Here is a 121,896-nt window from a genome sequence, read left to right on the forward strand (position 1 = left end):
CTCATATGTGAGACAATTCAAGAATGTTCAGAGGTGAAATGATGAGATTATGAGAGCTGTAACCTTGTCAGTGCATCAATCCACTTGAATGGATTAATTGCGTGGTGACTGTAGATAGGTAGAATACAGCTGGAGGAGATGGGTCATGGGGCATGCCCTTAGGGTTTATGTTTTATCCCTTTTGAATAGAGCTTCCTGCTTGTTCTGAGCTGCTTGCCTCTTCCACTGTCTTCTGCCATGATGTTCTGCCTCACTTCAGTCAACACCTATGGAGTCCACCGACCTTGGACTAAATCTCTGAAACCTTGAGCCAAAATAAACTTTTCCTTCTCTAAGTTGTTCTTACCAGATCTTTAGGTCACAGCAACAAAATGCTTTTCCAGGTAGTTATTCTTCTTTTACCACAATGAATAATGCAGGAGCACTTGAAGGTTATAAATTTTATTAGAATAATAGAAAATAATACATACAGATAACCATAGGATACACACACAGGAATTTAAAGTCAATTTCATCCTTTTCAATATGAAACAATGTCCAAATCTCATGGAGATATACTGCTAGAAATAACATGGAACAAGAGTCATCATCTTGAAAATGAAAAGTATAGGAGCATATTATAGGAATTACTAGATAATAAAAAGGTACAACTCCATTACATGTAGAATAAAATACAAGTATTGGAGAATGTTTCCCCACTTTTTGACTGGAAATAACAATGGTCATATGAAATCTACTTGTCATTCAAATTTTTTTCTAGATATATACAGTATATACAGACACTACAGAGAAAGTCATACTTTTCTCCTTTGTATATAATGAGTTTATCTTAAATGTAATCTAAATATAAAATTGTATTAGAATTTTGCTAATTCGTTATCTTTCTTGAGAGATGAACTGTTTGTTGGTTTCAAATTCTGATATCTCTGGAAAGACGAACAAGTTACAGCAAAATGTGAAATTGGTAGGAAAGAGGTAAAAAAACTGATTTTGAATGACTAACACTCATCTGCTGATTTTCATATATTCTTTACATATTGCTATGAAGCCGTGTCTCCAACGATGCTTTGAAAACCACATATTGAAAGACTGAGTCATACACATCAAAGCCAGCAACATCGCTGTGGTTCTATTACCAATTTAACTCAGGAACTAAAATGCCTGCCTGACTCACTGCAATAGGCAGTGAGATTTCATTAAAAAAAAAAAAAATCTCCGCCATCCAAAAGAGAGAGGGTCCTTTAATGGAATCAGACATTGGAAAGGAAGAATTGTGTGGATTTTGTTTAACATTTGGGTTGACATTCAGGGTGCTACTTATTTTCTCAACTGCATTTTAATAAAGCCTGTAAGTTTATTCTCAGGTGTGAAGAAAACAATTCCTGTTCTAGTTTTGTTTTAAATTTTGAGAAAGGATAAAATGTGCTTATTTCCGTTTTCTATCATTGAAGGAAAAAGCATACTGGAATGCAAGTTTAGAAAATGACTTTCAAATGCTCAGGGAAATTCATGCCAGTATTTCGCAAAGGGACATGGCATTTGGGGTGACAAAGCCCTTTCGTGGGTCCTTCTTTATCTTTTAACCATTAATTCATGGGGCAGAGGCAGATCAGATGGTTATTATTACCTCCACATTTTGTAGATGAATAATTGAGAGGTACAGAGAGCAGAGTGATTTCTAGAGTCTCACAGCCATTTAGTAGTGAGTACACTGAACCAGGTCACCCTCCTCTGCTCCAGAGCAGCATTTTCCAAAAACACTCCTGAATCACAAACACCACCCGCTTCCAGCAGGGAAAGTGTTTAAATGTATTTTTCAACCTGTGGGGTTTAAATCATTTAAATCTTTAAAATGATACTTATTAACTCTTCAAACAATGCTTTCATAACTGGAAAAGAGTTTTTGGAATAAATGAAGAGTTTTCCAATGCAAATAAGAAACTCTGTGTGTGTGTGTGTGTGTGTGTGTGTGTGTGTGTGTGTATGTGTGTGTATATCGGGGCAGAGGTTTTTCTCCATAGGCAGTGCTTAAACTCATAGCTTAAGAACATTTGTATCAAAAGTTTGCAGTATGTAACATGTAAATTCCTTTGGTTTATCAAGTAAATATTAAGGCATTTCAGATTCCTCTAAAAGGATTTGCTGTTGTTTTATTATACTCTTATTTTACCTATAATGAAGTAGAAAGTTAAAAACACAAAGTTGGAAAAAAAAAACATGCATAATCACTGTGTTTCATGAAAGCACTTATTATGTTAACCAATGAACTTTCCAGTAAATAATAAAAAAGAATAAATATCACCATAGGGCATTTACAAGGAAAAATAGTACCATAGGTATATAACTTGACACAGGGTGAACATTTGAGATGGCTGATGTGGATCCTCTTGCATCCATATCTGTCAAAGATGATAAACAGCTCATTAAGAAGGACTATACCTCTGATAAGTAGATGCTGATCCATAGTGGGGGGGGGCATGGGGAAAATGGTCGAACTGTGATTGGGCCAAGGGGAGGGAGGGGAGGGATGGTGCATGGGGGCAGGAAAGATGGCAGAATGAGATGGACATCATTACCCTAGGTACATGTATTACTGCACATATGGTGAGATGCTACATCCTGTACAACTGGAGAAATGAAAAGTTGTGCTGCGATTGTATACAATGGATCAAATTGCATTCTGCTGTCATATAGACCTCATTAGAATAAATAAAAAAAAATAAAGGAGGACTGTATTAACAGGTAGTCAGAGTGGTAGAGAATGCATGCATATGTCTCCCGAAAATCACACATTGACATCCTAGCTCCAGTGTTGTGACATTAGGAAATGAGCTTTTGACACCTGACACAGAACTAGCTGCATCTTAATATAAGAGTTCCCAGTCTCCAGAACTGTGAAAAGTTAAATTTCTGTAGTTATAAGACACCCTGTCCAGGGTGTATTCTTACAGCATCCTGAAGGACTAAGACGCAGACAAAAGTGATGGGTTTCCTGTCAAAATCAAATCATGGCATGAACCTAACCTGGGACTACAAGTCCTTATTTTATCGGTCAGTGTAACACATAGGTGTTACCAAGGGTATCCATAAAAATACCGACGTGTTTAGGATTTCTTAAATGAATCTAAGCTTTGTTTATCTAGTATTATTTAACTTTAATTGAAATTGAAAAAAATCCAAGTCAGTCATTTTGCCATTAATGATACCTGGTCACAAACAATTTCAGATAACTTGATGGTTTAATGAAAGAAAACGTCATTGGATGAATGTCTGGAAAATCTACTTGTTTCTATTTTATGCAGATGAATTATCATACTTAATACAAGACATCATCTTTTAAAATGCAATCGATGAAAGCTCCATTTTCAGAGACGGCCTTGTGCAGGCACTGGTCTGTGCAAGCTCAGCAAGTCCACAGACATCAGACGAAAAGGCTGCTCTTGACTCAGCAGCCTGAAAATGCCACGGTGGCGTCTGTCCCCGCAAAAGCACAGAAGCTGCTTCTTTGAACAGTGCCCCTCTGTCCACGCTGTTATGCTAACTCTGACACCCTGCACAATGCAAGAAGCAAGGAGCATTCCCTACTGTAAAGCCTCAGCAGATAACAGTTAGCAACCTGATCCTGTTTGGGTCTCCTGAAGCACACACAGATGTACAAATCTCTGCAGTCTGAAATAGTTGTTTACATACTTATTTACAGACAGGTAGCTCCCATTTTCTTATTACTTTTAGTTCAAGTGTGGCAGGTTATGATTTCATAGAAAGAGAGAATTCCTGCAAGGGTTGGTCTCTCCCATTTTCTTCAGTCATTTTCTTTTTCAAGATTAAAGAAACTTGCTTCAGTCTTGGTCACCTGCTACTATATAGACTAAACCACAGTCGATAAATGAAAACAGGGAACAAAGTTATTTACATCACTGAGGATTGTAGAATAGACTATGAAGACAGAGTAGGCTCCGCGTTACTTAAATTGAGGCCTGAAAACTCCAGACACAGGATTTCAAAGTGAAGATACAAGTTCTCTTCCATGGTCACTGATAAAAATATGTATGCTGGGGTTTGTTCCTCTTCACTCTAAAAGTCTACTTTCTTTATTTTTTAAAAAATATTTTTAGTAGTCAATGAACATTTATTCATTCATTCTTTCTATCTATCTATCTATCTATCTATCATCTATCTATCTATCTATCTATCTACAGTGCTGAGAATGGAACCCGGTGCCTCAACACATGTCAGGCAAGTTCTTTTCCACTGAACCACAACCCCAGCCCCCTAAAAGTGTACTTTCAATGGTGAAATAGCTTTCATTAGGATTTTAAGAGGAAAGAGCATGAAATTCCTCTGAAACTTGGAACACATTTCTTTAAAAATGTCATCTTTTTTTGTGTGCCACGTGTAAAAGTTTCATGACTTTGCCAATGCTGATTTTCCTACTGAAAGAATTGATAAGATCCATATATAGTTTTTAGGAGGCATACAACTGGAATATCAGAGGTCTTAAAAACAGGGCATGGGTTCAGGCTTGCCCATGAGAACTGCTTTGGGAATTCTATTCTAGGCAATCTATAGGTGCAATAAATAAGGGAAATAATTCAAATGAATGGAGTTTTAAACTACTTTTCCATGTCTTTTCTTTCTGTGCTCATATTTTTCACTGTTCTGCACCACTGTAGAGGTTTTCTTCCTGGTTTTACTTGCTCATGTTGCAAAATCACCTTGTGTTCACATGAAGGGCATGCTGGGAGGAAAGGGTGGGTGGAGGGAGGGGCAGTGGCTGATGGACTCCTGGTGGCTAACAACACTGACGCAGGTCAAGGGGAAGCTGAGTCCAACCAACTTACTGGTTATTATTGGAATCCTGATCTGCTCACTGCTGGTGCCATCCCCTCCATCTGTGGTAGCCTTGACTTCAATAATGTAGTCCTCTTGAAAGGGCAGCACAAGTTCAGCTGAAGTTTTGTTTGTGTCCAGCACTTGCACGCTATTTTGACTGCTAGTCCTATAGAATACCTAAAACGCACGAACAAATACACTTCATTCTTACATTACCTTCTTTTACTTTCTTCACATACTCTCGTTGCTCTGAAATTATTTTGTCATTCTGTCCACATCAGAATACAAAAACACATTCCCAGCTCCATGCATAGGTCCTGGATTATGGATTAGCAGACACTAGGATCATTATGCTCTCAAAATCAAGGAGGTGGGGAAGAGCAGCTTTCTCCCCTGGAGGAGCTTGTTAGAAATACAGAAAGCTGATTAACACAATGCACAAACATCGTGTCCACAATTCCCATGTGAGCAGCATTATTTCATGTAAATCTGTATTTAACAATTCAGAGAGTTTGGTAGTATACCCTTTTATGAAAAACTTGATGTTTATGTCAAAATTGGATTACTGAAATAATATCATCAAAATTTTTAAAGATTTGCAAAGTATAAGTGAAAAATGGAAAATACAGTGTTGCAAATGATTCAACTTACTTTATAGCCTGTTACTTCTGATTCATTCTCCATTGCTTTTACTTGTTCCAAATTAAGTAACACTTTAGTGTCTGTAGCATTCCAAACCACATTCCCAGGAGGCTGACTGGGAGCTTGCAATGCAAAAAGGAGAAATTAAAACTGATTTGAGCATGGAGTACTGTTTTACATGAGCAGATACATGCTGAGCACCGAGGCGACTGCAGGGACTCTCTGGTAAGGCATGGTATGTAGATGGAATCAGGAAAAAGAAAAATTAACAGAATAGAAAAACTTCCTTTAAAAGGGGCATTTCAATTAAACTGTGAGAAATTGCATGTTATCATATTCAACACATAATTTATTTTACTTTAATTTTGGGGGGCCAGGGGTTAAACCCAGGGGCGCTTCACCAATGAGCCATATCCCCATCTCTTGATTTTATGTTTTATCTTGAGACAAAGTCTCATTTAGTTGCTTAGAACCTCTCTAAGTTGCTCAGACTTTGAACTTGCAATCCCCCTGCTGCAGCCTCCAAAGCTGCTGGGACTACAGGCTTGTGCCACCACACTTGGCTCAACACATACTTTAAGGATTTAATGCACTTCAAGTCTCCCAGAAGACAAACTGACAATACAGAGACACAAGTTCCTTTATCCACCACTAGAGGGATGCTTGAGGGTGAACCAGGAAAGGCAGGCATTTGGACTTGTTTTGACACACAGAGAGGCTGAGAGAAATTGCCAAAGGAGCAGATTAAAGTCACATGAAATGAAGTGTGGATGATTTTCAAGCCAGTGTTGTAAGATGAGATGGGCAAAATGAGAGGCAATCAAAAATAAGAATTACTTAGATTTATTCTCGTGAAGTAATAGATACACATGTGAAAAATTGCCACAGAGAATCCATATTTTAAAGTCTTTTTTCTGAGTTCAAATCAATTTTTGAGAAAAATAAGGCAAAACACTAAAAATTTAATGAGAATTCCATTAGAGGATTAATGAAACTCTCATAGGTTTATAAACATGGACCCACAGCTTAGCAACCTGGAGAGGAAACTGGTTCTGGGGGACTCGGGTGGACGTGGTCAGAAGCACTCCCTAATATGGATGGATGGGACATTAGGGATTCAGTTCCTTGTCAATTGCAAAACAGCAAACATATTACTCATTTTTCAACAGCATCACAACTGCCCAAAACATGCTGAAATATCTTATTCTTGTGGATTTAAGCACAGAATGTGATTTGGTTAACTGAATTTGTAATGGGAAAGTGATATAAACAATTACCTCTCCAGAGGAATTTCTGAACATCATTGACTCACGCCAGGATGGAAATACAGCTGGACTTACAGATGGAAAAAGCTCTCATGTGCAGTTATGTGGCTAATAACACGATTCAAGACTGTCCTCCTGGTGGGTTCTTTGGTTGATTGTGTCCTCTTTAACACTGTTCTGTTGCCTTTAAATTTTTGTGATGTGATACTAACAGATCAGCTCAGATTGTCTACACTGCAATGCTGTGATAAGACATCTGTAAGAATGTATATGGGCAATTGCTTAGGACTGAAATACTAGAGATTTGGTTGCCCAGTCCAGATGCTATGAACCCACACTCGTTAGAACACTTTCCCAGCGCCTGTGATTCCCTGTGGCTGACAGCGCCATAAAAGGACAGCTTGATTTGATGGAGCTCAGAAAACATCCTTCATTCAGCATGGTTTGGCCTACCAAAATATGGGTGCTTACAAGTTATAGAAAGTTTGAGTAATTTTGAGTTGATACACTGACCCCCAACAGCAGGCTGGCAGAACATAGGACTGAAAATTGGGATTTGTCTTGTGTGAGTCCCAAAATAGATGACTTGAATGAGTTCAGCCTGAAATGAATACTCTTTGAAATGACAAAAAGAAAAAAAATCTGAAAAATGAAAGAGGAAAAACAGAGGGTTTCAAAGCTCTTTTCAAATCATATCAGTGTTTCCTGAGCACCAGAGAGACATGTTCCATTTTGATCATTTTGCTATTTTTGAAAAACGCACTTGTTTAAAAGCATAAACATTTATTTCAGCCACATTCTAAACATTAACATTCACATAATAATGAGCTGGATGTGCTAATTACATTGTTTGATAGTATTTAAAGTAAATTAAACTAATTTTTCACTTAGAATTTTACAATCACATGAATAATCATCTGCCTTATTATGACAGGGAAGAATGACACTATGTGGGAGATTCTGGGCCAGATGAACTTTCTTCCATTTTCAAGGTTCTATTGTTGCTAGTAACAAATGCATAGTAAATGTCCATAATGTGTGAGAAATTCCAGAATATTCTTTTTAAAGGTTCCCTGCATTGTCACGGTGCCTATTTGAAAAACTCAGAGTTAATAAACAAAGATGCATACTCGTCACTCATGTTCATTTACAACAATGAAAAGATTAACACAATAATTTTCACAATCTATCAGCACATGAATGGATAAACAAAAGGGGGCTATATGCATATGCCTTTAAAAAGAATGAAGATCTAGGCATGGTGGCCCATGCCCGTAATCCCAGTGGTTTTAGAGGCTGAGAAAGGAGGACAGAAGATACAAAGTCAATCTCAGCAACTCAACAAGGCTATAAGCAACCTATTGAGAACCAGTCTCAAAAAACAAACAAACAAACAAAAAGTAGGAAGGGTTGGGGATGTTGCTCAGTGGTTAAATGCCCCAGGGTTCAATCCCTGGTACCAAAAAAACAAAAATAAAACAAAAGGAATGACATCATGACATGTTCTATTACATGGATGAACCTGGAAGACATTATGCTAGAGATAAGCCAATCATACAAAGAAATACTGTGTGATTCTGTTTATATGTGATAACATGGAATAGTAAAAATCAGAGATGGAAAGTAGGATGGCAGTTGCCTGGAGCTGGGGAGGGGAATGGGACCTGGTCTCATGGATGGAGAGCTTCAGTTCTGTGCAGTGGAGAAGGTCTTGACCATCTCACACAGCTGCATCAGTGCCCTTAACCTTATTTTAACCCTATTGCAAATGTGCATTAAAAAATGGCCAAGATGGTAAATTCCAACTTATGAATATAATTCAGTACAATTAAAAATTTTAACACAATCCTAAGATAGTTAACTAGGAAGGGGTGTTATGTGGATTCAAAACAGCTCTGTTTAATTCTGGACCCTGATGACCTTATACTTTTCTACCTGGCATTAGGTGGGGCTGTGAGGCTCCTGCTGCCCCCTCTGGGGAGAGGACGCACCACTCTGCTCCTTGGCATCATGGGGACTTCAGGCTTCATTACTGGATATGCTTTCACCAGTGAAATAAGAGCAAATAAGAAACAGGTGGTTTCAATGAGGGAGTTTTAAGAAAAAATGGAAGGGCGTGGCTGGCCTTTCTTCTTTCTGGTTTTTTTTTTTTTTTTTTTTAGTGCTGGGAACTGAACTGGCCTTTCTTCTTTCTGCCATGAGACCAGCACATCAGTGAGAGTGGCTGTTCCTAAAGTCTGGGCCATGGAGTAAAGATGGAACAGATCAGGTCTGAATCTCACTCATGATCAACATTTGGTGACTAGTAGGAAAGAGACACTCTTTTAGTTGTAAGCCATTGAGGAGTGGGGACCTGTGGAACTGCACTGAACTGGCCCTATGTGACTGATACGGCCAGTAGGCTATAGAGCTTTGAAGGCGCACTGTGAACTTCAAAGGCACAGAGCAGGTATGAAGTGGGAATGGGCAGGGGATCTCGACAGCGCATCTCTCCTAGGACTTCTCATTTTACTGTTCTGTGCAGAAACACAACCCAGAATAGGCTGACTCAATTTCAAATGTTTTGGGGCCTAACTTGATGTGTGGTCTGCATTTTGAATATTTTTGGAAATTATTTATCAACAATCATATCCTATAGATTTTTTCCTCTGTCAGTTCAATTTCTATTATTGCAGTATGCTAAGACAGAAAACGTGGCAACAAATGAATTTATTTTGTATAAAGGCAGAATCTCCTAAGATTTGTAGAATAACACTGAGTGGCAGGCTATAAGATTATGTGGATACTTTTAAATGTTACATAACAAAATAGTTTTATCTTGGAGGGTTTTTCTTAGGCCCTCTGGGTTGACTGTCACTCCTCAATATCAGCCCTATCAATTTACTTATTCTGTAAACTCAGCATGCAAAAAGTGGCCACTATGATATTTCTAAGACCGAATAAAGTGAGGAATATAAGACATTCCTACAATAGGAAAATGACTAAATAATTTGTGGGGTGTTATCACAAAAGAATAAGATATAGTACTATGATACAGAGGTAACTAAATACACAGCATAACCTTCAAGAGATGTTTTATGTAAGAGAAATAATCCATGGAACACAAGTCTGGGAGGAAAAGACAAATTATTTTAATAATCTTATTTCTGCACCACAGGATAGTATTGTGGGTGATTTTATTTTCTCCCCCTCCCCCCCCCCCGCAAATTTTCTATAGTAAATATGTTTTCCTCCATATAATAAAAAATAGAGGTTGTTCATCTGAAGAACATTGTTGTGTGGAGTTTTCAGGGATAATGTCTCCATACTGGTGACTGTACCTGGCATTTCCTTTAAAAATATGGGATTTCAAGAACATATGCTTGCAGAGATTAATTATACAAAACTCAGTATGTTTCTCAGCTCCTTCTCTTGGACACCTGATGGTAATAAGATGACTTTCATGAAAGGGAATGCTGTCAGCAGTAGCTGAAAAATACACTCGGCACGGACTTCCCTTGAGATGATCATCAACATTAGTAAGCAAGCTGCCCAAAAATGTGGCACTGGGCAGAAATCAAGTAATCAAAAGCTACTTTCTGTCCAACAGGGAGAAAGATTCATTTCAGAATCACTTAAAGTATTATAAATGGACTTAAATCTTTGGATCACAGGAAATGGACACCATGTTTTGAATCAGAAACATCTACTTTATGACTCATCCAAAACTCAGAAACTAAGATGCCCACTCTCCCCAGAGTGTTCGGATGATAGAAAACAGTTCCTAACATTCTGGTAGGAATATTGCTACCCTGAAGAGGGAACTAAACTAAACCGATTCCACCAGGAAGAGAAACAGACCTGGAGAGAGTCACTGTTGAACAGATACTCATTGGGCAGCAGCTCTGATTACTTGGGAGAACTCAGGAGTTAAATAATGATCAAATCTGACAATGTCTATGCCTCAAAGAGATGAGACTCCAGCAAGGAGTGGGGGCAGCAATCAGATGACCACATGCAAGATGTGGTATGCACGTGGCTCTAAGTGGTTCCCCAGAACATAGCAGGATAAGGGGATATCAGGAGACGCAGGGCTGCTAATTAAATATGGACTCAGGGGGAACTGAGGACATACTGCAGGGAGGGCCTAAGAGAGGTAGGAGTGTCTCCTGGCCATCTGGACAGCAAAGGTCAAGGCCCCACAGGAAAAGTGAAATGGCAAGTCAGCTCAGGAGAAAATGAGCAGGAACAGGAAGTGGGGATAGATTGTAGAAGACCTTTTTGGGTATTTTAAGGATTTATATAAAGAGTGGCAATCTTTGTAATGTTTTGAATAACCAATAAAAAAAAATAAATGAGTGGATGGAAAGGGACTGGAGAGGTCTGAGCAACAGTGTGACACCTTTAGGATCACTCTGACCCAGGGCAGAACATCTCTGGTAGATTCTCAGCAAATTTAAAGTCAGATACTGCATCCATTGTAGGGTATGAGAGAAAGAGCGTTAATGACGACTGGGATCCGCTGGCCCAAGGGACTGAAATAATGGGAGTTGCTTTTGCTGAAATTGTAGAAGATACAGGTTTGTAATGGCTGGGAGTGCAATCGAGAGCTCAATTTAAGAAATGTTTAATTTGAGTTCTTATTAGATAATTCTTGAGGATGTCGAGGGCCTGGATCCATCCACATTGACAACCACAGTTACCTCTTGAATTTTCGGTTATGCAAAGCAAAATATTGGTCCTACAGATTCTTTCTTGTGAATTCTGGATGTAAAACTCTGACAAAGTCTCCTTTTAGAAAGTAATGACATTTCTCCATTTTGAAGCCATCTGCCACTATTCCTCATCAGCCTCACTGACGATGATGTTGTCAAGAGCTCACTCTCTGGGTTGCATGTGACAGAAACACAACTTAGATTACTTCAAGAGGCTAATCAATGTTAACTTAAAAATGCTTTTAAAAAGCCCAAGTATTTGGATATCAAAAAAATTAAGTGTTTAATGGAAGCTACAGTACTATCCTTGAGAATCCTTGTGTTATTTTACGTTAATCAGAAATATCACCTATGCTCTGTGCTGATATAAGCCTTGCATATAGAATTCCAGGATTCTGAGTAGGTGATCGCGCCTTGGAAGCAAGGTGGTAAAAGGCTGCAGTGTGTGTTCCGAATTTGCAATGTGCTGACAAGAAGAAGCTCATCCGATTAATGGTAGTACTTCCAGGTTGACCTAGGTTTTGAGGATTCATCCACTCAGCCAGCCTTTCCACAGATAATGAGTGCTAGGTTTGGACTGGTGAGTGAGTTTGGAAGGACTCTTTCCCTTCAAGGGTGACATATCAAAGGGGGAGAAAGAGAGCACGTAAAAAACAAATGCCATCTTAGTTCTTTATGAACCAGGGATACAGATCATTTTCTTCCTAGTAATATTCACAAGCGCATTACTATAATTCTTAAACAGGATTCAGAGCTGGACCCTGTCAAAGGTTAGGTTGATTAGTAGGAATAGTTTTAAAAGAGTCAGTTTTACTTCTACTTTGGCACATGTTTGAACAATTGTTAACATAAAATTTAAAAATTAAATGTACCATTTAATATGCCCAGGGGTTTTAATGATCTTTTATGGATTTCCCACACATTGTAGCAAACTTTTCCTTAATAACATCTGCAGGTCACCATGTAGAGTGTAGGCAAATTGAAGGCACCAGGAGGGCATAATTTTGAAGAGATTTTATTCAGTTGTTGAAATTCCTATCAGAGGACTGATCTATCAGCACAGAAACCCTGTCTATCTGTGATTACCTTACCCAGCTCCTAAGCACAGAGCAAACTCAAAATAGATACTAGCACCACATGAGTCATGAATATTTTAATTATATGGTTAGAGGAGTGCTTAAGAGCATTTCTGGGTCTGTATGGCTGTCCTGCCACGTTCTCTGCTTTTTCTGTAAAGTCATCTAGCTCTATGTGCCACAGCCCTTTCATCTCTAGAGTGAGGATCCTCACCACTTCCAGGCCATGCAGTCGCTGTGAAAATTAAGAATCAATACAGGAAAAGTACTTGGAACTGTGACTGGAAATTGCTCACTAAGTATTAGTCATTCATAGTATAATTATCATTATCACTGTTATGGACAAATTTGTACTTTAAATTGGTTATTTATATGGTATATCTAAATTATAAAAGGTTTTTTCCTTCTTCTTGCAATTTTACTTCATTCATTGTATGTTATTGTTACATTCTCACTAACTTATAATCGGCCTCTTCCTTTGTGAACTGTCTTCCCAATTCACTGTTTTTCACCAATTCCATCATGACATTAAACCATCTTGTGCGACCATATTTCCCAATGAGTAATCACATCGATTATCAAGTCTGAAGAAAGAGCTCAACAAAGCTGTCTGCATACATCTTCACAATCAGAATTTCAATATATAAATAATGGTGTATTTATATGTTTTACTAATTCAGAACTGTTACTGGGAAAGACAAACATATTTAGTAAAAAGTTGTAAATACAGAACGTTTTCAGTGTACGTATTTCCAAGCCAATGTTCTCCTTTTTTCTAAGAGCAGCCACATGATATGCATGATATTGGTTAGTCTTCCCTCATGATCAGGCAAGGATAATGTTCAACTGCCATAGGAGCTGCTGCTTGTGAAGGTACTAAAATGTTTTGTTGCTAAACTTTTGCTCTGTGATATTTATTATGCTGGTAAGCTACCAGCCATGCTCTTTCCCGCCTTATACATAATGCAAAGATAAATGTGCAAACTTCCCTGATAAAATTGATGCTTATCAATTAACATCTAAAGCAGTAGGATTATGTTTATATATATTTTAAACTATCAATAACAATGCTGGCCCATTATATCCAACTTCATGTAATTAAAGTTGTTAGACATTTTAGCCAGTAAATGTATGCTTTCAAATAAATTTGGAAATAACATATGAATGCAGGAGTGGACTAATGAAATTGGTGACAAAACATAATCACTGCCTCACTCCTTTGTAAAATCAGTTAAGCAGATAAATTTACTAGAGTAAATTTTGAAAATTAAATTAAGGAAATGGTTTTCTGCAAGCAAAAATATTAATGTGCTAAAATCCCCTAATTTCTTCCCTCCCCTTTCTTATCACCTGTAGAATGAAAATAAGAAGGAACTGAACATGGATGGCTTGGCTCATGAATGCTCTCAGTCATTTTTGGCTATAAAAGAATAAACAGCACAACTCAGATGGGTGTGCTGTGATAGAGCAGCAATGAGACACCACGATCAGCTGGGCATCATGAGAACATTTCAACTGAAATTTCCGTGGGACACTCCAAAATGTAAACTGATGATTTCTCATAGGCTACTTAAATCATAACTGCTCCTTACTGCAGGTGAGTTTTACCTGTGAACACACAGTCAACAGAAACTCAGATTTGAAGGTGACACAGCTATCTCTGCTTCAGTTTTCAAAGTATCAATATCTACGTGTGCACCAGAATCTCCTGAGCATTACCTGTTAAAGTATATTGCCATCTTTTGAATAATGTGAGAAAGAAAATTAAAGAGCGAAAAAAATACCACTTCCAAGTCGTTGCTATTAAACTTATTTCTGCTTATCAATAACACCCAAGATTTGGGGGAACTAAAATTTAATGGAAATGAACCCATTGAAATGCATCCCATTTAAAAAGAACAGTGCACCATAAGATTTTTCAAAAGGTGCTTATTCATTTTCATATGGAGCCTCCATTTAAATATTTAGGGCTATCATGAAGACTAGACTATGTGGGGCTTGAGTAAGGGTTTGGACCAGGTTTATATCACTCAGTGGGATTAATGACCTGACTAGTCCACTGAAAATGTTGAAGGATGCCATGATTTTTAATACAGACTATTTTCCTAGATATTCAAAAGGTGGGAAAATACATACGGGTTTTCTTGGTGGTCGCGTTAACTGTGGCACTGAAGGGGCCGGTGCCTGCACTGTTGTATGCCCGGACAGCCGCGTAATAGGCAAGGTTGCTCTTCAGTCCCCGGAGCCTGGCTGAGGTCTCGTTTCCGGCCACTCTCACCTTGCTTGAGGACTCCTGCTCTTCCCCACTGACGCAGTACCGCACCTGGTGAGGAAGATGCACCAGATGAGAAGGCTGGACCCAGCACCACCTTCCTCATTCTGTGGTTTTCATTAAAATGAGGACTGCGATTTACTTTCTTCTTTATTTGACAAATACTTCCAGAGGATCTACTGTGTGCCAGGTGCTGCATTAGGCTCTGTGGCACAGCAGTGTACACACAGGAAAGGAACCCTAGGAGGAGAATGAGGACAAACATGTACACAGACAGAGCAGATAAATTTAGAGTGTTGAGCATGATCAGACTACGATATCACAGTGGGAGAAGGAAGGGGAAATCTGCCTGCCTTCTCAACTCTTAACCAACTGAGCCCAAGGTCAAGGCCAGAACACTGGCAGAAAGGCACGAACTCTATGGACAGCTGAGGTTCCTTCCTGGAAGAAAGTGAACTGTCAGAGGAAAACATTATTAGATTGAATGTCCTGCAGTGCCAGCCACTGTCAGGTGACTAACAGTGCACACAGAGCTGCACCAGAGGGAGTAAAAGCAGTTAAAAGGGCTTATTTTCAATAGGAATGGGCATTAAAATATTTTTCATATATTTCATTATCCTGGGCCACGCAAAGTGACCTTAGACATACCAGGACATATAAAGAACTCAAAATACTTAACACCAACCAACCAACCAATCAATAAATGGGCTAAGGACCTGAATAGACACTTCTCAGAAGAAGATATACATTCAATCAACAAATATAGGAAAAAATGTTCAACATGTCTTGTAATTAGAGAAATGCAAATCAAAACTACTCTAAGATTTCATCTTACTCCAGTCAGAATGGCAGCTATTAAGAATACAGAAAACAATAGTGTTGGCAAGGATGTGGGGGAAAAAACACACTCATACATTGCTGGTGGGACTACAAGTTGGTGCAACCCATCTGGAAAGCAGTATGGAGATTCCTTAGAAAATGTGGAATGAAACCACCATTTGACCCAACTATCCCACTCCTTGGTTTATACCCAAAGGACTTAAAAACAGTATACTATAGGGACACAGCCATATCAATGTTTATAGCAGCACAATTCATAATAGCTAAATTGTGAAACCAAACCAGATTCCCTTCAATATATGAATGAATAAAGAAACTGTGGTATATATATCCAATGGAATATTACACAACATTAACAGAGAATAAAATTGTGGCATTTGCAGGTAACTGGATGGAGTTGGAGAATATCATGCTAAGTGAGGTAAGCCAATCCCCAAAAGCTAAGGGTAAATGTTCTAATAAGTGGATTCTGATCCATAACAGGGAGGGAGAGGCATGGGAAAAATGGAGGAACTTTGGTCCTGCAAAGGGGAGAGAGAGTAGGGATGGTGCATGGGGGCAGGAAAGATGGTGGAATGAGATGGACATCATTACCCTAGGTACATGTACGACTGCACATATGATGTGATGCTACATGGTGTACAACCAGAGAAATGAAAAGTTGTGCTGCAATTGTGAACAATGAATCAAAATGCCTTTTGCTGTCATTTATACCTGATTAAAATAAATTAATTAATTAAGAGAAAGATATACAAACATATGGTGAAAAAATATGAATATAAGAGAATATTTGCTGAAGGGAGGAAAAAGGTAGAGAATAAAATAAAAATACATTCTTAAGTACTTACAATTCACATTATAAAGTATTTTACTATAAAATTTTGTGTGCTTTCTTTTTTTGAACATACAGATTGTCTATAAGTAAACAAAGTAAATACAAAAATTTATGCAAATAAATGATTTAGGAAAGTTTACATATTCTTTGTGTAGATAAGACCTGGTATTACTATCTGCTGATCTAAAGCAGGGGCCACATAGTAAACACAACAGCAGATCTACTAGGTTCTCACAAGGGCTTAAGCATATTTTTTACTTTTATAAATATAGACAATCTCTGTTCGCTCGTTCTTTCTTCTTCTCCTTCTCCTCCTCCTCCTCCTCCTCCCCCTCCTCCTCCTCCTCCTCCTCCTCCTCCTCCTTCTTCTTCTTCTTCTTCTTCTTCTTCTTCTTCTTTTTGGTGTTGGGAATTGAACTCAGGGACACTCAACCAGTGAGCCACATCCCAAGCCCTATTTTGTATTTTATTTAGAGACCGGGTCTCACTAAGTTGCCACGTGCCTTGTGGTCCCTAAGTCTGGCTCTGAACTGGCGATCCTCCTGCCTCAGCCTCCCGAGCTGCTGGGACTACAGGTGTGCCCACCACACCCAGCTCTACTCTCTTCATTGCAGTATATGGACACCTTGTTCTGGCCTTTATGTTTTACTGTTGAAGGCAAAATATAAAAATAGGAAATAATTATTATAACTTATACAACTAAAAAGCAATTTGAGCTCAATGAAACTGGCAATAATTGCTTCTGAGTGCACAGAATGTTGGAAACGGTAAAGGCTTGTGACCACAAGAAACAAAAACAAAAACTTAAAGACTAAGTACATAGCTCAGTGGCCAAAAAGGAAAAAAAGAAGAAAGAAAAAGGAAAGGAAAGAAGGCTTACGGGACTGGGAAGCTGGACATAGGACAGAGCAGATTTTTAATAATGGAGCTACTCAGCTTTGCCTGATTGGAGGAGGATAGACTTTCTATTTAATTAATTAATTAATTAATTTTAAAAAAGCAGAGTTCTAATTTTCATGTAAAATGTCCTAAATTTAGGGTTGACTCAAAACCAATACTGTGTTGATAAAACAAAATGTGCTTATGGGCCACAGCTGATTACAAGTGTCAATCCTCTGTACAAAACACACTACAACTTATTCTCTCTTAAAACACCACTGGGTGAGTGTTAAGGCCCTAAATGATAAGTGAAAGCAAATTATATATTGTGCTAGATCAAATTCTCCCTATGTATGTGCACATGGAAGGATATGTACCCTTATATTCACACAAAATGCTGATCTATGGATGCCTTTATGTGAATTTCTCTCAGAGAAGGGTTATTAGTTTTAATAAGAATCTCAAAGGGAGGATGTGAGCCCAAACAAGTAGCATTGAAAAGGATACATGGTTTCTTTTCTAATGCCATAGCCAAATAGCCTGTTAATGGATACTAAAAGCTTTTATATATGGTAGACTCACCAAGAGAAAACACTGTGTGTTGTTAGGTCTAGATGAGCCGTAAATGATAAGAAGATTTCCCTGCTCCTAAGAGCATTGTCTAGTTATTAACTAAGAATGATACAGATCAATAATTATAATAAAATGTACCAGACACAAAACCTGAAGCTTGGGATACAGCATAGACGGGGGTAGCATATAAATATGACTGTAAGACGGCAGCAGGGAGGATTCAGGTGGTAAAATCAGGACCGCCCAAGCTTCCCTCCCCTGTCAGGTTCCAGTGTCAGGGTTGTTCCTTTTCTGACATATCAAACTGGTTGAACACAAGTTGCCTAAGAAAATGTTCTTAGGAGGCTGATTTAAAGAAGACATAAAAATAATTTATAATTGGTAATGTGGAATCTCTTTTTGTAAATCCGTTTATAGAAAGTACTTGAAAGTTCTTGATAGCGGCCTGTTTTAAAGTACTTTAACCAATCTCCATGCATCAGAAGGAGAGCTTTATTTTTAGATCTTAGTTGCTGAGAGGTATTAGAAACATTTAGACACAGAGAAAAATTGTGACAAAGTTGAACATGATACTAGTAAGTGAAGACTGATTATATAATCTTTTTAAACAGCTTTCCTTAAAGAGCTGAATAAATATTCATGTAACTAAAACATAAGGAAACAGAGACGTGCCACTAATATTGCCAATTTTCTGAAAGAATTCCATTATGTTCCAAGAAATTTTGTTCAAAAATGCTTCTATAGTGCTAGATCATTTTTTTAATAAGGTGGAATAGTTAAGAAAGAAATAAGAAAGACAAATATCCCATTTTCCTCTCAGTTGTGTTCTGGATTTAAATAATAAAAGTACTCCAACTGAGAGAAGAGAATATTTCTATGCTAGTTTGGATTTTTATGGGCACAATCACAATACAGGAATGGGAAAGGAAAGATGTCTATGTTGGAGGAACAAACTTTGAAAATGTAATTGTGCAGAAAAGGGTGAATATAAAGTTGACAGAATATGAAGGTGGCATCTACAAAGGATGATCAGAGAGACACACATTACCAAGACACACCCTGTTAATAAAACACAAGACACACCCTGTTAATAAAAAAGCCAGTGTAGATATGACTAGAGGCAGGGCAGCTAAATACACTGATGAGTAATGGATTATAAAATAACTATACCTAAAATGTCCAAGTCTGTTTGACAAGAGATTGAATCTATTATGTAAGAATAGGAGATAAAGAAAAGAGATCAGCCCAATTTGAAAAACAATAAGTAGGACTTGTAGACCTGCAAAAATGCAATGATTAAAAAATTAAGGAAATCAGTAATAAGAGTAAAGCTATAGACTAATAGTGGAAGGGTGAATTAATGAGCCCAGGACATAGCCTGAACAAAGAAATGAAAATTACCAAAGCAAAGCTGTGGCATTGAGAACAGAATGCAAAGTTTCAAACAGAGTTCCCAAAGGAGAGATAAAGGAAAAGGCAACGCTCAGAGGAAAAAATGGCTGAGATCTTTCCAGAGCTGAAGATATGAGCATTTTCATGGTGCAAACTCTGAATTTAGTGAGGGAACAATAAAAGGCACAGGAGAGGTTGGTTAAGACTGCCTTAGGTTCTCAACCATGCTTCATCCCTAAGAATCTAAGGGATCCAGTCTGCTCCTCTGAGCCATTCCTGAGCCCCTGAGTTGGGGTTTACAGGTGAGGCTGGGGCCTTGGAGGGAAGGACCTCATTTCCTGACAGAGTAGACAGCAATAACGCAGGTCGTGATGGGCAGGGGCCTCTAGGTTCTGGTCATTACTGCTGACAGCAGACCTGTACACACAGCTGTCCCCCTGATCCATGGGTTTTCCCTCTGTGGTCTCAGCTGCCCTCTTTCAAAAACAGGCAATAAGGGTAACAACATACACAAAGATACTTTGAGAGACTACTTTCATAAAATCTTTACTATGGTATATTGTTATAATTGTTCTATTTTATTATTAATTATTGCCATTAATCTCTTTATTGTGCCAAATTTACAAGTTGAACTTTACTGTTTGTGGTTTCAGGCAACCACTGGAGTTCCTGGACCATGTCTCCTATGGATGAGTGGTGGCTAGGGATAGAACCCTCCATATTGTGGAATTACTAAATGACTTAAACGGCTTCACTCTTAACAGTTTAAAAATGTTTCCTTCCTCTGACCATGGAGATCTACCAAACTCAGTATTCAAGTTCTCAAATTTTCTGCATCTATAAACACTGGTAATTCAATTTTCTGATGAGATAATATGGTATTTTTTTTCCTTCAGAAAAATAAAACCAGTTCACAAGTCAATATATTTTTATCTGGATAAATAAACAGAAACAAACTTGAAGAATGTCAAAACTAAAAATATAATTTCAGTTTCTGTGAGTAATTTGGTTATTCCCAAAACTAATGTTCCTGCTCCAAGTACTCCTTAATATCACTGCATCAGATCTTTCATTTAATTTAAACATATAATGAAATATAGCTTATAAAACTAATGTATTTAAAAGTAGAACCTTTTTTTAGGCTTGAAGGAAACAGGTGTTAAGTTGGAAAAACTCTTTTAATAGACTAAAATAATTTTATGTGTATTTACAGATTTCTAGAGAGATGAACACTTTAACTTAGCTATTAGATTGGGCACATTTAAATCAGCAGAAGCCAGAGGGGGAAATGCATTTGAATGTCTTTTAGGGAGATAAGTCCAGGTCTGTCCTCCTCTGCTCTCAGCCCGGGGAGAGGTATTTTGTACGTCCTTGCCCTCTGACTTCTCTTTGGGTTTAATCAGCAGGACTCAGGAGAGACTGGGATGTTTTCTCCCCACCATTTATAGTGCTGTGCCAGGGTTTAGTAGGGACCTTCTAACAAAGAACATAGCAGCACATGGGCAGTGAGGGTCATTCCCAGAATCCCCCACACAGAGTGAAGCCTGCTACACACTGGACCCTCTCCTCTCTGCTTGTCTCCATGGTATTGGAAACCACTCCTGCTGTATCACCGAGCCTCTGTCCCTCCCAAAGTCTGCCTTTTATTCACCTAAACACATTTTACTTTTTTGATATTGATGTAAGAATATCTCAACTGTCTGTACCCAATTTTCCTATGTACATTCAACTCATGCCACAGTGAATTGAATTCACTGCAAGACAGCAGGAGATGAGACCCCGGGCACATAGCTTTTCTTCAAGTGGAATTTTCATATCCTCAAAAGAAAAAAAAAAGGTACTCAAATATTTAACATCTTTTTCTATTCTGATTAAAAATCAGGCCCTGTGCACATTCCATACAGTTGTGGGAACAGGAGGCTGGAGGAAGGCATCTAGAAAGTTTGGTTTGGCATTCTGATATATTACATTTCTTAAGTTCCTCTGCCACACATAAAAAATAATCCTATGCGGTTCCCCCCAAATATGCAGCTCTTATTATTTTGCAAATGTTGACTTGTTTCATTTGCTTATTAAATTTGTTCTTCCCAAGGTTTATTCTTTCTTAATGTTTACTTTTATTAACATGTAGTAATGGTACATATTTAGGGAGTACAGCGTAATACTCTAATGCCTGCGTGTACCTCACATAGGTCAATCAGAGTAATTATCTTTTCCATCTTGTTATCATTTCTTTTTGTTTGGAACCTTGGAGTTCTTCATAGAAACAGTGAAGAGATTATTGTGAACTAGAGTTTATTTTTTCTAAGCACAAAAGGACTTTAAAGCCATGGTATATTCCAGGCAGGAACTCTAGCGCTCTCTCCTCTTGGTGCCCACTTTCCATGAACTTAATGGCTCTGGATCCTCTTTTGTGGGTCTGCCTCTCTTATTCCTATCCAGAAGGGCACCAGGAAAGATCTGAGCCTGAATTTAAAGGCACAGCAGATGAAATAAATTGGAGTCTAGGGAAATGAGCTCAACTACTGGTTGGTCAAATCAGAAAGAAAATTAGTCTAGATGCTAATGATGATGTGTGCTCAGCATGTTGCGAGGCACACGATCAACTCACGCCAAGATGAGAGAAAGGTAGGAGATATTAACGATTTTAAAGCCAAACTGGGGAAACTGCAACCCACAAAGTTAGCCACAGGACTGATAATTAAATACTCTGCTAAGTCATTTATGTTTCTAGGTTAATTTTTAAATCATTACTGAAACGAACAAAAGACATATTTTTAACTTGGTGGAATTACATAAATTATTTGAGATTTTTTTCTAATTAGTACATCTTTCTCTTAGCTTGTCTTTCTCTTCATATATTCTACCAAGCACTTGGGGAAGAAATTTTTAATCCTTGTTTTTCCTTTCAATACAGTATACATGTTACATTTGAATATTTTGTCTGCTACTCTCTATACAAATAGATAAGATATGATGCATTTTTTTAAAAAAAGCATTTATTTTTTAGTTGTAGTTGGACTTAATAACTTTATTTCACTTATATATTTTTATGTGGTGCTGAGGGTCGAACCCAGGGTCTCCCATGTGCAAGGCGAGCACTCTACTGCTGAACCACAATCCCAGCCCCAAGATGCAATGCATTTTAACCCATAATTGATACCAAGAAAAGTTCCATATCCTTCTCATCTTTTGCCTCTGACCCTAGTGGCAACAGGCATGAGAGTCACTCGGGGAGTGTATTTTCCTTGTGAAAAGTAGAAAGTATTCTTCTACTCTTTGCTGCTTTTCAGTTTTCTTTTCTTTCAATGAAATCTCACCCTGAAGCCCAATATATAAACAGAAAAAAAGCAGAAGCTGCAAGTCTCTCAGGGTGATTTTAACAATGGCTGCTTTATCTCTTGCAATTCTCAAATGATGCTATGAGTTATGGACGACTGTTACTCTATTCTAACTGAGCCTTGGAGAGCTTTAATTACTTGCTTAAGAACATGCAGCAGTGAGATAGCAAAGCCCAAACTGCATTTTTTCCATCAACACATAGTTTGTGCATGTCACCCATGTGCCCGATATTGTTCTGTGAACTTGGGAGATATCATCAAACAAACACACAGAGTTCCTGTCCCTTGTGGAGCTTATACAGTAACCTACTAGTTTTGAATGCAGAACTGTCTAATTCCAAAATGGTAGAGCCTTAACTAGAAAATATGAGTTTCCACTAGCATTCTTTGATGTCCTTCAGTCAAATACTCTTTCCTGACATGGCTAATAGATACCATTCCATTTTCATATAGAATATTTTTACCTGGATGAGTCCTTGTCAGTTTAAATTGATATGGAAAAAAAAATTAGCATCTCCTTGTCCTCATGCTCTCCATTAACTACCATCAACTTTCAAGACCCCTACAATGCTTATAAGCCCACAGTTCTCTTCTATGTAACCTCTCCTTCATTTGTCTCCAGTATTTCACAAGGTACAACCAGATTGGGGATATGATTCTGCCATTATGGCTCATACAGGGCAATTATCCATAGTGGGACTGTGTCTCAGTCCAACTCCTTCACTGAGGAGAGTCACATGTGTTCATTTCTTTAAATTCCCTTTTCTCTTTCACATGAGAGATCACATTGGACCCTTGACTTTCTAGGTCTGGCTGATTTCACTTCGCACGATATTCTCCAGTTCCATCCATCTACCACAAAATGCTATAATTTCATTCTTCTTTAAGGCCGAGTACTCCATTGAATATGTATTCCACATTTTCCTTATCCATTCATTTGCTGATGGACACCTGGGCTGCTGCCATTCTTGTCTGTTATGAATCAAACTGCTATAAACATTAATGTGGCTGTATCACTACAGTATACTGATTTTAGTTCTTTTGGATAAATACCAAGGAGTGGGATATCTGGGTCACATGATGGATCTATTCCTAGTTTATTGAGAAATCTCCATACTGCTTTCCAAATTGGTTAGTAGTAATTTGCAGTGCTACTGATGATATATGAGTGTACCTTTTCCCCACATCCTTGCCAGCATTTATTATTTGTATTCTTGATGATTGCCACTCTAACTGGAGTGAGATGAAATCTCAATGTAGTTTTGATTTTCATTTCTCTGCTTCTTAAGATGTTGAACATTCTTAATATTTTTCATATTGTTAGCCATTTGCATTTCTTCTGAGAAATGTCTATTTAGTCAATTTTCCCATTTATTGATTGGGTCATTCCTTTTTTTTCTGGTGTTAAGTTTATTGAGTTATTTATATATTCTTGTTATTAATCCCATGTTAGAGAAGTAGCTGGCAAAGACTTTCTCCCACCTCTCCATGTTTTTAGTTACTTCCTTTGCCATACAGAAGTCTATGTCTCATCCTGCACAAAAATCCACTCAAAGTGGAATAAAGACTTAGGAATAAGACCAGGAACATTGCAACTTCTAGAAGAAAACACACCGTCAACACTCTACAATATGTGTACAGGCATTCATTTTGTTAATAAGATTCCCAAAGCTCAAGAAACAAAGCCAAGAACCAACAACTGGGAGCTCAATTTCAATTACAAATTCAGGTATTGCCCCTGAATGGCCTGTATGCAGAGCCTCACTGCTCCAGTGCTGTCTCTGTTTCATTTGATAATATTTATTCAGGCCAATGCTATGTGGTTATAGGGAACAGAAACTCTCTTGAAGCTGCTCAGATAGAAAGGGGGTTCAGTGTCAAGAAGGACAAAGCACTATGAAAAAGGATGTAAGAAGTCCACTTGAGAATTGGGCAGTTGTCAAAGAGCTCTTCTATTTTACTCTTGTAAGGTTGTAGGGACCTTGTTTCTCTCCTTGTGAGGGTGAAGTGGGGAGATATCTGCTCTATCTCATCTTTGCAGACATACTTTTTCCTACATGCCAATGGCCTAAGAAGTGTGAACTTGGCTACAAATATGACATATGACCACATGACCCTCATTAACTATAACCTCTGTATTCCTTACTTAAATATCTCACACAAGAATCTGACTGGGTCAGCTCACTGTGCAGACCAGTTGACTTTGGTCACATGGTCACTGGGATACAACCACTGGAGACTGTATTGGGGAGTGGAGGGGTACGTGGCTGTGTCATGCTAATATGGCTATGTTAGTCTGCCACTGAATCAGCAATTACACATGAGGGCAGTTTCCTAAGAAGCCAGCAGTGGGTGGTTGGGATGAAGTCACAACCATGACCTCTATAACAGCATTGCTAGATAAATCTTAAAATGTGTTTATCTCACCACTTCCTAATTCCACTGTTCCCTATGAAATATGGGGTACAGTTCACGTAGTTCCTCTTACATTCAAAGTCATCTGTGACCTGCTCTCCTATGCCTCGGTGGGCATCACCTTCAGTGTAACCTTGGTTTTGTACACAGCCTCTACTCCTTTACTCCTCCAAAATGCTGTGCTCAATCTGGAATGTTCTCAGTACCTCTACATTCATTTCCTTTCCCTCCAAAGTCCTGGTTAAACCTTCCTACCATCTGGAAGTCTGTAAATCTGGGTCATCCTTCTTCCTCAAACACTTCTTGCTCAGGTGAACTATTCCTACTTCATTATATTAGGTCTTATGATGCCCTCTCTTTTGGATATTTCATCTTATTTCACCATACATCAAGGTCTCTGGAAACACAAATTATACTACGGGCAGCTGAATTCTCTAGAATTCAGGAGAGAATCTCACAACCAAGGACATAAGACCATAGCTGGAGGAAGGTGACTTTCTACTGACATAGCCATCCAATGATAGGACCACAGCCTTTCAATCTCACCCTCAGTTTTCAGTCAATCCATCATAAGATCTGGCTGACAGTGCCCATGACTGCCTTTCATATTCACTGTTTTGTTTCTTTTCCACCCCAACTAAGGTGGTACTCATGCCCCTGGCAGGGTTAAATTAGGTATGTACTAATAATCAGATGGCACAATGTGTGGGTAAGAAAAGAGCAACCCAGAACAGAATTCATATAAGTTGTCATTGTTCAGAAGAAGTTTTAGTGAAAGAAGCAAAGTAGCGTGGTAACATACAAACACAAGTTAGTTTACCTCATAGCCAAGCAAATATCCATTGCTCAACTTCCAAGGAATGGTGTTCCACAAAACTTCAATTTCTGAAGAAGACAGGCTATGGGCAGAGACTTCAGTTGGGGCCATTGTAGGCTCTGTTTAGGAATAGAAATTGAAAACCAATGATCATTTCTGCAGTTGAATAAAACAATCCTTTGACATCCTTATTTTTGAGAAAGCATTTTAACATAAGTGAAACTTTTATAGTCATCCCATAAAAATATTTGAAAACAAGCACCATGTCTTGAAAACACAGACATTGATCTATTGCTGAGGACGAGGTGGCCACAGTGCCACAGGGGTTTTCCTTGCTCAGCGCCCACAGCAACCTGTGCCTTCCTCTCTTGCACCTCTTTCTCAGTATTTCCTTCTTCCCTCTGTTCTCTCTACCCCTTTTTCCCCTCTCTTTCACCCCACACCAGCTGCTTGGGAACTCCTATACTACTTTCTTATTTGGGTCAAACAAAGTCAAAGTCAAGTTCAAGTAAAGTTCATTTACTCAGCAAGCACTGAGTGCCTAATTTCACACAAGGGGCGGTGTGACTTTGGATACTGACTCTTTTGAAGGAGTAGGTAGACATGCCCATGTGATCTCCAGTAAGAACACCCCCTTATAATGAACATTCTTGGGGATTCATGGGAATCTCATAAGGCTCAATGATAAAGTCTTCCTCTGATTCACTGAAATGTCTGAGTGTATTTCCAACAAGCCCTCATTTTTTTCTTAGGCAACTAAATATCTTTCTTATGTGTGAACAGACAGCCCTTTGACCAACTCCTCAGAGTGATAAGGATGATTCAGGAGAAGGGAGGTGAGGGGCACAGGAATATGCCAAAGGCTAAGTCTGTTCCCTACTTCCCACAGCCAGTTCTCAGGCCCTAGATGCTGAGGGCAGACAGTGTCTGATGTCCTCCTGCTGGCTAATTTCCATCACTTCCCAGACTCACAACCTGCCCTTGTAATTCCTGGAAACTCTTGGAAATGGGGTCTGGTTATGAATGCAAGACTCTTTCTTTTGCAAAGATGCCTATAATACCTGTTTTTATCCTTTTCAGAACTCAATGGGAAATGAGAAGACAAGAATAAGGGTGGCCGTCCTCCGTCCTCAGAAATATGGAGTCTATTTTTAGGAATGATAACTGTGGACCTTTTTTTTTCAATTTACTGCCAGTTCTGAGGTTAGGAGAGACACTGGGATATACTGCACGAGCTCAGAATGCTTAAGGCCAATGGCCCTGGGTTAAAATCCTGGCTCTTACTACAGGAGTTTTGGCAGATTTATTCATCTCTTTCATCAGGCTTTCATTTTGTAATTTGTAGATGGGAGACTTTTCATTTGAAAATTCTAATTAGGTAACTCCTGGCAGATGGCAACAATGCAATACAGATTGGCCCCTAACATCTTTGTTAGGTGGAACCACATGAGGTGGCCAATATTCAGTTGCTGTCATCTATAAAATAGTGATTTGCTATCATTTTCTAGAGTGATCTTGAGATGTCTCAGAATGTGGAGCAGATTTAAAAGGATAGAATGACTCAATGGTTTTCTAGTGAAGTGTGTGTGTACACAGCAGAATGATGCAATGAGGCCAGAGTGACAGGTACTCATATCCCTCAAAGGTTCACATTGTACATCTCTTGGATGGCATCTTGGCCCTCGCTTTCTGTCTTGCTAGTGACCGTTTCTCAGTTGCAGAAACCACAACAGAACTTTGAACTAGGGTAGCTTCCAGGGACTATTTTATTCTTCAACCAAGAAGAACAGGGTTGCAACCAATTGTTAGATTCTCTGTCTCTCGAGTCTTACACTTCAAGTCAGTTATGGTTGATCTTTATGACCTGCCCTGGGGACATAACCACAAGTTTGATTACTGTTGACTTGAGGAAAAAAAATACCCCTAAAGCCACAGAGAATTTTCTAGTCAGGTTTGAGCACAACTAGCTTATCGATATACAAACTTGTTTCCTGCACCTTCTTCTGCAGAGAACACTGTTGTCACTGGGCTAAATGGGCCTTCACCTCTGTTATTATAGACACCCACTTTGACTTAATAGGGTGAAAATGGCATGATGCTTTCGTTCCTGAAGACGTATCTTGGGGTGTCAGGGGATGTCACCACTGTCTGGATCCAGTTGGTAACCCCAAGAGGGCGGAAAGCAACCACATACCCAAAACCTTCACCATTCTGCAGCTCTTCAGGGACTGGCTGTAAAGAAAAGGCACATTCTGTCACTCTTAAAGACAAGGGCATAGCAAAGTGATGAGTCCTCATCCTTAGTGTTTCCTATGAATTATCAAATAATAACCTTCACCGTATCAAGTCGGAGATTTTAAAAACAAGAGGAACAACAGGGGCACATTTAATTCAGCTGATTTTTAAGAGACATATAATACTCTTACCAGGCACCGAGGTACTGAGCTAGACTTCTCAGTGATTATTTGACATATGAGTGTCTTTAAGTTCATGTCTGGGTTTCTAATAACCCATACTCTGAGTCTAACATACTAGATATTTTAAGTCAAATAAAAATTATCAAATCCCTAGTGTTGGTTTTATGGAAAGAAATCATACCTTGATACAGTGATTAAGTACAAAGGAGCAAAAAAAAAAAAAAAAAAGAAAAGAAAAAGAAAAGAAAAGAAAAAGAAAGTAAATACAGCTTACTGAACTCAAGGATGCATGGACTCATGCCAAAAATTCTATTGGCATTTATCACAAGCTCAGGATGCTTTATTTGTTTGTTAACATATTCAATTAATATAAATAAATTTAGTGCTAGCCCCCCCTATTTCATACATGTTAATTACATTTTCCCCCTAACTTGAAAAAAGCAAAGGATAAAAGATGGTCAGGAAAGAAATATAGACTCAAGCACCTGTGGGGATGTGTGACATCATCAGCAGGACATTCCAGGAATGCAAGGAGAGCAGTGAGGGAACCTCAAGAGTCAGCAGCCAGGAGTTGACTCTCACCCTCTGTTTAGCAGCCAGGTGTCCATGTGCAAATTACTATCTTTGTGCCTCAGTGTTTTAATATATAAATGTTCCAAGAATGAAATAAGAAAACTTTTGCAAAATGACAGGAACAGTGATTAGCACTGAAATATTTGCTACCGGTGCTACCAGCAGTGGCAACAGCGGTACCATTATCAGCAGCAATAGCAACGCCAGCATCAGAACCCACATCACAAGCACCACTGATAGTACCACCAGTACCACCAACACAGGCACCACAATTCCCAGCACCAGTGTCACCAGCACTGGAGACATGAGAACCAGTAGCACCTGTTCCATCAATAGTACCACCACCAAAACAATGACCTACACCACCAGTACCAACACCTCCAGCAGCGGCACCTGTGCCACCAGCTGTATCACCAGCACCATGAAAATGAGCACACACACCATCAGCACCATCAGCACCAACACCAGAATAACTACATCTGCACACCAGTGACACCATGAATACCTGTGTTCCCAGCACCACTACTAGCACCTGTGCCACAAAACCCACCACCAAAAAAACCAGTAACAAATTGCACCACTACTACAACCACTACCACCACCAGCCCCCACATCACCAGTCCATCCCCAGCACCACTGTCACCAACCCGACGACTCTCAGCAGCATTAGCAGCACCGCCTCCATAAGCACCAACAAAAGCGCCAGGCCCACCAGCAGCAGCAGCAGGGTAGGAGCCAGCAGCAGCCAAAGCTATCTCATTCATAGCAGGACAACCAGCATCAGCATCACCATAGCACCAGCACCAGAAGCAACACCACCTGTGCCACCTCCAACACAGGTGTTATTGGTAGATCCAGTACCAGCACTAGAACCAGTACCAGAACCACCAGCACCCCCAGCAACTGCACAGACTCAATGTGCAGTACCCAGTTCATTCCCCCAGCAACATCTCCATTAGCATCACCAGCACCACCGCTATGACCGCCACCAGCCCTAGTGCCATCAGTACTATTACAAGAGCACCGTGAGCACCAGCACCACCAGGACCATTCCTCCAGCACTACTAGTGCCACCAGCTCAAGGACCAGCACTACCATGGCAACAACATCACGTTCAGTACCACCAATAGCGCTGACACCATTACTAGTATCAGCAGCACCAGAATCTGCACCACCGGTATCAGTACACTGTTCGAATCAGGAACATCACTATAAGCACCATCACCAGCGTCACCAGCATCACCAGCATCGCCAACATCGCCAGCACCATCACCAATATTACTACTAGGACTAGCACCAGTACCATTACCACCAGAACCACCAGTGCTACCAGCACTAGCGTCAACTATAGCATCCTTAGAAGGAGCGCCATCAGTACCAGCCCTGCAGCATCACTAACAGCATGGACACCACCCAGGAGGCCATAAGGATCATGAAAATAGGAGCACTCTCATGAGGGAAGTGCTGCCTGGACACTTACATCCCAGGTGATCAGCAGTTCAGACCGGCTTCCGCCTCCTCCACTGACTTCAGAGGGAGGCACTTCTGGAACTGCGTGGGTCAGAGAGAAAGAGATGAAACCCTCTTTGCATGTAGCAATATTTATCCAAAAGAAGACTCATTGTTGCTTTTAAAATACATGAAGGAGCTTCATCATTGACACATTACACACACACACACACACACATTCACAGATGCCTTAGGTAACGACCTAATGTACACACACACACACACACACACACACACACACACGTGCGTGTATATATCCCATATGTATACATTCACAGATGCCTTAGGTAACAATGTAATGTATATTGCATGAAATTATGAAATATTTGGGGTGAGATCATCAGATGATTTTATTTTACCTGAAATTATAAAACATTTAAAACCTCTCAAGAGGTAATAAAAATGAAACTTATTTGAAAGGGACATTGTGACTGGTGTGAAGGCTAATAAAATATGGAAAATGGATTCACCAGGGACGCTGGGAAACCACTCCAGCAGGAACCCTGAACTGTGGCTATTCCAAGCAGAGACATGAGTTTCAGAACAACAGTGGCTTTATGGAGGAAGGATGCAGACTGGGACCCTCCCATCCTGGTAGGAGGTATTTATAAACCTCAGGCAGGCATCGACTTTCACACTTCTGCTGAGAACTTTCCTATAGTAAACTCAACGACACAGCTAGCATATAAATTCTTTGAAGGTGGGTCTTTGTCATGCCCATAGCTGTATCTGCAAAGTCTGCAAAGTGCTGAGCACACAGTAGACACTCCTGAATATGTGCGGTGTGAACAAATGAGCAGGCTGTAGGCAGGCACCGGCCCCCATGTCTCCTAGTACCTGCCACATGTACCACGTGCACTGTGCCAATCAAACGGCGTCACTAAAATGTGGAGACATATCCTTGGACTTTATCTTGACTTAGTTAGCTCCTAAAGTGACATGCTTGCTGTTTCAAATATTCTATTAGTTAATATTAATTAATATGCAGATTATGAAAAGGAAAGTTTACGTCCCCTCAGCTGTCTCAATAATGTGATGCTGGGTATGCATTCCACTTCTAAGTCTTAAAATTAGGATAATTTTAGGATCATAAATCCATTTATATTAATAGTTACCTTACATGGAAATTAATAACAATAATTCTTACTTAATTGAACAGTTGAGAAGCCAAAATATAATACCCATCAATTGTTTGAGCTCGTGTGTGTTCACTGAGCTCGGTGACAGAATGAGATTTCCTAGCAGCAAAAATTCCAAATGCCATTGTTTTGCCAATTTGTCAATGTTTGTTTTAAATGAAAACAGCTCTTCCCTACTAACAGGGTAACAATGTCAGATAGTAATTATAACCTTAAATGACAAAAATGTATTCACTCAACATGCACTAATGATGGTCTAGGAGGGATTGAACTCCTGGAAATGTCATACAACATCAGAGTCACTTACATGGGTTGACTAAAGCCATATGGCAGATTTCATTAGAAAAGTCAGATAATTGTGACACTGCATTATGCATATGGAGTCCCCACTGGACCTGGAGACCAGGGCCAAGGGAACTGGAGATGCACACCCAGGGACATCTTTTCACCCATTACTCAGAAAACAGAAACACTAACCTGCCTCTTCAGTTCTTACTTTTTCTGAGGGTAAACTGGGTTCTCCACCTCCGATTTTGTTACTGGCTACAACCCGAAATTCGTATTCCACCCAGGGGTTTAACTCCACTACGGTAGCTGTGTGTGTTTTCCCATCGATGACCTCAGGCACTACAAAGGAACAGTTCAGAGTTGTCAGAGTCTGTGGTGCCCAGCAAGGCCTTGAAATCCTTTCCTAAGCAGGGACAGTGGCTGCCTCTCCCCTTACCTGTTGTAACAGTTTGCCAGCCCACAGAGAAAGGTGTCCTTGCTTGGATAGAGTAGGAGATAACCGGACTGTGGTTGTCTGTGCCTTCTTTCCAAGACAGCTGGGCTGTGGTGTCTGTGATTTCTTCTACCTTCACATATCCTGGTGGTCCAGGTGAACCTAAAGAAGGTGAGTGTGCATACCACTGTCACCCACTTCCACCAAAGTGAAGAGTATGTCCCGTGACCACTTCAGTACCTCCATGAGGTCCCCGTTTAGAAAGTGCTTAGTGACAAAGGCCAGGTACCTAGTAATAATATCCCCTGACACATATTTCCATTGTTAGATCTTAAATTTGGATAGAAGGCCATAATCCCCCATGCTCCCTTGTGACTGTATGTAGGATTCCTGTTCCTTCCAAATGCAGTGCCCCTGGCTTTGGATACACTGACTTTCCCTTAAACCCAGTGGTTTACCTCTGTAGTTCTCAGCTTGTTATCTAGTGATGTTTTAATTCATGATTCACTCTGGTCATTTTCCATCCCAATAGCAACAGTACTCTGGACAGTAGCTTAGGTTGGCAAATTTTCTCAGGAATCCTGAATAAATAATCCTGATTCTTTTAGAAGGACATACACACACTTGCACGCACACACACACCATATTCTCTCTCGCGCACGCACACACACACACACACACACCCCATATTCTCTCTCCTATTTAATCCATATACTGATTGATGATTGATGGCATGCTCAAGAACATATCAGCTTGGCAGCCATCCCCGTCACAGTCAGAGCTATTTGAAGGGCAGAGTCAAGAATCTTGTTTCTCTGAATTGACACTCATCCTAATTGTCGTATTTGCTGGCAAGAGGAGGACTCAAATCAACACTATAATTTGCATGTTCACATTCCCTCTCATCACGGCTCTCCCTCCAGTAAGGAATGATCAGCTAAGATGTGAAGGTAGGAAATCCAGGAGGCGTTCCTTTTACCTCTCACTATGAGCTCGGCGGCAGAGGAGACACTGTCCACTCCCGTGTGCACCATGCAGACGTACTTCCCGCTGTGCGTCAGCTGGATGTTTCTGATCATTAGATCACCTGAGGAACTCTGTTGGGAAAACCGGTGATGGACACACCATTATTTTTAAAACACAAAGAATTTTGGAGACTATGGCCCAGAAACACATGGCGACGGAATCTGTATTTAGAGTAAAAACTAAAGTGGGACTAGACAGAGGATGCAAGAAGGGAATGAACGGAAATAACACCAAGTTAAAAACCATACATGACTGCAGATAAATATTTCTGCAGACAAATAAATGACTAGCTTTCCCCAGGGGCATTTATGGTTTCAAAAATAAACGAGGGCAGAGATTATAGTCTCAGAGTCTATTTACTTCCACCAGGGTGACACTTATTTTATATCCACCGCTCAGCATCAGCTCAACTGTTTTCTCTGGTTCCAACCCCACTGCAATTATCTGCCTGAGAAGAAGCAGAAACCATTTAGGTATCTAGTGGGAAATAAATGCAGCGCGACACAGGGATTACCACAGTTGAACACTGTTCTAAACACATTGGAGCTCAAAAAAGACTAATGCCATTTAATTCCTCAGCTGCAAAACTTTAGGAACAGTCAGAATGAACCCCCTCAATAAGAAGAAATGGAAACATTTTAAACCTTAAAAATATCAGCTATCCATAAAGACATTTGTGGGTGTCCCTCAGCACCAATTAATGGAGCAAATATATTTCTAAATGCTCAACTTTAAACGGTCTTCATTTAAAGAGAATATAAAATCATGTTCATAAAATGACTAACTGCAGGTCGGTTTCATGCATTAGTAAAAATATAGATTGAAATAAAATAATTTGGAAAAGCAAAGCCCTTTGAAAAAGATTAGCAGTTGATGCCTGACCTGGTACAGGACACAGCAGCATTTATCTTGTTAATTAAAAGCGTAGCTTTCCTCTTGGGTTTTCCTAGAATATGTTGAAAGGGGATCTGTTATCCTATTTTTAGGTAATTTCCTAAAAGTACCTACAGGGTACTTCCTTCCATATTGCTCCCTGCCCTGAGGATTCTTAATAGGCCACAGATTCTCTGTTGGTTGGATCATATGGCTTTGGATGGAACTTCTTGAGCACTGGGAGAGACCAGATGTGCTGATTGATGGCCACAATTAAAAGATAATCCTGAAACTGTGAAGTTTGCAGATTTTACTTTCCACACTCTGAACTTTCTTCTTTTCCTCCCTCCCTCTTTCTCCTCAGGGTTATTTAGAAATTTATTCCCAGGATGAAACCCTCAGTGCTTGCTGACCATTGCAGGTTTTCTGAGTTCCATATAGTCACAGGAGGGTGATTATCATTTCTATAGAAATCTTAATTTTCAGCAAAAATCTGTTGATGTTAAATGCCACCAAGACATTGGGGATGAGGCTGTTATTCTCCCTACCTTTATTTCTTACTTTGAAAACAGTTGGGTAAAAGAGAATTATAACAGGGCTCTCCTGAGTTTTTAGATATCTGCATGTACCATTTCAGCACACTGCTGGTCTTGTCTCTTGAAGGAGTAATGGAGAGTTTGGTATCAGGATGTGGCTTCTATTGACTTCAGGTATTGATAGTGGGAGAGACAGAAATGCTCAGCCAGGTCACAGAAATCAAACTGTCTTCCTAAAGAAATGTAGGTTTATGTTCAGAGGACACACCATTTCTAAGTATACGAGTGTACCACAGTGAACCTCACCATCATGTATGCCACAAGAAATTAATTTTTAAAAATAAGATAAAATAACTATGGGTAAATGACAGAAAGATCAATAGAGAGAAGGGGCTGGGGAGAAGGAAGGGGAAGGAGAGATACTGGTGCCTCAATTAGAACAAAATATATTCCATGCTTGTATAATTATGTCAAAATGGATTCTACTGTAATGTATAACAAAAAGGAACCAATAATAAAATTAAATTAAATATAAAAAAATGTTGGAAAAAGAAGCAATAAACTAAGTTATGTAGAAAATGGGAGCCACCAATTTTTTTTAAGCACCAAAATGTTGTTAAAGTAGATAAATATGTAAATGGAAAGTAGAATTTAATTTTTGCCAGTTCAGTAACATGTATTTATATTGTACTTTTCTGGCCCTTTCTATCTCCAACTCATCTATTGTCTTAATGCATCGCTTCATAGAAGCAAGATTCACCTTAACAGAGGTTTACCCAATCCTGCTTAAGCCTTCAAGGGCTAAGACCTGCCTGACACATGACCTTTGTTCTCCAGGATGTAAACCCAACCCAGGGTAATAAGGAATGTACATGTGAGGCAGATTCCATCTGCAAACCTGGGAAGTTCAACTCAGGTCAAAGGACATCACATGGCACACCATGTGTGGAGAGCTGTAAAGCAACAGAGATGAATGTTTTCAGGTTCTGCTGACAGTGTGGAACCTGCTGCTAGGAGGAGTGTGAATGGGTGCAACCCCTCTGGAGAACTGACCAGAAGTCTCCACTAAGGCACAAAATAAGCATCATCTATCACCCATTATTTCACCCCTAGGAATGGACTTATCCTGCAGAAATGTGTGTGTGCATCGACCACAAGATATACACAGCTGAAAACCAGAGGACTCAATGTCTGTCTCAGTAAAACTCATGAATAAATAAGTGGTATAATCATTTACGGAAATACTATTGGGACATTAAAATGACAAAACTATGTACATAGATCTATGTAGCTGCATCTAAACAACCAGAGAGAAAAGAGGATATTGGTCTCATCTCACCACCCAAGAGAAGGGAGCTGTGGTGACCTGGGAAGGAATAAGTACTCTGGATTGAAGCATCATGGGGGATTCTAAAGTGCAGGTCATGCTCCATGTGTTCCTCCTGTGAAAATCCACTGGGCTACTTGGCAGGCACACATTATCCCATCATTTCTTATCAGGATGCAACTATTTCCAGACATTAAAAAAATTCCCAAAGGAAGATTCACTGATAGCAAACCCAACTCTTTTCCACATCAGGTTGTCACTCTTGGAGAATGTAGTTGTTTATTGGGTAGCTGGGATAAAGTGGGTGGGACAAGACTGCCTGGGAAAATCTAAGTAAAATTTGTCAAAATGTAGTAAACCATTTAGGTCTCCTCTAAATAGGTTTCTCGATATATTTATTAATGAGATAGCATAATAGATACATTTAGAAGCATTTTTCTTTAGAGTTTACAGCAATTCAAATAAAGGAGATTATAACACTAATAACTTTCAATAAATTGTTAGGCACACTAATAATTGTTTGAGTGAAAAACAGCTTGGTGTTTCCTCTCTGTTAAATTAGTCTGTAGTATTTTCCTAAGTATTCTTCCCCTCCCCCCCTCCTTGAATAGATTGGACCACATTGGCAAGATGGGGGGCAAGGGGTCAAGTTTTTACTTTTTCTTCATCCTGATTTTCTTTAAAACCTCCCTCTAAAAACCTCCCCCAAGCAATGAAATTCTAAGTTTTCTAGAGAGCAAGCCATTTTTCTAAGCTGCAGGCCACAGGTTTACTCAAAATAGGAGATATGGGCCGTGGACAAGGTCCATTCCAATAATTCATACAGAAACTTTTACAGCAGGAGAAAAATCCCTAAGTGATACAAATTTGAGTTCCTTCTTAAAAGCACTACCTTTTTAAAAATAAGATAATTCATTCAAAAACTATTTATTAAGCAACTACTACACTTCAGTTGCTGGGTATACAATGATGAGGGGAGAAAAAAACAGTCCTTATATTCACTGAGCTGACAGCTGAGAGAGGCAGTCATCAAACAATGACATAAAACAATGTCAAATTACAGTGTAACTTAAGATCAGAGAACACAGAAGAGTCTATGGTTTTCAAGGGTTTCAGTGAATGAACCGACGGGCCCAGGCATGCGATGTAATCAGAAGTCTTGAAAAAAGAGGGTGAAGTGGTCTACACGGGCACATATCTACATGCAAAGCACTTGAGGACACAATCAATTTGTTTGACTCAAGAAGGGTAGGGTAGTGGCACACACCTGTAATCCCAGCGGCCCAGGAGGCAGAGGCAGGAGGATCATAAATTGGAGGCCAGCCTCAGTGACTCAGTGAGAACCTAAGGAACTTAGTGAAACTTTGTCTCAAAATTTAACAAGTGTTTGTGTGTGGAGTGGAGCATTGCAGATGAAATTCTGTGGTTCAGCACCACTGGGTTCAATCCCCATTACCAGGGGGAACAGGGGGGTTGCTAAAAGGGTTTCAGGAATAGGGATGTGAGGAATGTAGTTAATCTACAAACTCTTTATCTGTCCCCCAAAATTAAAAGTTCACTATAGTCAACATCAAATGCATAGTTACATCAAAATGACAGTAAATTTTTTCCTTTTTGGGCTAATTTTATAATTTCTAAGTTTGGCTAGAACCATTTACCCCTTTTTTCATGCTGGAGATTGAACCCAGAGCCTTAAACACACTAAGCACACACTCTACCACTGGGCCACATGCCCAAGCCCTAGAATCACTTTCTCATTGAAGTATTTGTTCACCTAGTCATACACATTTCTTTTAGGAAAAAAAAATACACATTTTTGAAACATGCTACAGGTACAAGAAGCAAACAGATTTATAAGCCAAATCATCTTTGACATGAATGTTAAGGGAAAATGTAGCGTGTGCTGAATTAAACAGAAGAGGATCTTATTAACTTTTCCCCTGTATTTTCTGAGGTGATGACACTAATGAAATTTGGGATGCAATTTAAAAGCCACTCTGCACTGAAAGGCAAGCAGTATGTGATGTGATAACCCATGCCAGGAGAAAGTAAATGAACAGCCGATCATCACTAATTACAGGCGGGCTCGAAGCACACTGTGGTGTCTGCCATGTGCTAAGAACCGAGGTGCAGTGCAAACTTCGGAATCGGGGAGCGTCTTCCATGTTGCCAACAGAGCCTCAACTTTGAGTGAAACAGATTATCACAAATACTAATTCCTTAGTAAGCACTCTCGATATAAATGCTGCCACTGGACTGCCAAGAAGCATAATTTCCCAGTATAAGGGAAAAAAATACATTTTGATGGCTATTTGGAAGGCAAGGTTGACTAGGCGGGCCTCCTCCTTTTTATCACTTTATGCAGTCTGTGACTGCAGAGCCACCCAAATTAATCATGGGTCCCTTCACAGGCCTGCTTTCCAAACCCTGACACCGCATGTAAATCACACCCAGGTGCCTTGAAAGCAATCGACCTATAGGATCCTCCTGGAATCTGGTTGGTGCTTTTATTTGTGAAGGTCCCCAAAGGAACTGATGGTGACATCTCTCGCCTCTGCATTTATGATCAAGCAAATTAAACCTTGCCCCCACTCGCCCTGGACAGCCTCCTCAGGGTCACCTTCCTTACACACATACTCTGCTCAGGCAAGGAATAGAAAACGTAGGCAGCCACTGAAGATGGAAACAGGACCAAGCTGGGACATTGTGCTAATTTTTCTTACTAACAGTGGTTACAGTCACTTGGTTGTCTGAACAGGTGATATTTAAGGCAGGTAAATGTCATCTGTTCATATCAGAATTTGCTTGACTTTCTTTTTTTTTTTTGGCAGGGGGAGGTACTGGGGATTGAACTCAAGGGCACTTGACCACTGAGCCACATCCCCAGCTTTATTTTGTATTTTATTTACAGACAGGGTCTTTCTGACTTGCTTAAGGCCTGGGATTTTGCTGAGGCTGGCTTTGAACTCACAATCCTTGGGTCTCCAAAGTGCTGGGATTATAGGTGTGCCCCACTGAGCTGGGCTAAGAATTTGCTCAACTTTCTTTGGGAGGGGATGTCCTAGTTTGCCTCACTAGAAGTTGGTGATGTCAAGATGCTTTTACCAGAGACTTCAACTCAGTGTTTTCTACACTTTGGTCACTACAGTTACATTTACAGCTTTATATGACACATCCTATGAATGGAAGTTCTGTTATTCACTTGATGTTTTCTTAAACTGGTTAGCTTTCTTTAATTAATATGGAAACAGATAGGGAAAATGTATATTTTTGACCTAAATGGGAGTTTGCTCACCAAAATAAGTTAATGGCAGAAATGAACACAGTGAGTAGAAAAAAATATGAATGGACACTGTCCAAGATAATGCATATGGACAGCAGCTGAATGGTGTTAAAGTCCCTGAGCTAGAGACCTTTGCTCTGCTAATTAAAAAAGGAGATTGGCAAGTGTTAGACACTGTAATCAACAAATTCAACACTATAGTTAGCCACTATTCTGAACTTAAACTCATGATTGAAAAAAAATTGAAAATGGATGGTTTCTATGTCCTATTATTTAGAGCTGCATATCTAGGACCTAAATCCTATCATTCTCAATGCTGGTTGTGCTATAAATTTACCTGAGGAATCTTTAAAAAGTACCAGAAAAGCCTAGGCCACATCCCAGGATAATGAAGTCAGAATGAACTGGAGACAGGAGACCCTCTAGGTGACTCTAATAAGCCATTAGGGTGCAAAGCTCATTAAACCTCCTGGAATTTGACGTTCCTAATCTTCATTCCTCTTGGAAACAGAAGGCTTACAATAACCACTCTGATGTCCCCCAACTCTGAAATGCTATAATAAATAAATTAATGAAATAATTATTAGGCTGGGCTGGACATTGCTGGACACAGGCTGACAACAGCACTCCTATACAGAGGGTCCTCCTGCGAGGGAGGCATGAAAACTAGCGTTCGTGAAGCAGACAGAGTGTGTCAGGTTGGGGCCAACTCCCTTGACATTGCCTTGTTTGCTGTGCTCATTGTAATTTAGAAATAGTCACCCAAGTCACTCAACAGTGATAAATTTCTATAAATGCACATCGAAACTTACTATTACTCAACCTGTACCACTCTAGGATTTCTGTTGATGGATGTGATGATTCTGGCATATTCCAAGTCAAGGAGCTTATCCTGGAGAGTAAATTAACTCAGGGATCAAATCTCACTGTTTTGTTTTTCCCTATAGTGAATGAACAAAGTGCACTAAAAGCAGATCTGTCCCTTGTAGAATGGTATGGCTGTGTGGAAGAAAGGGTCCACTGATGCAAAGGAATAAAAAGCTATTTTCTCATGGCCACATAAACAAATTCTGCTGAGTTCCTTAGGTTTACTTCTGGCACCAATTCATTTTGCTATGTAATCATTTACCCCCAAATTTAGTAGCTTAAATAAAAAAAAAAAACACTTATTGTGTTCAGGAAACAGCAGAGAGGAGTGGAGCCAGCTCCTTAGTGCTGCATAGCTTCTTGGGGAGATGTACCTGGGGACTGGCAAGCTCATCCACAAGACGGGCAACTTGGAGTTGGTCGTTGGCTGGGACTTCAGTGGGACTGATGGCTGGGGACCCTGGTTCCTCTTAAAGTGAATCCCTGCACACTCTACTTTGGCTTCCTCATAGTCTAGTGGCTCAGTTTCAGAGCCATTGTGCTAATGGAACCAGGTAGAAGAGCATGCGTTTTGGGGAGTTAGCCTCAGGAATCCGATGGCACTGTTCCTGGGGTTCTTTATTAGTCAGGGAAGTCACAAAGGTCTTCTGGGTTTCAACAGGGGAGGAATGGCTTTATTGCAGGTGGACAGGTGTTTGTCAAAGTCATGCAATAAGGAGAACTCATTGTATAAAGCAGGCTGTGGCCACCATCTTTAGAAAACACAATCTGCCTCACCACAGGTTCCATCCACACCTGCCGTACAGCCAGTGCTTGGGACGGATGATCCACAGGGGCCACAGAAACAGGTTTCCATACCTTCCACTATAGCTTTGGGGTCTCTCACATGGAGATCTGAGGGAGAGAAAGTTGTAACTTGTGGCTATGTACTTGCCAAGAGTCACCCTTGTGGGCTGGCCTGAACTGAATGTGCCAAGAACCTAGAATAGGTTAAAAAAAGAAAAGAAAAAACAACAAAGAAATAAAAGCAAAACCCTAGACTAGACACCCTTTCTTATAAGTCAGAAGCCTGTATATGGACCAGATAAAGGACTCCCAAGGGCTCAAAGAGTATAAAATTATATCCTCTCCCAGGAGAGTTGCTCCCAAAGAGATCACAGTGTTTTCCTTACAATTGCAGTCGATTATGTTCCAGCCATTTTCCAGATATTTCAGAAGTATAGATTTTTCATCTCCAAGTCATATTGAAAAAGATAAAATAGGAAAGACTAGGTTTGATATTAAATGTGACTATCAATAGAATTTTTTTATGATAAAGAACATGTTCTAAAATTTTAAGGTTGGTATAAGAAAAAGGGATTGAAAAATCACTGCTGATCATTTATTGCTATCTTGAATGCTGCTGGAATTAATATTACACTGAGCTTTAAAACATTTTTTTTATGTACAGAAAAAAAAGAAGTGTTAATTAGAAAAATAAAAACTATTCCAAAGTTTTACCCAGAGTCACAAAACACACAACTTTCAATAGTCATTTTACTAATTCAACAAGATGCATGAAATACAAAAAGGCAGTAAAGCTGACAAAATTCAGAAAGAATAACATTCAGTCCCATGGTTCAGAGTGTTTCTATAATAATAATTTTTTTGTTGTTAAAAACCAACCACTTAAAATTTCTGGTGTTGGAGTCTAAATTTTTAAATCACCCCAACTGATCTATTCATTCTTTACTTGCATGTCTAGGTTCTAATCAATTAAATGGGTATAATTAAATATCACATCTTATACAGTACAATGATTTTCTAAATTAGAACATAAAATATAAGCCAGCATGATTAGAAAATTGGCCAGTTGCTCTGACTTCTGGTATCCAGTCACCACATAAGGAATTTAGAAGTTGCCACTCTGTCTTAACAACAGGTAAAAATCTAAACACAATTAAAAAATTAATTCTTCTTAGCTACAGCAAGGAAATATGGTCACAGGGCAGACTGTGTCCCTCAACACTGGAGATGTAACTGGGCAGATGCAGAGATCCACATGTAGAAGGCTCCCTGGAAACCTCTGCTGGAGTAGGAAACCTGGCTGTTACTGACAACCTGCGGGACGGGCTGAGGGGATAGCTCTGGGGACCCAGTCATAGAGGGGTCCCCACAACCTCAGCGTTACTTCAAAGTCTACTAAGTCCTTGTAGAAAATACTGGAGAAAAATTCCACACGGTTCTGGCAGAAGCAGGGGAAAGGAACATCCCAGACTGTTTTACTCTCCCTTAAAAGGTCTGCCTTCAGGAGCAAGTAGCCAGCTTGGTCTGATCAGAGCCTAACCTACTAGGGGGAGGAAATATCAAACTCCACCTCCTCCAGCCATCCTGTCCCATGTTAAGAGGGCGGGGGGACATGGAAAAGAACAAGAGAAGTTTAGAGTCTAGGGGTACGGGCTCACTTAAAAGATGGAGCCCTCCCTCCCATATACCTCGTCCATCGGTCTCTTATTCAAGGCCTATTGATCTCATTGCCATTTCCTAGTACATCATATGTGCCTTTCACCAAAGTTACAGGCACATAAAAAGGCAAAAATCCAACCAAACAACAAAATAAGGTTTGAACAGGCAAAACAATCAGGGTAGGAGTGATGGTATGATCAGACTAGGAATTGAAAAACATGATAAATACTAAGTGCTCCAGTGGGGAAAAAGTAACCACAGGTGAACACAGGAATGCTGCAAGCAAACCAATGGAGATGTCCGGAAAAAATTAGAAAGAATAAGATGCCAGATGAGATCATTGAGAACACAGACAATGACAAGAGCTGGTGAGGATGAGGGGAAAAGCACACTCAGATTGTTGGCGGGACAGCAAGTTAGTGCCATCACTTTGCAAAGTAGTATGGAGATTCCTCCAAAGACTAGAAATGGACCACCATGTGGCCCAACTGCTGAGGAATGAAACCACTGTGTGACCCAGCTGCCCCACTCCTTGGTGTTTATCCAAAAGATCTCAAACCAGACACTGCAGTGATACTGCCATTTCAAAGTTCACAGTGGCACAATTCACAGTAGCCGAGTTATTGAATCAGCCAGATTAATGGGTCAAGAAAATATAATACACACACACACACACACACACACACACACACACACACAATGAAGTTGTATTTAGCCTTGAAGAAGAATGAAATTATGGCATTTCCTGGTAAATGGATGAAAATAGAAACATCATGCTAAGTGAAATAAACCAGATTCAGAAAGTCAAAGTTTGAATACTTTTCTGTAGGTGTGGAAGCAAGAGCAAAATAAAGGGGGAAAAAAAGATAAAGGTGGATCTCATAAAAGCAGAGGGAAGATCAGCAGAGTAGAGGAAGGAGATTGAGGGGGAAGAAGGAGGAGGGATAGGAAAGGGAGGAAATGTGGAATGAAACTGATCAAATGATGATGTGTGCATGTACGAATACAGCACAGTGATTTCTACTTCTATGTATACCTATAAAGCACCAATTAAGAAACATAAATAAATAACTAGAAGGACCTGTAGAGTGTAGCAAGGGAAATGGGGAGGCAGGAATAGAGGCGCAGAGTAAGCCCTGGGCACTGAAATGGAGCCAATTATATTCCATACATGAATGTTTATGTGGAAATGGTCCCCAATATTATGTGCGACGATAATGCACTAATATAAATATTATGTAAAAAAAGAATCTCCAGAGACTAAAACACTGTAACAGAAGTGGAGAAACCTTTTAATGGGCTCATCAAAGGAGAAACCAAGCTGAGCAAAAACCTCTAAGTCCGAGGACATGACAATAGGAGTTTAAAATCACAAATGGACTGAAAGGAAACAGAACCATTTCCAAAGACTGTGGCACAATTACCACAGGTGCAGAGTATGTGGGATGGAAACAGCAGAAGGAGAAAAATGTGTGAAGGAACAGAAAAAAAAATACGTGTTTGATATGAGAATTTCCTCAAATAAATTTCAGACACCAAATCGCAGATGCTTTGTAAAGGCCAGCCCCAAGCAGGACAAATGCAAAAACCCAAACACACCAAAGTATGACTGGGCATATCCCATCCCAATGTTAGAAACCACAAATGGAGAAGAGCTCGTTATCTAAAGCACTGAGAGAGAAGCACTGCTCTTCAGAAGGACTCCTGCAGCTAGTGAAATTATTCTTCAGAAATGAAGGAGCAAAGACTCTTGGGACAGAAAAAAAAAGGAGACCTGGGCATGGTGGTGCACGCCTGCAATCCCAGTGGCTCAGGAAGCGGAGGCAGGAGGATTGAGAATTCAAAGCCAACCTCAGCAACTCAGTGAGGCACTAAGCGACTCAGTGATACCCTGTCTCTAAATAAAATACAAAATAGGGATGTGGCTCAGTGGTTGAGTGTCCCTGGGTTCAATCCCTGGTACCCCCTACCCCTGAAAAGAAATTGGAGAATAGGGCTTCAGGAGACTGGCCTTGCAACAAAGGCTAGAAGTTATTGACAGGGAAGGAGAAATGTATATCAGTCAGAATTCTGAATGTACAAAAAGACAGGAAGAGTGCCAGAGAAGGGGTCAGTGGAGGCGATACAAACCCTTATTTTCTTCTTATTATTAATTTATTAACAAATAATACTTTGCACAAACTGACAGAGACCATGTATTAGATTCGGTGTGTCTATGTGTGTGTGTGTGTGTGTGTGTGTGTGTGTGTGTGTGTGTGCGTGCATGCATGCACACAGTGGTGCTAATATGTGCTCCTGTGTAAGTAAAATGAATGGCAATGACACAGAAAAAGAAAGGGAAAATACTAGTTTTTGTTTTAATCATAAGGTACTTGTGTTTTTAGATTTTATTATGAGGTTCCTTTATTATAAGCACTACTTATGAAATGAACTTGAAAATGATCTCAAAGCACTCTGGAAATGGACTTGGATTAGTTATGTCTGTACATTGCAAACTTTAGATCTACCACTTAGAAAAAACATGCAGCATAATTGATATGTTGTTATGGGTCCTAGTCTGCCTGGGTTTAATTCTGAAGATCTGAAGACTATGAAATTCAAGGACAGGGTGTCTGGAGAGCGCTTTTTTTCAGATTCTTTGATGGTGCCTCTCTATATTCTCCAATGGTAGAAGAAACCAGGGGTGTCTCTTGGGCATTAACCTCATCCCACTCAGGAGGGCTCTATTCCCGTAATCTCACCACCTCCTCACCTGCCAGACCACCACTGTAGGAGTTAGAGGTTTCAACACAAAAATTTCAGAGGAGAAAACAAATATTTGTCCCTTTAGCAACATGTTAAGAAATAAAGAAAGTGGAATCCTAAAGAATGCTCAATTAAGACCATGAAATTCTTATAATGTCTAGAAAACTAAAAAAAAAAAGAATAACAACAACTAACAAAATAGTGAGAAGTATGGTAGATATTAATTCAGCTATGTGAGTAAGGACTTTGAACAGCATAGTCTAAATGCATTCATTAGAAGACAGAGATTTTCAGAGTAGCTAAAAGCTAGACCCAACTGTATATTCTCTACTAGGAAATATACCTTCAATATAAAGATACATAGAAATTAAAAGGAAATTATAAAATATATGTTGTGTTAATGGTGATGAAAGAATAAAATAGTCACTACAGTAAATTCAGTCAGAGCAGAAGAGAAAGCCCAGGGAATGTTATCAGTGCTGACATGGACCACTTCTTAATGATAAAGGGCCCAGAGTGTAAGCAGATACAGTAACCCCCAATGTATGTGTGCCTAACAAAAAATATGTAGCAAAAACTGAGAGAACATTTGGGCAAAAGAGATAAATATGGACAGGATCCAGCAGGCAGAAGTTCAGAAGGACGTGGTTGAACTACAAAGCAGTACCAATTGAATGGATATAATGACATCTAGATGCTACCTCACCCATCAACAGCAGATAATACCTTCTACTCCAGTTCAAATGTAATATTCACCAGGAAAGATCATATCTGGGTCTTAAAACATACCCCACTAATGTTAAGAGCATAGAAAACAGACAACATTTGCTTTCAGACTATAATATAATTAAACTAGAAAGCAATAATGGAAAGATCCCCCAATTCTTGTACATAAAATTACACACTTCTACTCAACAAATGGGTTAATGTAAAAAAAAAAAAAAAAACTCAAGAGAAATTATTAAAAAATATTCTGAACTAAATGCAAAAGAAAATAGAACTTATCAAAATTTGTGGGATGTAGTGAGTACATTGCTTTGAGGGAAATTGATAGCACTGACTGCGTATGTCAGAAAAGAAGAAAGATCTACGATCAATAATGTAAGCTTCCACCTTAGAAAACTAGAAAACGAAGAGCAAATTAAATCCAAAGCAAGCAGAGTAAAAGAAACAAACATAAGAGCAAAAACCAGTGAAATTGAAAACAGGAAGTCAGTGGAGAAAATCAACAAAACCAAAAGTTGGTTCTTGGAAAAGATCAATAAAATCAATAAGCCTCTAGTCAGCCTAACTATGAAAAAAAAAGAAAAGAGGAAATACACAAATTATTACTATCATGTATGAAAGAGAGGCCATCACTAAAAACATCATGGACATAAAAGGATAATAAAAATAATATTACAAACAATTCTTGTCTATAAATTTGATACTTTAGATGAAATAGACCAATTCTTTGAAAAACGTGACCTGCCAAAATTTACCCAGGAATAAACATACAATCTGAATAGGTCTACATCTATTTACAAAATCAAATCAATAATTAACAATCTTACCAAACTGAAAATGTCAGGTGCAAATACGTTCATTGACAAATTTTAACAAACATTTAATTAAGAAAGTGTAGCAATTCTCTACAATCTCTTCCAAAAGATCCAGGAAGAAGACATACTTTCTAACACATTCTAGGAGGTCAGAATTACCCTAATAACAACCAGACAAACATATTAAAATAAAACTGCATAACACCAATATTCTTTATGAACTTAGATACAAAATCCCTTAGTATCAGCAAATAGAATTAAACAATGAATTTAAAGATTGTACACCATAACCAAGTGGACTTTGTGTCAAATACACAAGACTGGTTTAACATTTAAAAATCTATTTATGGGTAATCCATCCAGTAGTGAAATGAAGAGGAAAACAACAGATGTAAACAGAAAAAGCGTTTGACAAAAATCTGGCACCTATTCATGATTATAGTTATCAATAAATTAGGGATAGAGGAGAATCTCTACACCTTGATAAAGAATGTCCACAAACAACCCACAACTTAAAATGCTTTATGACAAAAAACTCCAAGTTCTGAGACCAGGAACAAAGCAAGACTGGCTCTTTTTCAACATCATATTGAAAGCCCTAACTAATAAAGTAAGAGAAGAAATGGAAATTTAAAAATATACAGACAGAGAAGTAGAAAATGCAAATTTGTTTATGTGATCATCTCTGTATGAGATCTGAAAGAATCAAAAGGAAATCAGAACTAACAAGTAACGTAGGAGGTAAGGTTGATATTCAAAGTCCAGTTGTTTTCCCAAATACCAGCAATGTACAAATGGGATTTGAAATGAAAACATACTACCATTTACACCAGCACCCCAAATACTGAAATACTTATGTTAAAATCTAACAAAATATGTGCAAAATCTAGGTGGGAAACTGCAAGTCTGATGGAAGAAACAAAAGAACCTAATAAGCTGAGAGAGATTCTATGTTCATGGATAGGAAGACTTGAAAAATATACACATTTGTGGATAGTTGAAATCCTGGTTCTAAAATTCCTATGTCAAGACAAAAACCCAGAACACCCCAGTCAATACTGAAGAGAAACAAAGCTGGAACATGGGAACACCTAAATTAAATACTAATATTAAGGCTACAGAAATCAAGAAAGGATGGTCATGGTGAAAAGGGCAGACAAATTGGTGCAACAGATGAGAGAGCCCAGAAATAACCCACAAATTCAGTCAACTGATATTTGACAAAGGAGCAAATGACAGCCTCTTCACAATATGGTCCTAGAAAAACTGGATGTTCACATGAAAACAGTGAATCCAGACACAGACTCTGTACTCTGCACAAAAATGAAATCAACAGGAGTTGCACTCTTAAATGTAAAATGAAAATCTTATTATAAAAGTCCTAGACTGTCATACAGGGAAGAAACCTAGATGACCCTGGGTATGGTAAAGGTTTTATAGACACAATACCACAAGGCCAATCCATGAAAGAAGTAACCGACAAGCTGGGCTTCATTAAAATGAAAAAAACTTCTGCTCTCTGCATGATGTCAAAAAATGAGAAGGCAAGTCACAGACTGGGAAAAAGGTCTCACCAAAGACACTTCTAATGAAGGACCTCTTTACAAAATGTACAAAGAACCCTGAAAACTCAACAATAAGAAAATGAATAATGCAATTAAAAAGTGGACAAAAGACCTAAACAGACATTCCACTAAATATATGCAAATAGCAAGCAAATATATGAGCATATGTGCAATATCCATTCCTCATTAGGGAATTGTGAATTGAAACATCAGCAAAATATCACTACAATTCAGAAAATTAACACCAAATACAGGAGAAGGCACGCAGTAGCAGGAATCCCCAATCACTGATAATGGGAATGCAAAATGGAACAGCCATTCGGAAGGCATTTTACCTATTCCTTATAAACCTATTCTTATCATAGGATCCAGCATTTGCACTTCTTGGTATTTACCCAAATAAATTGAAAACTTATGTCCTTGCAAGGTAAAGGAAGAGTACAGGGGATGGAGATGGAGAAAACTATGTTATATACATTTATGAATATGGCAAATGAACCCAACTGTTTTGCATCACTACCAAACATTAAAGAACAAAAATAAATCTTTAAAAAACCCCACACATAGATGTTTATAGCTGCTTTATTCAGATTTGCCAAAACTCAGAAGCAATGAAGATATTCTTCAGCAGATGAGTGGATAAATAACTGGGGTACACCTGGAGAATGGGAAATTATTTTGCACTAAGAAGAAATGAGCTGGCAAGCCATGAAGGACAAGGCATGGAGGAATCTTAAATGCCTGTAATTAAGTGAAGGATGCCAATCTGAAAAGACTAGATAGTACATGATTCCAACTGCATGATGTAGTTGCCAGGGGTTAGAGGGATGAACAGGCAATTTTGTGAGCCAGGAAATGATCAGTACATATTGAAATTGGTGTGTAAATAAAAGATTTCCTGCTGTGCTCTGAAAAGAAAGCTGTCCAATGGATATCTGAAACAGATGAGATGGAAATCTGATCTACGCAAATGTAAAATTCATTACTTGGTCTTTAGGAAAAACAAAAACATACCAAAAAAATTTATCCTCCCCCAAAAAAACCCAACAAAATAAATTTCTGTGTAGCTAAGGTTGTTTTAATGCAATAGGTATTTTGCTTTTGTAACTTTTGAAAGTAATTCTCTATTTCTAGATTTTTAAAAATCAGCTACCTATACAATCAGGCAATTTTGTGTGTGTGTATGTGTGTGTGTGTGCGTGCGTGTACATGAGAGTACATATGTGAATCTCTCTCTTTGGGGAGAAAAAGCTATTTTTTTCTTTCTTCTGTCTGAAAGAGCAATCTTGCATTTCTTTAGAGGTAGTATTAACTGTAGCATTTGGAGGACTCAGTTATAATGCTAAATACTCCCCTAGTATCCAAATCACTTAAAAGCAACTAGGGAGATTTTTGGTCTCTGAGAAATGAGAAGTTGGCGATAAGGTATTGTTTTTCAATCATCTGTCTAGTAAAACTTTAAAAAGAAAAATCAAGGAAAAACCCCTGTGCAGAAAAGAACACTGGGGAGCCACCACTCATGGGAGCAGGAATTGCAGAAGCTTTTCTGGAGAACAATTCAAAGCAGTCCTACCATCCTAACAATAGGAGCTAACCTGCACTGTTCTTAGAACCTTCTATATACCTCTGAATAAAACAGTATTATCTCCTCAGTTTCACAGATGAGAAATCTGAGCCAACAGAATTGATGATCAATAGCATATATGAGAATGAAATAGCTTCCAAAAGCTGGCTCTCCACTTTGGTCTTTAACAAGGAGTCTATTCGCATGTAACTCTAATCTGGCCCGGCAATTCTCTTCCTGAGTAGACACCTCCAGAACCCCAGAACTATCTACAAGGGTCAATAGCCTTCTTTCAAATACTATTAACTATTTTATCCTCATTTCTTATTCTAAAAATCCTCAGAATAATTTAAATTGAAATAAGATTGGTTCATTTACTTAACCTGAGATCAGATTTAAAACCACAGAGAAATCAGAGAAAAATTGAAATCTGACAATATATACCTGTTTTGTTTAATCTAAGAATCTTGAAATTTTAATGCTTCCTTTCCTGTTTCTCGTTAATCATTTACTTGTATTAAGAAAGTATTGTAGTTTATTTAGGCCTCATCAACTTCTTGTGTAAATGATTAACAGTCATATTATTTCTCTTTTGAGGGAAGTTTTTATCCTCCCTATTATGCTTTCTAATGGGTTGCTGTTGATACATAAATAAATAAACTATTACATTTTGCATAGTTACTTTGTACTGAACATGGTAGGTAACTGAATTTTGATTAGTTTTTTAAATGTTATAGTTGATACTATTGGGTATGATACTAATATCATTATGTCCTCTAATAATTGTAATTTTGTTTCCTTATTTCAAAGGCTACCTTTTATTTATATTTACACCTTATTAAATTCATGTAGACATCTCTAAATGACTTTATTCATGACATTGTAAAAATCCCTGTTTTATTGCTGAGTTAAGTAAAAGTATTTCTACTATTTTCCTTTAAAGATAATTTTGAAATAGAGAGAAAAGAATCTTCTTATACCTATTTTAACATGAACTTAAAGCTCAGTAATTGTTATTAATTTTACTGAATATCTGATAAGAAAATCATGAACTATTTTATGAGATATATCAATATAGACATATGTATATTTCCTGGGACAACTAGTAGCTTATGAAGGCCCTGTTCCTTTAATATAATGTTTTTCTGAACTGGTAAAATTTCACTTAGATTTTCATAATATATTCAGGGAATTTTTTACATTTACTGATTTATTTACTATCTTCCCAGGATATGTTCTCAAGAATATGCTAGCCTTACAAAGTCCATGGAAAAAAAATTAACTTTAACTTTTTTATGTTGTCAAAAAGTACACAATATAAACATTTGTCTGTTTCTTTAAAAGTTAAAAAAAGAATCAGTAAAATTATCTAGCTCTAGTGAATATGTAATTTTAATTTTTAATTTTTTTATTTACATATGACAGCGGAATGCATTACAATTCATATTACACATATAGAGCACAATTGTTCATATCTCTGGCTGTATGCAAAGTATATTCACACCAATTCACATCTTCATAAATGCACTTTGGATAATGATGTCCATCTCATTCCACCATCATTTTTAACCCCATGCCTCCTCCCTTCCCCTCTCATCCCTCTGCCCTATCTAGAGTTCATCTATTCCTCCTCTGCTACCCCTCCCTATCCCACCATGAATCAGTCTCTTTATATCAGAGAGAACATTAAGCATTTATTTTTGGGGGATTAGCTAACTTAGCATTATCTTCTCTAAGTCCATCCATTTACCTGCAAATGCCATGATTTTATTCTCTTTTATTGCTGAGTAATATTCCATAGTGTATATATGCCACATTTTTTTAAATCCATTCGTCGTACTGAAGGGCATATAAGTTGGTTCCACAGTTTAGCTATTGTGAATCATGTTGCTATAAACATTGATGTGGCTGTGTCCCTGTAGTATGCTGTTTCTAAATCCTTTGGGTATAGACTGAGGAGAGGGATAACTGGGTCAAATGGTGGTTCCATTACCAGTTTTTATAAATGGGATGGATTCAAACTAAAAAGTTTCTTCTCAGCAAAACAAACAATTTGTGAAGTGAATAGAGAGACTACATCTTGGGAGCAAATCATTACCCCTTGCACATCAGACAGAGCACTAATCTCTAGGGTATATAAAGAACTCAAAAAGCTAAACACCCCGAAATCATTCAATCAATGAATGGGCCAAGGACCCAAACATACAACTCTCAGAAGATGATATACAATCAATCAACAAATATATGAAAAAAAATGCTCATCATCTCTAGCAATTAGAGAAATACAAATCAAAACTACTCTAAGGTTTCATCTCACTCCAGTCAAAATGGCAGCTGTTAAGAACACAAAGAACAGTAAGTGTTAGTGAAGATGTGGGGGGAAATGTACACTTATACACTGCTGGTGGGATTGCAAACTGGTGCAGCTACTCTGGAACGCAATTTGGAGATTATAATTTTAATTTTTAATAAACATTTATATTTTGATAATTTATATTTTCCCAGAAATTCTCCAACTAATTGGATCGTCACATATGAAACTTAAAACAGAAAATCCTCTGATCTAATGTTTCTTTCTTGTCTGTTATATTCTCTTTCTCACACCTAACTTTACTATTTTTCTTTGATTTTCCAAGATGTTATCTTGTGCTTTTTGAGATCATATCAATTCCATCTCCTTTCCATGCATTTGTTTCTTAATTTCTGTTACTCAAATTTTACAAAGGTGTAAAAAAATGAAAATGAATGTACATTGTCCTTTGGAAGGAAAAATTGTTCATGTGTATCTGTTGCTTCAATTAATGGTAGCATCAAATTGTCCTTTTTTAACATTGGGCCAATTGATCTTCTGGTGTTTGAAAGAAAAGCTCTCAAAATGTACACAAGAGTATTGTCTCTCATTATTTCTTCCCTTTGATCTTATCTACTTTAATGGTATATTATTTATGGCATTGTGGTTTCTGATTATTATAACTTCATGGTATGGAAAAATATTTTCAAAATACATTTATTCTCTTTCTGCCCTTTAGGTTTGCCATGCATTATTCTTTGTTTGAAATTAGCATTCATTTCTCTCTTTTGTTGCATTTGCCTGATAAATATTTGCACATCTCTTCATTTACAGTTTTTTCTTGATAGTCTGATTTTTATTGTAACTCTGCTGTTTTTATGGGTCTTAGTATAATACATTACACAGTGCTTGGTTTGTCTCTTGCTTATCTTGTTGTAAATTCAAATTTGTTTTACAGGGTTTCCACTGGGGGTGGATATGGACCATTCATGTTAATAAATACCATAAATGAGAAACATAGTCCTGGGAAAACAACTCAAAGCAGGGACTGAGTCTCTGCATATGTGGTTGAGAAAATGCTGAGATACGGAAGTGTTTTTACATTTGCTGTTTCTGCCTGGAATTGGGGAACCCTGATCTTCACCTGAGAAGCAGTATGGGAGGTAATGTGCTTTGTGGAAGTGTCTGTAACATGAATAATAACAGCATCTCTGGTAAATCCAATTTTGTGGGCTGATTACTGGGAACATTTTCTTAACGATCTTTCTAGATCAGCTAACACCTTTAACTTGGACAAGATATAAAACTTACAGTATGACTAAGGGATATATTGAAAAACTCAAAGTGACACAAAAGTGCCACAGATGCATATTTAAAATCTATAAGTGATCTTTTACCTGGTTTTGTATAGTAAAGAATGGCTGGTTTTAAAATTTAAGTTCTTGCACACAAACAGTTCAAGCCAAAGTGACCACATTGTATTATCACACACCATTTATCATCTTCAAAGATATTCCTCTCTACAACTGAGAGCTAGGAAATACTTCAAGCATCAAGCTTGCGGGTAGCTGCTATAACTGGAGTGAGACTGTGTTGCCTGTGGAAATCAATCAAATTGAAGTGAGCCAGTTAAGTGAATGGCGGATTGTCACTGCTAAAATTCTTACTACTTCAAGTGACTTCTTTCCACACACATTTTAATTCATCACAGAACCAATCCCACAAGTGTTGGGAAAAGCACACAGCATGGATTCTGACATTCTTCATTGCTAATGCACCTACACAATCCAAGGATTCTCAGAGCATACACAGTGAACTCCTCGTGTGTTTGGGTTTGAATGCTTTTATCCCACAGTGAGCTCCTATCACAAAAAGAATCTTATACCTAGAATTTAGCTGATTAAGCACATCAAAAATATCTTTGAATATCCCTGAATTCAGACTTCAATTGCCAGGTCCCAGGTGTTTAGATACCAGCCAATGATGCTCTTCTATTTCTCTTAAACTTTGGACAATTATTTCCCTTTTCCTACTTGTGGAAAATAAGCTGTATTTAAATTAGGAAAAGAAAGATGTTACATAGGTGTAAATAACAGAATCTCTTTATCTCCCCCCACCCCCTGCAGACTGAGTGCATACAATGGCTGGTTAAATATAGGATACCACCAAATCCGTATTGCTTGACCTGAGTCTCTTATTCCACTTTGCAAATGGCAGACCAACTGCACATGTGCTAATATATACATTCTCTGCATAGAGAATGCTATAGGGACATATGTAGATATTGACAAACAGGAGAGAAAGTTACATTCCAGAGACCAGTGTGTACCAGATCTCAGAAAGGAGAGAGCAAGGCAAATGCAAACACTAATGTGAAGAGAGATCAGATAATAAGGAACATAGACTCAGGAGATCCGCTCACCCACAGGCATCTTTGAGTAGGCAACAGTGCTCTAGAACTCTGGTGCCTCTGAACACGAATCCCACTTCTTGAATCACCCACACCACACCTTTAAAGACACGCTTAGCACACAGTCCCCCTTAAGTGGAAGCCTTTGGCTGCTGATTTAATTAAAGGACTTCAGCATGTCCCATGGGCACAGTCTGAAGCACTTCTTTGGACATAGACTTCTCCTTTGTGCCAATTTTCTACAGATACTTGGTTTAATAAGCTTTTCTGAATATGTAATTCTGACCTTGCAGAAACCTGTGACCAGTATTGTCAAACTCCTTTGGCACAAAGCACAAGCCTAACTAATATATCTGGTCTAAATTATTGGAGCTTTATGAATTTATGAATTATTTTCCCTAAAAGATATGTTCTTCCAAAAATGAATAAGTAATGAATACCTAGTATAGTCCCAAAGACAACTGACTGAATTGGTTCAAAGTGGGAGATTTTCTATAACCTAAACCACTCCTCCATTTCAAAAACTTGGCTCTTACTATCCACCTGTCTGGGTAACTTCTTCACTCAACAGCTTCTTTGATCACATTTTACTATTTTGGAAAACAAGGAATATATCTATGAACATACTGGGAAATAAAGGCAAGCAGACTATCTAGGGATTAATGTGCACGCTGCAATGAATACAGAATCAGAGGGCGAGAGCTGTTATATAATTCCCTTCTCATGCAATAGAAAACAGATTTACTTAATTGCTTGTGCTTAAGGGCAATGTCATCTTGCATGGCTTACTGTTTTATACTGATGGGAGAATATTAAGTTACTAATGGCACAAGTCTATAAAAAAATTCATAGGCCATGAACTAGCATGTTATAGAAGGAACAGAATTGGCAAGCAATGGCACTAATTTATGAAATTCCACGTTTCGGATGCTTGACTCTTCACAGAGATGATTTTATGCTTTCTGCAAAGCCCATCAGTGCCATGTAAATCAGGAGAGTTAAATTACATTATCAACCCCAATGTTCTTAACTACAAGTTCCTCTTCTAGAGAGCAACTATCGAGTTCAGCCTTTGAGCCTCTCTTTGTGGCTGTGGGGTGCATGTTACAGACAAACTGCTTGGGATATTCAGTCTTGCAATACACATTTATTCAGCATTAAATAAGACAGAGAGTGCCATATTGGTTGGAATATTACCAACAGCTTTGAATCCAGCTGATAAATCTAAAGCATAATCATCTACATTATATGGCAAAATTAATTAATATTTCAAACTGAATTTTTTAAAAAGAATTAGCTATTGATGGACACAATACCTTTATTTTATTTATTTATTTTTATGCAGTGCTGAGGATCAAACCCAGGGCCTCACATATGCCAGGCAAGGGCTCCACCACTGAGCCACACCCTTGGCCCCTCAAACTGAATTCTTGATTTAAGATTAAGTTAGGAGAACAGCTGGGCTAGAGAAGAAGCCTTTCCCACCCTGAGTAAAGGACCCTCAGGGGAGTGACATGTGAATATTTTACCCCTCCCACACCTTCCATCCAAGAAGGAGAAATTGCAAAAGACTCTATGGAGCAGCAAGTCAGCTGAAAATATTGGCACAAGCCTTTTCCTGTTGTGATAAAAAAAAAACAGTCACAATTTTTAAAAGTGGGAGGCTAAGGGACTATACCAATTAAGAATGTTCTCCAAAGCTTTGATTCAGTGAGAACAATTAGAAAACTAATACTTATAAAACCAAATAAAGAAAAAAAAAGAAAAAGAAAACAAAAATGGTACTGCAATTGTACATAATTCTAGGTAGATGTCTAATCTCTCAGTTTTCCATTTTCTTTTAAAAATTTTCTCTTTTTAATACTGATATCCAGGAATTGCCTTAGCAAAACCCCAAAGTGGATGGCTTAAAGCAACAGATTATGTCGTCTCATGGTCGTGGCAGCCAGAGGTCTGAAATGTGGGTGCTGGTATGGCCCTGCTCCCTCCAGAACCTGTAATTCTGATTTCTTCCTTGCCTGTTCTGGCTTCTGGTGCCCCAGGTACTTCTGGGTCTGTGCAGAATAACTACACTTCTGACTCCTCCATGTTCTTATGACCTTCTTTCCCCTGTGTGTCTGCATCTCTCTGTGCCTCTGTCTACAGAGCCTTCTTTTTATAAGGACACCAGTTACTCAGGAAGACCTCAGATTGATTTTACTAAATTATTTTTGCAATAATCTCTTATTTCCAAATAAGGGTCATATTATGAGGCATTGGGCATTAGGAGTTTAAAACATATGAGAGAGGACTCCCTCAAATTCCTAGCATCATCATTAAAACTGTGTAAGATCCTGATATGTTAATATACCTGTATAGGCATATACATATATTTAATAAGGTGTTGCCACATGAATGTATTTGAATTGACCCTGATATGGCTTTCTGCTTCAGGGGATGCCTACACGGTAAATGCCTAAGGACAAACCCAGGCTTGACATCTCCATACAGTAGGAAGTTTCCGAGTCAAGGCACTAAGATGGCAGGTTGGCTGGCCCTGCTATCCTAAAGTTACACACATGCAACCAGTCGATGGTCAGCCTTGGAGGCTCACCAACACTGAGCCATTATCCAAGTGTCAATTTTTCCTTGAGATCTGTGACTTTTATTCATTTATTTATTTTTAACATGGAACCCTCACCAGTGAGGAGGCAAAATGGAATGGAACCCTGAAGAAGACCCACAGATTTGGGCTTGAAGTTCCACCAGTAACCAGATAAGGGACTCTAACAAAGTTTTTGTACTTTTCAAGTCCTCAATTTGTACACCTGTACAATGAAGAGTCTTATGCTGTTGTCCAGAACAGCTACCAGGAACAGTGGGGTGAGGCATTCAGATAAAATACTTATCAAATGTAACTTACCCCCAGTTCATCATAATATGACCTGTTCAAAGTAAACACCTGTGTGAGAGTAATTTCCATGTCCTGGGATACTAACCACAACCTCTCATGAAGAATAGCATTTAGTATAAGTGCGACATGCATCAGTTTTAATTAAAATTACAGGTTAAAGTAAATGTGCTCAATTTCTGGTAATTACACAAACAAAATTAGATCAAAACAGAATTGAGACACCAGATTCACTCATTTAATATGCATTTCTAGAGCATCACCTATGGGCCTGATGTTTTTTTTTTTTTTTTTTAAAGGCCAGGTGTTACAGACTTGAGCAATAGGAAAAAGGATGACAAAAATATCATGACTTACCCCACCGACTTTCTCAAAGTGAGATCCATCTTTCTTAAAATCCGTGAGGGCCTCTTTGAAATACCAAGTGAACATAATGTCTAACAGCGGATCGTGTTGTGCCTGGCAGGGCAAAATGACGCTTTCACCCACAGAAACGTCCATGTTAGATGGCGCCAGCGTTATCCTAGTTGGTTCTATTAGGGAGATAATTCATAAGTAAAACTTTAGCATTTCTGTTGTGATGAAAGCAATTTGTACAGGCAAATTCTTCATCCACCCTATAGTGTGTGAGCTTTTATATGCTTAGGTATACACACACATCTATGCAATGAAAAGCCTCCATGGTTAAAATAGATGTTTTAATGCAGTCCTATAATACATTTCATGGGATCCACCAAATTTTTTTAAAATAATTAGCATATGTGAGTCAACAGATTACAAAAGTTTAAGATGAAAGTCACCAGTAAGCAAGAGTTATAATAAGACTGAAAAATCCATTTCAACTTAGTTTTATGGTTTTGTGAAATATAGTGGGAGAAACAGAAACTACTGTGTTTTCACCAACTTTCAATGACCAAAAAACACATTAACATCAAAATTCAAATAGACTCAAACCTTTGATGTGTACGTGGATATGAAAAGCTCAGAATAAGCTTAGAGATGCTTAGAATAAGCGCAATGGGAGGGCACTCTGCTAAAATGTTAACTGATGTCATTTTTTTCCCTAGTGGAAATGTCTGTGGCACATTCTGCCTGCCCTTACCATGAACCTTCTATCTTTTCTGAATTAAATTTCCTTGCTCCAATTTTCCCAGTGCCATTCCCCTTGATGTTACACCATGTGGCAGAAAATGTCTTCAAAAGTCACTTGCATATGTGGTCTGTACTTTCTTGATTAAATAGCCTCTTTAACCCAGTAGTTGGGCATAGGTCTCCCTGACTAACCTGTTCTCATCAAGGTCCCCTGCTATGAGACCCAATGATAAAGTCTTGGTCTCATTCTTTGAGCCTCTAAGCTCTGTCACACTTGATCACTGGTTCTCCCTCGTACTCTTTCCTCAAATGGTTTTTGGGACATCATGCTCCTGCAGTATTATTTACTGTCCTGGTCATTCCTTTTCTCTATCTCTCTTTAAGGTCTCACTTCTGCTACTATATTTCTTAATGTACAATGAATTTGTCAAGCTCAGTCCTTTTTAAAATTCTTTTTAAGGTGATCTAAGATGGTGTCTTGGCTTCAAGTCCTCATCTATATGCCAACAACTGTGAAAGGTATCTCTTCATCTTTGATTTACACAAGTCCAAGGTCATCTATCCAACCACCTACTCACTGTCTCCACTTAGGTGTTAGTCACCATTAGTTCCCATAAAGTACATTGTAGGATTAAATTCTTAACTCTTTTGAATTAAGGCAGAGCAGAGTACAATGCTTTGGCTGATGAAATGTATGTAAGAGTTACATGTAGCAGCGACAGGCAGAATTCTGCAGGAACTAATAGGTAATGTGATGTGTCTCCTTCCTGTTCTGTGGTGACGTGCACTGTCCCAGATGGTGGAGATACTGGGGGTCTTTGTTCCTGAATGAGGATGCAAAGCTGACTCTGAGGACTTGCAGTATGCATGAAAAGTGAAGCCAGGCTATTTTAATCCACTAAGATTTTGGCAAATCTCTGATCTGCTTTACAGGGAAAGATCCTAATGATATTCTAAACATCCAAACTATGCTCATGCTCTTCTTTCACCCCAAAGCTTTGAAACCCACAGCCTGAGCAATCTCAGCTCTTCTGCCATTTTTTTATTTGTTCACCACACACCCTGCAGTTCCTCCTGACTCCTTTCTGAGACCTCAAATCCAATTTGTAAACACCTTATCCTTCAGAATATATGCAGAATCTTATCCCATTCCATTAGCTCCTCAGCTGCCAATCTCACTTGGATCATCATCACTTCCTGTTGGTTAACAGTCATGGGCTCCTGAGACTTTGAAAAACAGCTAGAGTCACCCTTTCACATCATCTTATTTCTCTGCTGAAAACCTTGCAGTAGTTCCACTTTTCAATTCAAGTGAAAACTGAAGTCTTAGCAAGATCTACAATTGGTCCACATAACTGCACCCTAGAAATCTCCTGGTAAACTCCTTTATCTCCCTGGAGTCTTTGTACCAAAATTTCCATCTCACTTATCTTGATTCATACTCTAACTCATATTTCTTCATATAGTCTCTTTACTTTCTCAATTGTTTGCAATATACTTCCTTCTAATGATCTCCTTATTTCTTCTTCCTAATTTTCATTTCTCTATCTTGGGCAGAATGTAAAAAGAATGACTAAAGATTCTGTTTCAATGTTTTCACTGATCCAGCTCAAACAATGGGTACATAATAGGTGCTCGTTTTTTTTTTTCCCCTGAATGGATAAATGAACAAAATTAACCCAAAACTTAAATCTTATCGATATCAACAGTTATTTGATGAGCTTGAACATCTCCAGAAAAGACCAATTTTAATGAAAAAGAGAACACACTTAGAAGATCTGACCCAATAGGAGAACATAAAATAAAAGATTATCAGCATATGCCATTTTCCCATCATCCCAGCACAGTAGTAGCCAAGTACCCCACCATGTCCACTGTGCTGTGCTATAGAAGTATACAGTGTCATGTTCTTGACCATCACTTGTTAGAAACACAAGCGCAAACACATTTTTTACCTTCACAATGTAACACATTTTGTGGAAAACACATGCCCAGTTTCTTTAACCATAATAATAATATATGTCATGAAACGCATCTCTGATAAACCCATCTTGACGAAACACACGCACCTGTGACTACCAAGTGTGTTGTCCCATTGGCTTTCCCAAACTGGTTTTCTGCTGTGCAGGTATAGGTTCCTGAGTCAGCCTTTGTCACATTGTGTATTTTGAGTCCTCCATCTTTTAAAAAAGAAAATCTAAAGGAAAAGTACATTTGATCGATAAATGTGTAATAGTAACTTTTTTTTTCAAAAAATAAATAGCAATTTTTTTTCAGAATTTATTATCTTATGCTAATACTGTTAAGGTCTGATAAACTAAGCCATGGCCTTTTAGGAATAAAGAAAATGAAAAGAAAACATGCATAGATACACAGAGTTGAATAAGAAAAGATGCTCTACCAAATTGAACTTTGCATGATGTTTTTATGCAGCACTACTAAACAGCATTACTTAACATTGCACCTAATTTGTAAATGCCTTTATCAAATAAGTGTGAAATGTTTTCCAAAAATATATATTGTTGTAGATTACTCATGGGGTAACCTTGTAAGTTTTCAGAAAATAAAAAGCAGACATGTCATCATTTCCCTTAAATTTGAAAAAAATATATGGAAACCAAGAAACCTGCTTGTCTTTCATTATGAACTAGGAAAGTCACAGTTGACTTAATAAAAATTCAAGTTTTGTAAAAAATAAAAATTGTGTGGTCACCTATGAGCTATTGTAAAGATTCTGAAAACTTTGATTAATATTACTTTTAAGTTTTTGAGCATCCATTTGAAATACTTAAAGCTTTAGCATCTTACTAATTGATCAAGGAAATATTATAAGTGTCTTATATGCAACAGGCACTCGGGAAGTCGCTGGGGTTTTTTACCTATAGATAAAAAGTCTCCATCTTTGTGGAAATAACAGTCTACTAGAATCGCAGATATTAAGCCACTAAGTAAACGTGAAAATTTCAGAGATTTGAGAAGTATTCTGAAGGAGAGAGAGAGGGTGAAGGAGAATTACTTTATGTGAGCTTCCAAGGTAGGGGGTTTCAGAAGTCCTCTTAGAAGGGGAGTCACTTGCACCAAGAAAGAACAAGATAGGATTATCATCTCTCATCCGTCTGATCCTTGTACCTTTGTTGCCCAAGTTGTCTACTCATGATCATATTCTCTCTCTTTGAATTCCTAAAATCATTATATCTATACTATCTACTGACAACTGAGAAGGGCTTTTATCTTTTGTGATTCATATTCTTAATGCATGAGTGTTGCATTTATGCAAATGGATGGCAAACTTCTTAAAAGCTTTGGAGCCCCAGTGTCAGAATGGTTAATACATGTTTCCACTTTTTGGGCCACCCATAGAAGTGCTAGGTAAGATGACAAGGATATTAGAATAGAATGGAGGATATCAACTCAGGCTTTAAATATTATCTTATTTGTTGCAAGATTTTTAGATGTGTAACATCTTTATAACTACAGAGTCACAAAAAAGTCACTGTGAGTAGAGTTTATGTATCAAATAATATAGGCAGCATTGATTTTGTATGGTTTTTTAATAGCCTGGTGATTTACTTTCATTTGCATCCTCCTACCTTTTCTCAAGTAAAGAGGTCCAGGGAAAATTAGCACCAGTACACAGGAGCTGTTCATGATCCTGGATCCTGAGGAGAGCTATCCATGAATGTTTGCTAGTCATGTGTTATTTTTCTTAACTATATCAAGGTAGGTTAAAAACAAGAGTTTGGGATATTTGGCCTACTAAGAAAATCAAGGAACAAGAATATTGTATTTCAAATTGGGGAAATTTCATTAAAAAATTTTAAAAATTCCAAGAATTTTTCTAGGAATCAATAGAAAAGCACATTGTATTTGATTTCCTTCATGAACTGTGACTATTTGTTTAGTATAAAATAAAAGCCCATTTTTGTCTCAAAAAGGTAATCAAAGAACTTTACAAAAAATATCTTTATATCTTAGTCTCCCAGAGAGCAAAGACTTTTTTAAATTAGTATGCAATAATAACTGAATTCCCTGCAGAGTAGAAAGATGTATGAAAATTTAAGATATGAAAGTATAGATCAGGAATTTTGAGAACCGTGGGGAGTAAACTTAAGTATAAATCATGCCTCTCTCCCTCCACCTGCCCAATCCTTGCTGAGACTTTCCTCTCTAGTACCTCATTGACTGTAGGAAGAAGACTATATCCTCAATCTGAAAACCTAGAAATCACTTACGTAAAGCAAAGATAAAATTCCTAATTACTATTACTATTAAAGAAAAGGCCAACATAGAGGGAGAGGTAAAGGATAAATTGAGAAACTAATTGAGGAAAAGAGAGTGATGGGATATCTGATCGAGAAACTCCTTGGAAGAAAGAGAAACTATAATCAAGGACACTGCTCCCAGCACATTCTAGTTGCTGATCCCATCAGTAAAATCTGGGGGCCATGACACACAAAGAGAATATCACTTGATCCAAAACACTGCTCTCCAAATGTCACCCATGAAAAGAAAATGAAGATTTTCTGGAGACTTTAACTATGTAAAGAAAGGAAGCTGGCCAATGATATCAGAAGGTTAGGAAGACATTTAAATGGCAGAGGCAAACTCATCTGGTTTGAATGACAGGAAGGGGACAGAACTGGAAACTCGATGAATTAGTAAGCTTTCAAACAAAGACAAAAAAAAAATGCCTCCTGTTGACTGATCAGATGTTGAGCTTTCATTTATAGCTTCTGATCTTCATATCACAAAAGTAAGATAGGTAATTCCAGTTATCTCTTCATGTTATGAATTAGGAAATTTCCACTAAAAATAAGAAATTATTTGGAATATTTGGAGAACAAGAAGTCCTTCATCGTATTAACTCAAGTTAAAATTGGGTAAATCTGTCTTCATGGCCATGTTGACATGAGGCACAACTTCACAGGCCAGAACTAACATCTTAGGAATCACTGGAGGACTTGAAAACACACATAATGACTCTCAAAGAATGTAAACTCTGTGTGTATCATAAAAATTGAGCTAATTGGTTATTTTCTTCCTAAATTGGTTCTTCCAGTAAGTTCTAAAAGGCCCACAGGGCATTTTGCACAACATAAAAATAAACAATATTCAGTAAATGGATGAAGTAATTGTTTCTCAACAGAAAACCTTCAATAAGCCAAGCTTCCCTACAGAGATTTGAAGTGAAAATTTTATACCACTTCACTATAAATGAAATTGCTCTCTAAGCTTTCTGGGAACAGGTTTTTCTGCAAACAGAGCTGAAAATATAGATAACAATGAGAGACTCTAGTCTTGGCACAGAAGGTTAAATAAAGATTTCTGAGATTAACATTCAGAAACATGGTATTCCAGTTTGCTTTGAGTAATGGGCAATTTAAATCACTGTGGCATTTTAACTTCTTGATCAGTTTCATAATATACCTTTATGTGTAATTTTTATTGGCCTTTTCTGTTGTAGCAAGAGGTTAATTATTTCCCTTAACTTTATGCAGTCTGCAGATGGTTTGGGATAAGTCAACGTAATTACTCTGAGCTGCTCTAATGATCCATGCTATAATTCAGTGATGGCATTGAATTTATGACTTTTAAAAAACACTGTTTGCTCAGAAAGTATAATGTTGTCTAGGCAAAGCTGACCTGTGCTTTAGGATGGCATTTAAGCATCCGTAATAACAGTGTGTTCCAGAACATGGAAAGTGTGGAGTGCTCCATATATAAAGCAGGGTGTTGAAGATACTGCTTTCCCTTTGCCTGTGTTCTGAATATGATGGCAACTTATTCAACTTGGATTTAACAAACACACTGCCACTCCTCCTTTACTCAGGAAGTGCACCTCAGCAGAGATGAGACCGCATAAAGTCGAACTGATTACTGCTGTACAGAAAATTGACAATGCTATTTTGTGTAGTGCCTTCTGAGCATGTATTCTAAGGGCTGTTTGCATACAATTAGTTCCAAGAGAAAAGCACTCACCATGCATATGCTAGATAATGACAGTCAAGGAAAGGAACTATGTATTGATGAAACGGAGACAAAATAAACACCAGAGAAAAAGACAGGGTATCTTCTCACCTACAGCTACTCTCACACCTACAAGTTTGGCAGAAGCACTGTCCCCCCTGCAGTTCAAAGATCACCTGCAGACAGTGTTTAGAAAAATAATACTAGACTTTCATTCTTTATGGTCTTTCATCTTATAAACCCAACAGTGTTTGTTTAGTGATCATTAGTCAGACAATCTACTAGGAAAAGAGAAGCGGAAGGGGAAAGAGTCAACTATTAATGATCATATCTTTGAGGAAGGTAGCAGTGAAATCAGAAGTGGCTCTGTGGTTTTGCCGGACACACATGTTCCATGGAGCAGGCACCTGAAGTCCTAGAGTAGATTGAGATTGGCTTCACTCTGCAGCTGGGGAAACACTGAATTGAGACCAACAGACATGCCTTCATATTCATAAGGATGGAACTAACAATAAAAGGTCATTTGCTTCACTTCAATTCAGTCTTTCTAAATGTATATTATCAGGTCAAATATATCTGGAGCTAAATGAATTTATATGAAAGTGACAAAAATTTTCTCTCTAGAGGACTCAAATCAGTAGGGAAAAAAAGGACCTTTAAAGAGGATTTCCAGTCTAAATGATTATATTCAACTGTGCACTTAATTCATTCATGAGGCCCAGGCAATAATTCATTTGAAATATTTGCATCTGTAAACAAAAGAATATCCAAAAATATCACAAATACTCAAATATTAAATGATAATACAAACAAATAAAAATCCCAGACAAATAAGATAAATGATGGTTTGATGGCTTATATATTGAAAGAAAACTTCAAAGAGTATAATAATTAAGACTCAGAGGTCCCCACCCTGGGCTCTCTTCTTCTCTGATCCCTGATTCAAATCAATGAAAACCAAAACCATCCACTTTATTGCTTATATTACAGATAAAGTGATGCAAACTGCTTCAGTGAGCAACCATGGGCTCTTGACACCTCCTCTCAGAATGTGGTAGACTGGACGTCATTGGCACTTGTGAAAAACCAGTGGTGCTACCCTTACAGGTAGGCCCAACTGTGTAATAAACAGAACAGCAGGACATGCACCCCCACCCAACTGGCAGATACCAAATAGAGAATAGGGAGGAGACCCATTATGCTAGGATCTTCCACAGAAATTCAGGAGCCAGACAATTCCCTACGAAAAAGTTGGAGAAAGACCCAGATGATACTCTAATGAGTGTCCTCCTCCTTAGAGAGTAGAAACCCTAGAAAGGAAGTCAATTCCAACAATAACACTGAAGTGCAAAAGACTTATGGTATGTGCATAGGAGGAATTTCATCAACTCAAAGGTTATAGAGGATGCTGAATTATTTTTGTGGACCCAAATTGATTTTTTTGGGGGGGAAGCAACATTGATCTTCCTTTGGGAAGTCTTAGTAGGGCTATAAATCATGGAAGCCTGTCTTATCCTAGCTGAGGGAAGTCTGGTGAGTTACTTTACTAGGCACCAGTTACCTGGAGAATTTGTTAAATTAGCAGTTGTTGGGTCTACTGTCAGATTAGGCTGGAGATGACCCAAGGATTTGCTTTTCTAATAATTCCCCAGTGTATCTGGTGGAGTTGAAGTGGGGACCACACTCTGAGAAGCAGTATTCTGCACTATGGTCATTGGACTATCCATCTTCAAACTATGTGTCAAAGTCAGGCTCTGTAACTTGTCTAATCATTCTGTTTAAAATCCTTCAGTCAATTCTTTGAAAGAGTTCATAAATTTCTAAAGGAAGCATGCTACCAAGAATTGGTATTTTGCACACACTGTTTTTTCCATAAACATTTATTTTCTCAACAAAAATAAATGGTACTGAAACAATCTTCTATGTAGGAAGGACAAGGCTTAATTATAAATTAAGGGCAACCAACAAGCACCTATCTTATTGTTCAGTTCTTGCAAGACAGAACAGTTGTGCCCCAATGCTCTAATTCCAAGGTTATCCTCCTTTATAGATATTCATCAATATTCAAGTCATCATTTGAAAATTCATTCAGCATTACTAACCATTCTAGGGTATAAAACTTGTTTTAGCACTTGAAGATTCTTGAGGTCACTCTCTGTAGAACAAATGCACACATGACAAGAGTTCTGATACAAGTGAGGATGGAGAAGATCTTCTACAATTCTCCAGGCATCAGGTTGGGACCTTGTGCTGGCAATTCAACTCACCCAATGATTCAGAAGTATGTTTGGAATTTTTGTCTTAGATCCTCCAGTGTTAGCCTTTCTAGAAGTGCCTTACAGAGAGACTTTTTTCCTATGATGACTGTTGCACATTTGAGAATTTGTTCCTTATAAATCATCTTGCCCAAAAATAGAGTGCTAATGTTGCATAACTCAAATACACAGGTCTAGACTCATACATCTGTCCACCCTATGGAGTTGGTTCCAATCTGTTTTCCCAGAGAAATCTCAAAAATTACAATCTGAACTTTCTGGATCCTCTTCCATGCAGAGAAGCACTAACAGCCTATTCAGTCACAGGTCCTGGGGAGTCACCACAATCTTAGTAAGAGGATAGAAACTTCAATACTAACCTAATTGACTTTTAAGCATTTGACTTTATATCTTCACAGCAGAACTTCCTATGATCTCCAAATTCTTGATGCTGAACATACACTTGAACTTATTAAAAATATGCACATTAAAAAAAAATCACACAAAAGTAGCTAAAAGAATCATGACTCATATACTCTTCCAGAGGCTTGAGTCTTCCCCCCCAGCTGCCTTTTCTCTTGCAGCATTAGTGATTGAACCCAGTAGCTTGCATAAGCTAGGCAAATGCTCTGCCACAAAGATATGTCCCCAGTCCCTAGAATGTTTTTTTAAAACTGATAGTTCTCTCTGGACTGGGAGAAGAAAATTAATTGGTTCAATTTTGTTTTAAGGATGTTTTGCCTTTCTTGGTTCTCATGAGTATCCATTAGATTTGGATTCACATGTATGCATTTCTTGGTCTATTGAGAGTTGTATATCTCCTCATCAAATGGTTTTATTGCATTCTATGGATACTGTTTATTAATAAGCAGTATTTTTCTCCATTCATTTGTTGCCACAAAGTTCTGGGTCCAAATTGTGGACCTCCACTAAGGAGTACAACTGGTGGCACATATTCTATAAATGAACCTCACACATTCATTCTGTAGCACATTTCTAAACCTGTGGTATGAAACATGCTCTGCTATAAGCAATAAATATTCCCTGGTAAGGATTTTTGCTACCCTAATGTAACTCACATTTAAGTCAATTAGAAATCTGGAATATATTTCTCTCCAAATTTTCCTCTCAATGTTTGGTCTGTGTGTACTTTCACAAACGGTCTCAAATGCTTTGGAAAGAGACATGATACAAGTAATAACATAAATAAGAAGACACAGAGTGATTAAAACCGGGGGAAGTAATAAAGAAATAATAAATATACTGAGGTATAAGAATTTCCAATTATCTAAATTAGAAAAACATAAATTTAAGTCAAACTTGAAAGTACTATGATTTTTCCAACTAAGTCAATTAATAAATACTGTGAAAAATTCAGTGCCTAACCATATCTTCACACTAAAATTAAAGGTATTTATTTGTCTGGCACTTAAATGTAAAAGGTCAGAAAATCAGCTCTTCATTTTTTAGAAACAGAATTTTTTATATATTCTACCTTAATATATAGACTTTTCCCAGGATTTTAGATTTTAAAAGAGTCATATACTCTCATCTTCCCACAGAAACTGCCCTAGCAATGAAATCTGCATTAGGACAGAATTAGAAAATCCACAAATAAGATCACAAAGTAAAAAACAGGTCACAGAGCAAAATGATTTTTTTTAAAGTTTTGTAGGCAGTGAAAAGTTGACCTAAGTATACTAACTTGATAGAAATTTCATAAAAGATGAAAAATCAGAATATGGAAGCATCAGAATATGGAAGGCAGCAATCATCATGTCCACTCTACCTGATAACTTCCTTGTATAAAAATGCTATGGCAATTGTATCTTATACAACCATCTGAGCATCCATCTATCCATCCATCCACCTACCCACCCATCCACTCATCCATTTATCTACCATCCATCTGTCCACCATCTATCCACCCATCCATCCACACACCCAAACTTTCATCCACCCACCCATCTATCCACTCATCTATTCATTCATCATTTATTCACCCATCATCCATCCATCTATCATCCATCTACATATCCATTCACTTCTTCTGTGAAAGGCTTCCAGAAGGGGAGAAAATACTATAACTGAACTGTCCATATTTTAAATAGGAGATCTCAAGGATAGAAATCTATTTTAAAATCAATTTTAGATATTTTGCAGGAACAGTTGAACAAATTAAATTAAAAAAAATTATAGATATGTTTAATACATGGCACATTGCTCAAGAGAGGATGAAAACCTTCAACAAGTATTGTTGAGTACTTATAAAGCACTACAAATTTTTGAAAACTATGAGTAAGAAATAGATCCTATTCTTTAGAGACTTCTATTCTAATGGCCAAGGGGATCCATGTAATTCATGCATAATTAAGTGTAATTATTACATATAAAAATTTACATCTAAGGAACATATTCATCCAGTTCTACCTCCCTAATATATCCTCTTCTTCATTTCTACTATCTAACTCTAAATATTCTCCAGTTACCCTGAGTTGTCTCCTAATCAGATTCATTGCTTTTCTCCTTTTTCTATTCAAACCACTCTCCACACTGCAGACAGAGTTATTTTTAATCAGATTATGTTACTCTTGCTTTCACAGCTTAAATGATTTCACATTCCATTTAAAATAAAATCTAACATTTTTGCCAAGTCTTCAACGACATTCATCTGTGGGATTTAATGTTTTTTTACTCCCCCCAATCCCATGACACTTCAGTGTCACTGCCCTTCCTCCTGATTAGTTTTCTATTAAAAAATTACTTCATTAATAAGGCCTTTTTCAAATGCACTATATAATCATTCTTTTCATTTCTTTTATGTCTAAAGAAATGATCTCTTTTAGCTTACTTATATTTGGTCTCTTCCTTATGCAAAACCCATGAAGAAGAGGGCATGTCTTTCTAATTCATCCTCTATCCTCAGAGCCCAGAACAATGCAAAGCACATGGTCCGTGTTTCCAACTGCACTTCCCAAACATGGATACCATGATCTCCAACCCATGGAATTTTCTGGTGTGTTAGTCAGCTTTTCATCATTTGGCAAATACCTGAGAACAACTTAAAAGGGGGGAAAAGGGGGAAAACGTTTATTTTGGCTCATGATTTTCCAAAGATTTTTGCCTATGGTAGGCAGGCCTCATAGGACAGATCATCATGGCAGTTGGTCACGTTGGAGGAAAGTTGCTTAGCACACTGAAGCCAGGAAGCACAGAGAAAGAGGTGAGAGAAAAGGGACCCGGGACAAGATACAGTTCCCATGGGCATATTCCCAGTGACCTACTTCTTCCAACCGTGCCCCACCTAACTACACTTTCCACCATTTTCCAATAGTGCATGTAGCTATTAATGGATTAAAACATGGATGAAATCAGAATCCTTGTGGTCTAATCACTCAACTCTGAACATCACTGCACTGGGGATAAAGCCTTCCCCATGATTCCTTGGGGGTTACCTCATATCCAAGCCATCTTGCTTTTGCTCCTCTAAGAAGTCCACTAGTAGCTGTGTGCAGCAGCCCACACTTATAATCACAGATACTTGGGAGGCTAAACCTGGAGAATCACAATTTCTAGATCAGCCTCGGCAAATTAATGGGACCCAGTCTCAAAACAGAATTTTTAAAAAATGGGTTACTGGTGATATAACTCAGTGAGGTATGCTTGCCTAGCATGCATGAGACCCTGGGTTAAATCTCCAGTACATAAGAAAGTCCATCAGCAGATAAACACATTAGCCTTACAAAAGAAGAAAATCCATTCATTTGCAACAACATGGATGAATCTGCAGGACCTGCTGAAAGAAATAGTCCTGACACAGAAAGACAAATATCGCATGACATTGCTTACATGTAGAATTTTAAAAAGTCAGACTCATAATAGCAGAGAGCAGGACAGTGTTTGCCAGGGGTTGGAGAGTAAGAAAACTGGGGAGATGTTGGTTGAAGAATATAAAGGCTCAGTTATGTAGTATGAATAAATTCTGAAAGTCTAATGTGCAACATGGTGATTACAGCTAATAACTTTCTGCTGTACACTTGAAATCTTGAAAGAGAGTTGATCTTAACTGCTTTCATATGCATTAAAATGTTACTTATGTGGGGTGATGGATATATTAATTAGCTTGATGGCAGCAGTCATTTCCCACTGTGTGTCAAAACATTACCTTGTATTCTTTAAATATACACAACCTTTACTTGTCAAGCATAACTCAAGAAAGTCCAGGGAAGGAATAAAAAACAGGGAATCCAGCTCCTCTTCCTTTGATCTTTGGAACCAATGGAATGCAGAGAAATGGCACTGGGTCTTGGGAGTTTGGATTGTATTGTTTATCAAAAGGGCATGTGGAATCAGCTTGGTCCCCAGGTATTGGGAGCTGGTAGAAGCAGTAGGATGGGGAGCCTTGGGGGAGATCTTTTGGTAGATGAGGATGGTCTTCAAAGGGGATAGGAGGACCCAGCTTTCCTCCCCTCTTTGCCTTCCTAACTCTAAGGAGAGTGGTTTTGCTTCAAACATGCTGCCATTATAAAGTGCTGCCTCACCAAAGGCCCTAAACAATGGGTGATGATTGACAGAAACTTCTAAAATTGTGGGACACAATGAATCTTTTCTCTTTATAAGTTGATCTCTCAGGCATTTGCTATAGAACAGGAAATCAACTCAGGGGCCTAGATGATTGGGCTTCCATCTTGCTACTGTGAATCCTCACTTTTCATGCCTGTGGATGCTCAAGGAATTATTCTGACTCCTGAAAGGGCATCCCTTTGGGAGGAAACCCCTAATAGCTGTGTATAGAGACCACAATGAGAGGTCTTGGGACAGCAGGAGGAGAGAGAAAGGTCTCTCTGAGAAGCGTATTCTGGTTTCTCTTGCTCTAGCCCCGACTGAGATAGCCTGAGCATGCACCATCCAGCCAATTGCAGTGTTCCTGGACTCGTGACCCATAGAAACCCTGAGAGATGATAAAATGGCTGTTCTATTACACCATTAAGCCTCGGGGTTATTTGTTATGCAGCAATCATTAGTGGGAACAGTAGATGCTAAATGAATATTTGAGGAGTGAATGAAGGTTGACATGAACAAAGATGTATGTCGGAGAAGCTGGGAACACAGGATGGATAAGGCAAGGGTTGTGCCAGAATTCAAGTGCACTGCATTCTGCAGGAACTGCCAATTTCCTGGTGGGATAACTGATATGACAGACATGAGGGAGTCACAATGGCAAAACAGAAAGAGCCGTTATGGCTGCCCACTGTGCTTCAGGAAGAGTGCTATTGGCAGGTAAGACCAAGCCAGACCTTGAGACATGAGTTGGAGTTTCCTAGGTTGAGAAGAAAATAAACTCAAGCCAGAAGAAATTGTAAGAGCATACGTGAAGAATGTAAAGGGAAGTTTCCTCCTTTGTTCTTTAAGAGTTATTGAAAAGGCAATGGTGTATGCTCTACCACTTCTATACTGATGGTACCAAAGAGTCAGTATGCTTAGTTTAAGGGAAAGCTCCTGTTTCTTCCTATTGCAAACTTTTTAGCAGAAAAATATGCAAAAGTGGTATGCAATGATATTTTGGTTTTATACAATTAATTAAAACATAATATATTTGTTTGTTTTAATTAATTGTATACACACACATATAATTATATATGTAATTTTGAGTGAGAGCAGAAATAAGGAAAATGGATTGGGCTGTGGACAAGTGTACACTGGCTTTAGGGTTTGGGTGAGACATGCAGTATGACTAAAGGAATGTGCATGGGAAGATCCTCCAAAAAAATAAAACATTTGAGTTGGGCATAGATACCAGTTAATTTACCCAGTTCTTGCAACAAACTGAATTCAAGTGTATTCTGACAGGCAAACAAAACATTTGAGTTGGGCATGGATATCAATTAATTTACCCAGTTCTTGCAACAAACTGGATTGAAGTGTATTCTGACAGGCTCATTCAGATTCATTAATCAGCTTTCCCTCACCGAAATTATAACATTGACAAAGTTCCCAACTTTCATAATCCATCAAAAACAAATCTGGAAGCTCAATTTAAGAAACACTTGGTCATCTGCAAAGTTTAGTTGATACACTTTCAGAGACCATTTGTCGCTGATATCTTTACCATGATATTTATGTGGAATTCATTTACTGAAGAAAGTTTGAATAATATAAAAGAGATTATTGCACCATAAAGAAAGGTACAAGCTTTCCTTTCCATTCAGGTACTCTGAAGGTGTCTGACACTATGAAAAAAAAATCAAGTCAGGTTAAAAATAGTATCAAAGGCATCAGGTACTTATTTTTGAGTACCTATGTAGAAGATAGGGACTTTAAAAACACTATTATTATCTTTCCACTGAGTGGAAGAAATGGGGCAGGGGTAGTACTACCTAATTTGTCCAAAGGAACCCATGTGTTTCTCTGCTTGTCAGATACAACCAATTTCATTTGCCCACCTATTGCCAAGAGCATATACTAAGCAACTGGTACCAACAGGCTTACTAACCCTGTAAGTCAAGGATTTTTACATAAGGAAACCAAAACTCAGGGCCTATGTAACTTGTCTAAAACACACAGGTTGATAGGCAACAGACCCAAGATATGACCCATTTGATATATTGCTCCTTGTACCTGTTAAAGTTAAATAAAGAAACCATTGAAACTTAATATTTAACTTCATGTCACACAGATGATTAACACAAAGTATAATGCATACCAGTTAGGTATGACTGATTCATGTAAATAATGATTCAAATGCACTGAAACTTTAGCTACCCTGCAGTTAATGTAGAAGCTGTGTAGGAACATGCTGGGGTGGTGGATGGGCACAGTGGAGAGAATGTGATTTCACAGAATGCCTTCTGTGAGTCCCAGCCCACTTCCAAACCCTTGGATAGCAATGACTTCACTTGCACATGCTCCTAGTCTTCTCATGGGGAATGGGAGTTATGAGGCTAATGTGCAGCCCCACAAAAAGCATTGGTGACGTGGAGGTGCAGGTTGGGAAGCCAGATCGGGAAGGAGGTTCTTCTCCCCACTCTGAGACTCTTGCACACATTTACCCTGGAATCTCCATTGTCCCTTTAAACTTCCTCCAGCATTCACCTCCTTGGAAGGAGAGGGATGGGTGTCTATGGGGAAAGATCTCAAGTCAGGCTCTCCAGATTTTGTGATCAGGAGAGATGATCTTGGCCACTGACACAACTGGAATACGGGCATAGATAAGAGGCCTCGCTTCTTAACTAAGCAATGCTTTCTGTGTAGATGCTACTTTCCCTTCTCTTTTGCTGTGCTCCCTTTCATGTCACTTCCTGTGAGCGGTCCCTCCTGGAGAAATGCTTTCCCAGGACCCAGGCCTGAGACAGAATCTCTTCTCTGTGCTTCTTACTGGTGGATAAGCAGCTGCTTCATGGACAAGACAGCAGTGTCCAGTGTCCTCTACCTGTCCTAGTTCATTCATGCTGTCCTGAAGGCAGTACTAACAGTACCATCTTCCCTTTGAAAATGTCCCAATTTGTAGAACAAATTATATGGTCACCTTAATCATAAAATCTATCCATCCTGGTCATTGGCTTAGTTTTCCACATTCCACACCCACTGTAAGCTCCTTGAGGGATCCTGGTATTTCTCATTCATCTATACATTACCAGTGGGGTCGGTCCACAGTCCCCAGCACTGCATAATGATATCACAAACTAGTGGACAGATGGAGGACTCTCCCTCCAAGTAGAGGACAGGAACGTCAATGACTAATCAGCTAATGTACAGTATCTTAAAGCAGCAGCATGGTTCATATGAAAGAAAATCCTCCCCTGTGCTTCAAAGTTCAAGAGTTAGAAATGAACTTGGAGGCAAGCATTCAGGAGTACAGGCTTAACAGGGACCTCAGGCGTAGCCAAGTGAAAAAACTGAAGCTCACTGAGCACCCACATGGGCTGGAGAGATGCCCTCTAGATGGGTACACATGGGTGAAGGGGAAGGGGACAGAGTCAGGCTCTTGGATGAAGAGGCCCTGGAAGTCTCCTGGGAAGGCACCAGCAAATTGAAGAGCAGGGAGGAAAAGGGACTCCATTGTGATTAGAGGAGCCAGGGAGCCAGAAAGAAGAGGAAGGATGGATACAGAAACTATCTGGCCAAGATGGTGGTCGAGGGGTGGTACCAGCTGACTACCTGCTGGAGAGTCACAGATCTCCCAGGCACATCGTCACCAAAGCTTTAAGGTCATGACAGAGATGCCAAGTGGTCCCAGCTCTGTCACAATTATCCTGGTTCCCGGAAAATGTTTAGATTCTCCATTGGTGAATCATTCAAGGTATCTCGGATGAACAAGTGGCCATCTGGGAGAGCATCTCTTGATCTTCTAAACTGCTAGATGGACTTACTCATGGAAGCAGGATGAAATGAATGTAAAATTTCATGCATGTTAAGCATAATTTATATACAATGTTCAAGTCACTCTTTAGGTACAGTTCTGTGAGTTCTTACAAATACAAGCAGTCACGAACATAAATACCATCACAATCAAGGGTTAGAACAGCTTTCTCTCCCTGGAAGCTTCCCCTGCCCCCGACTCTCCCTCCTCACCCACACACAGCCTCCACCAAGCAGTAATTACTCTTCTCTGTCACGAAATCTGAGCTTTCTCTGGGACCTTCATATAAATGGAATCAACAGCATAAAATACTAACTGCATTTTAAAGCCAGTTCCCAACTAGACACATGCATCAAGAATTGATTAATGCATTTTGAAAATGCTACCTAGATTATGGCTACTCAAATTTTTGGGAAAAAATCTTTCCTACTTCTTTAAAAAGCACATAAATTTCTATAGTATTAAATGCTGCATAGAATATCTAAAACAATTTTAATGTGTTTAATTAGATGTAATGGGCCATTCTTTGACTTTCATATGAACTGAGGCTATTGCAATAAAATATTTACTATTATAAGCAATAACATTGAAATGAAAGCCCTCATTTTTAAAAATAATTGGCTAATGTGTTTTAAGTACCAGTGAATGACAGAGACAAGCTAATCATTCTCTAAAATATGCCAACTGGCTATTTCTTCTCCCAAGCCAGGCCTATTCATATTCCCAAGAGTCATTTTCAATTTTCGTTTCCTTAAAGGAGACAAAATATCCAATTTTAATTTGACTCTTTTTTTTTATTTGAAACACATGAATTCAAGTGAATAAGTGAATGGAGTTGCATTAAAACAGCAACACCTGGTGAAATATTATCAGATGTTCAGGAGGCCAGACGTTTTTGTTTATTCAGAAAGATGCTTCCTGCAGGGAAGAAAAAAATGCAGCAATGTAACTCAATAATGGAAGATGCAAACACAAAGGAAAAAAAATCCAAAAATGATCTTTGCTCAATCCTGAATGCTAGAAATTTCAGATTATTTAATAATCAATTACTAACTGAGCTTGCAAAAAAACAGGTCTCTCTAGTTAAAACCTGAGTGTGCAGTGCTTCAGGGGTACAATGCATACTTTAAGCCACTTAGTGACATCTACTTTCCAACACAACCATGCACTGACTGCCATCTCCATGTTTGTGATGCCTGCAGCCCTAACTCCCAAGTTCCACATTCACTAAGCCCCCACCCTGCACAAAGGTGATGATATGGTAGGTGTGTGTATGGATGGATGGAGACGCACACAATTCACTTTTCAACATGCAATTTAAAAATCAACCAATCCCAAATGGAGCTCAGCATATTTAGCCCTACTCCCTCATCTCTGGGGAGGTTCCCTGTCACAATGAATGGGTCCACCACAATGTATGATGCCCAAGTCAGAAATTCAGGATTCACCCCCATGCCTAGCTGTCTCACAAGTCTAATCAGTGAGTAGGTCCTATAGCATTAAGCTCTTCTCAGACTTCTAAAAACTTCTTTCCAATCCCACCTCCATTGGTTAGCTCTGTCTGTTCTGCTCTCGTGTGCAGGCTGGTGGAGGGCTGCTAACTGGGGTTCCACCTACTCCAATATACCCACTGCTGCCCTGGTCCCCGTTCTCCAACATAAATTTGATTTGATAATCCTGCTGCTACCTTTATTTTATTCTGTTGACTTTATCCTGTGCCTGGCCTTTGTGCTTTGCACATGCTATTTCTTTGGCCTGGATAATTCTTCTTCCAAGAACCCCAGGATCTTTCCAGTCTTCTCCAGAATGCTTGTGCAGATCTCCGCCTTGCATATCCAGAACCTTGCAAACTGAATTTTACTGTAACCGTCCTGTGCTACCTGGCTGTACATTGAAAAGCTGCAAACGATGGTGTGGCTTTCTCTGACAGAAAGTAAATACCTAGTGCCTGGTCCATGAAGTAGGTACTCAAAGAATTTCCAAATGAATGCACAGAAACATAATTCCAAGAGCTCAGGACTCACTGTTTGCACTATATGCCCTGGTGTCTACTCAGAACAGCATTTCCAGGACCTGATGGGCAGGAACACTTGTTGCAACAGAACTCACATCCTGTCCATACTTGAGAGCAATAACCCTTGTTTCTCCAAAGCAATTCAGGAATTGCTAAGTAAGTGACTCACTGACTTAGATCCAATTTCCATGGCTGATTTGTAATTTCAAAGCTGTTGTTGTGCTGATATAAAAACTTTAAAAACAGGTGGATTATAGTCACTCAGGAGTATTATGTGACTTATATAGCAATTAATTATATATAGTACATATATAATTACATAATTCATAAAAATATGTCAATATATACTATATGTTATGTATTAAATATATATATATATATATAAATCAGTTTCTACAGACACTTTTCCTGTCTTCCAGGACCTGTCATCTGGCAGGGAAGACATGTTAAATAAGTAATTAAAATAAAGGTGTGATGTATTACTGATAAGTAGTATGGATATTAAAGTCAGGATTCTGGTCAATGATTATAACATTCAAAGAAATTGAAAGTAGTCTTCCTCGTTTATGTTGATTAAATATTATAGAGAATGCTTCTAAGAGAATAGTGTTTAGTGTTTTAAGCTCATGTAGAATTTTGATCTCATCTCTGCTGATCACTACCTTTTAGGCAAAAAATTCGAACTACTTGTATTGCTTTTCCCACATACAAAAAGAATTATGTTGTCTCTTCCTTATTTTTAGCAAATAGGTATAAAGATGAATTTACATCATATTTTTTTTTCATTTTTAGATAATGGTGCTACATAGATGGGATTTTATTCCTTTCCTCAAAACTATTTTTATACTAAAATTGAAAATTATTTTTCTAATTCTACTTTTTAAATGCATGCGGCTATTTTTTTAGCTTTTAAGGTGATATGTGGACATTTCTCATAAAAAAGTAATTCATGTCACTTTATAGAGTATTGCAAAAGTCCTTTCTTGTCAATCTCATGACATGGAACAATTGTGAGGTGGGTTTATGCATATAAAGATGTTTAAGCAGAGTTTATTGATTATAAATAAAATAGCTTAAATTTTTTTTAAAAAAGACATAATTTTAAAGGTTTTTTCTTATTAGTTCATTACAGTTTTACGTAATATTGGGGTTCATTCTGACACAATCATAAAGCATGGGATTAAGTGGCTCTGATTGGACCCCAATGCCTCCCTTTCCCTACCCTCTCCTCCCTCCCCACCCCGTTCCCCTTCCTTTACAATCCTGGTCATTCTTCTATTTACTTGGAGTTTTTTTTTTTTTAATTCGTGCCTTATGGTTAGAAACAAAGGCAGCACTCACTGTGGTATGTTCACTGTGTACCCAGGTTTGATCAGATTCCTTCTGCAGTTCTCCCCCCCTCCCTGTCCTTCCTTCCTTTCCTTCAATCCTTACCTCTGTTCCACTATCTCTCATCTATTTTCAAGGAACTTCCCCCACCGAAAAAAGGACATATTCAAACTTTGTTTATTTTAATCTGACTTAGGCTTTGAATGATACTATAGATAGTAGAATGTTTACTTATTCAAAATGCATTTTTCTCTCAATAGCCACTCAGTTATATGGCTTCCCACTGATTATATATCTCTTATTCATTGAAGAATCCAAGTTTGCCTATCAAAATAATTAACTAATGAGAAAAAAAATCAAATGAATTTCAAATCTTATTATGAATAACTCAAACATTTTACCAAAAATTTTATCTTCCTTTCTATTCTCAAATGCATCCACGAATTCACATGCCCCCCAATGAATTCACTTGTCCCCTGAAAGAGACTAGAAACAGCCTTTATAAGTTGGAGCAGCCCAACGCTGAATCACCACAGCAAATCTAGCATTTGATGAGCTCCCCTGATTTGGCTGGAGCCTCAGTCCAAGTCAAGAGGGAAAGACAGGGGGCTTCCAAGTCAAAGGAAGGCTGCAGCCCACTCTGCTTGCCCCTGAACTTGGAGAAGAGTCAGATCTGCACGTTGTTCTATAATTGCTTCTAGCAGTCTTCTCCCTGAGCATCGAGGCCCTGGCTCGTCAATACTTTTGCTGTCTAAGAGACAGAAACGAATTCAAACCATAGTTCTGGGAAGGACTGCAGCTCTTTGGACCGTCTCCTTAAACACATTTCTTACTCCTCACTTTACCTTCCTATCTGAAAAATCTCCTTATTATGTGCAGCAGAGATGCTAGACATACAGAATGCTAAGTGGAGGGACAGTCGGCCCAAAGGGGTAGAGAACTATCTGTCTTTAGCAGGGACTCTGCTGCAGTGGCAAGCACATCTCCTGGAAAATGTACTCCTAGTTCTTCATTGGGCCATTTCCTTCCAAGGGGGGAAAAAAAAGCCCAAACTTCCCAGCTTCTCTTGCTATTCAGTATAGCAGGGAATTAATTTACTAATTGATGATCAATAAGGTACAAGGGAAAATGCTATATGGGATTTCAGAGAAGTCTCTTATAATGGAGAAAGTATACCTATTTCTATCATCCTCCTTGTGTTTGCCTGGGATGTCAGTGCGAGGTTGGAGCTCAGGCAGTCTTCTTGGTTCATGAGGTGAGGATGGTGGCAGAGCATGAGTGCTGGTGCATGTGTGTGTACGTGAGTCGAGGCAGACCTGATGTCTACCTTCAGAGAGACCAAGGAACCACTGAACTCCTAAACAACACTCAAGAAACTCCTTTTTCAGCCAGTGTTACTTTCAACACTTTATTTGTAGCATAACCTCATCCTTAATTATCAATGTTTCTACCAATGTCATTATGCTAAAGGTTTATATTATACAACTAGGTGAGGCTCAGAATTATTGTCTATATTTAACAGATGAAAAAAACTAAGGATTGTACATGTCCAAGTAAGAAATTCCAGTTTAGACTCCGGAACTTACAACATCCCTGTACATTGTGGGAGTGAATCTCTCCTTTATGCCTTTAGCTAAATCTCTTAATCTTTTTAAAATCCCCTTTTAAAATTAAGATTAGAACCTCTGCCTACTCTGTATACTACTGTGAGGACAAGTGGCTTTATTGTTGTGTAACCCACAGAGTCCCGGGGAAATAATCGCTCTCTAATTCATGTATGCAATCAAACTACTAAAATGTCCCCACAACATAGTTAGCAATTGTTCAGAAGACTTAGCTTCTAGCACAGTCCAAAGGAACTGGTTTATACTGTCCTATTGAAACCAGTTTACAAAATCAAACTCCAAATCACTAATTAGCTTCCTGTTCCAGCAATCTCTTCTGTGTGGCACACACTGGGCTGGACTGGGTCTACCCACTTGGGTCCCAGTTTTGCCTGGTCCCCCTGTGCTTGCCTTTTAGGACGCTGTTTGCTGTCAAGGAATGGTGGCATTGCACATGCTGTGGGGTACTGACTCAGGAAAATCTCTCTGGGCCCATAATCTACAAGCAGTTCAACTGGGTTGCCTGCAAAAGGACTTTGCAATTTTAGAAAAGGGATCTGAGTATGTTGTCCTGAGGTTTTACTGCATGTTTTTTTTTTCTTCTCATTTTCAAAAGTAATCACTGGGAGTTGCTTCAGCACTTCAGATCACCTATAAGATTCTGGAATCCTGTACAAACAGTGAGGCTGAAAAGGCTCAGTGGTTTCACCCTAGAGTCAAAAAGGCCCAGATGTCAATCAGAGAAGACTAAAGAATCACTTTAGCAAATCAAACAATCCCTCTAAGTTCTGGTTTTCTCCTTAGCTCCAGAGATGTTTCAAGGAGATAATTTGTGTGCTCAGCTTCCTGTTGCTGGTGTAATGATTTACCCAAAACTCTGGGGCCTACACTCAGGCAAATGTATTCTCAAATGTTCTGGAGGTCAGAAGTCCAGTCTAGTTCTCAGTGGGCCAATATCAAGGCGTTAGCAGAGCCTAGCTCCTTCCCAAGGCTCTAGAACCTTCTGTGCTCCTTGGGACTGTTAGTAGAATTCACTCCCTGGAGGTCATGAAGCCAAGGCCCTGTTCCTGTGCCAGTGGTGCCTACTACAACCTACAATCCAGCCACACGCACGATGATCCTTCTTGTACCTCCCATCTGTCTGGGATCATCACATCTTTGAACATCAAATCTCCTTGGCCATCCTTCTTTCCTCCTCTTCCTCCTTTAAGGACTCAGGTGAGTTTGGACCCATACAACTAACTCAAGTTAATCTTTCTATCTGAAAGCTTACCTTTTACCACTTGCTGTAACATAGCCACGTGGTTTCAACCTATGGATATGGGGCCTTCGGGGTTGTTACTGTGATATCGCAAGCTGGGAGCACAGTATCTGGCAGATAGTAAGTACTTAATAAATAGTAATAACGGCTAGGACATATGCTTATTCTCTGCCAGGGATTGATCTCAGTGCTTTATGAATATTTATGGAGTTTGTCCATATAATCTTCTCAACATGAGGCATAAACTGTCATCATTTCCACTAACAAATGAGGCCCAGAAAGATGGGGTCACTTCACTGAGCTAGTAAAAGGCAGAAGGAAAATGCGAGGCCAGGCCCAGGGGCTCTTGAATTGTGCTTTTAACTCAGGTCATTCTACCTCTTCATTTCAATGCTATTATACAAACCAGTAAGCCTTGGCTGAAAGGAAACATCCGTGTTGTGTATGATTCAGCACAGGGGCCAGCAGCGTGTGTGTGTGTGTGTGTATAGATCTCTGCATGGGCTGTTGTGTTTTCATCTGCTCTTTGTTCTGCACGATGCTGCCTTGCTTCTGGGGCTGGCACTCCTTTACCATTCTGGTTGGTTCTCCCCAGAGGACTGGGGAAGAAACCCCTTGCTACAAGACAGGCTTCTATATGGGTAGAGATTCGATGAGGGGTTGTCTGTTTTCAGACTCCACCAACATGCGACTGTCACCATGAGAGTATCAGAGAACAAAACTAGCACTGTGCTGATTCTTGAACACCTCCTGGCCCACTGAGATGCTACGGTACTGAGGCTCATGTGGAAGACCTGCTGTGACCTTACGGAATATGAAAAGGAAGTCGGCGGCCACTTGTGTGGACAAGAGAATACCTTTCTTGCTCTTGCACCACTGTGTCCCCCTTCTTCCAGAAAGACAGCGCCCTGGGGGAGGCCCTGGGTTTACAATCCAGGCTCACCAGACTGCACACCTGGGCCTGAACCAACCTCTTCATGGGATTCTTTGAAAAATCCGGAGCAGAGGCTGAAAAGAATGAAAGGAGAGAGAATGAGAGATCATCGATTTAATGAGCACTGGATCATGTTTTTAACTTCCTGTAAATCTGAAAGGTTGACAGTACAGCCGTGTTTAGATTTAAGGTGAAAGGCATGATGTTGGCACCAGATTTATTTGATTTATGGTGCACCACTCATGGGGTTTCACTGTTAAAAAAGAAATGTGTGCTATGGTGTTTGGGGCAGGCCCTAAATCTTGAAACAATTACTTTATGTAGGAATTTTTAATGTTGACTGTAAAGGCTTTAAAATAGCTCACTGAACTAAAGGAGATCACTTAGTACAGAAAACTTTTAAAAGCTCATCCCATGAAGACAGGTTAGGACTTACCTCTGCTGACTACCAGAGCACAGCACTTGGATAACCATTTGTGCAGAGGCATTCTTGTGCACTGTACAAGTGCTGGCAGCCTCTCTGTCCTCCATCCACCAAATGCTAATATCACACAAGGGGCCCATCCCTCCCCCTACTTACAACCACCAATACTATCTGCAGGCATTTCCAAATACACTTTGAAGCAAGACTGTGTTCTGTTGAAAGCCGATGAGCTACCCCATCAGGGCCTTATTGCCCTCTGGCCATAAGGATTGGTCAGTGATAAGCAGATAGATGCATAATGACTCAAATCAGGCTACCTGAGGCCACTGATCGCAGGGCTATGGCTTGAGCTTAAGCTATTAAGAAAGCCATCATTTTTTTCCCCATGGATTGACTATGATAATAAACTCAATTTCTTGGGAAACTTCACATGGAACCTAATACCCATGATGATATTTGCACCCTAGATCAAGTTAGGCTGAATACTGCAGTCTCCATTTAAATTGCATAGACTGATGAACTCCTTCCTTCCTCCCCCTTTCATTTCCTCCCTCTACCTCCCTTTCTTCTTTCATTGCCTATTTTATGCTATGCCAAAACAGGATAAAATGTTGATTTTTCCATCATTTGCAATGTAAGTGTCCTTTGGGAAAATTTCCCTAAACATGATAAAACATATAATTTCTCCTCTTACATCTGGTGCAACAAGAAGAAAAGAATTCATAATTCAGTTAGTGAAACCTTGGCTAATTAAGGCTTCAGTATGTCCAGTGTTGGACGAGAATAAAGACAAAAGCAACCCCTTTGCAATCAAATGGTATTGATTTCAATTTTGGTATTTGCTTTGATGGCCCATCAGCAGGAAAGGCCCAGATCACTTTTGCGTTAAGAAGCATTCCTTCACCACAAACCTGGAGCTGGACAGAGATGGGTCAGGCCAACGCTTTCTTCCTTCTGTGGATTTACTTCAACTTTTGGTTTCTAATTTTGTCCCTCATCACTACTTTTCCTTAGAAATCATTCAAATGCATGCTTTGGTTAGAAACCCTGAATAATCATGTTTGACACTCTAAGTGTTACTAGATGCAGGAATCCAATATGTAAAGCACATACTTCAGTTTCTGGCAAGAAGGAAGGATTCAAGAACAATGAAGAGCAGAGAAAATTGGTCTTACCGACAACCTTGAGTTCAGCACTGGAATAGACGAGGCCATGTTTGTTTTCTGCGATACACTGGAACATGACAGAATCAGTCACATATAAGTTTGATATTGTAAGGGCACTGTTTTCTATCTGTATTCTCTCCTAGACAATAACAAAAATGTCTTGCGCATGAGCAAAATTTTAGAAGAAAAAATGAGCACTACTCACTACCATTTCAATCAGACACAACATGTCTACCTTTTCCTCAGTGTATTAAGCGGGCTCACCTGAAATTGAACCTTTTCCTTCTTTGAAAGATGAGAGACACACTGGAAATATGAATAAGCATCATACAGCCCCAAAGTACATTAGTAAAATAAATAATAAATCCAGAAGTAAAATATGGAAGTCCTTTTATTTTTAACCCATGTTAAAGTTTCATACTTTAAAGGATGTTCCATTGTATCAACTGAAAAGACTTTCACTACAGTTTTTAAAAACCGTGTGAGTTGGAAAATTATAAATTTATTGTATAAAAACTGTTCTTGAAAACACACATATTTACCAGGGTTTTTTAAAGAAGTATGGATAATTATGTCTAGAAATGCAAAGGAACATAATTGGCTTAGTAAAAAAAAAAAAAAAGAGCCAAGATTACATAGCTAGAGAGCGAAGGTGAATCAGAAAATCAGTGCTCAGGTAACAGGGCAACCGAGTAATAGATACAAATATTCTCCAGAGACCATACAAGTTGAAAAACAGAAAAACTTTCTATATTTGATAAAAGAATACCTTCTCTGGTTTCAATACCAAAAGCATAGTGTATTATTTTATAGACTAAGTTCACGAAACCACAAATCACCCTTAGCCAATGAAAATATGCAAAGTTGCAAATATCTTCTCATTGGCAGACTGGGTACTTGACTGGGTTATTATTCTCCATTCATTCCACTCCTGAGATATAAAGGAAAAGAGTGAAAACCACGAGTCACTTTTGGTAGTGGGAACTAGAGAAAGCATTCAGGTAACACAGAGCAGGCTGAGGGCAGAATGACAGGCAGGCTGTCTTACCTCAAGCACCAGGACATCTCCATTCTTCAACCACCGGTAGGAGGGCTTGGGCTTTCCACTTGCCCGACATTCCCAGTAAAGACTCTCCTCCACAGCCATTTCCACATCTTTTATGAGCTGAACCAAATGAGGCTTTGCTGTAAAGCAAACAGCAAATAAAAAGTAAAAGCCTTATCCAGGTAAATATAAATGAATATTAGGCTCCAGGTAACAGATTAAAGTGACCAGGAAGACAGAATCATATTTAATCCACTAAGTATCTACTGAGTGGACGTATAAAATTTGTAGATGGATGCTGCAATCTCTCATTCCCTAAGCCAAATTCATTAAGCTTCTAATTCAGTTTTCCAAACTCTGCTATCTGTATGATATTCTTCAGGTGTCTATTAATAGAGAGTAATGCAGGTACACAAAGTTGATTTTTTTCAAGTGTATTTCTGAATCATGAGATCACAAGTGATGACAACTTAATAAGTGATTGACGGTAAAATGCTGGTCTTCATTAGGAACTAAATATTAATTTTCATAGGAAAGAAATTTCTATAACTGAGTAAAACAATTTCCATCAAGTTACAAATAACTCATAATTAAATACAAACCAGTGAACGTCTCAGGAACCTCTGAGTGAATTAAAATGAAACAGCAAAAGATGGATACATTGGTTTCACTTGAATCATATGATATTTTTACCGGAAAGAGAAGAAACTGATGCAACTTTAAATTATGTATGCAAATCAGTTGGATCGAGTAGATTAATCATTTCCATTTATGTTTTACAAGGTATTTGGAAATTCTTTTTACAGATGAAAGCAATGTGCCACTTGCCATGGAAGCCACTCAATATACACAGTGTATTCCGCCAAGTCTCAGCTTGCAATCTAGATCCCAAACTGGGAGGTGAGATGTCTTACTGGTTTCGCGTTGCATTATGCATGCGATGTGAACTGTGGAGTCGTATTTGCATTCCCCATATGGAGGAACAGTTTATCTATTTCTATTTAATTGCGACCATGGGAAGATTTGTCTCTCCATTTCTATCTCATAAAATTGCTTTTTTGTAAATGAAATTGATTTGAAACTCAGGCTATTTAGCTTTTACCAAAAATGTACCACCCTAAGTTTTTTCTTGTTTATTTTTTGTTGTTTTGTTTTTGTTTTTTATCTGTTTTATATAAAACTACTTGCCCAATATGAAGTATAGTTCAGTCCAAAATCACTGCTCTCCACTTTATATTACAACACATTTTCCTTTTTCAGGAATTACCATGCTGAAATGGAATGAAATCTCAAATAAACTCATGGGTAAGATTTTGACGGAGATTTGAGTTGCCAGCAAAAATTTCCAAGCAATGTACATATTAGTATTCTTCTTCTCCAAATGGGAGGATCATTTGCTGGACCAAGCCAACCCTGGGATTATAACTGTCACATTAATCACAGTTTCCTCCTTTATCCATCACATGAGATCCAAATATTTTATCAGACCACGTTTTACATGAAATATTAGAACAGACAGAGAACTACATGGCATTTATTGAATGCACAATCTTAGTCTTCTAAAATGGAAACTTCCGTGAAACTCTATGTATTTAATTTCTGATTTATTTCTTAGGTACATATCATATTATCTATAAAACAGACTAAAGCAAGAGTCTACCTTCTTTATGAAGTACAGCAGATGATATTGGTTTTCTATTGTGAATTGTTTTCTTCTTTTTCTTATTTCTAAAATAACCTCGTGTTTTCATTCTCTCTCTGCTCACCTTTCCCATAAACCCCAAGGAAACTTCACCTTTCACTGTGTTCCAGAAGGAGGATCTTACATTGTCTAATTCAGTTTCCGTTACAGTGATTGTTTTATGGGTAAATATGCAGCCAAAGAGATCTGAGGAGCAGGTGGCTAGACACCTCATCCCTCCTGCCCCTGGTCTGCTCCTCACTTTTTGTGGCCATTTTGGATTATAGCAGATGCCAACTTGTGGAAAAAGGAAAAGGACAAATGAGGAAAGAAAAGTAAAAATAAGAGACTGAGCCACAGTCTGATAACAAATTCCTGTTTCCCATCATCTGAGACATATAGTGCTTTATGATTGAGGCAGGGATTCTGCTACAGAGAGGTAAAGACACTGCTGAAACATGAAGACAGCTGGACTTTGCTGTGCACTCTCTCCACGGTCACTTGTTTTCCTGGGAGGGAGCAAAAAAAGACACTAGCCTACGTAGGAACAAAGGTGACTTCCTTTGTGGGGGCTTTGAGCTGTACAGCCATGTAAGTTAAGTGCTCATCTTCTCACCACTTCCACCATTTCCACATTGTCCCACCAACTGAGACCTGGACACCCAAGATGCTTCCCTCCATACCCAACTCCTTATGTCAAAGAAGAGACAATCAGAAGACAGAAGGATTTGCGCTACTAGTTCAGGTCTGTGTTTCATCTCTGACAGATCATAAAAGCTCAAGGTAACATAACAAGTATGGATCTTGTCAGACCTTTTGCTTTCACAGACTTCAGATTTTTGATGGGGACCTGAGAAGTCTGTGTACCCCGCTTGTCCCTGTAACATCCCCGTGTGCTAACCAGGTGGGCACTGCACACTGCTTCAGTTCTCAGTTTCCAAAACAAATAGACCATAATCCAATTTGCCTTTCACAAAATTGGTGAATGCACACTAGTTTTTACAATGTCTCTAATGATTAAATTGCAAATTTGTATTCAATGAGCTTACATTTATATGTATTTTACAGATGCAATTTGTAAAACCATGTATTTATACTTTCTAAATCATATTTTCATCAAAACCAAGGGGCTTGAATTTTTTTAAAACAAAAGGAAATTGGAAATGAATTTTGAAAAGAAAAAGACAATCTAATTTTCCTCCAAAGAGACTCCAAATAAGGGTAACATTATTATTCTTTCCTTATCCAAATTGAGCAGTACATCAAATAAATGTGATTACAAATTAAAGGCAGCAAATAGAGTACAAATACTTTATTGTACAGGACCAAATAATACTGATAAACTCAACAAGATTCTGAGTTTATTTGGATTCTCTGATACAGTAATTGTAATTCTTCCCAGTAGGCAATTTTTTCTGCTTAGAAAAAGACGAGAAAGAAAGATATAAAACCTCCTTTCATAGAGAAGAGAGCAGACAGAAAGGAGATCTCTCTCTAATGTATTAAGGGTATAAAAGGTCATTCTTAAAAAAGTATAAAATACTTCATTACCATATGATTTATTTTAAAATGCAAAGGAAATAAATATCCAAACTATTGCATATTTTTATTTCTTTTTAATTCCTTCCTGCCATGACAGATGTCCATCCTCACTGAGCAGAATAAGAAAGAATAAAATGCAGAACAAGTTAAGAAAGGAGATTCTGCTACAATCTCCCCACAATTTGCAAATCCAATTTGCCCAAGCCAGGGATGCTCACCATAGTAGGTGAGACGCCCTCTGGCCACATTCTTTCTTTGTGAATTCTCAGCGATGCATTCATAGGAGCCTGCATCTTCCTGCTGGAAGGTAGGGATTTCAAACACACCATTGAACTTCCTCAATTTGATTTTGCTGGGGAAAGGCATCCCATCACTTCTTCTCCAGTTAATCTGGGCCTCCACTAAGTTGTTCTTGTGAGGTATTTAAGTCACAGCAACTCAAAAACTTACTTATACAGGAGCTAGCAGGCACTAGATGGAGACTAGTTGTTTTAGGCTTTATGGGCAAAGTAAGAAATTTGTATTTGACTTTTCTCTGATAAGCAGCTGCTCAAGTGTTGTAGGCAAGAGAGCAATGAGGCAGGTTCTGATGGTGTGGACAGCTGCTGCAGGAGGAGGCTACAGAGGAAACAGATAACCAGACAGGAGCCACCTCCAGTGACCAAGACTGATGGTTTCAAGGAGCCTTAGTGAGTTGTAAAGATGAGCAACATTTAATTAAGAACTGTGGGAAGAACGTGAGGAGAAACTGGAAGAGAAGAACACACCTCAGATGTGATATTACATATCAAGACACCTGGGAAAGGTCAGGAAGCACCAAGTGGTTAAACCCACAAACCATATGAAGCAAATTTATCACCTTAGGTTTCTTTTTTTGAGGAATGATTCAATCCCAACCTGACCTAGCCTGGGATTTCATTTGCAATATATGAAACCTGGGAAGCAGTCTATGCTCAATATTTAAAATTTCCAATCTGTAATTTTATTGAGTATTTACCATTATAAAATGGTTAAAGGAAAACAGAAGCCTGTTTGAAAACAGGATATTTCTGGGCCTCTGGATATACTCTGACCTCCTGTATTTTTCTTGTTAGTCATTAAACTAATTAATCCAGAGCAGCTGAATTAAAATTCCTCTTCTGGTTTTCTTTTTCTCTCTTATCTCTGGGCTCCTTGATACTCCCTGTCTGTCTCCTCAGGGTTTCCATTATCAGGAAATGGCCCCTCCTTATCACAAAGTAAACTTTCTACTTGCTTCCTCCTCCCTGTGGCCTCCCCTCTTCTGACCTCAGGTACCCTCATGCTCTAGGCTCCTGCAGGACTCTGTTCTTTCTCTTGTCTTACATATGGCCCGGTCTACACCTGCCTCTGAAAATCGCAGAGTAATTAGAGAAATGTGAATCAAAACTAAGATTTCATTCTCACTCCAGTCAGAATGGCAGCTATCAAAAATACAAACAACAATAGGTGTTGGCGAGGATGTGGGGGGGAAGGCACATTCATACATTGCTGATGGGCCTGCAAATTGGTGCGACCACTATGGAAAGCAGTATGGAGATTCCTTGGAAAACTTGGAATGGAACCACCATTGGACCCAGGTGTCCCACTCCTCAGTCTATACCCAAAAGATTAAAAATCAGCACACTACAGGGGCACAGCCACATCAATGTTTATAGCAGCTCAATTCACAATAGCTAAACTGTGGAAGCAACCTAGATGCCCTTCAATAGATGAATGGATAAAGAAACTGTGGTACATATACACAATGGAATATTACTCAGCATTAAAAGAGAATGAAATTATGGCCTTTTCAGGTAAATGGTCAGAATTGGAGAATATCATGCTAAGTGAAGTAAGCCAATTCATAGGCTAAATTTTCTCTCTGATAAGAGGATGCTGATTCATAATGGGAAGGGGGGGGACATGGGAAAAATAGAGGAACTTTGGGCAAAGGGAAGGGAAGATATGGAGGGGGCATAGGAGCAGAAAAGATGGTGGAATGAGATGGACATCATTACCCAGGTACATGTATGACTGCACACATGGTGTGAAACTACATCATGTACAACCAGAGAAATTAAAAGTTGTGCTGCAATTGTGTGTAATTAATCAAAATGCATTCTGCTGTCATATATACCTAATTAAAATAAATTAATAAATAAAAAATGCAGAGTAATGCTGGATGATCTATCCCATAGAAATCCCACTCCCAGAACAGAACTTTGAATACTGGAAACACACAAAACATATGTACAAAATAAGCAATGACATGAATTGCTAGGCTAAACTGATCTCCTTAAGGAGTTCACCGTCCTGTTCAGCAAGTGCCAGGAGATCAGGGCTGTTCTTTCTTCACCAATCTGGTTGAAAGTAAATTTGCAAACATTCACTAGCTAAGCAAATACTTTCTTAGGCTTAGCAATGTGCTGGGCGTTTCATCACACTGGAGTAGCAGAGGAAAGGAGGATGGCTGCCAAGTCCTCTCTGGGTCCTTGACCCTGGGATGAACTATTTACATTCCAGTCTCCCTTCCAGTATGAAGCTACCTTTAGTTCCCAACAAAATGTTTGTCTCCATTTCAGAAAAATCTTCAAATAAAAATATTTTTCCATGCAAAATTCAACATGTCCTTAGTATCACCCAAGAGACAACAATATATATAGGTAGAAAGGTTAGAGACATCAAGACATCTGATTTTAAGTATGACCCTACCATATGTAGTAAGATTGGATCCAAATCAATTGACCTGTGGTGGTCTCATTGTCCTCAAGTAAAGAAATAAGACTAGATTTTTCTATTGGGTGTTTCATGCTCAGCACCCTACTAAGAAGATTATAAAATAAAGTATGTAGCTTACTCCATGGTCACTGATACATATTTTTTTGGGGGGGGCAGGAGTTGGGGGTGGCTATAGAAACATTTTGGAATGAAGAAAAAGAAGTAAAAGAACAGATGGATTAGACAAAAATGGTTCATATGCCAATTGTAGAAAGATCACTACCAGTCTTGGCTAATTGTGCTCTTGAAGTAAAATCACACACACACAATGTTTCAAAATAGTCCAAACTACAGACTAACCTTCATGATCAAAGATTCTCATCACAGCCCTAGAATAGCAGGATTACAACTGGATTGACCAACAATAGACAAAGGAAGAATGAGAGGCCACTCCTGTAAACATGAAGAGCATCTGTCAGGACTATGGAAGGTAGTATCCTTGGTGATAAAAGCAATGGAATTATCTTCAGAGATCATTCAAAAATGACTCTTACAATTGCATTTTCTGAGAATTGATGGAAGGCATGCAACAATTCTCTAAAAACTAAATGTCCCATAGACTTAGTAAATGAATATGGAAAAATAGTATTTTTTATAATAGTCACAATCATTTAAAAGCAATATGTAAATGGATATCTTTCACAAAAGAAATCTGTAGTTTAATGCATAAAGAAACTGTAATTGGCTGGGAAATGTTAAGACTTCATGTAAAGATATAAATCACATTCATGAATGTGAAATTTCAATATTATAAAGACATCAATATTCAAATAACATACAAATAATAGAAATTAAAAATCTTGAAATTTTAAAAATGATTTTGATTTGCATTTAGAAAGTGAATGTATTTGATATATAACATACATATACATGAGTATATGTAGACATGTGTCTATTTGCAAAACAAGCTGTATAATAATATAACTTTCCATAAAACTGCTAAAACAAAATAAAATTAAAACAGGCAGAGCATGTAAATATAGTGAGGCTGTCAGAAAAGAATAATAAGACAGAATAAAGCAATACAAAACTGATTCTTGTATGTATTTAAGTATTTGTTAATCTAACAAATATTATCTGAATGAAGTAGCTTTTTGGGGGGGTACTAGGGATTGAACTCAGGGGCACTCAACCACTGAGCCACATCCCCAGCCCTATTTTGTACTTTATTTAGAGACAGTGTCTCACTGAGTTGCTTAGCACCTTGCCATTGCTAAGGCTGGTCTGGAACTTGTGATCCTCCTTTCTCAGCCTTCAGAGTTGCTAGGATTACAGGTGTGCACAACCGCACCTGGCATGAAGTGGCATTTAAGAGAAATAAGAGAAACAGTTGATTGAAGAATGTTGGGGTAACTAGTCATCCGTTTGGCAAATATGACAAGTTCCTCCACTTAAATTTAAAATTTTAATTTGAAAATTTTAACAATAGTTAATATTTGTTAAGCCACTACTAGGGGACAAGTGCTCTGTTAATAAGCTCTTGTGAACACATGCATGATTATACACCATCTGTATAGCAACCCTGTTGGAAGGTGACACATCTATTTTATACACATGAAGAATGTGTATATTCCCAGAGCAGGACAGCTAGTGTGGACAGATCCAGGATTGGGACTCAGATCTGTGGAATCCTGGGATCTATCTAGGTTTTTTTCTTTTTTCCTTTTTCTTTTTGACAGATAAATACAAATACAAAAGTTTTTAAATAAATAAAATACTTTTTTATTTTAAATATAAGTGCTAAAATAAGCACACAGATGAATGTTTTCAATGTAGGGATACATGGTTGGCTTTATCAACCATGACAGAAACCACATATCTAAGAGATATAACTATGTAGAATTTTCATACATCAAAGGCAAAACCAGAAAATAAAAATAAAACCCACTAAATATAATGTCAAAAGGTATAAAAATAAGAAAAAAATGAACTGTACAGGGTAATCAAAATAGTGTCTTAAAAGATAAGGAATGATTGAAGGGTATTATTTTCATAGTTTAGTTATTTATTTTTACAAAAAAAGATTGTTTACAAGGTGTTTTCACTAACATTGGCAAGTGCTTTAGTTATAATGATAAAGTGCAAATTTATTTGCACAGGGATCCTTGATTATGGGGAAAATGTACACAAGAGAAGAGAGAGAATAAATAGAGCAAAATGATGGTTGTTTTGGCACTGGGAAAATATGGATGATTTTATCTTTGTTATTTAAACTTGCTTAATTTTCCCAATCTTCTAGAGTAAGCATCAGTGCTATTATCATCTGAAGAAACCACCAGGGACTTCTCCTTTTTAACTGTCTCTGAGGGGAAGGCTGGGGCTTGCTGTGAATCCTGCCTTCTCTGTCTTCTCAGGCTACCTGCAAGCAGTGGGGGTAGAGGTGGGTAAACACTTCCTCCACCCATGTGCAATTTCCCTTCATCCAGGCAGTTTACTGTCTTAGCAAATCTATAATTCCACCAAAAAAGAAAAGAAACTACATATGTTTGTGCCTGTGCACATTTACCCAACGGACACAGTGAAACATAAATAACAGCTACATTATCTTTTATTGCTTGTAATTATTTTGTTTCTGCCAGAGGAAGAAAGCAATAATGAAAAGATAAATAGAAGGATTTCAGCAGAAACATATACTTATTAATTCTTTTAAGAACTAAAATGTCAACTCCACTTTGTTTATTATAGCAGACCTTGAAAATTATACAAAGGAATAAAGGAAAAATAAAAATTCTCCTGCTCAGCACCTTATTCTCAAAACACAGGATTTATGGAAGGAAGTCACACGATGGAAGGCACCCTGAATTCTCAGTTTAGTTCTAATTTCAGTTTCAGTACTAAAACTAGACTTTGTCAACTCTTTTGTTTAATGTCATGCTTAAGATAAAGCAATGTGGGACCCTGGTAAAACAATGAAATGAAGGCTTTACATTATCTCTGAGCACTACAAGAATCACCACTAGAAAATATAAAGGTACTGGTAGAACAGAGACATGCCCAGTGTCTAGCAGAAGATCCAGAACTCCTGGATCCCTCCAAAGCGTCTTCAAACAATGTTGAGAAAATACCAATAAATAAATGTTTGTGACAAAGCAGGACCCCTCATTGCGTGGACTCAAAGGCATCTCATTTTGAAGCAGGATAATAATGTGTCCACATTTAAGGGAACCATACTGTCCCTCCTCTGTGAACAAGCAGCTCATTTGCAGAAGCCACACACAACAGGCTCTCATGACCACTGGTGGCTGTGGGCAACGTGGTGGGTCTCCAAATAACCTTTGATCCGTTATTTTCCCTGCTTAGCCATAATGGTCCAGGTAACTGTTGGCATCCCACAGTCAGCTTACAACTCAGGATAGGTTGGACCTTGAGAGGTCATCAACAATGCTTCAATAAATTGTGCTCCGCTCCAGGAAGAAGTCAACTTCAAGCTAATGTGCTTCAAAGGAAATTAATTTCCCACTGGTCTTACAACTTTGTGTTATATAAATCCCCGGATTTAAGACTAGGAATAGGGCTGAGGTGCTTTTGGAAATGTCTTAAACTAGTGTTTAAGAAAAGGAATAAAAATCGTTAGAACATGGAGTTGTGAACCTTTCATAAAAGGTTTGCGTTGAATTAATCTTATCCCTGGATTGCCTCCATGATAAAGCAACAGTGGTTGGTTTTTAAAAGGAACCACAGAAATAGGAAAACAAGAAATTCTCAGCAGTTGGTTTATATTTTCTTTCACTTAACTGCTTTTAGATCTGGAAGAGTCTTTGTCTTAGAGGGCACACGCCTGAGCCTGAAGGGCTTTTTGTGTAACTCTACTTTACATGCATTTCCAAACCAGGCCAGGCTGTGAGGGCCATTCTCAACTACAACCTATCTAGATCCCAGCCCCCAAGATATGGCAGCGATTGTGTTGAGCCTTTATACTCAGAAGTGGTGTTCTCCAGAAAACATCTCAGGCTTTCCATGTGGAACCTTGCATGCAGCTTTGTGAGGGACACCTCTTCTTTCTCTAAGGCACCTCTTCCTTCTCCAAGGCTCCCTACAGTGGGTGCTCTTGCACTCTTCCCTTCCAAAATAATTTCCATAGTCCATCTCTCCTTTCATCTTGCACTGAGGATTTCATTGAGAACACTTGGAGACTATTTCCTCCTTGTCATCATAGACTTTTTCTGGGACTAAGATGAGTGTCATTGTTGTTTTAGCCAACTTTTTGCTGCTATAATCAAAAAACCTGACAAAAACAATTTTAGGAGGAAAAGTTTGTTTTAGGGCCTACAGTTTTCAGAGGTCTCAGTCCATAGATAGCTGGCTCCATTCCTTGAAGATTGAGGTAAGGCAGGATATCATGGAGGAAGAGAGGGGCAGAGGGAAGCAGGTCAGGACATGGCCACCAAAATCCAGAGAGAGTGCCCCATTTCAATAAGGACAAAATATAAATCCCAAAGATATGCCCCCAAGGACCCACCTCCTCTAGACACATCCCACCTGCCTCCAGTTACCACCAAGGTAGTCCCTGTCAGGGGATTAATGCACTGATTGGGCTAAAGCTCTCATAACCCAATCATTTCACCTCTAAACCTTCCTCCATTAACTCCCATATGAGCTTTTGGAGACACCTCACATCTAACCCATAACAACTGTCCATGCAGTTCTCAGCCCTGGTAAATTTGTTCAATTTCAAGGGCAAATGTTCTCTATTCCTTTTGCTAATGATCTACATTCAGCTCAGAAGAAGTAGTTTTCCAGGATAGAAATTATTCAAGGACCCTGCTTACACACACACATTTGCATGTACTCCCTGTTATGGTCCTTATCAGGAGATCTTATCATAGTCCTAGTAAAGCAAATGAGGAGGTCATTAGCCTGGGGCTGTCTCTATAGCTTGAGTTCCAATCAAACTGAACTTGGAAATATTTGTTGTAACCAACTAAAAGTGCAACAAACAAAAGTCCCAGCCAATCACAAATAGCCAACCAGCTTATTGATTACACAGTTAGACACCTCTGACTAGACCACATCCAAATAGATCAAATGCTTCATCACATCATACCCAATTTAGGCAAACACCTAGCTTAGCCAACTCAATGACATTTCTACTTAAAAGCCACTAGAGTACAAGTCTCCGAACCTCTTTGGGTTTTGAGGGCTATTGTATTCATGAATCATTCCTGGCTCAAATAAAGTCTGTTAAATTCATTTTGTCTAAAGTTTTAATTTTAACAAGTCTGATAACCTAATTCCTACTCAAATTTGCTCTATAATCTGTCCTTGATTATGTGTATAAAAATGTTCACTGGGTGAGGTGGCACACTTTTGTATTCCCAGTGGCTCAGGAGGCTGAGGCATAAGAATTGCAAGTTCAAGGTCAGCCTCTATAATTTAGCAAGGCCCTAAGCAAATTAGGTAGACCCTGACTCAAAATTAAAATAAATAAATAAATGAATAAATAGGCCTGGGGTTGTGGCTCAGTGGTAGAGTGGCCCTGAGTTTCAATCTCTAGTACCAACCAAAACAAACCAACAAAAAACTGAAAGTTCAAAACAACATACTGAGATACTATTCCTTGAGCAACGCATTCTTTGGTATCAAATCTTCTATATACCATTTTTGAGAATTACAGGTTATATATTTAATGCTTACTTCCTTTTGCAAAAAATAAAAAATAAAAAAAGTCCATTCTTTGCTTGTTTTAAGTTCTGCCAATATGGAGCCATTCAGTTATCCACTCATCTCTAAGTTCCTCAACACTTTCAACTTCCTGTAAAATTCCATGATGGGATTATGATGGTCCAATCATGATGACTTGCCTTTGGCAAACCCTCATTTCTTTCAGTTTAGCTCCAGGTTCTTGTTGATGCTTCCTATCTTGGAGTATGTATTTTCAATATACCTCACCAGGAATCAAAAGAAGTGGTGAATTCTTTAACACCTTCTGTGGAATGCAGGATGAACACTGCCTTTACAGAGGGAATGTTGCTCCTCCTAAACGCCTAGAAAGATCCAGAGTATCTCAGCTGTCCCCTCTGGGTGTTATGCCCCTCCTTAGGCATCTCTACCTTTTTCTAATAGTCCACAATTTGACTGATTATCTATTGCTGAGAAAAAAATCCATTCGTGTGCGGCTCAGGATGCTTCATCATCTGCCTACTTCTAACTTAAGACAATAAATCTGAGACTCAAAACTCCAGCTACAGACCCAAAAATAACTTTCATAGATTTCTAGTACTGGATTAAGAAAACTCATACAAAATCTGTGTTGCTGCCTTGGGAAAAATAAAATATATCACATGAGTATCTTAAGTGGTTGGTAATATTAAGTGTGTGCCAAGAATTAACATTTCATGTTTACACCAGATGTCAGGTAGAGTTGTTCTCTCACAGAGCTGTCAAAAAACATAACACAGAAAGAAAAGGGCAAAGATTCCTGGGGGAGGTTAGCAGTGCTTAAAGGTTATAATGATTGAAAACACTGCTTAAGGTCTACATCTATCACCACTTCAGGTGTCATTTCCTATCTCAAGTGGAAACAGAATAGACCTTCTTCAGAGGTTTGTGGAAGACTATATATTTTGGCAATAGAGTTAAGAACAAGCATGGCTACTGGCACCAGCCAGAATGGATCCCCCTTCATCTGAAGATCAGTGATTATAAATGATGGATGGACTGGTTCCCCTACCAGAAAACACCAGCCTGTTGTTATGAATAGAACAGATGTCATGTCATCCACACATAATTAATTGAATTTACAAAATGCCAGAAGTATACTAACTAGTCAAAGCAAACCTTTAATTTTCTCCCCCAGATTTCATACTGATATAATGAAGAAACTACCCACTAAATATCAAGAAGTCTACAGCCAGGCTGACTCTGAACAATTCAGGCCAATACCTCATTTGCTCAAAGAAAAAGTAAGAAGAGAGACCCCTCCTTTTCTCCCTCCTGGTCTCTGATCTCCCTTCTTTCTTGGCCTCCCTTCCTTCCTTCTTTCCATCCATCTTTTCTTTCTCTTTGCAATGTGTCAGTACAGGATTTCATCTTTAATGAATATTCATATGGAAGTTGATTCACATATTTGAAGAGGAAGTTGTAGCTATTAGAAGGCTGTATACAAAGCCAATCCTAAACAACATTCTTTAACAGAGCACTCAGTAGGGAGTATATGCAACTTCAAGCAAGGTCAACATTTCCTAAAGGGAGCATTTCAGGATATTTGGTCCTGTGGAATGATCGCTGAACAGAGGGCTCTCTTCTCAAGTAAGTTTGGGAAATGCTGTGTGCTAATTCCTCCTCTTGCGCATGTGAAGTTAGGATTAAAGGACTCTGGTAGCAAATGTTTCTTTCATTTGCTTTCCTCCACATTTATGAAAACATTTTTTAAAAATCACACTCATATTTTCTATTATGCTTAAAACAACTGCACAGGAACACACTGAAAATGCCACTTAGTGTGAGAGTGAACTCTGAAAATAACACTTCGATACAACCACAAACCTACAAGAGAAAATGCGAAGCTTGCTCTGGCAGCGGAGTCTTAATGTTTACTAATTGTATCTAATGTATCAATCCGCCCATCTGAGAGTCCTGTCAGGGAGGCAGTAAGCTTAGTGGTTTATGCAATGCAATCAGTAAATGAGTGATTGTACAGAAGGCCGGCCACATGCTGCGAAAAATTTCAAAAGGAAATTTAAAAGCAGTAAGAGGAGTGTGCTGCAAAAGTGTAATATTTCCTAGTATGACAATGTCACTAAAAACACAGTTTGTAACAAAAAGGGGTAAGAGACCCTCAAACTTTCCATATTTACATAAAAATGGGCATTTGGGAAAACCAGTAGTTTACTTGTAGCTGCAGCAGAAGGATTCAGTACTATCCTACTTATTGTGCTTTTTGGGGGGGCATCTTCATTAGAATGGGCTTTAGCTGACACCTGTCATTCATTTTTGAGGTTTACCTCTTTCCAGATAATATCAATCCCCAGCATTCCTGAGTTGGGGTGTATATTTAATGGACTCACTCATTATACACCTACAACTCTGCTGTGTTTAGCTGACTGGTTTGCCTCACACTAGGGACATAAAACATTTGCTAAAGAAAGGCAATAATGCAAACTAGATAAGAAGGGAGATGCTTAATTACCTCAGAAAAGTATGTAAAGCAAATATGGAAAACTCCAGAATGGAGATGCTACTTTGAAATGCTGCAGGCCTCCAAGAGCCCATGAGGAGATGCTTTAATTAGCCTTGTTTGGAATCATTTTATGTACTGCTGAACCTAATAAAGGTGAATTTTTAAAGACTACAGATCATACCCTGTCTCTCAGATTTGTGTTCCCTTGGATTATGGTAGGAGTGGGGTTTATTCAATTTTTTTTTAAATTTGCATTACTTTAATGTCCTTGAAAAGAACTTTGAAAATTTTTCTGACAGATTTTCATGCTTTTCTTTTGAAACTGTACAAGGTACTTTCTCTGTGGCAATCATCAGTGGGGGCCGAGCATCACCTGCACTCCTTGGGTGTGGCATGCAGGGGACCATTGTCTTTCCCAGGCTGGGGGAGGGTGCCATTTATCATTATAACATATTGAAATTATTTCAATGTTTTCTTCTTGGTAAAGGTACAATATGATAAACTAGCTATTGTTTCTAGATCTCTATCAAATGGGGAAGAACTCACAGATGAGTACAAAGTTCAGAGCAGAAAAAAATGAGAGAACATGATAAATCATGGTACTATTAAGATTTATTTTTTGTTCTTCTCTATGTATGACAGGATGGGTTTTGGCTCATTTGGTTAGCACTGGCCATGATATTTGTTCTATAAATGGAATGAGGTAGAGAATTAAGTCATATAATTATACACATATATACATGTATATGCTCACATATATATGTACACACATCTAATATATATATATATATATATATAATATATATATATATAGATTACATGTGAATTATATAATATATATAAAATATGTATTATGTGTCATACATAAATTATATATCTTATATTTGATATGGGTAAATTATATATTTGCAAATAGAATAAAACATTGAATTTTCTCTGTGTCATTTAAATAGTATGTCTTCATTAGAAACAACTTGTTTCCAAAACAAAGATGTCACATGGAAAACAGTTCCTCAAGGCTACAAGAACATGAAATAACCTTCATTATCATGAAACACTGAAGCTTTAGAGTCATTTGTTACTGCAACATAACCTAGTAAATGTTGACAGATACAGAGCAAATTTCATATAAATGGTGGAAAATGTGTCTCTGTGGTTAATGGGCAAAGTGTGTCTGTGTCTAATGAACTTAACTTAAAGGGATATTAGGAATAAAGCCATGGTAAGAATTGTGGCCTGGAAATGGGAAATATGTGTGACAAAAAACTTAATGAATTCAAATAAGAACTGCATTTTCTATTTTTTTTTAATGCAAGTAAAGTAAATGATGCTGTTCAAGAGAGTCAGCTATGTTGCCAGAAAAAATAATTGCCCAAGCCTCAAACCGCCTTCCCCCTTCATTTGAATCACTCGGCTGGCCTTGCAGACTCTGAAACTAGAGAGCTGACTACCACACAAGCTCTGTGAACCAGTTCAGAGACAGTCTGGAAGTCTCCCTGAAAGCTGCAAACATGACCCCCTTTATAGTTTCTTACCTTTAAATCCTGCTATTTATTTCAATGTCCAACTTACTAATTTTAATGCAGAAAAACACACTGCAAATAAAAGATGAGTCTAACCAGAAAGGTTATTACCAATTTTGAAACTCATTTCTATAAGATTAATCTGGGGTTTACTCTAGAAAGAGACTCCTCCTGTACCCCCCTAGAATTCAACACTCAGACACAGACACACAATGACCACAACAACCACAATAAACAAATTCAAGTACTCCTGTACAAGGTGCCAAGCAGGACCTGTGAGGATCAAAATCTAGGCAAACTTAGCTAGGTGCCAAGAGGGGTAACTGTGAGCATCCACAAACACAGCAAATGCAGGGTGCCCACCCCTACTCCACACTTGGGAAGGGGGAAGAGAGTCAGGGTGCCCTGTGATGTGCAGCTAGACACACCAGCTACGCTGCTCCTCTGCTCTGCAAGGCAGTAGGGTTCATGAAGAAAAAGTGCTGCTGAGATAGGGACCAACCAGCTTGTCAATCAGTGAGCATCACTGTTCTGTATAAACCAAGAATCTATTCCCCTTTTTGAGTTTAAAATGTCCCATTTAATAAAATTCACCCACTAAAATACTTGGAATCTTACACATGCTCCAGCATATATCTCTATCCTTTCAAATATTCAAATGTGTATGACTTAAAGATAAAGTGAGACTCAAAGAGCACCGGAATCAAAAATCCCCTGGATCAGGAATAGAGAAGTAGATTACCAGGAAAGCTGCCACTCTGTGGAGTTGGAATCTCTGGGAACAGGACAGTGCAATCTAAATTTTACAAAAGTGCTCCAACTCCACTTGGTAAAATGGCTGACAGAGATTGCAAAGCACTGGCCTTAAGGCACAGGACAATGTCATGTGTTTGTTTGGTTCCCAAAGGGCTTATTTATAAAAGCACAGATCTACGTCACTGTGGCAGAGATGTATTCTGCCAATAAGTTTCCACTGCCCCCTTGGCACAGGGTGGATTCCATTTCCTCACATCTTTGGCTCTCAGATGGGAACTTGTGACCAGGGACAAGGCCACAGTAGGTTTAGAAACAGATTCTTGGAATCTCACTGAAAAACACACCATGCACACAACCCCCTTTAAGTTGAGAATGTTTAAATCCTGGTATCATTTCAAGTCCATCTGGGTCCAACAAGGAAGGGGATCAATTTTGAAACTCCAGTCCTACTAGATTAAATTGGATTTAACTCTACATAGCCACACCCCCTTGGGATGCAACACCCAATAACAGTGACAACCACAATCAACAAATTCACACCATCCTTGGGAGAGATGCAAGCAGAGCCTGAGGTGCTCAGAAGCTTTGCAAATCTATCCAAGAGAGGTGTCCGGTCCTGTGTCCACAACAAGGACATTTGAGGGTACTTGGGTGATATGTGGCCACCAGGCTTACTCCATAAAGACCACAGCTCACCCTTTTCCCTCTGCCAGCTTGATAGAGTCAGAAAGATCAATCTTGGAAGTTATGTGTCCCAGTAGAAAAGCAAAGTGAAAGGAGCTATAGTCTTATGGTCAGAAACACTCAACTTGAACTGACCTGAGCGAGAAACAGCACTTGGTGTGAGTGAGCTACACACATTTTCAGGTTTCTTGGTTGCAGCCGCTGGTGTTATCTTACTTAAAACACAAAGTGCACATGCACATAGTTTGAGAACAAAGCAACCAACACTTTTACTCTTCTCTTTGTTAGTGCACAGATTAATTTTTAGTCTCCAATTAGTGGTGATACTACCATGTTTTTCTGCCTGATGATAACAATGAATAATCATCCTCGCTTTTTTTTTTTTCATTCTTTTTTTTTTTTTCCTGGACGGTGTCAGAAAACAAAGCCTTTACCAGATCTGATTTGCACTAAATTCACAACCTAATTTTTACCTAGAGGAGAAAACATCCGTTAAGCTCTGCCATTTTAAAGTAAATGCTTGCTGAAGCTCTATCTCGGTTACATGAATTTAAACTCCCAAGCTTCCACATGTAATTTTCTTGATGGGCTTAAGGCTCTGTCTGACTTTTGTCTGGGGGTGGATGGAATGAGAGGAAGGAGTACTCTGCTGTCTTTCGAGTGGGAGAAAATGATTTTCTCATCATACCATGGCAGACCATTTAGGGCATCTGAGAGTGGATTGGGAAGAAAAGGCCTGAAGCATGGCTACTGGGATAAAAATATATAAGGAATGGCTGGTGGCATCTCTGATCTTCAGGACAAGTTCATCCATGGACTTAAAGTGTAAGCAGTAGTGAATGAATCTATAGTTTCTTCAAATTGTCTTCCATGTCCCGACTCTCTCCAGGGCTATGTGTGATGTGTTCAATGCTGACTTTAATCAAAAAAAGGATGCTGGGATAGCCCATGGGGCAGCTGTCAAATGTGTAGCTTTTGTGACTTTTTTTTCCTTCCTATTCTCCATAGCTTGGTTTCATTACTAAACACACACTACATGTACACATAAATACACACACACACACACACACACACACACACACACCCACACACACACACACAGAGTGGTGTAGCTGTAATCATAATGCCCATTGCAGAAGACATAAACCTTTGCTTGCAAGAAATAGAAGCTTAAGTAAAGGCAGGATTGCAATATCTGGTTGCAGGCAGGCAGGGCTCCATCTCTGCTCCCTGAATAACAGCTTTCCCAGCTGCCTACTGCACATGATAAGAAGGAACAGCTTAGAGTTCCCCAATTCAAGATTACAGACTCTCAGGTCAAGTACCAAGTCCCCTGGAGAAAACATCTGATTGGCCCAGCTTGTGGCAGGTATATCCCTTGGGCCAATCAGTGGAAGTCAGATGAAACAGAGTACCTGCAGGCTCTACCTGTGCCTGTGACGAGGGAGCCCCAGGGAGGGTCCATCACTGATGCTCCCACAGTTTGGACACCTCAAAGGCAGCCCTTTCCTCCATCTCTGAACATAACTGTCCTGTTACAAAGCAATCAAGTCTTCACCCTCAACCACAGATAATCCAAGAAGCAGAGAAACCCAGCCATTTTCTAGAATCATGTTTTCCAAAGGGTAAAACATTTCCAGGCAAGACAGTCCCCTGAGGTGTAGGCCGGAGGAGAATCTTTATAGATTTACTTCTATATAATTTTAATTTGTGCCCTTCCAAAGGGTAAATATTTCTAAACTTGCAGTATATTTCTATCTATGTAGATAAACCAGGTATTTCAAACAATTCACATAAATTATCTTCTTAAATTCTCTCAAAGATAGCAGAAGGCTAGGTGCTATGGCCTTCCCCCATTACAGAAAGAAACAGATACAGAGTTTAGGCTACCTACCTCAAATTCCACAGGTAATAATGCTAGGTTCAAGATTGGAATTCAAGTGTAATAGCTCTGATGATAACATCTATGGTGTGTGTGTGTGTGTGTGTGTGTGTGTGTGTGTGTGTGTGTGTGGTGAATGATGCTTAAAAATGATTTAGTTATACCATCAGGAAGATTTGAAGAGCCCAGTTCTAGAGGGTGAAAAATGTGTGACTTTAAAAAAAATTGCAAAACTTAAGACTGTGAGCATAAGAAAACTGATCATATTTTTCATCACAAAGCAATGGACCTAGACCTGAAGACCACATCTGGTGCTTTGTGAGTTTGCAGGAATCACAGCACTGCCCTGAACCTCAGCTGGTCAACACAGAATGAGAGTGCTTTTTCTCTCCTTGAATAAACCCAGTACCACTAAATAATTGCACCTATTATTATCATTTTAGAGCTACTAGCTTAGTTACCAGCAAACACCTGTCCTGCTCCCTAGAGAGGCAGAAGTCCCTACAAACAGGGAATCTCCTAATTACCTTTCAATTTACAGCAAAGTCAGCTCAGTTTTTCACCTGGGGAGTGGTTTTTGATGAAACTCAACAAACACTGATTTGAAAATATTCCTATAAAGTTTATCACAGCAATGCTCTCAGGTTTTCTATTTAACATCAAGCTTATCCAAGTGAAGGGTCATATTTATGATGGTAAGACGTACAACATCTTCTACATATCAGGGGTTTGGCTGCATGAACAAATTAATGCATGAATAAAATGAATGGATAGATGGAAGGACAGAGTGATGGATGAATAGACAGATGGAGAGAAGGCAGGCAGGGAGACAGGCAAGATGAGTATTTTTAATTCACAGTTTCCACATTCCAGCAATTTGAGAAACTCAGGATTATTCATCTTCATTCTCCACTATGAAGTAGCTGAGCATCCATTAGGATTATCCATTACAATGGCCATTTCTTTCAGAGATCTAAATATATCCTGGACATCTATACAATAGTGCCTGAGGTTTATGCACAATTGATTCAGAACATATGTGTCTCAATGCACTATTAATCCACTAATATTTTAGACTCTAAAAAACGTTAGCAGTTACATAAGCATTGACATATATTCAAAATACAGTTTTGCAATTGTGATATATTGTTTATTGAGTCTATAGATGGATTCTCTAGTTCTCCTAGTTAGAAGCAATGTAATAGAAACAATGCCTTGAGATATAGATGCTAATTCTTCCATAACCTACAGTTTTAGTTTTTGCAGCTGTGACCAAAAGACCTGAGAAGAACAATTAGAACAGGACAACTGGTTCATGGTTTCTGTTGATGATCAGCCAACTCCATAGTTCTGGGTCCAAGGTAAGGTACAACATCATGGCTGAAGGGCCAGGTGGAAGAAAGCTACTCAGGCTCAGGACATGGCAATTAGGAAGTGGAGTGAACTCCATTCACCATGGACAAAATACATACTTCAAAGGCACACCCTTAGTGACCTGCCTCATCCAGCCACACCCCACCTGCCTATGGTCACCACCCAATTAATTCATATCAGTGAATTAATGATCTTATTAGGTAAAGGCTCTCATAACCCAATAATTTCACCTCTGAACTCCCTTGCATTGTCTTACACATGAGCTTCTGGGGACACTTCATGTCTAAACTATAATACTTACCAAACACCTACTTCTTCATATCTTCATTTCTTTGAAATCACTTCCACTGTTATTGTTTGGTTCATTATTGGTATGTCATTCAGAGGTGTGTCTTTTCTCACCAGAGTAACCAGTAGGCAATTTGCTGTCTGTAAAATAGAGATAAAAATATCTAATTACTTACTTAATTTAACTCAAAACATTAAATTTTAAGTTATAGGCTTGATTAACACTTAAATGATTAGAAAGTGAAAAATTATGAAAATAAATGCTTATGCTTTCTCCAATTCTTTTATATTTGCATTTAATTGACAAAATAACCAATGTCAAATGGCTGAAAAGTTCATGGTGCACATCTGTATTCTCAGCTACTCAGGAGGTTGAGGCAGGAGGATCACAAGTTCAAGTCCATCCTGGGAAACTCAGTGAGACCATATCTCAAAACCAAAAGGTCTGGGAATGTAGCTCAGTGATACAATCCTCAGTGTATTGCCAATTTTCTTTTTTTAAAAAGCAAGATTAAGATGGAGGATATAGCTCAGTGGTAGAATGCTTGCCCAGCACAAGAAAGCCCTGGGTTGGATGCCTAGTATCTCAAGAGGGGGTTAGAATTAAATTACATTCTCATTATTCTGCATCTTGTCTTCCTCCCCACCTTGTCCTTTCTTTCTTCTTCTTCTTCTTCTTCTTATTCTTTTTTTTTTTTTGGTGGTATGGAGAATTGAACCCAGGACCTTGTGCATGTTAGGCAGGTGCTATACCACTGAGCTACAACCTATTCCTTTGAATTTTTTTCTTTCTTTCTTTTTTTCTTTCTTTCTTTCTTTCTTTCTTTCTTTCTTTCTTTCTTTCTTTCTTTCTTTCTTTCTTTCTTTCTTTCTTTCTTTCTTTCTTTAAACAGGGTCTTACCAAATTGCTAAGGCTGATCTTGAACTTGTGATCCTCCTACCTCAGCCTCCCAAGTTGCTGGAATTACAGATGTGATGCCACTGCACCTGGCTTCTTTTGCCTAATTTTAATGTTGAATCTCTAGCACATATATGCTTAATTTCTAAAGGACATTTTTTAAAAAATATTTTTAAGTTGTACATGGACGCAGTGTCTTTATTTTGTTTATTTACTTTTATGTGGTGCTGAGGATGGAACCCAGTGCCTCACACGTGAGAGGCAAGCACTTTACCACTGAGCCATACCCCAGCCACCTAAAGGACATATTTGAATTCTGTTTTTATAGGTTTATAGAATTTTAAAATTAAGAATTTTGAGGAGATGGGGGGTGCTAGGAACTGGATGATAGAAGAGACCTCTAAGCTATATCCTTTAGTCCTTTTTACTTTTTATTTTGAGACAGGTCTCACTATGTTGCCAACCCTGGCCTTGAATTTGTGATCCTCCTGCTTCATCCTTCCAGGTTGCTGGGATTATAGACAGACATGTACCACTGTGCCTGAATTTCTCCCAACACCATGCTGTGAATTGAACCCAGGTTTTCTTACATGCTAGGCACATGCTTTTCCATGGAGCTATACCCAGAATTAATTTTTTTTTTCTTTTTTCTAAATTAGGGTTTTTTAAGTGACTTCACAATTATTGTTTGTAAGGTTTTTTAAATTATTAATTCAACAGTAATAAATAAGGCAATGGTCATAGTATTTTTATTTGAATGAAATAATATTTATTTAGTATCTGCTGTATTCTAGTCATTGTGGTACACTCATTTCATAGGCTCATTTTAATTTTTACAACAACTATATTTTTTACAACAAAGGGAACTAGTTCCCTATGGTTGAATCTCCTTGGGTTGAAATTGAGGAAATTTGTGATGGGGTACAGTTTGAAGATACCCATTGTAACCCCTTTTCTATTCAGATGAGCAACCTGAGTTCCTAAAAAGCTTTTCTTGAGCAAGTAGTACTATAGCCCAAATATCTTGGCCAGGCTGGAATTCCTTCTACTATCCCTAGAGTAGTTTGCCTTAGCTTTGATCTTAAAGTAATTTTAAATTAACAACCATAAGTGAAAAGTATGGTTGTATTTTGTTTGCAATATATTTTACTTAATAGGATGAGAAATTTAATATTTGCTTTTAATTTTTTAAAAAATGTTTTCTTCTTGAATTGTTAAGCATGATTTGACCACATATATTTAAGTAAAAGTAGACTATTAGACTATTAAGAGCTATTTTTTGAGGTTCTTTGCTTAAAAATACAGAAGTTCTTCATTTTATTCATTGTAATTTTTTTTAATATTTATTTTTTGGTTTAGATGGACACAACAGAATGCATTTATTTTTATGTGGTGCTGAGGATCAAACCCAGGTCCCGCCCGTGCTAGGCGAGCGCTCCACCACTGAGCCACAATCCCAGCCCCTCATTGTAATTTTTAATAATTAATTTTTATTTTTTGTGGGCTGGGGAATAAACTCAGGACCTCACCCATTGCTAGGGAAGTGCTCTACCACTGAGCTATACCCTCAGCCCAAGTTCATCATTTTAATATATGTGAGTTTATTAATATTTTCCTTTAGTCATTTTTTATAATATAAAAGATATTCTCCAATACTCTCTTCTGAAAACTTTTTTGATATTTTTAGATTCATAATTGATCTGGAGTTGATTTAGTGTATAGTGTGAAGTAAAATTCCAATTTCAGTTTCACATATTTATACCTATATTACCAGTGTGCATTGGAAAAACAACACTTTTTGTGTTCATCTACAGAGCCAGTGTCATTAATTCTCTATATATCTGTGGGTCTCTTTCTGAAGTCTTTTTCTCTTATTAGTATTTGTCACCCTTATACAAATACTATGCTATCAATTTATACAGTTTTTTAAATAAAATTTGGTTTCTGACTTAGCCAGTCTTTTACATTGTTTGACTCATTTAGGCCCTTTTCACTTTCACACCAATTTTAGAATCATGTTATCAATTTTTGCAAAGACTAGTTGGGACTTTAGTTGGGATGGGATTGCAATTTATTTATAGGTTAGTTTAGAAGAAATAGACAACTCTTGTAATGTGAGGTTTCCATTTAATTGACAAATCTCTTAATTTTTAAAGGCACTCTATAATTACTTAGTAAAAGGTTTGAATGCTTTTGTTAAATTTAGACCAGGGTACTTAACTGTGGTTTTTAATGCTTCAGGAAAACTTTTTTTTTTTTTTTTTAAATCTGCAGTCCTTTAAGCTAGGTGTGTTTGAGAATTGAAAACTTGCATTTTAGAAATGTTAGGCATGATTACAGTTGGGGCAGACTCTGATGTCCATGTAGTATTTCCTGTACATTAGCATTTCCTGGTAAAAAACAAAAGTAATCATGCCTTTTGAGTTACATGAAAACTAAAATACTTTTACTTCAGTTCAGGAGAGGTTTTGCTGTCAAATGAGTTAGACATAAACCTTGTCTTCACTTTGGATTTTGGAGTTGTGGACCTTTATTATGATCTTTTTTTTTTTTTAAGAAACCCAGTTTTACCAAGCTCAATGGTACACACCTATAATCCTATCAGCTCAGGATGCTGAGGCAAGATTGCAAGTTCAAAGGCTGGGGTTATGGCTCGGTGGTTGAGTGCTTGCTTTTTTCTTTCTTTCTTTCTTTTTTTTTTAATACTGGGAATTGAACTCAGGGGTGCTTGACCACTGAACCACATCCCCAGCCCTATTTTGTATTTTATTTAGAGACAGAGTCTCACTGAATTGCTTAGGACCTTGCTAAATTGCTGAGTTGGCTTTGAACTTGCTATCGTCTTACTCAGCCTCCCAAGCCACTGGTATTTACAAGTGTGCGCCACCATGCCTGGCTTAAATTTGATTTAGTATTCAACAGTCTTGCTGGATATGTGTATGTGCATGTGCTGTGTGTGTGTGTGCTGTTGAGGATGGAACCCAGGGCCTCATGCATATTAGGCAAGCACTCTTCTATTGAGCTACATTCCTAGCCCAGAAGTATTGTTTTATATAAATCATTACAATTTACTTATTTATTCTGTCAATGAAAAAGTTTTTTATAATAATGAAAAATAATTGCTTTAAACATTTGAGTAGATAAAAATTTGAGTACATCTCTCAGATAGTTATCTAGGAGAGGAATTACCAGGTCATAAGAGATGTATCTTTTTGCCTTTAGAAGATATGACCATTTTCCCTAAGTTGTTGTCCAGTTTCACACTCAGCAGTAGAATGTAAGTAGTTCCATATTTATCCAATGCTTGGTATTTCTAATTTTTAAATTGTAGCCATTCTGTCTATCAGTTAATCTTTGTTCAGGTTATGAATGGAACATGTGTTATTTCCCCTTGTGTAGGCATTTGTCCAGCCTGGATGGTGCTTAGCCTCTTGGTTTATTTAATTCTATTAGCCAATAAGTTTCTGACCTGATTATAATATATGGTAGTTGACATCTAGAAAGATATTCACTCACTTGAATCAGATTTATTAAATTCCTACCAAACTTCCTGGTGCCACTGTCAGAACCAGGACACTGAACAAAATAATAGATTGAATATAGGTTCTCAGCAATCAGAGATTAGTTTCCAAATCTTTCAAACAACCCACCCCCTACTAATAACATTGTGCATATTGAAAGTATGCACAAAATAAAAAAAATATAAAATAAATAATATTTTGAAATGTTTTGCTTATTTTCACAGGAGCATATTATCATTAATAAATAAAAAGTTTAACATATATTCTAGGTAAGACTCTGTGATAGCAAACAAATCTAACATCTCAGTGGTTTACAAAAACATATATTTTCATTTTGTTCATTTTGTAAGTCTGTTATGAGTTGGTAATGGCTTAGCCCAATATTGTCATCACATTGCTTTCATCTGGACTATGTGATGGAGTGGCCTCTATTTGGAATTTTTTTTAATATAATTTTTTAAATTGTTGATGGACCTTTTTTTAATGTATTTATTTATATGTAGTAATGAGAATTGAACCCAGTGCCTCACACATGCTAGGGAAGTGCTCTACCACTGAGCTATATAACCCCAGCCCTGGGATGTTTTTAAGTGGAAAAGAGAGCACAGCCAACCATACCCTAATTATTACAACTTCTGCTTGGAAGAAGTATTATCTATTATTTCCATTCATATTATATGAGCCACAGCAAGTCATATAATTCTTCCCTAGAACAGGTAAGAATAAAAAATGTGTGTGTGTGTGTGTGTGTGTGTGTGTGTGTGTGTGTGTGTCAGCTTTATTGAGAAAGAATTCAGTTGTGCAGTTCATCCTTTTTTTAAAATTGTTTTTTTTAGTTGTAGATGGACACAATATTATTCTATTTATCTATTTTTATGTGGTGCTGAGGCTTGAACCTAGTGCCTCACACATGACAGATGAGTATTCTATCACTGAGCCTCAACCCCAGCTGCAGTTCATCCTTTTAAAATGTGTAGTTAGTGTATTCAGTTGTGCCACCCATTTCTGCTATCAATTTTAGAACATTTTTATCACCCATAAAAGAAACCCATTAGCAGTCACATTCCTAATTTTCCACCAGTCTCCCCAGTTCTGGGCAGCTACTGAATTACTTTCTTACCTACTCTTATCACTTAATATAAATGGAATCATTATTGTCTTTTGTGATTGGCTTCTTTTACTTAGCATACTGATTTTAAGTTCATCTGTGTTGTAGCATATATCAATGCTTCATTCCTTTTAATTGCTGAAAAATATACCATTGTATGCATATACTTATGGATATATCATTTTATTAATCTGTCCATCAGCTAAGATAATTTTTGTTGCTTAGAATTTTGTTGCTTAGAATGAATAGTGCTGCATGAACAATTCATGTGCAAGTTTTTAAGTGAACATGTTTTCAGTTCTCTCATGTATAAATCCAGGAATGGGCATTAATCACTCAGTTTTTAACATTTTCAAAGGAACTTCAAAACTGTTTTCTGAAGTGGATCCACATTTTGCATTTTTAGCAGCAACGTATGAGACTTCCAGTTTCTCTACATCTTTGCTAACGTGGTATTTTTTTTTTAAATATTTATTTTTTAGTTTTAGGTGGACACAATACCTTTTTTTTGAGGGAGAGAGAGAGAGAATTTCAATATTTATTTTTCAGTTTTTGGCGGACACAACATCTTTGTTTGTATGTGGTGCTGAGGATCGAACCCGGGCCGCACGCATGCCAGGCGAGCGCGCTACCGCTTGAGCCATATCCCCAGCCCGCTAACGTGGTATTTACCTGTCTTAACTTTTTAGCCATCCTAGTCAGGTGGTAGAAGATATTTTTGGATAACAAATATAATGTACAACACTCAACTTGTCTGCCCATACCTACATAATAATGTATTAAAAATGTTTTTGTTGTTGTTGTTTTTGATGCTAGGGATTGAACCTAGGAGTGTTTTACCTCTGACCTACCTCACCAGCCTTTTATTTATTTATTTTTAATTTTATTTTGGAAGAGGGTCTCACTAAGTTGTCCTGGCTGGCTTTGAACTTGCAGTCCTCCTACCTCAGCCTCCCAAATCACTGGGATTATAGGCCTATACCACTATATCCAGCAAAAACATTTTTTAAAATCAAATATTTTTCTCTTCAGAGTGGTAGTTCTTTGATGGATGAGACCAGCTCACTCATCAGTTTCAATTTAGGGCCAAATGAATGAATGAATGAATGAATGTTAAAGACATGTTAAATGATATAGAGACATAACAAAAGAACTTTGTGAGGGTTTACCATGAGAAACAGTAATTTCACATCTGGAGCTCAACCATTTTATAAGAGTTTTGAATGGCATATTAATCTGTTTTATGAATAGTGGAGTTAACTAAATCTCACATTAGTGCCACTTTTGAGGTTAAGTAAATTATTTAAGTTGTCTATAATCTTCATAGTGTGCACACTGAGCTATATCCCCAGCTCTTTTAATATTTATTTTTATATTTGTAGTTGAACACAATAACTGTTTATTTATATGTGGTGCTGAGGATCAAACCCAGGACCTTGCACATGCAAGGCGAGCACTCTACCCCTGAGCCATAACCCCATCCCCTCCCCAGCTCTTTTGATTTTATTTTAAAATTGGGGCTGGCCTTGAAGTTGTGATCCTCCTGTCTCAGGCTCCTGTGTACCTGGGGATATAGGTATATACCATAGTGCCAAACACAGAACATGTGTTCTTAATTCAACATTAAAAAAAATTGTAATGTCTTGGGGCTGGGATTGTGGCTTAGTGGTAGAGCACTTGTCTAGCATGCATGAGGCACTGGGTTTGATTCTCAGCACCACATATAAATAAAAAATAAGTAAATAAATAAAGGTCTACCAATAACTAAATTTTTTTAAAAAATTGTAATGTCTTATTTTAAAATAATATATTTGAAATCTGTGAAGACTATCATAATTTCTACTTCTGAGAATTTGAGAAAAATCCTCCGTTAAGTTAATTTAGGGAGGAAGAACTTGGTGAAATTTAATAGCATAAGAGTTCTAGAAACTGTTGAGTTCCACATTCAGAGAAAAAATAATGTCATATGCTCTTTACCAAATAAAGCAGATAGTGTCCCTTTTTACTATGGAAGAGGGAATTGAGGGATGAGTAGGGAAAGAGAGGTTAAAAAAAATTATTGTTTTTGAATGCTGTAGAATCAGAAATCTACAGCAAAAATATTTGAAATAACTTTAATTCTAGAGAAAAATGTAAAATCAGGTGTTAGAGAAGGTAACCTAAAAACTTCCATTTGGGAACTGAGTAACCTGATGACTTTACTTAAAAACAAACCCCCAGTAATTTTGATAACTTAGGGTTAGTTAATAAATGCTATGAAACAGTGTTCCCTTGGCAGTGTTGTACTTAAAATCTGATGGATTTTAATTTTTAGCCTGTTTCATTATGCCCTTGGATAGAAAAGAAAAATGCTTTTTATATATGAAATGAGAATGCTTTGTATCCCTGCTTGGCCGGGCAGTATTTAACTCATGCTTATAAGTTAAAGTGGTCCAGCATTTATTCATTTTTGAATCTTATTGGTAAAGGAAAGTGTAGCCAATAGAGGAGACTTGGCCTGGACAGGAAGGTGGAGCTTTTCAGCCAGGAGAGTTTCTGGGGAGGATGGAAGGAGCTGTGTATGGTGTTTGAGAAATATACATCAAACATGTGTGTGTGTGTGTGTGTGTGTGTGTGTGTGTGTGTGTGTTTATATGTCTCACACATATTGAAGTAGTGCCCTTAATGAAAACATTCTGCCTCCAGCAATTAATGAAAATAAAAAGAAAGAAAGAAAGAAAGAAACCAACTCAACTCTGCTTGTTTTTCCACATGACTGCTGAACAATTGCAGCTTCTACTAGGAGCCCTTCTCCTGTTCCTGGGAAAATACTCAGGCTGCTGGCATTTGCATAATCGTCTTTAGGGCTATTGTGGGCGGGCTTGGGCTGCTGACACAGAGCTGCAGACTGGCCACCTGTCCAAAACAAATGAACTCAGCCTTTGTGCAGTATTATCTGGTTCTCCACAGTGTCACTTCTGAGTAATGAATAATTTGATTAAAATATTATGAAACTATTATTTAGGAAATGTTTGTGTTGAATTTAAATCCTCCATTTTGAAAAGAGAGAAATTTCCTCTTTCTTGAACTGGCATAACTGTTTTCATGCTCTTCTGGCATAGTTTGTAATTGCTTTTGTGAAATTATCCTCATGAATATTAATTAGGGCTGTGAGAATTTTAAAAGAAACTTTGAAGATGATTTGTATTTATCCTTATATAAATTATAAATTAAATGTTGTCTAATGTTTTCTAGCAGAGCATTTCACTCATGTTGAATAATGAATTAAACATTTAAAGTAAACAAAGAAAGAAGAAATATCTAAGGTCCTGAAATAGTAACCAATTCATCATTCTTTTTCACTGATAATCAATCCAATAACTCATACATGAATTTAGGAAGATTTTGTCCTCACAGCATACACATTACTATGTTAACTAGTTTTATTAATCATCTGCATTTAGCTTGTTATTACACATATACATTGAGATTATTTTTAATTACATATGATAGACTTACATGTGACACACTGTTGACGTTTATTGTACATAATGATCAACTGAAGTGAATTTATATGTTAGAATTGTAATTGTTGTAGTCATATATAACAAAATTCAAATGTCAAATAAGTGCTCAGTGAGTTAGTAAACACACTTTAATAATTACTTGCTTGAGTTTGTTTTGCTTATCATAGTAATCACTTCTCCTAGTTTTCATTAAATATTTATTGAATGTGAATGAAAGATCCAGTGCCACTAAGAGATATTGTCAACAACCTGTAGTAGTAAATACATGTGATATATATTAATGTTTTTATTAATGCATAATAATTATACATAATAATGTGTTTCATTCATTTTGACATAATCATACATGCATGGAATTAATTTGTTCCATTTTAGGCTCTAGTAGTTCCTCTTTTCTTATCATCCTCTCTAACCCTGCTCCCCTTTCTCTACTGGTCTTCCCTCTATTTATTATTTTTTAATTGAATATATATATATATATATATATATATATATATATATATATATATATACACATAATGGTAGAATTCAGTGCACTGAATTCTATAGAATATGTGCACTATAATTTGGTCATCTTCATTCCACAGTTCTTCCTTTTCCTGTCTCTCCTCAGTCTTCCTCAGTTTCCTTTCTCTACTCCACTGATCTCCCTTCTAATATCATGGGAACCCCCCTCCTTATTTTGTTCTAGCTTCCACATATGAGAGAAAACATTCATCTCTTGACTTTCTGACTGGCTTATTTCACTTAGTGTTACATTCCCCAGTTCCATCCATTTTCCATTAAATGCTATGATTTCATTCTTTTTTATTGCTGAGTAAAACTCCATTGTGTATAAATACTGCCTTTCCTTTTCCATCCCTCTGTTGATAAGGCATTGGGGCCAGATCCATAATTATTGATTTTTACAATAGCTTTTATGGTTTGCATCTGGAATGCCCCCCAAAAGTCTCATATGTTAAAGGCTTAGCCCCCAGTGCAACAGTGTTCAGAGGTGGAAAAGTGATTAGGTCATGAGGGCTCTGACCTAATTGGTGAATTAATCCATTGATAGCTGAGTGGACTACTGGGAGATGATGTAAACTATGTAAGAGGTAGGTCTAGTTGGAGGAAATAAGTCCCTGGGTCTCTGCCCTGGAAGAGTTTTATCTTGTTCCTGGGCCCTTCCTTACTTGCCTGTGTTCTCTTTCTCTCCCCCAATCTCTGCTTTCTGGCTGCCACACTTTTCTGTCATCACATTCTGCTTTGCTTTAGGCCCAAAGTGATAGAGCCAGTTGACCATGGGCTGAAGCCTGCGGAAATCAAGAGCAAAAATAAATCTTTCCTCCTTTAGGTTGTTTGTTAGGTATTTTGGTCACAGCAATGGAAAGCTAACTAATCCAACATGTTTTGAGACATATTGGAATTGTCCTTGTTATATAATAAGACTAATTTTCAAGAGTAGTTTTAGTTTCATAAATAAATTGAGCAGAAAGTTATAGAAGTGGGCTCATATACTCTTGTTCCATTCAGGCACAGTTTTCTTCTCTGTCAACATCCCACTCCTGTGGTATATTTGTTACTGTCAATGAGCCTGACACACATTATCACCCTGAAACCATGATTAGAGTTCACTCTTAATATTGTACATTCTGTGGATTTTGATAAATGTAAAAGGACTTCTGTCCTCCATTATAGTGATACATAATACTTACACATAGTAATTTTACTGCCCTAAGAAGTATCCTCTGTGCTATTTGTTCCTCTTTTCCTTGAACCCCTCACAATCACTGATCTTTTTACTGTCTCCAGTTTTGCCTTTTCTATAATGTTATATAATTGGAATTATATAGTATGTAGCTATTTTAGATTGACTTCTTTCACTTAGTAATATGCATTTAAGGTTCTTACATGTCTTTTCAGGACTTGACGCTAATTTCTTTTTAGTGATGAATAATGCTCCGAAGTCTGGATGTACCATGGTTTATCCTTTATTTACTGAAATTCTGTCCATATTTTATGACTAATGATACTGAATCTGAGATCTAGTAAATTGCCCAGATTCACATATATAATTCATATGAAGTTGAGAATAAAATCCATCATCTAAATCTAAAAGTAGAAAGTTCACACATATTTGGTGAGTAAAAGATGATTTTATATACATGAATTGGTTTTTAGCAGCACCTGCCCTTTTGTTTGCCTTTGTGTATTGACGTATATAAAAGTGTTCATGTGACTATGTGGATTTATGATGATACTTTGAAGTTTAATTTTTTTTTTTTGCAAACTGCGCAAATAGCTGTAGATTATTCCTGGAAAAATAATAAAGAATATATTGAAAATAATTCTGATAATGCAAGCACAAGCAAACAGATCAGAGAAAAGAGCAGAGATGAGGCTTCTTTCCAAAAAGCTCATGAGCTTAATTTTAATGTAAAAACAAAGATAGCCCAAACAGACCTGAAATGGGTAAGGCAAAAATAAGTTGTAAGACCACTCAAAAATAGATTTATATATAGCTACTTTTGTACTGATGAACTGTATCCTATAGTCTCTTGAGAGAGTAACCATCAATATGTAATATATGAACCTTTACAATTAGAAAGACATTGGAAAAATTGCTTTATATTTATCTTATTCTTTTAAGTTATATTTTATGATCTAAAATAAATACACAAAGTATCTGGATATGTTTTATAACTAAATATACTTGTTTATTTATTTTAGGAGCATGTATCCAAAAGTTGTTTTTACTAATGAATTATATAGTCACAAGGATTTGGAGATCTATATTCTAAACTGTATTAGTACTGTTTTGAAAAGTTTCATGCCAACTTAACTGAGTTATTTCAATGTTGTATCTTTCCTTTCCCTTTTACATTTATGTAGATATATGTTACCTTCCCTTCCTTTAATGAAAGACTCATTCATCTTTCTAACTAAGAACAGGCCTTCTGCCTTTGTGATTTTGACCCTAACACTTTTCAGTTTTGTTGACTTTGTTTTTATTACTCTCACCCATTTTCTTCTGGATTTCAGTCCCTCTTTTGCCACTAGCTTCTCCTCAGCCTATAAGTTTTTCTTCCATTTTTTAAATTAACCAATAAATGCTTTCCTTAAACATATCTCTTTTAAATCTTCTGCCTTCCCTTATTTTATTTCCACTTGAAAATTTATACTCAGGGCTCAGTGGTAACGCACTTGTCTGGCATGTGTGAGGCACTGGGTTCGATTCTCAGCACCATATATAAATAAATAAAATAAAGGTCTATCAACAACTAAAAAAAAATTCTATACTCACTGAACTTTTTGAGGGCTGACAATACACAAGAATCACCTCTGTTCTTTCCAGAGTTCAGTAGGTTCTGTGGTATGGGGTAAATATTTTCTAAATGTTTACCTAATGATGAATATTACATTATGAGTAACTCACAGTTCTAGTCACAAAGTCTCAGACCTGGCCCTGCAGAAAGTTAGGCTCCATTAGGGAGGTAAGACCTGCTTATGAGGAATCAGCAGGAGACCAAGTCCAAGTAACAGAGTTATTTCTTCCCAGTGAGCCAGCTGCAAACTAGATTGTGAGAAATAGATAGGATTTGGAGAAGAATGGTATTACAGCTTGAAAGTGATTGTGGATAAAAATAAAGTGTTTCTGAAATTATTATGAGGACAGATAACGTTGGAAAGAAGTAAGAAGATCCATTTGGGATATGTCAAGTTGATATAACTTGATAGAGGTAATGAGGTGAGTATTATTTTTGGTACTGGGAATTGAACCCAGGACGACTTAACCACTGAGCCATATCCCCAGCCCTTTTTTGTATTTTATTAGAGATAGAGTCTCTCTGAGTTGCTTTGGGCCTTGCTAAGTTGTTGAGGCTGGCTTTGAACTCATGATCCTCCTGTCTCAGCCTCCCCAGCCACTGGGTTTACAGGTATGCACCACCATGCCCTGCAAGCCAAAAAAATTATGTGTTGGAAAAAGAACTTTGAAGTAGAAGTCATTGTCATAATGTATACGAGTGCTGTCCCTCTTCCTTAGTAGTGGTCTTGTGTAAGTAATTTGTTTCCTTAGTCCAAGAAAGTTCAACTGGATAAATTCTAAGTCCCTTTTAGAATCAGTCATCAAAATTTCTTTGTGATACATGGTATTGTATATGATGTTTCACCTGGAAAGGTGACTGTCACTATTTCTGAGGGTCTGCACTGTGCATAACAAGTTTTGTAAAGCTAGAAGGAAATTAGGACTCATATTCAGAATATAAATTCTAATTGATAAGATAGATATACATAATAGTTAAAAATTATATAATGTCATTAGAGCTAATCAGATTTATATAACTAAATGCCACATTCACGACATAATGTGTAAGGGCCCTAAATTTGTAGGAAGATATGAAATGTGGAATTAGAATAGGTAGAAAACATAGGTATATTGAATAGATATGGAGTAGGAGTACATTCTTTTTGACCAGTGAAAGGATTTTATCAAAAATGCAGAGTTAAAAATTATAGCCAGAACTATGGAATAATTACAAATTCAGTGGTTGCCAGGGGATAGGAGAAGAAGGAACAAGTGCATAGAGCATAGAGGACTTTTTTTAGGGCATTGGTAATACTCTGTATGATAATACATCTGTTTCCAGTTGTGTTAATGTTTACCTTTAAAGCCTGCCCGTACTCAGTTCCAGGAAGCTTGGAAGACCCTTGTTTTGATCCCAGTTGTGCTCTTGGCTCACTTTCTTCCCTCTCCAAGCTGGTTCACTGTTAGCCTTTGGTTTCTTCATCTAACTCAGCAACACTGAAGTAGATACTATTGTTGCCTTTATTTTTGTGATAAAGAAATGCAAGATAAAGGCAAGCAAATTAACTTACTAAGGTCCAGGAATTAAACTCAAGTATGTGTTCTTCACCACTGTACCAGTGATTTCTCAATAGTGCTTGCCCATCAAAATCACTTGTGAAGTATGTTAAAATAATAATGTCTTAACCCTATTTCTGGAGTCTCATTCAGCAGGTGACATTTATTCTTAGCGGCCCTGTGAAGTTATTTTTTAAATTTTGCTTCAAAAGTTCTTGTAGTACTTTGTACCCAAAGGATTTTCATTGGTATTTGTGTTGTCGACAGATCAGAAGTCTTGCTTGTTCTGATTTTCAGTCCTAGTGTATAGGTATTCTCTTTTGTTACTTAGAAGTTCTGTGTCAAAGTTTACCTGATCTTTGATAAATGAATTAAAATACTTAATTTTACTTGAAAATTTGCAAATAATTCATTTTTTTGCAAATCACTTTATTGAAGTTGAAAAGAAAGGAAAAACTTTGGCACTGTAAGGAATGTAGTATCAAAATAGTTGAAACTTACTTTGACCTTTTCATTGAGTGCAATTTATCCACCAATAGAGATTTTGTTTTTCTCCCCCTTTGTACTGGGATTGAACCCAGGGACTTGCATACAATAGCAGGTGTTCTACCACTGAACTACATCCACAGCCATTTTAAAATTTATATTTTAAGACAGGCTCTCACTGTGTTGTCCAGGGTGATTCTCCTAGGTGTCCTTGTGATTCTCCTGCCTCAGCCTCCTGACTGTAGGATGCTATGTTTTGTTGATGTAGTCCTAAATTGAGATTTTTTTTAAGAGTAAGGAACTGTAAGCCTGTATCTTATTAATACAAGCTTAGCCTCTGGTACCTAATTTTAAGATTGGTAGTAGTTTTTGGAGGATACTCATTTATGCTATAAGCTTAGATAGCTGGGAATTACTTTAGGAAGAGTAATATTTGAATCTTTGGTGCCATTAAAGTCACCTTAGCTACTTGACAAATTTTAGCTTTGTGTTTTGAAGTAGGTACAGGCAGTACTTAAAAGGCTTTAAAATTTTTTAGATTTAACTTATCTGTAAGTGTAGTTAAAGAAAACTTTAAAAGGAAGCAATAACTCTTTAAAAAGGCAAGATATTTGCTAATAATGATAAATTGGTTTTTTTTTTGAAAAAATGTTTATTTTTTGGTTATAAATGGACACAATACCTTAAATAGAGTATTTTATGTGGTGCTGAGGATTGAATCCAGGGCCTCAGACGTGCTAGGCAAGTGCTCTCCAACTGAGTCACAACCCCAGCCCCTGATAATTGCTTTTTTAATTTCAGTCATTTCTATTTTTTTGCAATAGTTATATGCAGGAGCATCACAAGTTTGCAACCAGCTTCAGCAAATTAATGAGACAGTGTCTCAAGATAAGAAGTAAAAAAGGGCTGGGGATATAGCACCCTGAATGGGAGAGCATCCTCAGTTTAATTCCCAGTACTATAAAAATAAAAAAAAAAATTAAATGACTAACAGTGCTGAATGTTCATGTCATAAGCAGTGCTCAACATTCTGTGTAAACCTGTGTACTCTTTTTTCAGTCTGATCACTAAAGACTCCTTCACCTTAATTAATAAGATATGTTTAAAAAAAAGATGTAAAATGAAAACTTCTGCCAAGAGGAAGATACTGTTTAAGTATGAAAAAAGCCCACAGACGGAGAAAATATTTGCAAATATGTATCTGATAAATTTATATCACCAAAACATAAAGAAGTCTTAAATATCACCAGTGACAAAACAAACAACCCAATTTAAAAGTGGGTAAAGACCTGAACAAACAGCAAAGGTACACAGATGACAAAAAAAGCATTTGAAAGATGCTGGGTATCATCTTACGAAATTGACGGTGAGATACCAGTACATACCTGTTTGAATGGCTAGATTTCAAAATAATGACACCACCAATATAAGCTAGAATATTGAACAACAAGATGTCTTCATTGCTAGTAGAAATGCAAAATGACACAGCCATTTTTGGAAGCTAAACACATTCTTATCATATGATCAAGCAGTTGTGTTCCTGGACATTTTCCCAAATGTGTTAAAAACTTATGTTCACACAAAAATCTGCCCACAAATGTTTGTAAGCCACTTTATTCCTAATTACCAAGACATGGACACAACCAAAATGTCCTTTAGTAGGGTGAATGGCAGATAATGTATCAAGCCACTAAAAAGAAATAAAGAGACCTTAAAATGCATATTACCAAGTGAGAAAAGCCAATATGAAAAGACTATATACTGTATGATTCCAAATATGTGTGGGAAAAAGCAGAACTATAGAGATAGTGAAAATATCAGTGATTATCAGAGATTGTGGGGAGGAGGTAGAGAAGGAAAGG

General features: G+C 38.0%; 1 pseudogene; it reads right to left on the bottom strand.

Annotated features, from left to right (window-relative positions):
• Nucleotides 1–2,298: 2,298 nt before the first annotated feature.
• Nucleotides 2,299–121,526, bottom strand: LOC143388648 (contactin-3-like; annotated as a pseudogene).
• Between the last annotated feature and the right edge of the window lie 370 nt (nt 121,527–121,896).

Source organism: Callospermophilus lateralis, unplaced genomic scaffold (genome assembly GCF_048772815.1).
Source record: "Callospermophilus lateralis isolate mCalLat2 unplaced genomic scaffold, mCalLat2.hap1 Scaffold_91, whole genome shotgun sequence".
Lineage (NCBI taxonomy): Eukaryota > Metazoa > Chordata > Mammalia > Rodentia > Sciuridae > Callospermophilus > Callospermophilus lateralis.